The following is a 143,395-nucleotide window of genomic DNA, read 5'->3' as shown; positions in this document are numbered from 1 at the left end:
ATTTTTACGAGTAGAAAGTTTTCTTCATTTCGAGTTTTCCACAGTTTGAAATGTATATATTTCTTCTTTTTTATCGCTTTTATTCTCCACCAGATTAATGAGAACCTTGTTGCATTCGCTGTTAACTTAAAAGTATATCAAATTCCAACGAATTGATACCAACAAATTTATTCAAATTTTTTTGCATCAATTTGATCCACTTCAGTAAAAATTCGATACTTTCAAGAAAATTATGTTCGAAAATATTGCTCTATACTCAGTTGAGAAATGATTTTTCTATTGATTAGGATCTTATTTATTGAGCAGCACATTTTTTTGCACATTGAACTCTTTTCTTTTAACTTCTTTGTAAAATTGTTTCTAACAAATTTTGTTGATTGGAAATTTTTATAACTGCAGAGAAATTTCTGTTTACTATAACTTTCTGTTTTATAATAATAATAATAATAATAATAATAATATTATAATAATATTATTATTAATAATAATAATAATAATAATAATAATAATAATAATTATTATTATTATTATTATTATTATTATTATTATTATTATTATTATTATTATTATTATTATTATTATATAATAATCGAGATATTTTGTCCTCTCGTAAAGTTAGTGTATTATCACTAACTCATCAAAATTCAATTATTTAAATAGAAAAATAAATAATTCATAAAATAATTACTGTCTTTTTGAAATTTGAGTTAAATTTTCTTACTTCACTTATTTTGTTATAATTACAAATTAACTGCCAAACTTTTGACATAACAATATTTGAACTATAATTAAATAAGTGAAGTTTGAAAAACTAACTCAAATTTCAAAAAGACAGTAATTATTTTATGAATTATTTATTTTTCTGTTTAAATAATTAAATTCTAATAAGAATTGGTTTAAAAAAAAATTTCAGTTAAAATTTTAGAAAATAATTGCATATTTGAAGCGTTATAACGCAGGAATTTCAGGAAATAATTAAATTTTAAAAGACTTTTAAATTGAATTCTTTGAAAATTTTGAATCGACGTAAAAGTGTAAAAATGTTTAAATGTTTATTTTAGTAAATTATAAATGGATATTATTTTCTTTTAAAAATTATTAAAGTTTTGAATAATTTTATTCGAAAAATTCTAAAATTTAATTTAAATAACTGACTTTTGGAAAAATTTCAGTTGTAATTTTTAAAAATAATTAAATTCCAAAAGGTTTTACATTAAAATTATTTGAAATTTTAATTAAAATAAATACATAACAAGTTTTTAAATATTTTTTTATCAAAAATTGTTAAAGCTTTTAAAAATCTAATTTAGAAATTGCGAAAAAATTTAATGGAACTTTTTTGAAGATAATTGAATATTAATCATTGAAATTAATTATATATATTTAAAAAAAATTTTCTTTTCTTTTACTTTTGAAAATTGTTTTTAAGTATAATCGTATTTTTGGAGAATTGTAATTGAAAATTTGGAAAATAAGTGAATTTTAAAAAAATTTGTTATTAATGTAATTCTAATTTAATGCTATAAGATTAAACGGAAGAAAAGTTTAATTAAACAATTTTTTTATTTTATGAAAATAATTTAATTGTTCCGAAGAATTCTATTCAAAAATTCTTAAATTCATAGAAAAAATTTTGATATTTATACAAAAATAATTGAAATCCTGCTAAGAATTTTATTATTTATGAAAATAATTGAATTCCTGCAAAGAATTTTTCAATTTATGAAAATAATTTTATTCTTGCAAAGAACTTTTTTATTAAGAACCTTATAAAATAATTTTTTTCAAGTGTTTTAATTGAAATTAGATTAAAAATAATTGAATTACTGTTAAGTATTTTGTTATTCAAAAAAATTAATTGAATTCCAACAAATTATTTTTAAAAAATTCCTTAAAAAAATTAATTGTTTTTAAGGATTTTATTACAATTTTCGAAATTAAATTCATTAGAAGAATTTTATTAAAATTGTTAAATTATAATTGAATTATTTTGCGAGATTGCACTAAAATTCTTTTTAATAAATTTTTGTCATGATTTAAGTTGAAATTAAATTAAAAATAATTGAATTACTGCGTGAAGAATAATTTTATTAATTAAAAAAAGAATTGAAATTTTTTCGAAGAATTTTTTTAAATTCTTGGAAAAATTTAATTGTTTTGAAGGATTTTATTACAATTTTGAAGATTAAATTTATTCGAAGAATTTTATTATTTATGAAAATAATTGAATTATTTCGGTAAATTTATTTCCAGATTTTATTAACATTTTCCGAAAAAAAAATTCTTATAAAGAATTTTATCAAAATTTTGAAGTATAGGTAATTGAATTGTTTCAAACAAATTTGATTAAAATTAAAAAAAAAAATTTTTTTAGAAATTGAATGAAAATTGTATTGAAAATAATTGACTACCTTTAAAAAAATTTTATTAAAAGTAATTGAATTCTTGCACAGAATTTTACTAAAAAATTTTTAAATAATGGAATTGCTTCGACAAATTTTTGCAAAATTCTTATTAATTATAAGATATATATATATATATATATATATATATATATATATATATATATATATATATATATATATATTATATATTAATAATATATATATTAATATTATATATTATAATTCTTAATTATATTTTTTTGGAGTAATTTAGTTAAAATTGAATTAAAAAAGAATTTAAAAATGTTTTAAATTTTTATTTTAATCGATATCGATGAATTATATTAAAATGTTTAAAACCGATGAAGTAATTCATTAATTATTAATAAGTGGATTTCAAAAAATTTTTAATCTAAAATGATAAATTTTATACTAAACATTTTTCACTGTAACTATAGATTAAGAATTAAAACTATTTATTTTTATTAAATAACATTTTTTGTGGTTGAAAACTGAAAAAAAAAACAATTTGCAATATTTTTTTTTGACGAATAGCAATTCGTCAAAATTAATTGACAATTCAGAAAAAAGGAATCAAAAATTTGTTAATGAATAAGAATTTTGTTGAGACAAATTAAAAAAATTTCTTATTTTACAGGAATAAATTCGAAAATTATCAAGAGTCTTGATTACAAAAAATTCTAAAATTATTACAATAAAAAAAATTAGTAATAAAAAACAAAAAATTTTATGTATGACACAGAGTGCAATAAGAGAAAAAGAATATTTCTTCTCAGTGTTGCTATTCACGTGAATTTTTTTTCTCGTTCTTTCCTACCAATTAGAGTCATTTAGCGACATTCATTTAACGAGTCAGAAGACATTTCCGTTTTAGAATAAGCGTAACTTCTTTTTTTTTTTAAAAAAAAAAAGAGAAAAAAATATCAACTTTTGACACACGAAGGTCAAAAAAAGTTGAGAGGGAAAAGCATTAAAAATAAAAATTGTGAAACGTAAATAAATTTATTTGTCTAGAGTAAATTTTTCCTTTTTAGAGAAAGAAAAAATTTTTATTTCAAAAATATAATAATATTGACTTAAAGTAAGGAGTAGAAAATCCGTATAAATAATATTTCATTTTCTTTGATTCGTGATGTTGGAAATATTTTTTTTTTTTTTTTGAAAAAGTATATTTTTTAAGCTACAATATAATTGTTTACCTTAAAATAAGAGTGAACGTAAAAAAGGGTAAATATACGTGGATATATATTTATAGAGATGAAAAATATTGTGGGAGGAAGCAACAGTGTTTGGTACAAAATAATAATGGAAGATGGCGAAACTATCGAAGGAGTAGGTTATACCTCTACCCTCGTGTATTGATCTACCTTCTCACACGCTCTCGCACACCTGAAAAAAAATATCTCAGGATCATAACACTTGACCTTTTCTTTAGTTACTTCGTGTTTTTAGGCCATTTTTTCTAATATTTATAAAGTATAGATTCTTTTTCATATAAATTATGTTTGGGGGGGAAAAAAGAGAAATAAAACTTCGGTTTTCTTCTTTATTTTTTTTACAAACAAAAAACTTTTAGGAGTCGATGGTCGAAAAATTCTCGCAGGAAATTGGAAGAGGAGGAAACATATTTTTTTTTGAAAAATGAAAAAAATTTAGGAGTTTTTACTTCTTTTTTTCAATTTATTATCAAAGTCCTCTTGAATCTCGAGTTATGAAAAATTATATAGTTTACCGATTTATTACACTTTAAAGAGCATTAGAGTGTTTTTGTAATGTTTATGAACGAGTTATTTTAATGATCATAAAATTTATTCTTAATTGGATTTTTTTAATAATTTCTTTCAATAATCGATAATTTTCTTTAATGTACCGTTTTTTTTTCATTATCGAGAAGAAGATAATCTTTTTCTCATTAAGGCGATCTCTAATGATCCTTGCAAGTTTCGAATGTTGAAATGAACGAAATATTTTTTATTAAAATTATTTTCATGAATTGCAAATTGTTACAGAAATTTAGAACATAAATGTTACATTTAGAAATTTTATGATTAATTTTTTGACACAATTTGTTATTTTCAAAAATATGAATTTTTGAATAATTTCAGATTGAAATAAAAAATTATTTAAAAAAATTTTAATAAAGTTATTGGAAAAAATTCAAAAAATTTTAATAAAATTCTTTAGAACGATTCAATTATTTTCACAAATTTTACTAATTCAATGATTTTTAATATCTACTGTTTTAATAAAAAATTTCCCGAAAGAATTGAATAATTTAAAAAAAATGTTTATAAAATTCTTCGCAAACATTCAATTATTTTCATAAATAAAAAAATTTTCACAGGAATTCAATTATTTAAAACAGAATTTTCCTAATATTTTTCGAAAAAAATCAATTATGTAAATAGATTTTTATAAAATTCTTCGCAAGAATTCAATTATTTTTATAAATAATAAAATTCTTCTCCGGAATTCAATTTTTTTTTAATTTTAATAATAATCGTTGCAAGAATTTAATTATTTTCATAAATATTAAAACTCATCGCAGGATTTCAATTATTTTTAATACAATTTTGAATGAATTCCGCGAAAAATGCAAAGACTGTTCTTAAAAATTTGAATAAAATTCTTCGAAAAAATTAAATTATTTAAAATAATTTTATATAATTTTTTTAGAGTGTAATAATTATTTTCAATAAATTCATTTTTAATTACATTTCTTGAATGAATTTAATTATTATTAAAAATTTTAATGCATAATTCTTTGTAAAAATTGAATTATTTTAAAAAATGTTGATAAGGTTCTTATTATAAGAATTCAATTTTAAGAAATATTCAATTAATCAATAAATTATTTATTTTTGTATTTAAATAATTAAATTCTCGTGAACTTTCTAATAAGAATTGATTAAGAATTGAATAAAATAAAATGATTAAAGTTTTGAATAATTTTATTCATAAATTTCAACAAAAAAATGTTTGAATTTTGAAATAATTACTTTTGTAATTTTTAGAAATAAATATAAATTTCAAAAATGGGTTACATTGAAATCATTTGAAATATTTTAATTTATTCCTGTAGAGAATTGAGTCGTCAAGTTTAATTTTTCAATAGTTATAAAATTTTTCAAAAGAATTCAATTATTTTCTAAAATTTTAATGAAATCCAATAATTAAATGTTCAATTTCAATTATTAACAAGTTCATAAAATTCAATTATTTTCAAAATTTTTAACTTTAAAGAAACTCCATTATTTTAAAAAGAAATTCAAAGAAATCCTTCATAAACAATTACATTAGAATTTTCAAAAATTTTAACAAAATTCGCGAGAATTTAATTATTTTCCTTAAATTATTTTCCCAAAGTTTCGAAAGTTCAAATGAATCAAATATTTTTAATAATTATTTGGCTGAACTGAAAAATATTGTAATTTAACATTTAGAAAAATTAATTTTTTAATTATAAGAAACAGTAGTTTTCAGTAGATTTAAAATTGAAAGAAGTGATAAAAATATCGTCGTTCACATGAACAAAGTTCGAAACTTTATAGGGACTTTTTTATTTTTCGAAATTAATTTGACTTCTTTTTTTTTTGTTTCAGAGAATTCACCGAAGAAAAAAAATTCGTTTTTCCTGTGGATGAATTGAAAATTAAGTATTCATTAGTCAATTTCAATTTTATAGTTAATAAAACTTGTGCTGACCAATATTGAGCACTTGAAAGTTTTATATAAACTGTGCAGGTAAAATCTTTCAACTTCCATTTATGAATATAGATTAAAATTTTAAGTAAAACGTTTATAAAACGTGGTTGATAATAATTTTCTGAATATTAATTACAAAAGTTTCGACTGCATATTTATTGAAATTTCTTATATTTAAATTTTAAAAATTTATTGTTGTTTTACTGAAAACGTATTTTTTCTGAATAAGAAAAAAGTAAATATTTATTTAGAACTTTTATAGGGAATATTAAATTTCAATTCAATTTGAGAAAAAAAATCCTTTAAATATTCAAGAAGGTCATTCTCGGATTATTTTGAAATCCAAAAGGAGAAAATGAAAAAAGCGAATATATGGAAATGAAATAAATAGCATACTTTATGTGAAAGAAAATATTTTTGATAAATAAGAAAAATTAAATTTTTTACTATTTTATGAATAATAACAATATTCAGGCCTTGGATATTACGACATTTCGACTTTCTTTGATTATTTTTAAAAAATGCGATTTTTTTTACTTAATTTCAACAATTACGACTTTTTCGACTTTTCTTCCAAATATTACAACAAAATAACACATTTTTAGTATAACATGCAACTTATTTCAATTTTTGTAATGTGAAAAAAAACTACAGACAAATCTTTCAAAAGTTATTTTAAAATAATTTTTAATTAAATTTTCGAAATATACAGTTAAAAGATTTTAAATAATTGAAATTTTGTAAAATTTAATTGAAAATAATTGATTTTTTTTGTAGTATTTTATTACAATTTTTAAAAAACAACTTTTGAAGAAATTTAATTGTAAATTTTGAAAATAATTGAATTTTCAAAAATTTTAGTGAAAAATCTTCAGAAGTGTAAATTTAAAAATGAAAACGAATGAAAATTTGCTTCTAAAAATTATATTAAAATATTTTTGAAAAAAGTAATTCCTAAAATTTTTTAATTAAAATTTTTGAGAATTTAATTATTTCCAATAATACTTTCAATTTCAATTTTAAATTTTAAATTCAACTTTTAAGTCATTTCAAATTCAAAATTTAGAAAAATTCAATTAATTAATTATTATTATTATTTTCAAAAATTGGGATAAAATTATTTGTATAAATTCCATTTTATTTTTAATACAATTTTAATTAAATTACTCTGGAAAAAATTTAATTATTTTCACAAACTTTAAGAAAATTTTTTGCTGGAATTCAATTATTTTCAATACAATTGTAAATAAATTTCTAGAGAGAATTTTATTATTTTCAAAAATTTTAATAAAATATTATTCAGGGAGAAAAAATCGAATATTAATTAAATTGAATTCATTTATTGAAATACAAAAACAATTTTAATCATACAAATTTTTTCTCCGCTGAAATAAAGAAATTTTTTCACAAATATTTTCAAATATTGATTTAATTATTTAATTAAGAGATGTATTTTGTTGTTTTATTAATTTAATTAAATTTATTGAAAGAGAAAAATATTTTTAAATTATAAAATTCGTCCAAATTGAATTATTAGTAATAATTATTATCGTTAAATATTTAAAGTACCTACGTATTCAAATCTACATTATGATTAATATAATAAAATATTTAGATGAAAAAAATTCTTGTAAAAAGCAAGAAGAAAATTTTTCAAAAATACAAATTTTGAAATTTGAATTTATATGGATAAAAAAGAGTTTGTTTTCTGAAATTCAATTCATCAAATACGAGAAGAAAAAAAGCATATTTTTATAGATTCGCATATTATAAATCCTTGCGAGTCATTAACTTCCTTTAATAATGAAAAAAAAATTTAATTTTACTTCTTTATCTATATATAATGCTTTCTTATGGTCTACGTACTGTTGCATAGAAATATTATTGCATCATTATATTAGACACACTGATGTAATACGCATGCAATCAAATACCTGACGCTTTCATTTCAAGAAAATACATTTGAAAATCAATTGCTTTTTATTCTCTCTTAATTAACTTCTGACATGTAAAATACATTTTATAAAGAATTCGCTCTTCCTTTATGGATATAAAAACATTGATTATAGATATATTTTTTTTCTTTTCTTTCCAAATTCGCATTACGTACCCAGAAAAAAATTATAATCATCAAGATTATTAACTTTAATAAATAATAAATTATTAAGTTTATTCATTTTAAATTTTTAATAATTTTCATGTTTGTTAATTTTAATAATTATCAAGTTCATTAATTGTAATAATTATCAAGTTTATTTATTTAAATAATATTATTCATTTGAATAAACTTGATATTTATTAATTATAATACTTATTAAGTTTATTTACTTCAATAACTATTATGTTTATTTATTTTTATAAATTAATAATTAGTATTATAATTGCAATTTTTAAATATATATGTATTTTCAGGGTTGTCACAAGTCAGAAAAAGCAGGGAATTCAAGGAATTTTATCAAAAGTACTGGAAAAATATGAATTTTCTAAAATGTTTTCAAAACTTCTGGTTTTTGGTGTCTATAAACATTTTTTAAATATTTAAAAACCTTGTGAAACATTTAATGAAGACATTACTAATAATTAAAATATGTTTGTTAAAAAAATTATTGAAGTTTTAAAAAATTTTATACAAAATATAAATAATAAAATAAATAAATACCTAAATAAAATTCTGAAAAAAGGAGATTATGAAGAAATTCAACTCTTTAAAGATACTTAAATTTTTAAAAAATGATATTAAAAACTAAACGTGTATATATTTTATTATTGTTATACAGAAAACAGAATTTATTACTTTCAAATATAAACTTCAATTTTTTTTTAAATTTCAGAGTCAAAATTTAAAAAAGTTCAGTTATTAACTAATTTATTATTATTTTATTTAGAATAGAATTTATTTCTTGATGCTACAAATTTTGTTTTATACCTCTTGCAGCCTTATTATTATTTTGTTTATTATTTTGAAAAATATCATTAAAACTCTTCTAAACAATTCAATTAATTTCAATGCAATTTTTAAATGAATTCCTATAAATAATTTCATTAAAAATTAAAATTAAAATTTTTGTTTTCAAAAATTTTCATTAAAATACCTATTCTTCAAAACAATTCAATTATTATTAATGCATTTTAAAATAAATTTCTTGAAAGAATTTTATTATTTTCAACAATTTTCATTAAATTACTCTTCAAAACAATTCAGTTATTTTCAAAAAATTTAATATCAATTAATATCGTATGAGTTTAATTATTTTCCAAAATTTCAATCAAATTCTTCATAAAAATTTAACTATATACTTTCAATAAAATTCTAATAAAATTTCTCGAAAGAATTAAATTAATTTTTGTAATTCAATTTTAATTGAATTCCCCGAAATTATTTAATATTATTACAATTCAATTATTTTTTTTTATTTTTGATAAAAATTTTACGAAGTTAATTATTTTTGAACAAAATTTTGTTTAAAAATTGAAATTTTGTAAAATTGAATTGTAAGTAATTATATTTATTATAAAGAATTTCACTAGATTTAAAAAAAATTGAATTTTCCAAGAATTTAATTTAATAATTGCGGTAAATAATTTAATTTTATAATAAAGAGTCCCAATTGGATCTAAAATATAGTAACTTAATTATAAAAGATAATTATAAAATTATACACTACCGTCCATAATTGAGTGGACACCCCTTTTTTCATTATTGTGTAAAAAGCGTTAAGCGTAAGAAAGAAAAAGAATAAAAATTTTCTCAATTTTTTTTCTAAAAGCTAATATAATTATGAAAAAAGTTACTCTTAATAGAAGAGATTACTTTCAGTTTTCTGTTAGATATTTATAAAAAAATATTGATTTTGCATGCTTTTCTTAATTTTTCATTTTCTCCGAAGCTAATTAACTTTTTTTAATCCCTATTTTTCAAAAATAAACCTTATTTTTCAAAAATATACCTTATTTTTCAATTTTTACAAAAACTACATCTTTTGTTAATTTTTTAAATCATTTTTATCGGAAAGCTGAGATTTTTTCCAGTAAACAATGGATTTTAAATAAAATAAATAAAAAGTGATTAAAAAGTTGTTTTGTTTTATTTTCTTGAAAACCCATTGTTGTCTCTTTTTTAAAATTTACATTAATTATTCGAAAAAACTTTAGCTTTCTAATGAAAATTATTAAAAATTAATGAAAATGGTAATTTTTGCGAAAATTGAAAAATAATGTTTATTTTTGAAAAAATAATTTTTTTTAGAAAAAGAGTTTTTGAATTGAAAATTAAACAAAAAATAATAAATAATATTAATAATTATATTTTAGGCATATGTTTAAATTTAAAACTGAAAAAATTGAAATTTCGAAAGGTTTTATTTTAAATTCTGAAAAATTTGGTCTTTAAAATATTTTTGTTCTATTTTTTAAAATGCTTAAATTTTTTTCGAATAATTGCAATTTTCTAAAATTCTACACAAAAAAATGAATTTTTCTGAAGTTTTTGACATGAAAATTCGCTACAGTAAATAATTTAATTTTTAAAATATGTTGATAGACACCCTTAAAGTTTTAAATCATAAATGTTTTTGCCTCGATCTTTTTATTACTAATCGAACTCGTATTGAATTTTTTTTTTTAAATACTGATAAGGGAAAAAGTTATAATTTTCTTTCTGGAATTGAAAGAAAATCAAATTCTTCTGGCAACCCTGTATAATATATGAAATATTTAATTAAACTTCCAATTAAATATCTATATAAAATATAAAAATAATTCTTTCACAACTAAATTTCTTCTAATCTATGAAGTATTTTTTTCTGAGTGAAATGCAAATACTCCTAAAAATACAAACACCTAAGTGTATGTTTAATATAAAGTGTAAAAAAAAGATTAAAGCTGTTATAGGCCATCTATTTTTAGGAGTATCTGCCATGAATTTATTTTAACGATAATCAATAAAAACGTAGGCTAATATATTTAATTACTATTTCATAACACTACTTATTAATTGTTTGCTTATATATTAGAATAATTCCCACACTTAACAATAATTCGAAACCATTGAAAAAAAGTATATATTGTCATATGATAATTGCTATCTAATTAATCGAATAGAAATACAATTTTCCTTTCGTACAATTTTTAGAATTTACAATTTATATTAATAATTTTAAAATAATTTAGAAAAATTATTTCAATTTTTGGAAAATTTTAGAAAACTTGTTGAAAATTCTTATTGAAAAAAAATTTCCTTATGGATGAAATTTAGTCACCAAATGTCCAATAACTGGGATGAATTTCATTTTTTCCGTGAGAAAATCCAAAGTAATTCGCACTATGTCAAAATATTTGTACATGTAGTAAAGAATTCCAAAATAGAACGAGTAGACGGCAATTAAATGGATTACGTAAAGCCTGAAAAATTTAAATTATTTACATTATTATTCAAATACTTTATTGCATTCAATGATGATTAATAAATATTTTACTCAAAAAATTGTAACTAACAATAAATTTTTCGAAACCTATTTTTCGAACTATTTATTTTTCATACAAATTGGAGTTTTTTTTTAAATATATTTTTCCAACTATTTTTTTTTCTTACAAGTTAAATTATTTTTTTCGAATAAACTATTTGAAAAATTTAATTATATTATTTGGAAAGTATTCTTTTCGAAAAAAATATTTTTTGAGAAATATATTATTTGGAAATTATATTTTTCGAAGATTATATTATTCGAAAAATATTTGTTTTTAGAATTCTTTTTGAAAAATATATTCTTCGATACAAATATTTTTCGAGAAATATATTATTCGGAAAGTATATTTTTCTAAAAATATATTATTCAAAAAATATTGGTTTCGAAAAATGAACATTTTTCCAAAAATATTTCTTTTCGAGAAATATATTATTCAGAAAGTATTCTTTTCGAAAAATATATTCTTGGTGAAAAATATTTTCGAGAAATATATCATTCGAAAAATATTTATTTTTCTGGTTTATTTAGATTTTATTTCTCTTCATTTTTATTTTATTTCTGTTTTGATTGAGGGAAGATTCTTTTCTTTATCCTTTATTATATTGTAAATGATGGCTTACATTTTTTGATGCAGTCGAGCTCTCGGCAATGATGACAAATTTTCCTTCATGCAATATTGTCTTGCCCCAAGGACAACGTGTTTTATATATTCCATTTCGTCTATTGTCAGAAAATCTATCGGAAATAGCACCTTGTCCTTTGGACTCATATCGCCCCACAGTATGAGAAGATTTGTATTGTGAAAAACCCATTCTCTAGTAGTAAAGTATTGTAATACTTCAAGTCCATCCGAAATTCGCTTTTGTATTCTCACCATGCTACGAAATCCTTTATATTATTATACATATCATTTATGGAGAAATAGATAAAAATATAATATACTTATGTATCTAGATATATTATATTTTTATTAAAATATAATAAAATAAATAAGAGGGAAATAAATAAAAATATTATATTTTTACTATTTATTGATACAATAAACCGACAATTTTTAATAATATTACTTTAATTTTTTCCAGGCCTCGAATAGTGTGGCTTTTGGAGTTTTCTTCGACTATTTTCAAAAAAGGCGCGACTTTTATCGACTCATCTTCAAAAAATTGGATTTTTTCGACTTTTCTTCAAAATATTACAAAAAAATACCACTTTTTTTGGTATAAAATGCAACTTAATTTTGAATTCTTTCTATTCATATTACTAACAATAATTGAATTTTATAGATTTGGGAGCGTTCACAAATGATGTCACGCAATTTTTGAAGATTTTCACCCCCCCCCCCCCCCTCTGCTGTCACGCAATTTTTGCAATTTCATATGAGAAAAATACATTGTGTCACGTTTAGTAAGACCCTACCCCCAAAAGCGTGACATCATTTGTGAACGCTCCCTTTAAAATTAATCAAAATTAAAAACAATTCAAATATTTGAAAAAAATTTCATAAAATTCTTCGCACGAGATTCAATTGTTTTCATAAATGATAGAATTCTCTTAAGGGGATTTGAACCTTGATGACGTCACAGTTTGTGCAAAGCATTAGTTTTAAATCTGTGACGTCATCATGGTTCAAATGCCCTTAAGAAATTGAATTATTTCTTAAAATTTTAATTAAATTCTTTACAAAAATTTAATTATTTTCACAGATAATAAAATTCTTTGTAAAAATTCAATTATTTTCATAAAAAAAAATTATTTTTCCCAAAAAAATTAAATTAAATTCATAAATACTAAAATTTGTCGAAAAAATTCAATTATTTGCACAAGAAATTTCGCAGGATTTTTGAATTCCAATTTAAATTCGGTGTAATTCAATAATTTTCAGTACTTTTAATAAAATTATTTTCAAAAATTCAATTATTTTCATAGATAATAAAATCCTTTGCAGAAATTCAATTATTTCGATAACTAATATAAATCTTCGGAGATATTCAATAATTTTTAATACTTTTAGTGCAATTCTTCACAAGAATTCAATTATTTTCATAGATAAAAAAATTGTTTGCAGAAATTCAATTATTTTTATAAATAATAGAAATCTTCGGAAAAATTCAATAATTTTTAATACTTTTAGTGAAATTCTTTACAAGAATTAAATTATTTTCATAGATAATAAAATTCTTTGTGGGAATTCAATCATTTTATTAAAAAAAATTTTTCGATAAACAATTCAAATAAATTCATAAATACTAAAATTTTTTCTTAAAAATTCCATTATTTGCACAATAATTTCGCAGGAATTTTAAATTCAGAAAAATTCAATTATTTTCAAATCTTTGAATGAAATTCTTTACAAAAATTCACTTATATTCATAAAGAATAGAATTCTCAGCAGAATTTCAATAATTTTTGAAAAATTAAAACAGCATTTTCTTTTTTAAAATATTCTATTTTAAAGGATTTGAAGTTTGAAATTTTTTCAAAATCTAAATTCCTAGGGAAAAATAATAATAATGTTTAAATATTTATTGAAAAAATAAAACTGTTGATGTTTCAAATAATTTTACAATTAAAGATATACTTAAAAACAAATGTATTTCAAGCATTTTTTTATATCTAATTATTTTTAGAATGAATTAAAATATTTTTTGTCTCTGAATTTTATCAAAAGTAGATACTGGGAAAATGTTAAATTTACAGAATTTATAAAAAATTTGAGATATTTGAAACAATTCAATTCTTGAAGAACAAGACATAAAATTATTATTTAAAAACAATTCCCCAAAATGTTTTAAAATGAAATTTTTGAATATTTAAATTATCTCTAGTTTTAATTAAAAATTCTATTTCAAATTCTCTGGAAATTAGTTGAAGTTTTGAATATTTTTCTTTACGTAATTGAATATTCTCAAAGAACTTTCTCAAAAATTATTGAAAATAATTGATTTAGAGAAGAATTTTAATTCAAAATGCGAAGAAATAATTAAATTGATATCTTGAAAATAATTTTAAACAAATCACAGTAACTTATAAAAAAAATTTATTAAAACAAATTTAAAAAATTCAGTTTTTAAATATTTTTCATAATTTATTTTTGAGTTAGACTTCTTTTTCCTTTTTTTTATGAATTTTTCCAATAATAGAGTCGCAATAATTCAGAAAAATCCGGGAAGTTGAAGAGTTTTATCCAAAGTAGTAGAAAGATATTAAATTTCTAGAAAATGCTACAAAAATTCAGATTTTTCGAGTCCTTTGAAAATAATCGAAAAAACTTTAATTGTCCTTGAATTTTCATCTTGAAAAACTTTTTTAAAAAAGCACGACGAATTACAATTTGTTATTTTGTATTCAAATAATTAAATTCTCAAATTAATTTCTGAAAATTATTTCAAAACAATTAATTTCGAGAAAAATTTTAATTAAAAATTGTAGAAAATAATTAAATTTTGGAGCAAATTTTTGGAAATAATTAAAATTCAAAGGATTTCAAATTAAAAATTCCATTGAAATTTCAATTGACAATATTTAATAATATATAAACGTACTTATTTTTAAAAAAAACCGTTAAACTTTAAATAAATTTAGTTGAAAATTTTAGAAAATACTTGAATTTTAGAAGAATTGCAGATGTAATTTTTAGAAATAGGTAATAAAACTTTTATTATGGAAATAAATTTTATGATTTATAAAATTTTATTACAATTTTTAAAAGTAATCGAGTTTTTTGAAGAGAAATGTTAAATTTTTAAAAAAATTTATTTGAAAGTAATTGAGTTTTAGAAAAACAAAAACTTAAAATTAAAGTTATTTTTGGGACAAGGAAAAAAATGAAAAATTTTCAAGAAAATGAGTGGAAAACTCAGGGAAGTGGAAAATCAAATTTTTTTCATGACTCTGAATAGAATAAACGACTTTTTCGATTTTATTTTTTGTACTTTAAAATTTAAATTGACTAAAACGAGTTTTTTTTTACTCTTGAAGTCGATCCGAGACCTTTTTTTGTAATATTTTTTGGAATAATATATTCGTTTTTTAAAAAAGGAGACGGTTTGATATAAAAGCAAATAGACCATTTTTTGGAAATTATTTGAAGACTAAATTTAAAGAAAAATACATTTTTGTATATGAATTTGAATTTTACTTACAATCTTTTTTGTCTAAACAGAAACATGAGGAAATCGATGAAATACGCTGGAATAAGATGAAAGAAGAATATGAAAAGATTATGGACAAATTTACTGCCACGAATGTCACCATCTGGATACCAAATTGCACCCTCGAAGGGATATTCATGGACGACTTTTTTGCCCTTCTGCAAAATTTCACCCCAGGTAATTGGCAAAACTCCACTTTGTGTTATATTATAAACAGGTATGTTTTTTGCTCTGTAAAATAGAAATTAATCGTAAATACTATTAATCATATTGTCAACACCCTTTTTTCTTCTATTTAACGTTGATATAAGAATTTATTATGCTCACGTTCGCTTTTTGTATGTGCGTGACATAATTTTATTTCATACTTTCTCGACTCTCTTTTCTTTTTCTTTTTTTAATTTTTTCTTACGAAAAACTTACTTTTCCACGGTGACTGCTGTCTTGAAAGAAATTCCAATTAAGGCGTTAATAGCTAAGTCGACGGGAATTACTTCCGCATGATAATTGGCATTACAGTGCATTGATCGAATAACTCCTTTCCCGCCACCGACGAGTAATCCAACAGGTCCATTTAAATTGTCAACCCATCCTGGCATAGGTTCTGACCAAGCCGGTGTCACTGAACAATTTTTTTTCTTTTATCAAACTTTACTTGCAAGACGATTTTTATTTTATTTTTTATTTTTTTTATCAATCCATTAAAATTAACCAAATGTCGTTGACGGACTGCTATTAGAATAATTTTTTAAATAATATAGAAATAATTTTCAATATCCACACAATAATATTTTTATACTCAATATTCATTTTTGAAAATTATTTACAAAAATTTCTTGAAATTAATTTAGAATTTTAATTTTTTGATCAAGTTATTTACAATACAATTTCAATTTACTAAACTCCTCGAAAAAATTTAATTATTTTCCAAAAATTTTATTTATTTATTTATTTATTTAAGTAATAAACGGGCTTACAAAAAATAAATGCCCTTTCGTACAGATGTACTAGTAATTATTGAAATATAAGAACAACAATAGTGCTAGGCTGCAGCATCATAATCATATGTGAGAATAAATTTACGTAACGATGCCTTAAATATTAATATTAAGTTATTAAAAATATCTAATTCATCACTACATTCGTTAGCCTCCTTACATATTCTGGTAAAAATAGAATTATCTCCGTAGTCAGTCCTATGGTAATGGAGTTTAAATAAATTTTGCCTACGTGGTGATTTAATAGGAATTGCAAAATTAATTTTTTCTAAGATAGTGGGGCAATCAACAATTCCATGAACAATTTTATACAGAAACAGTAAATCTGAATATAAAAATCTTGATGTCACAGTTGGTATCTGGAACCGATGTCTCAAATCATTATAATCATGCGAATAAAAATCATAACGTATATTAAGCTGTCGTGCAATAAATCGCAGATATCTGTTCAATACACGTTCAAATCGTAAAATCTGATACTCCCGATAAGGTGACCAAATTTCCGATAGGAAATGCATAATTGGCATTATTAAAGAAGAATACAGGACCTTAAGTGTATTCAAGTTTCTAAAATTTGAAGAATTTCTAGTTATGAAACCAAGAGTTCGAACCGCATTACTAATTGCTTCATCAAAATGATAATTAAAATTAAGTTGACAATCTAGGATCAATCCCAAGTCACGAACCCTGTCCACTCTCACAAGCATTGAATCACCAAACTTATACTGATGATTAATTACTGTTTGACGTCTTGAAAATGATATTACACTACACTTTTTAAGATTTAGAAATAATTGATTTTCAATTGACCACTGAAGTAGACTGTTAAGATCAGCCTGAATATTTTCAAAGTCATCTAAACTATTTATTTTACTATTTTAATAAAATTTTTCGAAAAAATTCAATTGTATTCATATAAATATAAATAATAAAAATTTTTCGAAATTAATCAATTGTTTTCATATAAAGTATAAAAAATAAAATTCTTCGCAGGAATTCGATTAAATTCAAAAATACTAAAATTTTTCGTAAAACTTCAATTATTGCCATATAAATAACAGAATACTTTGAAGAAATTCAAAAATTTTAACGAACTTTACAAGAATTAAATTATTTTTATACCTAGATAATAAAGTTTTTGGCTGGAATTCAATTATTTTGATAAATAATAAAATTCTTTGAAGAAATTCAATTATTTATAAAAATTTTAATGAAATTCTTCACAATAATTCAATTATTTTCGAACATAATACAATTTTTGGCAGGAATTCAATTATTTTCATAAATAGTAAAATTTTTTGTAAAAATTCGATTAAATTCAAAAATTCTAAATTTTTTCGTAAAAATTATATTATTTGTACAATAAATTTGCACGAAATTTTAATTCAAATTTAAATTTTGAGGAATTTAATAGTTTTAATGAAATTTTAATGAAATTCTTCAGAAGAATTGAATTATTTTCTTAAATAATAAAATTCTTTGCAAGAATTCGATTAAATTCATAAATACTAAAATTTTTCTTAAAAATGCAATAATTTTTAAAACTTTAAAATAAAATTCTTTACAAATAATTCAATTATTTTCATAGATAATAAAATTTTTAGTAGGAATTCAATTATTTTCGTAAATAATAGAATTCTTTGAAGAAATTCAATTATTTATAAAAATTTTAATGAAATTCTTCACAATAATTCAATTATTTTCAAAGATAATAAAATTCTTGTCACGAATTAAATTATTTTCGTAAATAATAACATTTTTCGTAAAAATTCGATTAAATTCATAAATACTAAATTTTTTCGCAAAAATTATATTATTTGCACAACAAATTCGCACGAAATTTTAATTCAATTTTGAATTTTGAGGAATTCAATAGTTTTCAATACTTTTAATGAAATTCTTTACAAAAATTCAATTATTTTCATAGATAATAAAATCCTTTGCAGAAATTCAATTAGTTTGATAAATAATAAAATTCTTCAGAGAAATTCAATTATTTATAAAAATGTTAATAAAATTCTTCAAAAGAATTAAATTATTTTCAAAGGTAATAAAATTCTTCGCTGGAATTCAATTATTTTCATAAATAATAAAATTTTTCGCAAGAATTCGATTAAGTTCATAAATATACTAAAAATTTTGTTAAAAATTCAATTATAGACATAATAAATTCGCAGGAAAGATTTAATTAAAACTTAAATTCTTAGAAATTCAATTGTTTTCAATAATTTTAATGAAATTCTTCAAAAGAATTCATTTACTTTCATAAATAATAGAATTCTTCACAGAAATTCAATAATTTTAAAATCTTTTAATGAATTTCTTCACAAGAATTTCAATTAGGTATTTTAAAAATAAAAAAATTTTTTCCAGAAATTCGGTTATTTTTAAAAATTGTATTGAAATTCTTGACAAGAATGCAATTATTTTCATAAATAATGAAATTCTTCTCAAAAATTCAATTATTTCCATAAATAATAAAATTCTTCGCAAGAATTTAATTATTTTTATAAATTACTACATCTTTCATAAAAATTCAATTATGCCCAATATATTTGCTAGAAATTTTAATTTAAGTTTAAATTCGGAGGAATTCAATAATCTTTAAAACTTTTTAATGAAATTTCTGCTCAAGAATCCAATTATTTTTATAGATAATAAAATTTTTAGCAGTAATGCATTTAAATTTATAAATAATAAATTTTTCTTATGAAATTCATAAATATTGTCTTATAAATTTCAAATTACTTTGCAAGACTTGAATTATTTGCTCAATTATTGTTTCTCAGAGAATTTGAAATTCAATTTTTAATTTGCAGTAATTCAAAAAATTGTTAATAATTAAAAATTTTAATGGAATTCTTTTCAAGAATTCAATTATTTTTGCAAATAATAAAACTTTTAACAGGAATTGAATTACTTATAGATAATAAATATTAAAATGCTTCGCAGAATTTCAATTATTTTCATAATTATCAGAATTATCAATTTAAAAAATTTATATAAATTTATAAATATTATTTCTGTACAATTTTATTAAATTTTTATAGCTGTCAAAATATAACCTCTTTTCAGTGCAACTCAAAAATTCAAATTTCAAGTTAAATAGTTAAAAATAGTTGTTGAAAATAATCGTCAAAAGTGAGTTGTACAAATATTGAGAACAGTATACTGATTGAAAATCATTTTTACAATTTATAATTGATTTTTCTAAAAGGTGTCCGTAACGACTTTGGGTTAAATATAATGGATTAAACTTTTGTTTTGTTTTTTTTTAAATTTAAGGACATTTAAAAATAAATTACGAAAGAAAAAGTAAATATTTCCTTTAGAATATTTTATATATTTAAATTTTACTTTTTCATATATTGATAAACAGAATTTTTTAAAAAACAAAAAATTGTTTCTATTAAAAAGTAAAACGATATTTGTTAATGGACACGAGTGTCCATTATAAAAATACAAATACTGAATAAATGATTGAATAAATTCAAAAGGTAAATAAAAGTTAAAAAATTTTTCAGAGAAATAAAAAGTAGTATGTAAATTAAGAGAGAAAAAAAATTTCATTTTCATTACTAGAGAGGAGAAAAAAGTTAATTACCAATTGATGGTCTGGCAATTGCGATCGGCAAATTTGGATGTTCGTCGGCAACAAGTTTTTCTGCTAAACGCTTCGAATACGTGTATGTATTCGGATGAGGTTCCAGCAACCTTGAAATTAATTGAAATTAACTTGTAATTTTGAAAGATCTGAAAATTAGCAACATTTTTTTCTAATTCTAAGTGGAGAATTTTTTTTTAAACTCTAGAAACTTTGTATTGCAATACATTTATAGTTACAGTGTCATGTCAGTTTGAAACTAAGTAGGAAAAGCGTGTCATAGCAAGACAGCAGTGAAAAATACGTTCCACTTTAAGACACGTTAGGTTACCAAACGATTTTTTTTCGCTCTTTTTTTCCTTTGATAAATTATGTAACTTTTTGTGAGAAAAATTAATTTTCGGGTCTCTTGACTTTTCAGTTCTAATTTCTTTGAGTGGAATGTTTGGATACATTTTCAACTACATTAAAATCTAAAATCTTCGACAAAGTTGCCAAAATTATTTTGGATAATTCTTTTTTAAAGAATTTAAAATTAATTTTCTTTAAAAAAAAATGTAAAATTTCTCGAAAATTCCCACTGAGTGGAGAATCACCCATATAATATTTTGAAATAATTGCAAAATTTGGCATTCACTGCTTTTGAGTAATTCAATTATTTTCGAAAAAAACTTAAACTATTATTTGAATAACGGAAAAAAGTCCTGTTTCTAATTTTAGGCGCTCAAACACTTCCCATAGTGAAATGAGATATTAAATATTTATAGAATCACACAAGGCCTTTAACATAAAATAAACCTCAAGAATGTATGGAGTCAAAGATTTCGCATATCTTTATTTGACAACGAACATAAAATGACAATTTATTTGCATTCTATATTTATTGACAACTAAAGGTACGAAACTATGTTAGATTTCTTTTTACAATTTTTGATCTCTTGAAATTTATCTTTCTCAACATGCGATCGTATTGCAAGAATTTAACGATTTTTTTCCTTTTGTTGCTTTCAAAATTATTCTGATATATAATAAAGTATTATATTCTGAATAAATTGCATTATCTGAAATTAATTAATTATTTTTAGTTACCTAGATCTACTATTATTAATTAATTGATAATAATAATAGTAATTGTTTCGTGAAAAATTCTGGGAAAATTCAAATAATAATAGTAATAATATTATTATTCAATTTAAGTATAATATTAATTAATACGGTTTTATTAATTAATATTTTAATTTACTTAAATTAATACTAAAATCTACTAAAACCTACTATTTACTACTTTTTTTTACTATTTATTACTATTTCGATTCATTTTTTTGATTTGTGACACTTTTTTCTTTTTATTCAGAATTTTCACAACTTTAAATCCGCTAAAAGTTGAAATAAAATAGTTAATCTCAAAAATTTTAATAAAATTCTTCTTTAAAAAAAGTGAAAAATTTTGTTGAAATTTGTTTATAAGAATTAAATTACATTTTCATTAAAATGATTAAAAACTAGAAAAACTACAAGCGCGCGTAAAATTTTCTTTGCCATTGTTACTTTAAAAGATTTGCTTTTTGAAATTCAATGAAAATTCTTCATTTTCTAGAAAACATAATTTTTCTAACAGTTTTTCTTTAAATTTAATTATTTGAACAACTCGTATACAAAATCGGCAAGATTTTTCTAACAGCAACTTGAGTGTAAGATATTTTTAATTAAATAATTGATCTTTCGATTACCACTAGAAAACTCCTAGTAATAAGTTTATTATAAATTTTTTTTAAATTCAATTATTTTCCAAATTTGGCAATTAGAATTCTTCAAAAATACGATTATACTTGAAAATAATTTTTTAAAGTAAATAAATAAAATTTATTAAAATATTAAATTTATTTCAATGAAATTTGATAAAATTTGCAATTGTTTCAATTTTTTTTAAATTATTTTTGGAAATACAAATATTTTTAAAAAATTTTAATTACACTTTTTTCAAGAAACAATTTTTCGGAATATCTGAATTAAATTATTAAAAACTTCAATACTTTTTGTTAAACAAAAAATTAAAAACTTATTTTTATTTAATTTTCGACAAGAATTAAAATTTCATCCTAATTTCAATGAAAAACCTCATGAAATTTAATTATTTCTAAAAATTGTAACTTTAATTCTTCCAACATTCAATTATTTTTTTTAGAATTTTTGAATTAAATTATTCAAAACTTAAAGAATTTTAAAAAAAATAATGTAATTAATAATTTTTTAAAATAAAAATTTAAATATTTTTATACTTTTGCTTCCCTTAAATTTTCAAAGAAATTAATTTAAAAACCTTTAAAAATATAATTAATTCCTAAAATTTATGCTAGAACGCTTTAAATATTCAATTATTTTCTGAAATTTTAATTGAAATTTATTTTAAATAATTTATTTTAAATAAATAATTTTATTTTAAATAAATTCCTATCAGAATTTTTCAAAAACCTAATTTTTTCAGAATTTACAAATTAAATCTTTCAAATTTCAATCATTTTTGAGAAATAAATATTTAAATAGGTACTTATTGCTTTTTAATTGCTTAAAATTTCGAAATACTTTCAATGTAAAACCATTGGAAAAATTTTTTATGAAAATTTAAACTGCAAGTCAAGAAAACACTAACTTTACGTGAGGATAAATTATGTCCATTATTATAATATACCTAATATAATTTTAATTCTTGTTGAAAAATAAATAAGGATAAGTAGGTTAAATATTTATTTAACAAAAATTATTCAATTATGAATAATGTAATTTAGAAATTCTACAAAAATTAGTCTTTTGAAAAATTGTAATTAAAATTTTTTAAATATAGTTAAATTCTCGTCAAAATATTTAATTGAAATAAATTTTATATTTTAAGAATTTTATTTTTTCCCTTTTGAAAATTGTTTTGAAAAATAATTCTATTTTTGAAGAACTCTAACTAAAAATAATTGAATTTCATAAAAAATTTAGAATTAAAGTTATTACCAGTATATGAAATAAAAAGTGAATAAATTATTTTTGGAACTTAGGAAAAATACAAAATCCAATTTTTGTGAATTTTGTAAATCGATTAAAAGGATTTTTTTAGTCGCCAAATTTAATTTTTCGATTGCTACTTTTTTTAATACTTTTTTCATTCTTAAAGCTCCTTTTTGTTACTTTTTGAAAATTATTTATTGAGTGCGAAGCCTGATAATATTAATAAATATGGATTTATTAATTACTGATAATCAATTAATTATTATTAACGGTTTATTTTTAAATAATTAATTAATTATTATTAATTGTTTATTTTTATTAATTAATTAATACTATTAACTAATTATTATTTATAATCTAATTTTATAATTAATTACTAATACTAATCCTAATTATTATTTAATATTAATTAATTTTAGTAACTATTTAATTATTTAAAATGAAAATGAATTAATTGATTTCAGATAATCGATTTAAAAAAAGTAAAGCGAGGGAGATATTTGAATATTGTGGGATAATATAATGGGTTATGTACTTGGGTGTGATGAGATCAATAGCACTTTCATCCAGCCATTGAATGAGGCGCATCACGTCCTGTGGATCATCCGGTGAATCGTAGACTCGTTCTCCAAGCTCATCCTGATCCACGTGACAAAATGCCGTGCTCAAATGAACAAAAGCCACGAGATTCCTGATCCCTTTGCTCAACTCGAGAATCCTTTTGGTTCCTACCTTGAAAACGAAACGGAATCTCCTTCAGATTTCTATATTAGAGAATCAAATTATATCTGAATTCGATTTTCAATTACTCTAATTTTTTTTCATTTCATTTTTTTTATTTTTTATTTCTCTTATTAGTTTTGTTTGTTTTGTTTTTTATTTCTGGTAATTATTACTTTTTTTTGTTATTTCTGTTCATTAGTTGTTTTAATTTTATTTCTGCATTAATTACTGGTTATTTTGTTTTTTATTTCTGTTTATTATTAGTTTTGTGTGTTTTGTTTTTTATTTTTGTTTATTATTAGTTTTGTGTGTTTTGTTGTTAATTCTGGTTATTATTAGTTTTGCGTGTTTAGTTTTTTATTTCTGTTTATTATTAGTTTTGTGTGTTTTGTTTTTACTACTGTTTATTATTAGTTTTGTTATTTATCTTTCATTATTTTTGTTTCTATTTATCTAATTTTTTACAATTTTTGTTTTATTCTTTCTTTTTATTTTAATTTTTTAATTTTTATTGTTTTGTGTTTTTTCTTTTTGTTTTGTTTTCGCTTTTCGTTTTTTTGTCTTTTCGTTTTGTATTTTTCCTCTTCGTCATGTTTTCTTTCTTTTCTTGTCTTTTTTTCTTTTTGTTTTGTTTTTTTTTCGTTTCTGTCTGTTTCGTTTTTTTTCTTTTTGTCTGTTTGGTTTTTCTTCTTCTGTCAAGCGGTAAATTTAGTTTTCCATTTACTGAGACAAGAAAAAAAATAGTTCACCGTATTCATTTCGATGGCGTCCTTCAATTTTGCCTCCAATCTGAGTGTAGCCGCAAAATGAAATATAATTTGAACTTCTTCTCGAACAGTTTCAATTTGCTCGTCATTTAAACCAAAATTTTCCTGCATCACATCGCCTTGTAGTGGTATTACTTTCTTGATGACATTTGGTTTTTGCTTTCGAATTCTATTAAACATCTGACGAAAGAAAGAATATATTCTTTTGATGAATTTGTAATTTTAAAAAAAGTTTTCTTATTTCTTCAATATCTAACTTACAGGTAATTTGAACATTTCATTTATTCGCAATTCAGCACTTCTGCCTCTCTTTGGTCTCAATAATAAATAAATTTTATTAAGATCACTACAACTATAAAGTAACTTTTCAACCAGTACTTTTCCCATGAGCCCCGTACCACCGGTAATGAAAATTGTTTTTCCCTTATAAAAGTTTTGTATATCACTCAGTTCGTCCATTTTATCTGCAACATAAATATATTATAATATAATTTTATTGTGGGATTCAAGAAATGCGAAAAAAAATTAACTTTTTCTTTCTTTTTTGCAGGCAAATTATTTCAAATGATTGCTAAATGGTTGTTACGAAAGAAAGGAAGATTTTTATGCTGAACGGATGATCACTTTTTAATTAGCAGACCTCGGATTGACCTTAAGCAGCAAAAAAAGTTGCTTTTGACGATTAAAGACATAAAAAATCAAAAAAGTCGTTTATTTCAATCAGTGTTGTCACAAAAATTTCATTTTTTATTTCTCAAACTTCATTTTATTTCTCACTGATTTCTAAATTTAGTTATTCAATTATAACTTCAGTAATTTTGTTAAATGAATATTTAAATAGGGGAATGTAGTCAAGGTTGGTCTACTGTCTAGGTAGGCCATCGCGATTTTTTGGACAAGTTCACTAGCGCCACCTACGCGCATGCTTGTCGAAGCTTGTCTTAGTGTAACCTAACTTTTTGTTCAATTACATTTTCGGAGAATCGAAAATTGTTTTTTCTGTGACGTTGGTACAAAAAAAGCTCAAAAAAAGTTTTGTGCATAATGTGAAAAACCATTAATAAAAGATAAAAAACAAATTGAATCGTCAAGGCAAGTATGCAGAAAATTTGTGGGACTCATGGTTGAAAGAAAAACAAAGTGAAAAATCGAATCCCGAAACGTATTTCTTTATGGTTACAACAATTCGGTAATGTTACTTACTGTCAAGGTCGGCCACTATGTGTTTAAAATGCGCAAAGATGAGGATGAGCTACTTCATTTGCAGAAACTGCAATTCTGTATAACTCATAATATAATTGATCATCTTATTAATATTTTTATTTAATTTTATTAATGTTTCAGTGAAAAATTTTTTTTTATTTATATTTATTTTTTTATATTGTTTATTGTTATTATTTTGTTATTTCATTAAGTTACAAACTGTAAACAATAAAGAATCAATTTTCCGTAACTTCAAACATGTTATTTTATTTTTTAACGATTAATGCCCTTTGAATTTTAAACATGGCCGACCTTGACTGTAATGGCCAACCTAGACTACAAATTTTTTTTTTTTTTAAATCTTTATAACTTTTTCATTTTAAAACCAATCAATTTACTTTGTACAGAAAAGATGTTCCTATTAAACAGGACTTTCCAACCATATACTTCAATTGTCCAAATTCATTTTTAAAAAAAAGTTATAAACAAAAGTCAAAAAGGTGGCCGACCTAGACTATGTTCCCCTACTTATTTACTTTTTCACTGGAATTACGAATTTTTAAATTTCAATTTTAAACCTTCGTAAATTTAATTATTTTCAAAATTCAATTATTTTTTCGAATTTTTAACTAAACTTCTTCTCTAAATCAATTAGTCCTATAAATAAATTTAAAAACAAGTCAATAATTTTGACAATGTTTTTTCAAGAGTTTAAGTAATTAAATGAAAAGATTTACTTAAAATTCGTCTAAAATTAAATTGTTTTCAACTTAATATTACAAAATTTTTAATTTTCGAAAGTTTTTTAAATTAAATAATATTTATTCAAAAATGTAACTAATTAAGAAAAATTGAATTGAATTCTTCAAAACACTAAATTCTGTACAATTTCTAATTAAAACTAAAAAAAAAACAAATTTGCAAAAGTTTCAATTTTCGAAACATTTTGAAATTGAATTATTTGTAATAATTTTTACTGTGTTTATATTTCAATTATTTTTGAGAATTTTTAACTAAAATTCTTCTCTAAATCAATTATTTATTTTTAATAATTTCATAAATAATAATATTCTTAGCAGGAATTCAATTATTTTCTTAAATAATAAAATTATTTGCAGAGGTATAATTATTTTTTAAGTATTTTAATAAAATTTATGAAAGGAATTCAAGTATTTTAATACAAAAATTCAATTTTTTATTAATTGAAATTAAGTATTTTTAAAAAAAAATTATAATTACAAAAATTCCAGAAATTAGTTTTTTTTTAAATTTTTTGAAAGTAATTAAATTTTTTAAGAGAATTTTAGAACAATTTAAAAAACTAATCAATTTTTTGAAGACTTTTAAAAATATTAAAAGCATTGAAAATATTTTTGAAATATTGAAATTATTATTTAACTGAACTGGAACTTATTTAGAGAATAATTGTTTCTTAATAATTGAAAAAAAAATAAAATTTTAACGTTGGTGAAATTTATAATGTTTATAATCAACCATTTAGACAGGAATTCAATTATTTTGATAAATAATAGAATTCTTCGGAGAAATTCAATTATTTTGATAAATAATAGAATTCTTCGGAGAAATTCAATAATTTTCAATACTTTTAATAAAATTCTTCACACGGATTCAATTACATTAATAAAAAATAAAATTCTTCGCAGAAATTCAATTATTTTCGAAAAATTGAAATAGCAATTCTTATAAAATATTTCATTTCAAAAGATTTAAAATTTGAAATTTTTTTCAAAATCTATAATTTCCTATTGAGAATATAATCAATCATTTAGAAGAAAATTTTTTTCTATTTACATTTTTAATATTTTTATAAATTTTTCCTTAAAAAATGTTATTCATACTTTATTGATTAATTATTTCAATGAAACATATTTGTTAACAATTTTTTTTTCAATTGTTGATGGCATAAATGTTGTGAAATTTACTGAAATAAATTTTGAAAGAGTTACTTTTGCAATGTTTATAAATATTATAGATAGTTGAATTTCAGGTTTTAAAATTAGATATTTTTAAAAATTTTCATTTCTGTGGAAAAATAGTAAATTAATAATGAATTAATGATTAATTATTTATTTAAAAAAAATAAATTATATTAATGTTTCGAATAATTTTACTAATTGTGAGGATATTCAGAAATAAATGTATTAGAAACATTTTTTAGTGTATCTATAATCATTTTTAGAGTCATTTCCAAATTAAATTGTAAGTTTTGTTTCCAAACATAAATTATTTTTTTATATTATTTATTTTGTTTAGGTATATAAAATTAAATTACAATTATTTTATTACAGTATTTGAAAGAAAAGTGGGAATGGTCGCATTTTTTAAAAATAAATCCGCATTTTTTTAAAAAATAATAGAGTCGAAAAATTTCGCCGTCGTTGGGAAATAATTCGAATAAATTCGCCTTTCTTCAAAAATAATCGGAAAAAGTCGAAAAAAAGTCGCATACGATTCGTCGCCTAAATATTAGTGAAGCAAAATTGAAGTTTCGATCGTTTCTCTTAACTATATAGACGTATATATTTTAAAATTGTGTAAATTTTCCATCGAAGAACGAGTTTATTTCGAAGTGACCGCTTCTGATGTGCAGAGGTAGTGCAGTTATTTACTATATGTGTATTTCTCCTGGGACAAGGTGTTGTATAAGAATGGTCAAACTATATATATAACTTCATTCCATCCAGTGTAGAAATCGGTGAAAGGCTGATTACAGTAAATGGAAGTTTGCACTTGTTGCACTATTTTTCATTACTACAAAAGGGACGCTTTAATTTCTATAATTCGATAACAATAATTAGTATATATTTTATCTCGCCATCTAAATGAAGTAATTCGTCTGTAATTTTTTTTCTCCCTCATATACTATATAATTTACACAATTACTCAATTCTGTCAGTTGAGTTCTGAATTCATAATTTATTGCCAAAAGAAAAACGATTTATTTATTTCTTTATTTTTTTATTTTTTTATTTTTGGAAAAAGAAAATATTTTTTTTGTTCAAACTGTTTTTGTTCTCAATTTTTTCCTTTCGTAGAGAACTCGACGAAAAAACAATTTATTTATTTATTTTCTTTTATGTTATTAATTTTTTACTTTAGAGAAAAAATATTTTTTTGCTCAAACTGTTTTTTTTTCTTTTGAAATTTTTTCCTTCATAGAGAACAATTGGAAATTTTTTTTCTATTCTCCTTTTCAATTACTAAAGTATAATAATTATAGTAATAAGAAATTACTGTCTGGAAATTTATATCTCAAAACTCAATGATTTCTATTGTCTGGATAAATTTTTCTATTGTGCTATTAATAGAAAATTAATAATTTAAGTATAAGTGATGGAAAAAAAGTGGACAGTAGTAATAGTAATAAAGACTTTAATATTCTCTACTTTCATTCAGAGCTATAATCTGTGAGTAACATGCATTTGAATATTGTGTGTGAGACATTTATCGCATCTGTGTGAAAGTTGAGAACGGTCATGGTCAAACGACTTTATTTTTATGCAAACTATATAGTAGAACAATCAAGATTTTAAGAAATTGTCCGTTTTTCATAATTTCTAAAAAGAAGAAGAAAAAAATTGACAATTAGAGTAAATCTTTTTTTGTTTGTTTTACAAATCTATATTAATAATCGAGTTGTATTTACGTAATCTGTTCGCAGTTTGAAGTTAGTTGTTTGCTTTTTTCTTTCCAAACTTTTTAAATAATTTTCCTTTTTAAATTTAAAAAATTTTTAAATTACCTACTGTACTGAAAATTATTGAATTCTTGCAAAATATTTATCAAAAAATTTGAAAATAATTGAATTAATTTCAACAATTTTATCAACAATTTTTTCAATAATTGAATTCTTTCGAGAAAATATAATTAAAATTGTATTGAAAATAATTTCATTCATGGCAAGATTTTTATTAAAATTCTTTAAAATAATTGAATTGTTTTGAAGAGTTTATTTCAATTTTCTTGAAAGCAATGGAACTCCATATTTTTTAAAATAATTTTTACTGAAAATTTTGAAAGTAATTGAGTTTTATTAAGATTTTCTTTTAAGTTTTTAAAATAATAATAATTATTATAAATAATAATTTATTATTAATTGAAACTAATAATTTTCCTATTAAATTATAACAAAATTATTCATAGAAAATTAAATTCTTATATACAATTTTATTAGAGTTTTTGTAAATAATTACATTTTTTTTTAAGAATTTCATTAAATTTCGTAAAAATAATGTAATTTTTTAAAATAATTTTAATTGTAAATTTTGAAAATAATTGAAATTTACAAAGAATTTTATTAAAGACTTTTGAGAACAATTGAATTGTTTACAAAAATTTTATTACAATTCTTAAAAATAATTGAACCTGTTAGAGAAATTTTATTAAAATTATCTTGAAAATAATTGAATTTTTTCCTAGTTATTAAAATTGTATTGAAAATAATTGTATTTTTCAGAAGAATTTTATTATTTACAAAAATAATTGAATTCTTGCAGAGGATTTTACAATTTATAAAAATAATTGAATTGTTTTGAAGAATCTTATAAGAATTGATGAAAATAATTGAATTTTTATTAAAACTTTTTAAAATAATTGAATTTAAATTTATATTTTTAAAAATAATTGTATTCTTTCGAGAAATTTTATTAAAATTGTATTGAAAGTAATTGAATTCTTCCGAAACATTTTATTATTTATGAAAATAATTGAATTCCTTTAAAGAATTTTATTATTTATGAAAATATTTTAATCTTGAGAAGAATTTTATTATTTATGAAAATTTTGGAATTCTTGCTGAGTATTTTACAATTTATAAAAATAATTGAATTGTTTCGAAGAATTTTATCTGCATTTTTGAAAATAATTGAATTTTTTGAAGAAATTTGATTAAAAGTTTTGAAAATAATGATTTTTTTAAAAGAATTTCATCAAAATTGTCGAAAATAATTGAATTTATATTAAAATAAATAAATTATATTTATTATGAGAGTAATGAAATTCTTGAAAAAAATGTTATTAAAATTTTTGAATAATAATAAACAAAAATATTGAATTTGGGTTCCAGGTATAAAGAAAAAGTACGGATAATCGAGGTGCAAAATTTTTTCAATTTTTTAATATTTTTCACAAATTCTTTTGAAACAAATTCAATTGCAATTTTTAGAAATAATCAATTACTTATTTTCGTATATATTATATGTAAATAATTCAATTCTCATACAAATTTTTGATAAGAATTGATTTGAAAAAGAATTTCAGTTTTAATTTTAGAAAATATTTCAAGAATTGCAATTCTAATTTTACTTAAATTTTAAAAGCAAGTTTTACATTGAAAGTATTTTGAAATTATAATTCCTTGGTGACAATTGAACAACAATAAGTATTTAAATATTTATTAAACAAAAATTAGTCAAATTTGACAAATTTTATTAGGAAATTCTGAAAAAATAGTTTTTAAAAAATCGTAATTAAAATTTTTGAAAAATATTTGAATTTTCGAAAATAATTTTTAAAAATTGAAAAAACAAGAAATTTTCTTAAATTTTATTGAAATAAATTTTATATTTCAAACAATTATATTTTCTCGATTTAAAAAATTATTTTTTACGTATTTTTGTATTTTTTGAAAAATTGTAACTAAAAATTTGGAAAATAATTAAAATTTTACAAAAGTTTTTGTATTTAAATACCTAATAAGTTTTTAAATATTTGTTAAACAAAAATTATGGAATTTTTAAATGATTTAATGTAGATATTTAAAAGAATTATGTTTTTGAAAAATTGTAATTAAAATTTTTTTTTGATGATAATTGAAGTCCGTAAAATAATTTTCAAAAATTGAAATAATTGGAAATTTTATTAAATTCAATTGGCATGAACTTCATTTTTTTACTTTTAAAACTTATTTTCAAAAATCGTATTTTTGACGAATTGTAATTGAAAATTTGGAAAATAATTGAATTTAACAAGAATTTAGAATTGAACTTATTACCAGGATGAGGAAAGAAGTTAATATTCTCTTTGGAAATCAGGGAAATACACAATTAAATTTTTTTTCAGTCAGTTACTTTTTGCTTCTTATTTTTTTATTAATTAACGAATTTTTGAACTTTTTTGAAGAACGGTAGTAAAAATCCTAAAGTATTACTGAGTGAAATGTTCTTTTTTCGACAAAAAAATAGTAAAAATACATAAATATTTCGGAGTAAAATATTCTTTTTTCGAAAAAATAGTAATAATTCAAAAATATTACTAAGTTAAATTTTCTTTTTCCTTTTTTTGAAAAACAATATCAAAAAGACTAAAATATGACTAGTGAAATTTTCTTTTCCTTTTTTTTTATTTAATATTATGGAAGTACGGAAGTGTTTTTTTTTTTCTTAAAAGAAATTGAACGTAATTAACTTGATACGATTTAATTTCATAAGGCAGATTTATGTTAATAAGAAACTCTCTTGTAATATTATCGAGAATGTGAAATGACAAGTCTAACTCGTAAAACTAAACGTATTAGATGTGCGAAAAGGATTTGATATAGGTTCAACGCGAGTAAATCAAACTTACACAACATAGTGACTAGTAAAAAAAAAAAAAGAAAATGAAAAAGAAAAAGACGAAAAACAGTAGTTCCTTTACGGACTTTCAATCAATTACCGCACTTTGTAAACTTTTTTCTTCTAAAACATTAACTTCAACATATTTCTCTTATAGAAAATCGCGCACTCAGGTCATTAAATTTTTGTTGCCTCACACATGTTATTTATATGTTTTTTCTGATGATATAAAACTATATATCTGTGTATATATTTAATATACAATGAAACTTTTATTTATTATTAATAATTCACTGATTCAGTAATTAGCTAATTAATTATTATTATTTATTATTTTCAACAGTAATTTTGAATATAAATAAAAGAATTTAAAAAAGAATTTTTTCTATAATAAAATTATTCAAAATAATAAATTTAATTATGTTAAAGAATTTTAATATAATTCTACTGAGAAATTCAATCATTTATTTTATTTTTAATACAATTTCAATTAAAATTTCTAAAAAAAATTGTTACAAAATTAAATAAAATTTTTCGCAAGACATCAATAATTTTCATAAATAATAAAATTTTCAGAGGAAATTCAATTACTTTTGTAAATAATAACATTTTTAGTGAGAATTCAATTATTTTTTATTTATTAATACAATTTTAATAACATTTCTTGAAAAAATTCAATTATTTCTAAAAAAAAAAAATAAATAAAAACCTTCTTTTCGTAAGAATTCGATTATTTTCAAAAATTGTAATAAAAATTTGTAGCTAAAGTTCAGTTATTTTTAATAAAATTTTTCACAGGAATTCAATTATTTTCAATACGATTAAATTATTTTTGAAAATTTGATAAAATTCTTTGCAAGAATTTAACTATTTTTATAAATAATAAAATCTTCAACAAGATTTCAATTAATTTTATAAAATTTTTAGGAAGAGTTCAATTATTTTTATAAATAATAAAATCTTCAACTGGATTTTAATTATTTTAATTATACAATTTTTATAAAATTTCAGGAATTAATTACATTTTAAAACATTCTGTTACAATTCAATTCTTTATAAGAATTGACTTATTTTTAAACCAATCTTAATAAAATTCCTTTGAGAGAATTAAATTATTTAAAAATTTTTTAAACAATTCTAAGTAAAAATTCAATTACTTAAAAAAAATGTTTTAAAAAGTATTCGCAAGAATTCAATTATTTTCATAAATAATAAAATACTTTACAGTAAATCAATTATTTTTAATATGATTCAATTATTTTCGAAAATTCAATAAAATTCTTTGAATAGATTTTTTGCCTTTTAATCAATAAATTTCACTAATTACTAATAGTTAATTTAACTAATAAATTACTATTTATTAGTATCATTTATTTGTTCAATAGCAAAAAGTCAGTCACTAATTCAAATTTAGTAAACATTTTTATATTAGAGAAAATGAATTACTATTATTTATTATTTTGAAAAATTTAAATAAAATACTTCTGGATAATTTAATTATTTCCAAAAAATTTAGTTAAAATTCTTTTAAAATTTTCCATTAACTTAGAAGATATAGATATTTATTTTGATATTCTTTTGCAATGTTTTGTTTATGTTTGTAATTTTTTTTCTTTTGATGTCCACTGTTTTGATTTCCTGTTTTTGGGATGTAATGTGAATGACAATAGAGCGTGAAACTATAAGGATAAAAATTACATGCCTGTCATTTCCGAAGACACGGTTAAATTAATATCCTTGCGTTTCTTAATGACCGTCCAAGTCAAGGATCCAAGTTTTAGAAAACGGTTATGCACACTCACTGAACTGTGAGCACTAACTTACTGAGCTCTAAAAGTAGTCCGTGCGGAGTTAGTAAAACACGAGTACAGTAGTACCTCCCCCCTTTTACTTTCAATCTTGTTTTTTAATTCTTTATTTTGATTTTGATTTCACCTTCTCTTTTCATAACATGAATGATCGACTCTCAATCAATTTAATCAACTTTAAATAGTCTATATATAAATAAACAAAATTTTCCATCACAAAGTATCATTATTTATATACTCGTTTCGTTTAAATGAGAAAAAAATTTGCATATTCTTCTCAAATACGGTTTATTCTTCACTTTTTTGTATACTAGACATTTCATGACTTGCGTAATCCAATTATAATAAAAAAAAGATTTAATGAATCTTTATTACATTCATTGAACAGTTTGTTAAATTTAAGAAGAATGCTTGACTTGAAAAAAAACATTAATTAAAGAACCTGATTTACAAGATGATTTTCAAGAATTTTTTTCTAATTTATTAATTACTAACGTCAACAGGGACTATTTTGTGCACAAAAAGCTATTTTTGACTCAACGATTTACTACAACTAGCAACAATTCGCGCAATTTTTTACTATCTTTCTTAAAAAAAATTAGCAATTTTAAAAATAATAGAATATAAAAATTTTCTAATCTAAATTTTGGTTGAAAAAACTAAAAAAAAATTCAATTTTGGAGAAATTACAAATAATTGCAGAAATTCAATTATTTTCAAACAAAAATTAAAATTCTTCTTAAAAATTTCAACTTTTTTTCAATTTTTCTGGTAAAAATCCCAATTATTTTTATAAATAACAAAATTCTTCTCCAAAGTTCAATTATTTCCATAAATGCTCAAAAAAATTCTTGTCCTAATTTCAATTACCTATTATCAAAATTTTTTTTCAAATTTCTACTATTTTAATAAAATTTCCCAAAAAGAATTCAATTATTTAAAAAAATTTTTTAATAAAATTGTATGCAAAGATTTAATTATTTTCATAAATAATAAAAATTTCACAAAAATTCAATTATTTTCATAAATAATAAAAATTTCTTAAGGAATTCAATATTATTTTCATAAAAAATAATTTGAAATTCTAGAAAATGATAATTGAATTAAAATGATGAAAATAAGATTAAAAATAGAAATTGTGCAAATATTTTTCTTCTTTTTCTAAAACAAAATAATAATTTTGTTAAAAAAATTGTGATTCATTAACAAAAATAATGCAAAATAAATAAATTTTCTACTTCTTAATCATAATTGTTTAACAATTTTCTAATTTTGTTTAGAAGTAAAGAACAAAAATCTGCATAATTTCAATTTGACAAAACATAAAATTTCACAAAATTTTAGTATTTTAATGAAAAGAAGTGCAAAAAATTCTGATAATTTCTATTTGTCATTACAATTCTTAATTAATTAATGTTATAATTTTTCTTTTCAAATATTTTCAATTTTAAAATTAATGTATTGAAAATCATCAAATTGTTGTAAAGAATTTTATCAAAAAATCTGATAATAATAGAATTCCTTCAAAGAATTTTATTATTTAGGAAAATAACTGAATTCTCGCAAAGAATTTTATTAATTTTTAAAAATCCTAATTAAATTCTATTGCAGAATTTCTTTGAATTTTTTTTTTAACTATTGGAGTTTCTTTAATAATTTTAATTGACAATTTTGAAAGCATTTGAATTTTATGAAGAAAAATTTTATTAAAAGTGAATTGAAAATAATTCAATTCTTGCGAAGAATTTGACTATTTATAAAAATAGTTGAATTTATTGTTTCGAAGAATTTATTAAAATTTTAGGACATAATTGAAATTCGTGGAAATATTCAAAAATATTTGAATTCATCCGAGGAATTCAATTAAAATTGTTTTGAAAATAATTGAATTTTTGCAAAGGATTTTACTATTTATATATAAAAATTTTATATAAAAATATTTAATATTAATATTTTTTAATATAAATATTAATAATTAATTAATAATTAATTAATATTTTTATATAAAATTTTATTATTTAGAAAAAAATTTAATTTTTTCGAAATGTATAACATTTTTTTTAAAAATTAAATTCTCCCGACGTATTCAATTAAAATTGTTTTGAAAATCATTGAATTTTCGTAAAAGATTTTAATATAATTAAAAAAATAATTGAATTGTTTAAAAGGATTTATTAAAATTTTAGAAAATAATTGAATTTTTTCGTAAAATTTTATTAAAATTTTTGAAAATATGAACAGTAATCATTAATTTTGTACTTAATAAGTGAATTTTTTAAATTTTGATTGTGAAATTAATTAAAAAATTTATATTTGAAAATAAAAAATTTTCTAATTTGCATAACAATAATTAAAAAATAATTTTTAGAAAATTCGCATCACTTTTGTTCTAATTAGTTCAAATTTTTACTAATTCCAATTTGTTTTGTAATAATATTATTGCAAAAAAATTCATAAATTGATTTATTTTTCACTATTTTATAGGATGTGAAATTTTTTTTTTTTCAAATTTTTTCGACGAATTTAATCAAAATGTTATTTTGTTCAATTGTTGTTATAGAAAGAATTTAAAATTAAATTTAATATTTTCTTTTTTCTTAAGTCTGTTAAGTTGGACATCAAAATTCATAATTATCTTATAAATTCTAGAAATTGAATATTCTTCAGGTACTTTTGATAAAATTCCCTGACAAAATAAAACTATTTTATAAAAGATCGTTCAATCTTTTTTAATGAAATATAATTAATAAGTCTTAAAATAAATATTTCTATTTTTTCTTACAAAATAATTAGTGTTTTTAACAAAAAATTTCAAAACTTCCGGTCATGATAAAAATTTACTGTCATTCCCCGGTTTTTCCCGGTCCAAATAAATTCCCTGTAATTTCCCGGTTTTCCCAGTGAAGCGGCCACTTTGTATTTGTTTCATTAATTTTTCCGGCTTTAATCAATTTTTTTCATTAATAAAAAATATTTAAAATAATTAAACTCTTTCCAAGAATTTTAATAATATTTTTAAGAATTATTGCATTTATCAAGCAATTCATTTAAAATTATATTAAAAATATTTAAAATTCTATGAAGATTTCTATTAATTAGGAAAAATAATTGAATTCTTGCAACGTATTTCATTAAACTTTTAAAAAATAACTCAATTCCTCAGAAGAATTTTATTATTTATAAAAATAAATGAATTCTTGTGAAGGACTTTATTAAATTTTTTTAAATAATTGAATTCTTGTGAAGAATTTTACAAACAAATTTTTTTTTATTTAAAATTTAAAAAATTTTAAATAATTTATTTTTTTTGAAAAATGTTATCTAAATTGTGTTTTAAATAATTGTATTCCTATGAAAATTTTATTATTTATGAAAACAATTGAATGTTTGCAAAGAATTTTATACATTTTTTTTGGAATAATTCGATTTTTTTGGGAAATTTTGTATTATGATTTACAAAAATTTTTCTATTTAAATAATTCAATTCTCGTTGTTGAATTCTGATAGAAGTTGATTTTGTTTTTCAAACGAAATTTCAGTTAAAATTGTAGAAAATAATTGAATATTTAAAGCGTTATAACAAGCATTTTAGGAATTAATTAAATTTCATGAGATTTTTCATTGAAATTATTAAAAATTTTAATTTCTGTGGAAAAATAAACAAGAATAAGTTTTTAAATAAATAATTTTATATTTTAATAAATTTTGTTAGTTTACTTTTAAAAATTATTTTGAAACATTAATCGTATTTTTGAAGAATTCTAATTGAAAATTTGAAAAATAATTGAATTTAGAAAAAGTTTAGAATAAACTTTTTACCAGGATAGTTCCAGTGGTACTCGAGTACCACTGGAAAGTTGAATTATTTAATCAAAAATATTCCAGTTCCTGTTAGAAATATCTTGGCGATTTCTATACGAGTTGTTTAAATAATAATTAAATTTAAAGAAAAACTTTTAGAAAAATTGTGTTTTAAAAAATGAAGAATTTTTATTAAATTTGAAAAAGTAAATTGTTTAAAGTAATAATGGCAATGAAAATTTCACGCGCGCTTGAGCGCGTGTATGTTTTGCTAGTTAGGAAAAGAAATAAATTTTCGCGTCGAACATAAAAATAAAACAAAAGCCTACACAATATACGACTAACTTTAGATAGACATAGAGATTTGGATATCTAGAAACACCACGATCATTATATTTAATAATAAAATAATAAAATATGATATAAAATTATAAATTAAAATCATTCGATCATTGCTGACATGAAGTTTTTAGTTTCTAACTAATTATTAGATATGTGCAATTCTTACAACAATAAACGAAAGTTAATTAAATACGTTTGTAAATAAATTTCTTTTTGTTACTAAATCGTTTTCTAGTGGAGAAAAACGGAGTTGCAGAACAGAAATAATTTAACGGTCGATCAAAAGAATATGTTAACAAGTATAGGGAAATAATTTAAATCTCAGACAGAAATATTGTTATTTTTGCTATTACATTTTTCAAAACTTGGTGAAAGAATGATTTCTAAGGATAAAAGAAATTTATTTTACATTTTTTAATAAAACATTTTTTTGTACAATAGATATCAGTTCAAGTGACAAAAAAATTTTTTTTTTTACAAAATTTTCTATGATTTTTAATTTAATTAATTTAATGTAATTTTTCTAAATTGCAGGCCTCGGATAAAGTGACTTTTTCTGACTGTTTGCAAGAAAGACGACTTTTCTCTCGAGTTATTTTTGAAAAATTGGACTTTTTTTGGACTTCTCTTCCAAATATGGCAACAAAATTCAACTTTTTTTGGTATGAAAAAAATTTATTTTTATACTGTGAAAAATAAGTGTAGTCAAATCTTTCAAAATTTGAAAAAATTTTGAATTTTTCGGGAAAATTTTTATTAAAATTGAATTGAAAATAATTTAAATCTTTCGAAATATTTAATTTTAATTTTTGAAAATTATCGAGAAATTTAATTCAAATTTTATAAAAAAAAAATTGGATTCTTATAAATAATTTCTTCAAACTTTATGAAAACAATTAAATTTTTTCGAAATATTTTACTACATATTTACGAAAAAAATTGATTTATTTACAAGAATTTTATTATTATTCATCAGAGTAATTGAATTCTTGTGAAGGATTTTATTAAAATACTTGAAAATAATTGAATTCTTGTAAAGAATGTAATTAACATATTTGAAAATAATTGAATTGTTATGAAATATTTTATTAAAATTTTTAAAAATAATTGAGGAATTTAATTCGAACTTTATCGAAAATAATTGAATTCTTATAAATAATTTCTTCAAACTTTTTGAAAAACAATTAAATTCTTTTGAAATATTTTACTATTTACGAAAATACCTAATTGATTTGTTTACAAGAAGAAGAATTTAATTAACATATTTGAAAATAATTAAATTGTTATATAAAGAAATTTAATCAAATATTCGAAAGTAATTGAATATTTATACAGAAATTTATTAAATTTTTGAAAAGTAATTGAATTGTTGTAAAGAATTTTATTAAAATTTTTGAAAATAATTGGATTTTTTTTCGAGAAATGTTATTAAAATTAAATTGAAAATAATTGGAAGTTAAAAAATTTTTTTTTAATAATCGCCGAATTTAATTATAACATTTTATTAAAAAGAATCAAATTCTCAGAGTTTTATCAAAATTTTGAAAACAATTACATTCTTTCAGAAAATCTTATTATTTATTAAAATAATTATATTTTGTCGAAGAATCTTATTATATTGATAAAAATAATTGAACTGTTTCGAAGAATTTTATTATTGATAAAAATGATTTATTTGTTTTGAATAATTTTCATTAAAATTCATCGGTTATAATTGAATTCTTATAAAGAATTTTATTGAAATATTTGGAAATAATTGAATTTGTTATAAAGAAATTACAAAAAATTTTTGAAAATATGTAATTGAATTCATTCGAGAAATTTTATTAAAATTACATTGAAAATAAATTGAATTGTTTCGAAGAATGTTATTAAAATTTTTTTGAATTATTTTACAAATTTCAATTATTTGAAATTTATTAATTACATATAAATAATATTGAAAAATTTATTTTCTTTCAAAAATTATTTTTAATAATTGAATCACTATAAAGTTAATTATTAAATTTTTGAATGGTAATTGAATCGTTATAAAGAATCTTATTAAAATTTTTGAAAATAATTGAATTTTTTCGGGAAATGTTATTGAAGTTAAATTGAAAATGCTTGAAATCTTTCGAAATATTTTATTAAAATTTTTGAAAATAATTATGGAATTCAATTTAAATTTTATCGAAAATAAATGACTTCTCATAAATAATTTTTACAAACTTTTTGAAGAACAATTAAATTCTTTCGAAATACTTTACTGTTTATGAAAATAATTGATTTTATTATTCATAAGAATAATTGAATTCTTGTGTAGGATTTTATTAAAATATTCAAAATAATTGAATTCTTATATGAATGATTTTATTAAACTAATTTATTAAATTCTTGTGAAGGATTTTATTAAAATATTCAAAATAATTGAATTCTTATAAATGATTTTATTAAGCTATTTGAAAATAATTGAATTGTTATAAAGAAATTTAAAAAGAATTTGAAAATATTCAATAAATATTTAAAATAATCGAATAAATAATAGATAATTTGAAAATAATTGAATTTTTTATAAAGAAGTTTATTAAAAATTTTGAAAATATTCAATAAATATTCAAAATAATTGAATTCTTATGAATGATTTTATTAAAATATTTGAAAATAATTGAATTGTTATAAAGAATTTTATTGAAATATTTGAAAATAATTGAATTTGTTATAAAGAAATTTATTAAAATTTTTGAAAATATGTAATTGAATTTATTCGAGAAATTTGATTAAAATTTTTTGAACATTATATATTGAAAATAAATTGAATTGTTTCGAAGAATTTGATTAAAATTTCCTTTGCAAAATATAATTGAATTCTCATATAAAGAATTTTATTAAATTTTTTGGAGAACATTTGAATACAAAATGAATTTTTTCTGACAACATTGAGTAATACTTTATAATTTTATAATAATAATAATGTTTAATTGAAAGAATATTTAATTCTTTTAACATTTTTACAATAATAATAATTTTAAGCCAATTTTTTTAAAATACTTTTGTATTTTAAAACGACTAAAGTGACTTTTTTGGCTTCTTTATATCCGTGGCCTATATACAGTTTATCTAAGCTTTCATTTACTAAAAATGAAATGATTATTCTATTTGCCATTTATTTAATGTTCAAGTTAAGTAAACATTACTAAATCACTGTGCAATATAAAATCCCACAAAAAATGTATACAACATATATATATATACATATCCACTTCACCTAATAGGCTTTCATTGTATGCCAACATTGTAAAAAAAATTTCCTGACTCGCAGTTTCGATCGTGTTGTGTGTGACTGTTGAGTGCAAACATTTTGTTTTCACGAGGAAAAATAGAAAATGTCAACGACAATGACTGTCAAGGAGATTGCAAAAGATTATGCTCCTTATTTGAAAATGGATTTATCAAAACAGGTATGTGTGACAATGTTTGTTATAAAGTATTATTAATAAATACTTTTTACTCTGAAATATTATCATCTGTGATTTTCACTCATACACCGACAGTGTCTAGAAAAATTTACATACCAACTTGGCGCAACTAAAGTTACAAGCTCCTGGTTATAAAAAGTAATACGTATCGTGTAATCCTTTTCACTTTTATTGACCAATAAAATCTTAATTATGTTGTATTTTATCATGCATTGAGGAGAAAAAAAATTATTACTCGTATTTTATCTTTACGAATACATTCTTTTTCTCTTCAATGAAAATTTTTTTAACTTTGCTTTTTATCTTCAATTTTGCCGCCTTATTTCAAATTTTACTTCTATCAGAAATTTTTTTTCCTATTTTTTGAATTCAATTTTATCATTTTACTTGTATTTTAATGATTTTAACAATAAAGGGAAATTTTTTAGAAAAGAATTTTTTTTTACTCATAAACTAACGCAAGATATAAATCAATCTTTTTTTTCAAGTAAAAAATGATTAAAAAATTTCTACAATAATTTACATATTGTAAATGATTTATTGTGATGCTCAAGTATTCATAAAGTGGTCATTAGATGATTTTTTTAATTTAAAGAAATTTTAATTACTGATTTTTACGTTTATGAAATTCATTAAATGGAGAGAATTTTTTTTCCCCGATCATAGGTATTAATAATTTTGTAAAAATAATGTTTTGTTTTTTTTTTGCAGACAAGAAGTATTCATGACGCAGTAGAGGATATGCAGATGCGCTTGGAAGAATTTGAATCTATTATTAGAATGGTTAGATTCTATTAAATTATGAAATAAAAGAAAAAAAAATTAAATGAGAAAAGAAAAATTAGGATTTGATTTAATGTCAGGTTTCAGGACTGATTTTAAATTGTAATAATTAGCCCTGTAAACAGGCTTCGCACTTATCTATTACAATCTACTATTTCCTACTTTTTTTACGATTTGCTGCTATTTGGTAATTTTTTTTATATTTGTGACACTAAAAAATAAATTTAATTTAGACAACCGAGTGATAAATTTATTCAAATATTTAAAAATAATAATAAATGAATTATTTATAATTATTTTCAAAAATTTTAAGAAATTTTTTCGCAAGAATTCAATTGTTCTTACAAATAACAATAACAAAATCTACAATTTAAATAAAATTTCACAAAAGAATTAAATTATTTTAAACGAAAATTGAATAAAATTCTTTGCAAAAATTCAATTATATAAAATATTTTAATAAAATTCTTTGAAATACATTATTTTCAAAAATTTTGATAAAATTTGTTTATAAGAATTAAATTATTTTTATAAATAATAAATTAATTAATAATAATAAATCAGGAAAAAGTCAGGGATTTTTATTAAAAGTACTGAAAAATATAAAATGTTTAGAATTTATAAAAAAATTCGGAATTTTTGTGTCTTTTTGTTTGCTTCATAAACTATGAACTTACTACAAATTCTAAAAAAAACCTTTAATTTTTTCCATTTCTGACAATAATTAAAAAAAAATTCTTGTCAATATTTAAATTATCTTTATAAATAGCAAAATTCTTCGCCGAAATTCAATTATATTCAGGAATTAAATAAAATTTATTGCAGAATTCAATTATTTTCATTAATAACAATATTTATCACAAGAATTCAATTGAATTCAATTTTTCAAAATTAATCAAATTGTTTGACAAAATTCAATAATTTTCAGGAATTTTAATAAAATTCAATTATTTTCAAAAGTAATAAAAATAACAATATTCATCACAAGAATTCAATTATTTTCAAAAGTAATAAAATTTATTTATTTTCAAAAATTTTAAGAAAATTCATTGCAAAATTTCAATTCTTTTTCAAAAATTTTTCTTAATTCAATAATTTATAAATGTATTATTTTAATAAAATTTCCCAAAAGAATTCAATTATTTAAAAACAATTATATCAAAATTCTACATGAATATTCAATTATTTTCTAAAGTAATGACTCTCTGGTAATGGAAATTTCACAGGAATTTAATTATTAAAAATAGAATTTACATAAATTTGTTCGTAAAAAGTCAATTGTTTGAAACTTTTTTATAAAATTCTTTGCAATAATTAAATTATTTTCATAAGTAATTAAACTTATTGCTGAATTTCAATTATTTTTAATATATTTTTAATCAAAGTCCTCGAAAAATGTAATTAATCTTAGAAATTTTAATAAAATTCGTCGAAAGAATTCAATTATTTAAGTTGATAAAATTATGTATAAGAATTAAAACATTTAATTATTCAATAAATAACACAGGTTTACAAATTAAAAACTTTTTTTTGCCAATCGAACAAAACAATTTTTTTTCGAAAAGTAGGTGTTTTTTGAGTAAGAAAATCATAGTTTTAATTTTTTTCCCTCGTGCAGTTTTTCTGTAGCTTTAAATTTTCCATTTTCGAGGTGCGAAGCCACTTAAACTTACCTGTAGGAAAATTAGCTTGTCAAAATATAATAAATGAGGTATCATTGGAAAGGTTATTAAATTACCTTTCGATCCATAGGTCACAGAATAAAATTCAACAAAAATTGAGAGAGTTACAGTCGATTAAAGATGAAATTTCATGACAATTTTGATGATTTTTAGACATTTGAGTAACTTCTACTATTTTTTTCTACATCAAACAGGAAAGAATGTTTAGGTTTTAATTTTTTTATTGATAGACTATATCATTACACAAATTTTGAGCCCTTGTGGACCCCGATTGGATTAAAAATGACAATTCTACACTAAATGTAGTGAACGAAACTACATTCTTCATTTTTAGTATCCCTTAAACATTTGCAGCAAAAATTGAAGTAATAAAATTTAGTTAAGCTCTAAAGTTACTAAAATCACTAATAAAGGATTTCTGAAATCGTAGATTTCGAATCCAATGTTAGTTTTCTAAATTTCAAAATGGCGGATCTAATATGGCGGACAAGTTTTTAAAAATCGATTACATTCGTCTTAAATTCGTTACTCGGGGGTTTTCGGGGTCGCTGATTACGAATCTGATGTCACATTTCAAAAATTGAAAAGGATGGATTCATAATGGTAAACGAGTTTTTTAAAATCCATCAAATTCGCACCTATTGGATCCGCCATTTTTAATTTTCGAAATCTGACATCAGATTCGTAATCAGCGACCCCGAAAACCCCCGAGTAACGAATTTAAGACGAATGTAATCGATTTTTAAAAACTTGTCCGCCATATTGGATCCGCCATTTTGAAATTTAGAAAACTAACATTGGATTCGAAATCTACGATTTCAGAAATCCTTTATTAGTGATTTTAGTAACTTTAGAGCTTAACTAAATTTTATTACTTCAATTTTTGCTGCAAATGTTTAAGGGATACTAAAAATGAAGAATGTAGTTTTGTTCACTAAATTTAGTGTAGAATTGTCATTTTTAATCCAATCGAGGTCCACAAGGGCTCAAAATTTGTGTAATGATATAGTCTATCAATAAAAAAATTAAAACCTAAACATTCTTTCCTGTTTGATGTAGAAAAAAATAGTAGAAGGTACTCAAATGTCTAAAAATCATCAAAATTGTCATGAAATTTCATCTTTAATCGACTGTAACTCTTTCAATTTTTGTTGAATTTCATTTTGTGACCTATGGATCGAAAGGTAATTTAATAACCTTTCCAATGATACCTCATTTATTATGTTTTGACAAGCTAATTTTCCTACAGGTAAGTTTAAGTGGCGTCGCACCTCGAAAATGCAAAATTTGAAGCTACAGAAAAACTGCACGAGGGAAAAAAATTAAAACTATGATTTTCTCACTCAAAAAATACTTACTATTCGAAAAAAAATTGTTTTGTTCGATTGACAATTTCACTGTAAACCAGTGTAATCTATGTTTGTATTTAAATAATTGAATTGTCGTTGAATTTTCTAATAAAAATTGATTTAAATATTAGTTTTAGTTAAAGTTGTAGATAAAAATTGAATGTTGAAAAAGTTACTAATTAATTGCAATTTTTAAAAATAATTGAATTTTGTAAACAAATTTCTTTAACGGGATTTCAATTATTTTTTATACAATTTTAAAAGAATTTCTCGAAAAATGTAATTATTTTTAAAAATTCTCTTAAAATTCTTCGAAAAAAATAAGCGGTTTTCAAAAATTTTGATAAGATTCTTCTCGAGAATTCAATTATTTTTACAAATAATACAACTTTTCACAGAAATTAAATTATTTAAAACAATTTAATAAAATTCATTAAAAGAATTTAATTATTTTCATAAAAATAGTACAATTCTTTACAAATATTTTATTAAGATTTTTTTGCATTCTCGTAGAACTTTTTAATAAGAATTAATTTAAAAATGAATTTCATTTAAAATTGTAGGATGATAATCGTATTTTTGAAGAATTCTCACTAACAATTTGAAATATAATTGAATTTCAGAAAAATTTATTATTAAAGTTATTACCAAAAAAGATAATATTATAAATAAAAAAGAATTGAATATTTTTTATGGAAATCAGGAAAATGTCAGGGAAATACGGAATCAAATTTTTCTAAATTTTTGTGAATGGATTAAAACAAGTTTTTTAGTCGTCAAATTTAATTTCTCGGTAGCTACTTTTTTTACTACTTTTTTCACTCTAAAAGCTACTTAAAGTTACTTTTTAAAAATTAATTATTAAGTGTAAAGCCTGTCTAAGATTTAACTCTTTCTTTAATATTTTGTGCTTTACATCATTAATTTTCTTTTACGTTGTCGCAGATTCAGTCGGAAAATGAAAAATGCATTAATCAATATATTCCCACTTTTCGGATGATGTGTCCAAAAATAATGGAACTCTGCAAGAAAGTCGATCTTCTTGAACGTATTGTTCTTCGAATAAATTACGATTTAACGGATTTGGAAAAGGATTTTGAAAATGCCGAAGCTGACCTTGGATCTGCCGAAAAGAGATTTACGATTTTAAATCCGCTGACATTTTTCGTAAGTCGCTAATTTCGTTCAATATCAGTTTTTAGTTTCTTATATTTCTTAATTTGATGGTAATGTTGATATTTATTTTATAGGAAAAACTGGAATTTATTTATTTTAATGAGTCATTCAATTTATACAAATAATTGAATTCTTGCGAAGAAATTTTATTAAAATTTTTGAAAATAAGTAAATTTATTAAAGAATTAAAAAAATGTTATAATTTTCGTAACTTTTATATTTTTGAATTCGAAAAATTAATTTCTGGCTTAGAATTCGATTACAACAGTGATAAATAATAGTAACAAATTACTTAATTAATTAATAAATGATTTTTTTAAATTTTCGAATCTGAAATTATTCAAAAATTGAACTTGATATTTGAAAAAAAAAATTTCGTAATTTGCATAATTACAATAAATTTAAAAGCGCGTTTCGCGCGCGTAACATTTACCAGTTTACATGCAATTTTCAATGAAAAAAATTAATTACAATAATTATTCTCCTCTTAATAAACAAATATTGACATTACTTTTTTATTTGCAGAAAAAATCTGGAGAACCGGTGGCGCCTCAACGAATTCCAACTGAATTCCATCCTCCGAGAATTTTCCAAACAGACGAATATTTTGAAAGTCAATGACGATAAAAGGAGGTTTGGGTTTCTTTTTTTTTTATTACAAAAATGTTTAGTTTAATTTCTAAATTTTACATATAAATTATAGATAGTTAAAAATCTATTTTCGTAAAGAAAAAAAAGTATTGTTAGAATATATTTACTCAATTTTTCTATTATTATTTTTTTTTCGATAATAATATAATTGAGAGTATAGAAAAATTGAGAAACAAAATTTTAAGATACCATTTTATAATGCAGTGAGATTAATTACATACATGTGTCAGTTGCGAAAAACCGGTTTTTAAGGAAATGTGTATATGTGTATAAAAAAAACATTCCATTGCTACATATGCCGAAATCATGGCAAACTAACGATGAAAGGCAATAAATAAGGAAACGGAAAATTCCTGTCCTTCATTTCGTGTCCAAAAATGTAAATTTCTTAGTAAAGTCTTGCACAATTTTTTAATCTTGACTGTCACTCAGAAACAAATGATCCTTAATTATTATTTTCGTTCTCGGAGACAACTTATTACGAAAAACGATAAAAATTAGCGAAATTGCATTAATCTAAAGACGGTGATAAAAATAGTAAAAAAGGAATATTAATTATTATCCAGAAAAAATGTTCAAAATAAACTTTTCTAACAAACAAAAAGATTTTTTGATTCAAAGAAAATTTTTAATTTCAACAAATTTTCTTTGAACCAAAAAAATTTGTTCTTTAAATTAAAGAAATTGAATTTTTACAAAGAATTTTAATAAATTATTACGCGGTATTCCATTTATTATTATTTTGTAAATTAAAAAATGTTATATTTTCAAGAATAAACATCAATTTTCGAATAATTACAGATTCAAAATTTGAAGAATTCACTTCTTAAGTAGATACATACAATATCAAATATTCTTGTTTATTATTAGTATTCAAAAATTTTAATAAAATTTTTCGCAAGAATTTCATTATTCTCATAAATAATATTTTTTAGAGCAATTCAATTTTTTTCAATACAATTTTAATAAAATTTCTCGAAAAAATACAATTATTTAAAAAAATTTAATTAAATTCGATTATTTTCAAAAATTTTATTATAAATTCAATTATTTTCGACAATTTTGATAAAATTCTTTTAAAAAAATCATTATTTTCAAAATTTTTAATAAAATTCCTTCAAAAAATTCAATTATTTTCAAAAATTCAGATAACATTCTTCGAAACAATTCAATTATTTTTATGAATTGTAAAAGCCTCCGCAAAAATTCAATTATTTTCTTAAATAAGAAAATTCTTCAATTATATTCATAAATAATAAAATGTTACGGAGAAATTCAATTATTTTTAAAAACATTATTTCAATCCAATTATTTTCAAGAGTTTTAATATAAATTCAATTATTTTTAACTATTCTGACAAAATTCTTCTAATTCATTTTCTTTGGAATTCAATTAAAATTATATTTAAAATAATTGAATTCTTGAATTGAATTTTATTAAAAGTGTTTTAAATAATTGAACTCCTGTGAAAAATTTAATTATTTTTTAAAATAATTGATTTTTTTTGAGAACTTTTACAAGATTTTTAAATAATTGATATTTTTGAAGAAATCAATTAAAATTGTATTGAAAGTAAGTCAAATCCTAGTAAGAATTTTATTGTTTATATGAAAGTAATTAAATTTTTTTACGAAGATTTTTCTTATTTATGAATTGACTTTTTGCAAAGAATTTTAATACAATTATTGAAATTAATTGAATTCTTCATAAAATTCAATTACAGTACGGTCGCGCTAATCCGACAACGATCAAGATGACTGTTTTCCCCCACCTAAGATAAGTGGGGGGCGCGACGGAAAACCTCAATATCTTCTTCTTCTTCTTCTTCTTCTTCTTCTTCTTCTTCTTCTTCTTCTTTGATGTCTTCTTTGATGTCTTCTGGCTTAGCCGACTGACAGAACTATAAATTGATAAAGAAGTAGAGTGTAACTATTATTTCTATGGTGTATCTATATATAGAGTTTTGATGTTGATCTTGAGCATAGACAGTGAGAGTACTGAGTTGATCTTTTCCCTCCAAATTCTCCGTGATTTACAGTCAGTTCCAATTGTGAAGTTATAGTCTAAAGGTAGGAATGTTCGTGGACAAGCATATAGGTAGGGATGTCATGTGCAGGACTGCACAGCAAATGCAAATCAGTTTTTTATGAATTTTACGTTTACATGTGCCCCAAATCTGCTTAAATCCGCTTAGTCCACTCACACTCATACCAACATTTCCAATTGCTACCAGAAACCAAATTAGATCAAAAAGAGGTGTAAAAGTACATAGTCAAGGTATTCAAGTTAAATCGATAAATACAGTAATAGGTTCTCAAATCAGTCGCTCAGAATGAGCGAAAAAACCACCCAACTCTCTCACAGTTTCACTATCTGGTGGAAAGATCAAATCATCGATCGAGACAGACGCAGGATCCACACCCGGATATCTTTTATTCAAGAAATTATATAAACCAACTCTAGCCAATGCCAGGTTGGGACATACGTTCAACACGTGTTGTAGAGTTCTCCGCTCCTCACCGCAGCCACATCTCACCGCCACATTCCAATTTATTCTTTGGAATAGTTCATGGGTAAAGGCGTGACCTGTTCTGAGTCTAGTAATGGTAATGATTTCGATCCGAAAATGGCCACAGGTGTACCCAGTTTGCAGATCTATCCGGAAGTAGGACATCCCGCATGATGTCACTCAAAGGTGGTCCAAAATATATTCTCTTATTCTGTTTATTAACTTCTTTACATATGAAGTCAACGTGTTCGTTGCCTCTTATTCCCGAGTGTGCCGGCACCCATAAGAATCCAACCACAGTTTTAGGAATTAAAGGAAGCTGAGGGAAAAGAAGGTCCAAAATGTCATGTATCAGGTAGCAGTTGTTTAGACGATATACAGAAGAGAGTGAGTCTGTGACTATGGTTGGTTACAGAATGAGCCAAAACGCAACGAAGACGCAACGCGTCCCAATGCTAATCAAATGGGGACGCGTCGCGTCTTCGTTGCGCTTTGGCTCATTCTGGAACCAACCTATAAGAATTTTGGAAAATCTATTATTGTGTGCGTAAAGAATTTCCCTATGTATGGCAAGTAATTCTGCCGTTAGTATGGAAGTAAAAGGTTGCAGTGGAACACCTCCCGAGTATGAGCTTGTCTCATCGTAGAATGCAGAGGAAGCCATTCCATTGATGGGGTTTAAGGAGCCGTCAGTGTAGATTATTCTAAATCCTTGATATTAGTCTGACAGAATTTCGCGGAAGTCACGCTCCGGACTCTCACTGGACTTCAAAGCCTGTCCTGAGTTAACATTGCAATTGGGAGAAAAAATCATTGACTGCCACCTCCAGTCAAAATATGCCGGTTTTAGTGTCTTTTTACCGATTGTAATTAAAGGATACATTCTTTCAAGCGAATCTAAGAGAGGGATCTTGTCCGACCTGATCTTATACGAGGGAAAAGTTTGGAAGTGTCATTAAGAGTCTGTAATAATAATATAAGAGGGTTCTCGGACCATTGAGAGTTGCGCAAAATAAAAAGATTCGAAAGATAGGTTCTTCTAAAGCCTAGGGTTGGTCCATTCGCCTCCGCGAGCAAAACCGAAATTGGGGTTGACCTTAAACATCCCAAAGCTGCTCTCAATGCTGCCGACTGGACTCTATCCAGACTTTTCAGGGTTGTAGGGGCGGAATTTGTATACAAGGACGAACCCCAATCAAGAATAGCGCGAATCAAATTTCGGTACACCATAAGAGCCAGTGCGGGGGAAGTACCCCAAGAAGCCCTAGATACTATCCTCAATATTCCCAGTGCCCTAATAGCTTTGTCCGATATATATTTGATGTGTAGGGACCAGGAGAGTTTTTTATCAAGAATTATACCCAGATGTTTCATTTTATCCTCGCAACGAACTTGGGAGTCTCCTATATATATTCCTATGTGATCAAAATTCCTCCTTGATTTAGTAAAAATACAGCAAGTTGTTTTATGCGGAGCTACATCCATGCCCATTTTCTTAAGCCATTTCACGAGTCTTCTGATCGAACAATTGAATATGTTTGTTTGTATTGAATATGTTTGTGAATTCCATGGCCCCTTTCTCCATTTTACCTCTGAAATCACCCCACCTGATTGTTTTTGGACAAAAGTTATTTTCAGAGGGAGCTGTCAGTCCCGGAGCAACATCTACCTTAAGGAGCACCGGATAGTGATCCGACGCAAAGGAATCCTCCATAACATTTATTGAAGACGCCTGAAGTATAGGTGGGGAAACGAAGATTAAGTCCAGATTACTTCCTGGAACATTCGCATCCTTGAACGTAGTCGGCTGGGTAGAGTTGGTTATGTATATGTCTTTTTCTAAACTAAATGGCACGAGGGAGGAACCCCTTAAGTCTGTATCGTTTTCTCCCCAACATGTATGGTGGGCATTGAAGTCTCCACAAAAAATATGATTATTATGTACCGGTAAGGTGTCAAAAATGTCTGTCCAAGTCTGAGGGGAAATGTCTCTACCTAGTGGTGCGTAAATACATGTAATTTGTGTGTGTCCAAATAAAGTGTTTATTGTTATAGACGCTATGTCTATTGTTATATTATCTAAACTGTAAGTAAAGAGATTTGTAATTTGAAAGGAGATTTCCTTTCGTATTAACCCTACTAAAAATAAAATCAGGAATGGTCAGACAAATGGTCAGGCCGCCTGACCACTTTAATCCAGTTTTCTTACGATTCTGGATGGATCTCGTCAGAAATCTATCACAACTGATCAGGAGGAAGTTTAAAGTGGTCACAAGTTTGCTACTATCCCCTCCTCTTTGTTGACCCCGCCCATAATTGGTGACTATTTGAGACCATTTGTATCTCATTTTTGACCATATTTTTAAGCCACTTCTGTTTTATTTATTTAAATAATATGCAAAAAGTTGCAACAAATTAATTTTAAAAAATATATTTTATTAATTAATATCAGTTTGTTTACATACGGAACAACTTGAAACTAATTCCCGGAATTAAATTAAAATTTGGACCCTACGGGGATCGAACCCCGACGCACGACCTAACCTAGTGCCTAAACTAACTGCCCTAACGACCGCGACTACCGAACCGACTTACATATTTCTGGATTCAACTGTCTATATAAAGAGCAACTGTAAAATAGTAAACTTCAATTACCAATATTATCAATAAATCAGAATAAACTGTTAAATAATTTTTATTAATTAATTATATTTCAATTTAGTCATAATAGGTTATGTGAATTAATAAAAATTAACATTATTAATTGAATGAATAATAAATTAAGTCTTAACTTTACAATTTGGAATGTTTCATAAACTATACTACGAATACAGATTAATAATAATTATTATTATATCTGTATTTAAAATGAATTTAGTATTTAATATTAATTTAATTTAACATTATAATTTATAATAATAATGAATTATTAATGCAATATTGAAATTTTTATAAATTTTAAATTTAAATTATTAATAATCATTATAGTAATAAATTGTTCTATTAATGAATTATAATAATTTAAATTTAACTGTATTTCAATTATAATGCAAATACTTCTTATAATAAGTACTGGTATAGTAAATTTCTAATATTATGAAACAAAATTTATTATTAATTAACTATATTAAATAATTACAAGTAAATATACATATCTATCCCTATTAATATAAAATCATATCGCCGCCGCCGCTGTTTCAAAAAGTTTTAAGGGGCCCTTATAGTAGGGGGAACATAGTCAAGGTTGGCCCACTGTCAAGGTAGGTCCATCGTCAGAAACAAGTTACATTTGACCTAAATTCAGGTCAGTTTTAAGGGCAGTTTTAACCTACAAGTCAAAATTTAGGTCAATTTTAAGGGCAGATTCACTACAGGTAAAAAATTGACAAATTAACCCCTTTGCCCTCAAAATTTAAGTAAATTTTAAGAGTAGTTATGACTTAAAGTTAAAAATTGACAAACTTATCGCTCTACCTTCAAAATTTAGTTCAATTTCAGGTCAGTTTTAACCTAAGCGTTAAAAATTGACAAACAATTCCCTCTGCCCGTAAAATTTATGTGAATTTTAAGGGAAGTTTTAATCTACAGGTCAAAAATTGACAAACAATTTCCTCTGCCCTCAAAATTTAGGTCAATTTTAAGGGCAGTTTTCATCTACATCGCAAAAATTGTAGAAAAAACTTCCTCTGACCTGAACTTTCCTGAAAATTCAGGTCAAATTTTACATATTTTTTAACCTACACATGAAAAAAGAAAATTAATTAGGATTCTTTAAGGGGAGGGTATAGTTAATTCTGTGAAAAAATAGCATGTTTTCGTGATTTTTTTTGGCGCTTTGGTTAGAGCCAGTGTATTGGACAAATTTTACATTTATAGTACATAATTTAAAGATAATTTAGTCAAAATTTGAAAGCTATTTGGCACGCGATTTCCGAAGACGCCTTGAAAAAACATTTTGCGGTGTTTACTGTAAGTCGAAGCTGGATCATCCGTCAGTTTTGCTCGGATTTGCTTCAAATTTTCACACAATACTCTTGAAATATAGTAGATTAAAATAAAAAAATAAAAAAAGCTAAAATATTATACCCTCCCTTTAAGAGGTCGTTCCCTTATATTAAAATTTGACGGAATTTTCGACCTATTGGTTAAAAGAAGTTTGACCTAAATTTCAATATTAAGTTTCAATCAATAAAAGATGTTATAAATTGACATCTATTTTTAAAAATTCTATTAAAATTAATTTTCTGTCCTCAAAATGTACTTTAATTTTAATGGCAGTTTTTTCCTACAAGTTAAAATTTGATCAGAAATCTCCCTCTAATCTGATATTCTCTCCTGATATTGACCTACAGGTCAATTTTAAGGGCAGTTTTGACCTACACGTCAAAAATTGACAAGAAAATTTCCTCTGACCTACTGTTTCCTCAAAATTTAGGTCAATTGTAAGGTCAGTTTTGACTTACGGGTAAAAATGAGGCCCACAAACGTCTATTATTTTACGTCGAAATCTTTAGGTAATTTGGCATTTTCTTTTGCTTACAGGTTAGAAACGGCCAAATAGTGGCCCTTACATTACGTCAACATTTATGTCAACTGCAGATAAAAAGGGGCCCAATAATACTTTTGACACTTTCAAAAAAGATTGATCAAATTTACTATGAGGAGTGTCAAACTTGAAAAAGTTGACACTATAATCATGTCCGTAAAGCAGAATACTCTATTAGTTCTCTTTTTTAATATCTCCTGTTATAATTTACTCTAACTCATTACTATGCCATCATATTAAAAGAACATGATTTTAAAAATTAAAATAAATATTAAAAATAGTTAGGGGGTTGGCGCGCGAAGCGCGCAGGGGGGCGAAGCCCCCCTAGTATTAAATAAATATATTATAAATATACATTAAATAAATATATTAAATAATGTTAAAAGAATGGTCCGAAGGTTTTGATTTATTTACCTACTTTTGCTGTATAATTAATTCAATAATTATACCAATTTGAAAAATGAGAACTTTTTTGTCAAGTTAAAAGAACAATTTTTTTAATAGAATAATAAATATTAAGTATTCTGAAATATATATATATATATATATATATATATATATTTAGTATTCTGAAATGTAAAAAATAAATTTGAAAGATTTTATTTGTATATATAAATTTTCATGAGACTTCACCAAAATTAGAAAGATGTACCAAAATTTTTATAGGTTATGTGTTCACACATTTCAGAAATGGTAAGGAATTTCAGAAATGGTCACAGCTTCGAAAATGGTGGGAGTAAAGTGGGAGGAGCTTGGAAAGTATTTGGTTAGGAATGGTGAGAAACGTTCAAAAACGCCAGAAGTGGTGAGACTGTTCAGGAATGCTCAGAAATTCTGACCATTCATGACGATTCCTGATTTTATTTTTAGTAGGGAATAGCAGTACCCCCCCCCCCCCTCCTCTACCATTGGGCCGGTCTTGTCTGACAGATATATAATTGTAAACTTCAAATGTAGTTCTTGAGGTTGAGTCCACAATAGACAGCGTTAAGGAGATTGAGCTACTTAACACCATTGATATCAATGGTCTTAAGTAGATTATCGATGGTCTTAAGTAGCTCAATCTCCTTAACGCTGTCTATTGTGGACTCAACCTGACGTTAGCCAGGACTCAGTCACGCAGACCGCGTCCGGATTGTATTTCCATAGCAAAATCTCTAACTCTGGCTTTTTTGGTATAATGCTTCTTGCATTCCAGAGCACCAGAGTGAGAGACTTATGTATGGGTCTAGTCTCGTTTGTCATGGTTCAGTATTTATATATTTCGACTTAACTTCCTGTTATATATGACGTATATCTATAGGCATATATCCGAATATGTGTTGTATTAGATTAGTTTAGTTTTATATATAAGTTGGAAGAGTCGAGATAAAATGTGTAAATGAACAAGTCAATTTTAGTCAGTATTTAGTAACTAAATATTCAAATCCGAGCAGAGTTAAAAAGTCGATATAGTAAAATATAAAGTAAACAGATTAAAATAAATGTTATACAGCAAAATAATAATTTAAATCAAGTAAACAAAACAAATCAAATTAAGTAAAGAAATTATAAACAAGTAAGTCAGTCAAAAAAATTAAAACTTTAGAATAAATAAATATGTCCAACAAACTGTTGGATAAATAAGTTAAATTATGTAACGAAGCATTTCGTTACATAAATCTTGTGTGGTTCCTATCATTGGGAATATCTAAATTTCATTTGGCCAAGGGATATATTCTCTGTGGAAATCTCTGTGAAAATGAATTGCGCATGCGAGGTTGCGAAAAGTCCCGAATCTCTGCGGTCCCTCCCGAGTTTTCTTTACAGGTTGTCGCTGTCCATTCGAGTGAGTGAGAGGGTCATTTGTGGGCCCTTATCAAAATTAGAAAAGGACGGAAAAGAAGGAAGAAGCCGGTCAACGTGAAATTCATTCTTTAGTAGCTCGTGGGCAATTTAATTATTAGGTTGAGTTTTACTCGGGGTTTCCACTTATGGGAACCTCAGGGTTTTTAGAGTCGTTTTGTATTCAAGTTTTGGGTTTCAATAAATTGTCAATTGTTTAAGTGAATCTTTTGTGTTTTATGAGTTTATTTATTTATTGTTTGTGTCGTCGGATTTGTGTTTGTAAGAGTCGCCGTTGGTAAATCGTTGTGTCCAAGTTTCATCGTGTCTCGTTTCGCCGTCGTTTGTATCCGTCGGTTTATGAGTCCGAAGCGGAATCTCCTCTCAGATAATTTAAGGTTTTTGTGTATCATTAAACGGTCGATACAAGTTAGTTGTTACTAATAAAAGATCTGTTATAATTAGTTTCAGTAAGTCAAAGGTTTTCTGAATCGGCATCTTCGACAGACATTTCCTTATCGTAGGATGAGGAATGAGATTCATGTTGATTTGGTATGTTGTCGGATTCCAGTTGTTTTTGTGTATGTTCTTCACGGGGTGGGATCTCGGCTACACCTGTTGTTGTAGGTGAATTAATTCCGATCTCGCTTTCTCCTTCCTCAGAGCCCTCCCATACCACCTCAAATTCAGGTCTAGCTATACCTTGGTTAATTAGTATAGTTTCTGCTTCCTCGTAACTTACATTTTCTTCCAATCTGCATCTCATGATTTCAAACTCATACAGGTAATAAGGGCAAGTTCGTGATGATGCCGCATGTTTACCTGCACAATTAGAACATTGTGCAGATCGGTTGTGATGAGGACATTTTTTCTCGACATGTGGGCCGGCGCAGTACTCACATGTAAAGTGGGTGGATTTACATTGGTCCGACAAATGCCTAAAACGTTGACATTTGAAGCACCTTTTTGGGGGAGTAACTATGAGGGAAAGTTTAAATAAAACACCTGAAATATAGATAGAAGGAGGAAATGTAACGCCTGAGAACACAAATTCCATCAAGTTGGAAACTTCGCTTTTGTCAAATTGTTCTCCTGCGGATTGAAATAATTGAGTCCCTGATATCTGTCTCGAGTCTATTGCTAATTGTAAGTGGGGATAGATTTGTGTCCACATCATATGCATTAAGGCTTTTCTACTGACCAATGAAGTGGGAATGAATGCACGGTAGCCTTTCTCTACAATTGTACCGGAATTCAATAGATCATTGGCCAGTGACCATGTTGAGGATGTTATTCTGAGCTGGTTCCAGCCGTTGAAAATAATTTTCCTTTGATTGTGGGTCGCTTACAATTGTTTCTAAAAAGTCTGCAAACGCGATTCTATTGTACTTCCCAATTTTTTTATTGGGCATTGTCGAATCAATCATAATAGTGTAGGGCAATGGTGAAGTTGATAAAAATCTTGCATCATTCTTATAATTACTGTTATACCAAATGAGCTGATAAGAGGTGGAATCCTCGTTAGGCAAAATAGGAGGACTATTGTGATTAGATTCCACGACTAAGGCTATTGAATTATTCCCTACAGATCCTTGGGGATGGTTATTTGTCGCTACCAATGAATCAGATTCCGATGGAGAGTCTGTCTGACCAAAATCAGAGCAGGAAGGCGGGGAGTTCCCTGTCATGACGTCAGTCGAGTTAGTAGCTGGGTTCACAAGGGTATGTAACGTGTTGCTCTCTGGGTATTTATTACTGTCAGTTGAAGGAAAGGTGTTTGTGTTTTGTATTGTCTGTAAGTTGGAATCTATGGGTGAATTCTCTACCTTTATATTTAGAAGGTTACCGTTTATTGTAGTAGCAAACCCTGGTTTGTGATTAAGCCGATTAGCAATATTTCTGGAGATGCTTATATATCCTCTACCACGTGATGTATTAGTTTTGAATGCAGCTGTGGTCCTTGGCCCCGGCTGGAGCGGAGCGTTGGAGTTTTTCGAATTACGCGGTGGAGTTGGAGCCATTTTAATCTAAAAAAGAATTCTAGCAAGTAATGGAGCACTCACAGCTCTGCCTGCCTGTGCAGGCAGTAATTGGAGTAAGAGAGAAAGTCAATTAGAGTGAAAGAGACAGTAAATTCAAATTTGTATTGCTGCCTTCTAGCTGTGAGTGCGCCTTAAATGGATCTCGCGACTGTCTCGGATGCCAAATGATTCTGAAATGAGTTACTTTAGTTTAGATTGTTATGTAGTCTATTGAAAGCTATATTATTTCGCTTTATAGTAATATTATATATTAATATTATTTATTTATATTTCAGTCTTATTAGTGTATTACTTCAATTTATTATTTATGCAAAATTTGTATTTATGTGACTTATTTCAATTTCTAATTATTATTAGTCAAACGGAAATCAGATTAGTATAGCGTTCAAAGACTATGTTGAATTTTCGTAAATAATTTGTATAAGTGTGGTGGTAAAACAAAAATTAAATTAAATAGCTTCCTCTTAGGTATATTTAAGTTTGTTGTTGTTAAAGGAACTAGTAAAAAATACAATATAATTATCTAAGTGAATGTGAGAAATGTCAGGTATATAATATGTAATGTAATATTTGAAATTTCTTATTCTATTATTGTTTCAATTCAACTTGATTCAGTTTAACCTCTATGCATTCATAAATACGATTTTAATTTGAGTGTAAGTAACCTAAAGCAAGCAAATATTGAGTAAAGATTTAAGTATATAATATAATCCGAATTAGAAGTTTAATTATTATTGAGAAGTTTCAAATATTATTAAATTTGCATTTACTTAAATTGACAGACCAAGAGGAAGTGAATAGGAATTGTATTAGGTATAGTGTGTTGATATATCCCTGGTTAAAAAACCGGACAGATTTCGGACTAATCCGAAATTTGTCCGAAACAATGCGGTTTATGGTCAGGTTTTTGTCACCCGCAATTAATCCGGTAAAATCCGAATTCTATACGGTTTGTGAACAACTAGTGAAACCGGAGTTGGTCCGATGAAGTCCGAAATTAATCAGTTAATTTTAACTAGTGAATCCGGAATTAGTCCGAAACAGTCAAAAGTTAGTCCGGACAATTTAGTAACCACTATACCACGCTCGCATGGAAGTTCAAATTCATAATAGAATTTATGAAGTGCCACGAAAAGAAATGACAAGAAACTAACACATCAGTGTTAATTTTAATATTGAAACAAGATAACTAATAATACCAGTAAATTTGTAAAAACAAATTGACTACAGAATTAAATATTTTATTTACCATAAGTAAGTACCCTGAATAAAAAGTGGAAACGATTTCGGACTAATCCGGAATTTGTTCGCAACAATGCGGTTTATTGTGGAGTTTTTCACCCTGAATTCATTTTAAAATCAATACCGTTTTTTATAACTATATTAAATCCGTAATTAGTCCGGTTTAGTCTGCAGTTAGTCAGATCATATGCAAAGGAGGTTAAAGTTTTGAACGTTCAAATGAACGAAATTTATTTATTTCTTCTTCAAATTAAATTTTTATTACTATAATTTTGCGTCACTATTAAGCAAATTAATTATAATGTTTCTAAATGTAAAATTTGAGTTTTTAATTTGAATTGTAATCAATAATCTATGAAAATATTTTTAACAAAAAATATTTCGTTCATTTGAACGTTCAAAACTTTTTGTTCATATATGCAACTAGTAGACGCAGAATAATCCGGTTGGTTTAACCAGTGAATCCGCAGCTAATCCGAAACAGTCTGCTTATGGACAGGTTTTTGTCGCTCGGAATTTGTCCGGATAAATTCAAACTCAATGCGGTTTGTGTATAACCAGTGAATCCGGAATTAGTCCGATCTAGTCCGAAGTTTGTCTGATAATACGCAACTTGCAAATGTGAAATTATTAAATCCGGAATTAATCTGGTTTTGGTCAGGTTTTTGTAATACGAAATTATAATTATAGTGTGAATTTATCTGCATTTAATACAAATTGTTTTTAATATACCAATTCAATATTTATAACAAAATCATTCCGGATTAAGTCTTTGAATTGGATTGAATATGGATTGTTTTGAACTGTCTATGGATTGTACATATTTACAAATTCTTATAATAATAAGATTTATTTTCGGACTGGGGTCTTTTGATCGGATATTATTCGGATTGACGCTGACTATTACCGAATTCTTTGCATACAGATTTCGGATTGTTCCATACTTGTTTCGGATTAAATCTTCTAACTGGATTAAATTTGGATTATTGCGGACTGATTTCGTATTCTTTACATATTGATTTCGGATTATTTCGTATTTGTTTCGGATTATACCTTTTAGTTGGATTAAATCTGGATTGTTGCAGACAATTTTCGGATTCTTAGCATACAGATTTCGGATTGTTTCGTACTTCTTTCGGAATAGGATTTTGCCACACTTAGTTTCAAATTGTTGCGGACTAATACCGGATTTCTTACTTACAGAGTTCGAATTGCTCCGGACATTTTACTGATTAAGTTTTTTTAACTATATTAAACTCGGATTGTTGCGGACTGATTCCGTATTCTTTACATATTAATTTCGGATGATTCCCTACTTATTTTAGAAGAATTCTTCACCGGTCATAAATTTGGATTGTTGCGGACTGAATTCGTAGACATTCAGGATTACTCCGGAGTGTTTTCGGATTCAGGTTTTCGTTCGGATTGATATCAGACTATCGCGGATCATTTTCGGATCTTTTTCGTACAATTTTCGGACTAATCCGTACTAATCTGTCCGTATTTAATCCGGAATTAGTCCGAAATTTTTACCAGGGATATATATAGGAATGACTATACCTTCTTGTTTATTTGTTTGTCTGACCTTATAGGTTATTGTTAATATCCGTTTGCTTGAATTGTTGTTAGCTGAACTCAGTTAGATTGTATTAAAATTCAGTAATTACTGGTTAAAATGGTGTACACTCTAACACACTAAATTTCTCTGCTATTACGCGTATTATCTAGTATTATAGGGTATTACAGAACTATTACAAATAACTTCAAACTGCGAACAGATTACCGGAATACAACGATTATTAATATAAATTATTTATTAAATATTTGAATTCATGTGAAAAATTGTATTGTTCGTAAAAATAATACAATTTTTTTTTAATTTAAAGGAATCATTAAAATGTTTCAAATAATTTAATTAAAATTGTTAAAAATGATTTAATAGGAAAAATTTTATTTAAATTTTTGGAAATAATTGAATTTTTTGAATCAGTTTATTAAAATTTAAGAGAATAACTCCATTATTGCGAATAATTTAATTAACATTGTGTTAATAATAATTAAAGTCTGTGTGAAAAAATTTCATATAATTTTGGAAATTAAGTTAATTGTTTTAAAAGATGTTATTACATTTTTAAGAATTCTTTCTAAGAAGAATGTTATTAAAATGTTTGAGAATAATTTTTTTATTTCAACTATTAGCATATTCAAATTAGTCTATATTCTCAATAAAAAGAAAAAAGTCGCTTTTAGTGTCAGAAATAAAAAAAAACTATCCAAATGCCGAAAAGAATGGAAAAAATGTTAATAATTCAATAAATTGAAAGATATTTAATTTTTATTATCGTAATAATTTTTTTTAAAAACTCTATTTACATTTCCCGTACAAAACTAAATTGCTGGTGATGATAATAATAATACCGTGAAATAAAGATGAAAGGTTAGTGTTTTAATAAAATGTTATAATCTAAAGAAAGCTTTGTGAGCTCTTCCATTTGGTATTTGACCTTGAAGTCTTAGTCTTCGCACAGCTTCTCTCAAGTGTTTTGGTTGCACTGGTCCCGATTCGTCATGTGCCTCCATCACATCTAAAGCTTTTCATTGCAAAAATTACAAAACGTTAGTTTTTTTTTAATTTTTGTAAATTCTAGATTTCTTTCAAAGTTGAAGAAATAATTTCAAACAAAATTCTGATCGTAGAAAGAAATTTATTTATTTCTTCTTGAAATTCAAATTTCATTGCCATAACAGGGTGTCTACTATTTTTGTTCAATAAAATTCCCGGTTATTTCCCGGCTTTGTCCTAATTTTTCCCAATTTTTTTTCTCATCAAGTTTAAATTTATTTGACTTCGAACATAAATAAATCTACAAATGGCTTCACAAATTTTTATTAGAGTTTTTATAATTAATTAAATTCTTTTGACGAGTTTCTTTAATTTAAAAAATAATTGAATTAAGCAAAGAATTTTTTCAATTTTTTAAAATAATCTTGTCTGCTCATAATTATAATTGAAAATTGGATTATGTAATTCAATTTTATTAAAATGTACTGATACTAATTGTATTTCTGCAAAAAGAATTTTACTACTTATAAAAGTAATTGAATCCTTCCAAAGAATGTTATTATTTATGAAAAATTAAAATAATAAAACTGTTTTTAATTTGGTGAAAAAATTCCCGATTTGGCATAAAATTCCTGGCTTATTCCCTGTTTTCCCGGTCAAATTAAATTCACGCATATTTCCCGTTTTTCCCGGTTAGTAGACACTCTGAATAATTATTGCGTCAAATATTAGGAACAATAAATTATAAAAATTCTCGAATTTTAATTTTCTTTTTTGCTTTTTATAGTTCAGTAATTTTTGAAAATAATTACATTGCGGCAAAAAATTTAATTTATTTAAACGTTCATCACTTGTGACATATAAATATATTCTTGAATCTACATTAATAATTTTAAATATTCTTCAATTCGAAATATTCTCTTCGAAATATAAAATAGTTTTGTAATTCTAAATATCTTTTTGAAACTATTTCGAAACTAATGAATTTTTCAAATTGTTTTTGAGAATAATTTTTAAATAGTTAAAATTATTTATTTTGGAAATATTTTGGAAAATTTATTTGAATTTACTGACCTTCTTCAACTATTTCCCCAACGAAGACTTTTGCAATGCCCGACATTGCAATTACCACGTTCTGAGATACGGAACATCCTGTGATAGTTTGCATAATCTGTAGAGAAAATAATTTTTTTTTATTCATTAGGAATTCGGAAATTTCTGCGGAATCAGAGTTTATATACAATTAAAATACGCCCTAAAATACTAGTAAGTTCTGAAGGTTTAGATCTAAAGATTCTATTTCTTTATGCAAATTTAACGTAAATACAACTTGTTAACTTGATAATGTAGATAGTAAGTAAAATCGCATTAAAAATTTGAATAAAAATAATTCAAATCCATAAATATGTAAACTCTCGTTCCGGACATAATTACAGTAAATTTTACAACGTCTACAATCAACAATTCGGAGAAGAAATTCCTTTTTTTCTAGCCATTTTCAATTAGAAAAGGACCCCACAGGAAATACATTAGTTTTGGGTCCCAGTCGATTTTATTATAAATTTTGAATTTTAAGTTTGTACCTATTCAGTCTGAAGAAAAATATTAAATTCAAAAACTTATATAAAAAAATCGATAAAAGAAATTCGTTAGGAGAAAAATTTTAATACTTTTTGTTGAAAACATTTGTTTTTCTACTTAAGTGTTGATTTTATAAATGTTGTGAAATTCACTGAGATGTCAAGTTTTGACATAATAAACATACCCGTTTAATGGCTGATTTAGGGAATGCTGCACGTCGATACATTTCATATCTGTCTAATTGATCTTCCGTGAAATTTGACACTAAAACTCTAAAAAAAATTTATTACTTAATTAAAAGTATTTACCTAGAAAAAAAACTTAATAATTTTCTTTTATTAAAATTTTTAATTATTATTATTATTGTTAATTTAACTAAAGTTAATTTAATCCATTGTATATCACCCAAAATCGTTGCGGCCTATTTTTAGAAAAATCTAATCTTTTAAAGTAACAAGGACAAAAAAAAATTCACGCGCGTGTAGTTTTGCCAGTTTTTTAATGTAATTGAATAGTTTTGATAAATTTAATTAAAATTGTGGTATAAAAATAAATTGAATTCCAGCAAAAAAATTAGGTTTATTATAAAAATAATTCAATTCCTGCCAAGAAATTTATTACCTATTCATTAAAATAATTAAGAAAATTTATTTATTTTCGTAAATAATAAAATTCTCTCCTGGAATTCAATTATTTTGAGATTTTTATTGAAAATAGATTGACAATAATTTAATTCTTTGTAAAGAATTGAATTTTAATAAAAATTTAGACAAATGAATTCCTTCTAGAAATTTTAATTAAATTTTTGTTAAAGATTTTATTATTTTTTCTGTTTTAGAAATAATTGGATTCTTTCGGAAATTTTAATGCATTTTATTGAATTTTATTAAAAAAATTTGTAAATAATTAAATTTTTGTTAATCATTATATTTGAAATTTAAAAGAATAAAACTGTATTTTAAAAAATTAAGTTCTTTCAAAGAATTTTATCAAAATTTTTGAGACTAATTGAATATTTTGGAAAAATTAATTTTACTTAATTTGTTCATTTTAAAATTAAGTTTTAATAGGTATAGTTAATAATTTTAATAATAATAATTGTCAATAAGTTTTTTAATTGAATATTTTTTAATTTAATTTAAAAAATGTTTTAATTTTAGAATATTTTCTAAAAAACTTACTGCATTTTTTCCCTCTCCTCTTCCTCCAATTCTCTTTTACTTTTTTCCTTACTTTCTCTTCGTTCTTTGACATTACTTGGAGTTACATTGGATGTTAGAATATTGTTACCAAATAAATCTTCAGTAATTGCCTCATTATTTTGTTCCGGAGGAACTTCAATCTCGTGTTTTACAATGTCAATTCGATCTTCTAATACTTCGGATTTAAAAGACGCGGATATTTCTTCGTTATCAGACTGTGATTGCGAACTGGTTGTGTATTCAATTTCCATCTGTTACAAAAAAAAGTCAATAATTTATTTAATACTGGCAAATGTTACTCAATTATTTTGAATACTTGAATTGAATTCTTTAAATAAATTCAATTATTTTCGAAACAACTTTAATTGAATTTCTCAAAAAAATTTCATTATTTTCAAATATTTCTTTAAAATTCTTCATAACAATTAATTATTTCTTAAAATTTTCATGAATTCTTCGGAACAATTCAGTTGTTTTTATAAATATAGTAAAATTCTTGTCAAGAATTCAATATTATATTTATAAATAGTAAAATCCTTTGCAAAAATTCAATTCTTTTCCAAACAATTTTAATAGAATTCCTCGAAAGAATTTAAATTTCCAAATATTAACATAAAATTCTTTTTTCCCCTGAAATTTTAATAAATTCTGCGAAACAATTCAATTATTTTTATAAATAGTAAAATTCTTCGCAAGAATTCAATTATTTTCAATACAATTTTAATAAAATTCTTCTTCATAAAATTCAATTGCTTTCAAAATTTTCAATTGAAATTATTAAAGAAACTCCATTAGTTTTAAAAAAATTCAAAGAAATTCTTCAAAAGAATTTAATTAGGATTTTTAAGAATTTTAATAAAATTCTTCGCGAGAATTCAGTTATTATCCTAAATAATATTGAACGTTGAAAATATTAGTAAAAGTTCATATTACATTAATTAATAATTTGGTAATATTAATTTAATATTAATTATATAATAAATAGAAATAATTCAGAAAAAAGAACTTTTGATTAAAAATTGAATAGAAAGGCGTTTCTTGTTTCTTTACCACGTCATTCTCCTTTGTTTTTGGAGCAATCTCTTTATCCGTGCTACTTTCGTCTAGAATATTATTCTCTCCCGAAATTTCCATTGATGAATTTTTATCCTCTTCCTTTGGGCAAACATCAGTAAAATCATTTTCGTTTCCTGAGTCATCATCTTTTCCGAATATGTTATCCATCTATTAATATTATTATATTATTCAATTGAAATTTATTTATATTCAATATTATTTTATAATACAAAAACGAATCGTTTTTTTGTACTATTAACTCTTTCTTTTTCAACTAATTACTATTTACAAATTTTAACCATCGTAATTGTTATATTTATTTCTTTCGCATTTTAAATAAACATAACCTACAATTTTTCTATAAACAAACAAAATTTGTAAATTTTATGTCCTTCTTCAAATTTCAAAAGATTTATACTGGCAATAAAATTTTAGATTTTACATTCTCATTTCAATAGAAAATTTGTTTATTATAGAATATTTTAAAAATAGTAACAGAAGTACTCATAAATAATTAGTACGGATAGTAACGAAATAATAAGTAAAAATAACAATTTCAATAAATGGAAAATAAATTTATATTTTATATCTATCTGTAAATAAAACGTTAATTGCTGGTCATTACAGTTCTTGGGATTAATTAACATTTATTGTAAACAAATTAGTAAACAATCAACACTTTTTTTTGTATAAAAACTGTCAAAATTTATGGTCAATGAATATAGAGTGAACATAGAAAGGTAGAGTTACTTTATAAGTTTATTCTCAGGGGATGGTTACTTATGGTACGGTCACAGCTCGGCTGCCTGCCTGCCTGCCTGCAGGTCGTCATGGCAATACATAAGAGTAAGAGAGTCAGACAATTTAAATTATTCGTCTCCTCTCTCTTACTCTCGTGGCGGCTGCCTGCGCAGGCAGGCAGGCAGCCGAGGTGTGACCGTGCCATTATTGAGGCAAAAACTGTTTTTGAATATAGCCGCTAGTGTCGCTGGTTAATCAAAAATGTGACGAGCGACTGCCATCTCGCTCGTTAACTTTTCGATATATCGATTAACGAGTTATCGAAGCGCGAAACAATAAAATTTCGTTAATAATCTAATTATTTTAGGATTTTCTTACGACTTTTGACAAATATTGACGAGACTAAACAAGAAAGTTTGACTATTGTAAAATATAATACTTTACGGTTTAATAGTTTCCAAATTCCAAAAATGTATTTGAAAATCAACATTTCTTAGAATTGTCATAAATCAAGTGGAATAGCGAAAGAAAATGTAATCTCTAGTTTCTTTAGAGTCATAAAACCGAGAAATTCTTGAAAGAATATAAAAAATATCTCAAGTGTCCTTTTCCATAGGACAATGCAACATGTGTTTACCATACTTGTGACCACAGAAATGACTTCGAAAAGTCACGTACACATAGACTTTCATTATGCGACGAAACTTAATTATCAATTGTATAATATGAACGTTATGAACAATTAACAACAATATTATATTGTTGCTAATAGTGCAGCATGAATGTATTATTTGAAAATGATATTATTAGTAAACTTTATCTGATTGATTGTTGTAATATTATGGTATAGGATATATACAAATATATATATATATATATATATATATATTTATGTATATATTTGTAACGTATTAATATAATAATAATATTATATTATGATACATTATCAAATTGGTTATCGTTATAATTGTTGTTTATATCTAAATATGATGAGTGCAGTATAAGAGATTTATTGTTACTAGATATGATGTAAATAATTAATAATTGTGTAATTAGTGTGAATGCAAAAGGGTTATGTTCACTTGTTGTGATACATGTTTTCAATACATAGAGTATGTTTTTAAGTGTATTAGTGCAATACAGTGTTAGTGTTGTGATTCTGAACACTCCATAGACTTTACAAACTCTATAACAGGGCATGCGCAAAGATTCTGCCATGGACCAAGGGCTAAATGCTCCCTCACGAATTCAGTTCTACTTTGGAGTTCTTTCGTAACGTACTTCAGAGTAGTCCCAAAAATAGTTATAAGAATAACTTCGACTTGTGTAATGTTTTTGACTTTAATAAATGTATTGGGTTTACTCGCGAATTTAGTTGGATTAATGATTAATTAATATTATTAATTATTAATTGATCCTTCTTATTTTCGAGGTTTTTCCCTCCGTTTTAACGGAAATTAACTTGTTTTATTTAAATATTTCCGCCTTCCTTTTCAAAGGATTAAACCAAGATTGAACATCAAATCAAATCGCGGATCTTACGCCTGCGCGTAAATAACGTAAATCCGCACGTAACAAATTGGGGGCTCAACCGGGATCTTGGTGCGGAAAAATTTAAATTTTTGCAAATTTTGTGACTTTTATTTGAACTTTTCGTGAATTTGAACTTTTAAACAATAATGGTGAAAATAATTAATTTACGGATTGTAAAATTAACAGTTTGAAAATTAAAATAATTTTATAAAATAAATTATTAAACAAATAAATAAACTATAACTGTGGAAATCGGATAAAAGTGTGTATACAATGGAAAATATAAAAGAAAAGTTTGGACATGATAGAATTGAACTGGAGAACTAAAACTACATATTTCAAATTTTTATCCTGGACTGAATATTGTTGCTGCATATGGACGTGGATTGAGTGTCAACTTGAATAATAAAAACAAATTTTGAGAATTTTATTCAATATTTAACTGGGAGTATCCTGCTTTCCTGAGTTCTGTACTTCGAAGAGATGCTGATACCTGATTTTTCCTGAACCAATGAATTGGATTTTCAATATTTTTTTTTGAGCGGACTTCTGCAAGGTCAACCAACTACAAGAAGAATTGTTTCCAAAAGTAAGAAGAATATAGTGGAAAAGTGTGTGCGCGAAAGAATTTCAAATTTTGAAATTATGGTCATTTCGTTGTGAAGTGCGTGAAACGTAGTGTTTTGGAATAATAAAATAAAGGTATGGTTAGCGTATGATTATGAAATTATAGATTATAATTTGTCTCTTCTGAGGTTATGATTTTTACACTATTTAAAGGTATAATTAAGAAATTTTTAGAAAGTTTTAAAATTTCCGTGTGAAATAATTAGTTTTCTTATTTTTGCTATTTAATAAATTATTTAGATGCATTTTTATTTCTGTGATAATTGAGTATTTTATAATTGACATATGTATTTTATAATAATTAATATATTATTGTTTTGTTGAGTCTAAATTATTTATGTGTTGTGTTAGTTAAAAATTTAATATAGTTAGTATGTAGTCAAACTAATTAGGCAATAATTATTGTTTTTATTAAATATTTAATTGTCGAATTATTTAAGATGTAGAAAATTTAATATTGATATTTTTAAAGTTATAAAATGGTTTATTTTCAATTTTGAATAATTAGAATACTTATAAATTAAGAAATATTTTATATATTTTTATTTAGTCAATTGTTGTATAACACAAAGTACTTTAAAATATTTTAATAATATAAAATGACATTAATTCTCAATTTTTGTAACTACAATATTTTCGAATTAGTTTTTCTAAATATTTTTAATTCTGAATTAACATCTTTCTTATTATTTTAAATAATAGATTATTGTTGTATTTAAAATGTTGAATTAATTAGAATTTTTAATATTTTTCTTAAGTTGTCAGAATTAATTGTTTTTACGATTGTATATAATTAATTTAAGGTAAAGCCTAGAAGGGACAAATGGTGTAAATTAATTTTATAAAATGTAAAGGCGAATGAGTATGGTTGTGAATTTTCTACAAATTCTAATGAGATAATTCAAAGAATGGAAATTATAACAATGTAAAAATGACATGACAAAGACAGACATATTTTCGAACTGTTTTACAATATTTTAGGTCAGACAATTTTAAAGGCAATGATGCTATTCCTTTTAATTTTACAGTTGTTTTCCCTATTTTGACAGGCGATAATTTTATTTCTCAAACCTTTGTCCGAAATATTCAGCCCTTAATGTCACGGGAATACGTGATAAAACTGACAAAATTGGTTAGTAATTGCAAATTTTCTTCTTATAAAAAGATAAGCACGAAAATAAATTTTAATAATTGCCTGTTATTTGTGATTATTGCACAAAGGGCATCTCTCTTTCTATTGTTTTAAAAGCGCTTCAAAGATATTATTTTCTATTTCACGGGTGTTGGACAGGGTGCTTTTGATAAAATTGAGTGTCTGTTATATTACATGTATATGGCAGAACGGCAATTTTTCATATACTTGAAAGTCTTGGTATTTCTGCATTTGAAATTTTGGGAATGGAATTTTTGCACGAGAATTCTGCCTCCTTAGGGTTTCAGAATGGGGAAATTATCCTCGATTTTCCACCTTTAAAACACACGAACGAAGGAAAATATTCCTTATCCGCGAGACTTAGAAGGAAAATTTAATCTTTCCGTACAAGAAGTTTAAAAATTTTTAGAACGTATTGAAATCAGTAAAATTGAAATTTCGTAGTTTAGAGAGAAGAGTTATCGATAATTTTAGTATATTTTGAAAGATTTAAATCTTGATAATTTCCGCGAGACCCTTGCGAATTGTGTGTTCTATCTGGCATGGTATACCAATCGACAACAAACGACTTGACAATGAAACAAACCAATTTGTTTGCATTTCTTTTACACAAGGTGACACGTTCTATGAACAAAAACACCTGTGTTCTTTTTTTTAAATAATCTGTACAAAACTTGACGAAGTACGAAAAGCCGGGATAGAATCACGCAATTGCTTGGAGTCAATTAGTATTATTGAATGAAATTCTGATGAAATGAACGAATTATCCGATTTCAGGGAAAGAGAAAATGACTGAGGACAGTAAGGATGAAGGGTGTAGTCTTGGAGTCACTTTGCGGGAATCCCGTAATTAACTCTGACAAAGTAAGTCTACGGACAGAACGTCAAGTTATGGATTGAATATTGAGTAATGATGGCCATAGAGACTACAACAAAAATAAAATCAAGTCCCGTAACAGTCGAGAGAATCCCTGGATATGTGGAATCGTTGCATTAATAAAATTTATAATAAGAAACTGGATTTTCTATAGCTCTCTCTCTCTCTCTCTTCAACTTTTTGCTTTTCATGAAAAAAAAGTAAAGAAAACAATTCAAAAAGTCGAACTATTATCTGATTTCTCGGAAAGTGATTTGAAAATATTGTTAAATATTGTAGTACGGACAGTGTCGGTCTACCAATCAAGGACAGAGATAGTACTGATGAGGAAGGGACCAGCCTGAAATCATACTATAATGTCAGAGACCCGGAAGACACTGGTTCCGTTGACATTTGCAATGTTAAGATAATGTTGAGAATTTTCTTGAGCATAGTGATTTCCATATAAAAACTGAATTCTATAAAGGTAATTTATAGTAGAAATTTTAAGGACAAAATCTTGTGTATATAAAAGAAAATTAGAAAAGAGAATATAAATACTAGAGCATTAGCGAAAACGAAAACATTTTTCTAGGTCAATGACACTTTTAAAAACCGATTCACAGTGTCAGCAGGCCAACTACCTGCAATGCAAGACCTTTTTTTTCACCATCCTCTTTAAGGGGGAAGGGGGTGTCGAGCAACTGGGACTTGCTCGTACCATGCCATTTCAATTCTCATCTTTTTCCTTCTTTCTTACCCCCTCAAAAATTTTCACTGTGAAAAAGTAAAAAAGAAAATTATTTCTTTTTGATGTCTTGTATAAAATTATTTTGAATATTCTGGAATATTTACAGTAAAATAAAAAGAAAAATTTTTCCTTCATTTGTAGATCTTTTCTCCTATTCTTGAACTTAAAAGACAAGTTTTAGAGTCAATTTGATAATTGTATCTCAATTTTGTTATTATGATTGTTTCATAAAACAGATTTCAGGTTATTATAGACAAATTAAAAATACCCAAGTGAAATTTCTTTTATAATTTTCTTGCGAAAATTCTCTTTAAGGGGGAAGGTGTGACGAGCGACTGCCATCTCGCTCGTTAACTTTTCGATATATCGATTAACGAGTTATCGAAGCGCGAAACAATAAAATTTCGTTAATAATCTAATTATTTTAGGATTTTCTTACGACTTTTGACAAATATTGACGAGACTAAACAAGAAAGTTTGACTATTGTAAAATATAATACTTTACGGTTTAATAGTTTCCAAATTCCAAAAATGTATTTGAAAATCAACATTTCTTAGAATTGTCATAAATCAAGTGGAATAGCGAAAGAAAATGTAATCTCTAGTTTCTTTAGAGTCATAAAACCGAGAAATTCTTGAAAGAATATAAAAAATATCTCAAGTGTCCTTTTCCATAGGACAATGCAACATGTGTTTACCATACTTGTGACCACAGAAATGACTTCGAAAAGTCACGTACACATAGACTTTCATTATGCGACGAAACTTAATTATCAATTGTATAATATGAACGTTATGAACAATTAACAACAATATTATATTGTTGCTAATAGTGCAGCATGAATGTATTATTTGAAAATGATATTATTAGTAAACTTTATCTGATTGATTGTTGTAATATTATGGTATAGGATATATACAAATATATATATATATATATATATATATATTTATGTATATATTTGTAACGTATTAATATAATAATAATATTATATTATGATACATTATCAAATTGGTTATCGTTATAATTGTTGTTTATATCTAAATATGATGAGTGCAGTATAAGAGATTTATTGTTACTAGATATGATGTAAATAATTAATAATTGTGTAATTAGTGTGAATGCAAAAGGGTTATGTTCACTTGTTGTGATACATGTTTTCAATACATAGAGTATGTTTTTAAGTGTATTAGTGCAATACAGTGTTAGTGTTGTGATTCTGAACACTCCATAGACTTTACAAACTCTATAACAGGGCATGCGCAAAGATTCTGCCATGGACCAAGGGCTAAATGCTCCCTCACGAATTCAGTTCTACTTTGGAGTTCTTTCGTAACGTACTTCAGAGTAGTCCCAAAAATAGTTATAAGAATAACTTCGACTTGTGTAATGTTTTTGACTTTAATAAATGTATTGGGTTTACTCGCGAATTTAGTTGGATTAATGATTAATTAATATTATTAATTATTAATTGATCCTTCTTATTTTCGAGGTTTTTCCCTCCGTTTTAACGGAAATTAACTTGTTTTATTTAAATATTTCCGCCTTCCTTTTCAAAGGATTAAACCAAGATTGAACATCAAATCAAATCGCGGATCTTACGCCTGCGCGTAAATAACGTAAATCCGCACGTAACAAAAAGGTCATTAAGGGTGCGATCCCATATGAATCCCGGCTCCTCAATTTTGTCCTTCCCTAGAGAAAGACGAACGATATTTCTATCCTTTTCTTTCTCATATATAAGAAATCTTTTTTGTCCTTTTCTCTCTTATGAAGAGACAATTGAGAAATGAAAAGGAAAAAAAAGAAATATAAAAATTGTCAGAAAAATAAATTTTTATTATAATAAAATTAATAAAGTAGAGAAAGAAAGATAATTAAAGATTTTCTCTATGCAATAGAATGACGTGTGATTGAAGCATAAAAACCCAGGCGTAACGCACCTTCCCAACCCTGACTTAAATATGGATTTTCTCACTGCGATTTAAACTAACCTTAAGCATAAAATTTCTTGTTGCAGTCTTGTCAGAATCTCATTAAACTGGATGTTGTACTATTTACATCCTTAACCAGGCACAAATATTGGTTGATAACGGTATCACGACGAGGACGCTGAAATAATTGTCAATATTCTTTTGTTTCGCTGATTTATTGTGGGTGCAATTTTAACATTTTTATCTCGTTGCTCGTGTTGGGGGAATGGTTTTGCGACTAGGACTTTCAGTTTTAGCATAATAATAACAAACAAATTTAAACAGTGAGGAAAATTTTACATATACATATATATATATATATATATATATTTATTCTGTGATCATATTTTTTTTGTTTTTGAAAGTATATATTTTACTAATTAGGGGATATTTTTGATTCGCGAGTGAGTTAAAAGTGTTTGTGACTTTTTTTTTCTCAATAATAGGGGTGTTAGCCACTTTAATTGTCTTCGATGTTCCGATTCTATAGCGTCTTCTTGGCCAATTTGTAAAATAACATGTGAGTAGTTTTCTTTTTTACACTTTTCTTTCTAAACGATTTATTATACGTTTTTTTTGCCTGCAATTTCAACAATAGAAAACAAAAGATTAAAATCCCACGGAAAAAATAGAAAACAGGAAGTTTTCTAATCCGTTGAATATGAAATTTCTGTTTGTAAATGATTCTGTCAAAATTGATTTAAAATTGACAAATAAACAAACGATTTAGCAATGTTTGGTGATATTATTTTTGAAGAAATGACATGAAATAATAAAAAAATAACTAATTATTGTAAAGAATGAAGAAATGTCATGTCTTCAGATTTCTGATTTTATTTGAATAATTGCAGGTGCGAGGAAGTAACAGAAGTTGAAACACATCATCAACAAGCTGTAAGTTCCACAATGGGCGTCGCTGAAGATGAAACACCATCGTCAATGATTCCTCATCCAAATCTAACAACAAATCAGAATCATCCAAATCAAGAAGGTAATTTTAATCGCACAATTAATAGATTAAACAATTAAGACGTCAAGTCAAATTAAACTTAAATTAAAGTCTTAATATTTCTAATTTTGTGAACATTTTTTCTTACTATTTTATTTTGTTTATTTTTGTTTAATTTTTATTTTATTTTCAACAATTATTTCTTTTTATAGAATTGAGAAATAGATAACAAAAAAAAATCACTTTCGCTGGTTTATGTTTCTTCTAGAGGCAATTTTCTAAGCTGATGTTATTTTTAACGATGATGAGAGAAATATTTTGTTGACTATTTTATAATGCAAGCAAAAGAGAAGAGTTTTGTCTGGAATTTTATATCATTGGTTAGAAAGTTTCATTATATTGGCAAGAACTCCTTTTACTTTGTTTAAATATTTAAAAAAATAACAAAAGTATTTCAACTTTAAAATATTTCTTCGCTTTGGAGATACTGAAGATGTGAGAATTAATTATAATATTGAAATGTGAGTATTTTTTCCAAATTTTGTTTGAAATTTAATTTAATTTCAAATTGAAGATTTGAATTTTTAATAACACGCAGAAAAATTAATTTTCATCGCAGGTTTTATTCAAAATTGCGAAAACGAAAGTTTCTCAGGGTTGCCTCAGGTCAGGGAATTCAGGGCAAAGTCAGGGAATTTTGGTGACTTTTTTGTTTGCCTTATAAACTATGAAATTACCACGAATTCTAATACAAAAACCTTCAATTTTTTCTACTTCTGAAAATAATTTCTTTTTAAATAACTTAATTTTTCAAAAAGTATCATAAAATTATGACTTATAAATTATTTAATGAATAATTCTAAAATTATTTAAATTTTAAATATATATTTAATTAATAATTATTGAAAATAATAGATTTATAAAAGAAATTTAGTTAAGAACACTAAAAAAATTGAATTTTGAAAATTTTACAAAATAATTGCAAAAATTCAATTATTTTTAAATGCAATAAAATTCTTCGCAGAAATTCAATTATGATCAATATTTTTTTTAAATATTGATCAAACATTCAATTATTTTTATAAATAATAAAATTCTCCGAAATTTAATTATTTTCAAAAATTTTAATAAAGTTCATTACAAAATTTCAATTATTTAAAAAAAAATTTTAACAGAATTCTACGTAAGCAAAAATTTAATTATTTTCAAAAGCAATAAAATTCTTCGCAGAAATTCAATTATTTTAAAAAATTTTAATAAAGTTCTAGTCAAAATTTCAATTATTAAAAAAAAATTTAACAAAATTCTACGCAAGCAAAATTCAATTATTTTTATAAATAATAAAAATTTCACAGGAATTCAATTATTTACAAATTTTTTATGAATTTCTTGGCAATAATTCAATTATTTTCATAAATAATAAATTGTCTAACAGACATTCAATTATTTTCATAAATAATAACATTTTTTGCAGTGATTCAATTATTTTTAAAAGCAATGAAATTCTTCGCAAAAATTCAATTTTTTTTTAAATTCTCGCCAAAATTTCAATTATCTTTATCAATAATAATATTTTTCACCGAAATTCAATTATTTAAAAAAATTTTAGAAAAATTCTTGGCAAAATTTCAATTATTTAAAAAAAATTTTAATAAAATTCTACTCAAACATTCAATTATCATATATAATAAAAATTTCCCAGGAATTCAATTATTTACAAATTTTGTTATAAATTTCGTCCCAATCATTCAATTATTTTCATAAATAATAAAATTTTTGACAGAGATTCAATTATTTTCTTAAATAATAAAAAAAAAACTCTTCGCAGAATTTTAATTATTTTTAATACAGTTTTCGTGAAATTCCTCGAAAAATGTAATGATTCCTAAAATTTTTATTAAAATTCGTCAAAACAATTCAGTTATTTTAAAAAAATTTGTCGAAATCCAATTATTTTAATAATAATTTTTAAAAGAATTAAATTATCAAAAAAAATTTGTATAAAATTCTTCGCAGGAATTCAATTATTTTCAAAGATTATAAAAAATTTTACGGGAATTCAATTATTTTAAAAAAATTTAATAAATTTCTTCTCAAGAATTCAATTATTTTTATAAATAATGAAACTCATAATAGAATTTCAATTATTTCTAATACGATTTTAAATAAATTTTACAAAAAATGCAATTATTCTCAAAAATTTTATTTAAATTCAATTATTTTTATAAACAATAAAAATTTTCTCTAGAATTTAATTATTTAAAAATTTGGAATAAAATTCTTTATAAGAATTAAATTATTTTCTTAAATATTAAAATTCTTCTTACAAATTCAATTATTTTCATAAATAATAAAACGCATTGCTAAATTTCAATTATTAATAATTTTATTTAATACAATTTGTGAAATAAATACCTGGAAAAATGCAATTATTCTTAACAGTTTTATTAAAATTCGTCGAGAAAATTCCATTGTTTTTCAAAAATTTTGACAATTCTTTTTAGGAATTCGATTTTAAGAAACCTTCAATAAATTAAATAAAAATTAATTGAAAATTGAATTTCAGTTAAAGTTGTAGATAAGAAATGAATATTAAAAGCATTATAGCGTGAATTTTTAGAAATAATTGATTTTTAAAAAGGTTTCAAATTAAAATCTTTGAAAATTTGAATCTTTTAACTTTTTTGCTAACAATTCTGTAGAGTTAATTTTATTCAAAAAGTTTAATTAAATTTTTCTGAAATTATTAGAAGTTTTTATTTTCTACTATAAATTTAATAGAAGAATTTTCGAATAATAGAAATTTCGTAAAATTTAATTGTAAAAAAATCGATTTGAAAACTATCACAGAACTTTTTTTTAAAAATTTATTAAAAATAGTTGATTTAGAGAAGACTTATTTTAGTTGATAATTCTAGAAAATAATAATTGAATTGAAACAATATTCTTATATAATAAAAAATAATGATTTTATCACTCGGTCATTTTTAATTATAAGTTATCTAATAATTTTTAGAGTGAATCAGAATATTCTTTAGGGTCAGGGAAAAAGTCAAAATTTCGACTGGAAGTCAGGGAAAGGTCAGAAAAAAAACAAAATTACAGTTTTTTGGCAACTCTGTTTTTGAAGGAAATGAAGGTTTTTTCTTTTGAATTCTAATCTTCTTTTGACACTTATTATTATACAATTATCATTCATAGTTACTCGATAGCCCTCTTTTGATTAAATTGCAGATAAATTGTATATCTCACATAAAATTCTATACGTATCGTACAGATAAATTATATCAACATGGGAATCAATATCAGATTCCGTATTTTTTTTCTTTTCTTTTTTTTTGTTAAATTCGAATAGAAATAATATTGAGGACATCGATTATTGGCTCTCTATTTACAAGTTTTCCATTTAATTGAAAACTTAATTACTTATTAATTCGTGATTTTAATTAACTTCACCTATTTCCTTTAATTTTTTAAATAACTTTATTATTTTATTTAACTGTTTTACAATAAACAGGACATAGACTTATTTTTTTTATTGTTTTTAGAAAAATAAAGACGAACATTAACAAAAAAATGAGATATTAATTTTGAAAAAAAATAATATTTATAACTTGTGTACTAATTTCTCATTTTGAAAATTATTTTTATCATAAACTGATCATCTTTAAATTGTTCTTGTAATTGATTGCTTCACAAATTTTCAAGAAATAATTCAAAGTACAAAAAAAATTAAAAAGAACAAAAAACATTTATCGTGAATTTCAAATTTCTTTGAAAAAATTTTGTTTTCATTGTTATCTCCGTTAATCTTTTAATCAAAACGATACAATTAAGACAAAATTATTTTTGACAAAGGGAATAAAAAAATTATACGCATATTTTTAAATTATTCAATTTAATGTATTTTAAGTATCTAATAATATTTTTTTACATTAAAAAGTATTTTAAATTATACTTTTTTTTTAATATCAGAATAACAAAAAAAAGCGGGAATGAAGTTCGAGATTTAATTTACATATATAAATATCAAAACACGTGCATATAGAAAAAGTAAACAATTTGAATGAGGAAAAAATGATTACGATATCGATGATACACGTGTTTTTATATAAACTTTGTCTTTGAAATGCAAGTAAAGATTGCAGCATGAATATATAAAGAAAGGTTGAAATTTATCATATCAGTCAAGTGTACATTCACAAACACTAATAAAATGTGAAATGTGGGTTTTTAATGTTGTAATTCTTAAAATAAATTTTTTTTTACATTACATAGGCCTTATAAGCTTAATCTAGATCATAAATTATAAACCGAATTGTTTCGTACAGTTAATAATCATTAATTAAGTAGAAGTGCTCTAAATTAAACTTCAATATTTTCTCAACAAATATAACATAATATGATGCAATAAAAAAAATTCATTCTCCTTACGCTCTTCAATTAGAATTAAAAATTTTTTAATTATCTGAATTTATCTCTAACTTTCTTTTGTACTTTTTTTCAAAAATTATTTTTCCATACAGTTTTTTTATTTTATTTTTTTTAATTTTAATTTTTTTTTAAATTGCAGGTCTCGGATATTATGACTTTTTTTTTACTTTTTTCCACTATTTTAAAAAAATGCGCCTTTTTTCGATTTATTTTCTCAAATAGCGACTTTTTCAAATTTTCTTCCAAATATTGCAACAAAAAATCATATTTTTAGTATAAAATGCAACTTTTTTCAATTTTTAGGTAATTTGAAAAATAACCATTGACAAATCTTTCAAAAATTATTTTTCAGCGATTTTTCTAATTAAATTAAATTAAATACAATGAAAAAGGTTTTAATTAACTAAAATTTTGTAAAATTTAATTGAAAATAATTGATTTTTTTAGTATTTTATTACAATTTTTTTTAAATCAATATTTTAAAATATTGAAGAAATTTAGTTGCAAATTTTGAAAATATAATTGAATTCTCAAAAATTTTATTCAAAAATCTAGAACAGTAAATTTAAAAATGAAAATTATATTAAAATATTTTTGAAAAAAGTAATTCTTAAAATTTTTTTAACTCTAATCTTTTAAAATTTAATTATTTTCAATTACATATTTCCGAAAAATTCAAATGCATACAAAAAATAATATTTTAGAATTATTTTTAACATTTTGGAGAAAACAATCATGATCAAAATTTTTAATTAAGATTCTTTAAAAAATTAATTAGTCCTTTTTTAAATTACACAACAATTCTTTTAAGAAATTCAATTATTTTCGAAAAATTGCATTATAAAATTTTTAAAAAACCAATACTTAGAATTGTTTAATCATAATTTTTTAAAATTCAATTACCTTCGAACAAAGTAAATTTTAATTTAATTTATTTTAATTGAAATTATTTATTAATTGCGACTTTTTCGGCTTTTCTTCCAAATGTTGCAACAAAATACCATATTTTTAGTATAAAGTGCAACTTATTTTGATTTTTATAGTGTGAAATAAAAACTGTAGACAAATCTTTCAAAAATTATTTTTTAATTATTTTTCTAATTAAATTTTCGAAAGATACCTACAAATAAAAAACTTTGAATAATTGAAATTTTGTAAAATTGATATGAAAATAATTGATTTTATTCAAGTATTTTATTTTTTGAAAATCAACTTTTGAATAATTTTAATTGCAAATTTTGAAAATAATTGAATTCTCAAAAAATTTACTGAAAAATCTTCAAGTTTAAATTTAAAACTGAAAATGAATTGAAAATAGTTGATTTTTTTCAAGTATTTTATTATTTTTAAAAATCAACTATTAAAGAATTTTAAATGGAAATTTTGAAAATAATTGACATCTTAAAAGTTTTAATGAAAAATATTCAAGTGTAAATTTAAAAATGAAAATTAGCTTAAAAAAATTATATAAAAATATTTTTAAAAAAAGCAATTTTTAGAATTTTTTTATTCAAATTTTTTAAAATTCAAATTATTTTCAAATACATATTTCCGAAAATTCAAATACATACAACAAATGTGGACGTCCGCATGAAAAGGGACCACTTTGTCGGTTCTAGATTCCGAGATATTCGCAATTTACTAATTTTGAAGAAAAATATCGAAATTTTTTTTATCTTTTTTTCTTAATCTACAGGGTCTACCACGTCGATTCATGCAGTTTTTATTAATTTATTGACACTCTAAGTATTTTATTTCGTTGTTAGAAAAAAAAATGAAAAGGGACCACTTTGTCGGAAATCTGTTATTTTTTCATTGTTTCAAAACGAAGGGAGGGAAAAATTCGAAACCTATTGATTTTCAATCTTAAGGGTGTACTAGACTTAAAACAACTCTTATCTGAATAACTTCCCAGAAGAGCCGGAGAAATTCGCGTTACAATTTTTAATTTCGTGTTTTTGGAAAAGGAATTTTTAATTTTTTCTAAGATTTTTTATAATAAAGTCGCTTAACAAATTTTTTTAGGCTACTTTTCTTTTCTTTTCTTGAAATAACTTTAAAAGATAACACCGAACCTTTAAATTCGTTAAATATTCCACTTTATTAATTAATAACCGTATTTTTAGAAAAGGGACCACTTTGTCGGAGATCCACTATTTTGTCATTGTTAAAAAATGAGGGGGGGGGGGGGAATTCGAAACCTATTGATTTTCAATCTTAAGGGTGTACTAGACTTAAAACAACTCTTATCTGAATAACTTCCCAGAAGAGCCGGAGAAATTCGCGTTACAATTTTTAATTTCGTGTTTTTGGAAAAGGAATTTTTAATTTTTTCTAAGATTTTTTATAATAAAGTCGCTTAACAAATTTTTTTAGGCTACTTTTCTTTTCTTTTCTTGAAATAACTTTAAAAGATAACACCGAACCTTTAAATTCGTTAAATATTCCACTTTATTAATTAATAACCGTATTTTTAGAAAAGGGACCACTTTGTCGGAGATCCACTATTTTGTCATTGTTAAAAAATGAGGGGGGGGGGGGGGAATTCGAAACCTATTGATTTTCAATCTTAAGGGTGTACTAGACTTAAAACAACTATTATCTGAATAACTTCCCAGAAGAACCACAGATATTCATATTACAATCTTTGATTTCGTTTTTCTCGAAATGACGTATTTGATACTCCAAACTTTAAAATTCTGTAACTCATCGAATTTTTCACCAAAAAGGTTGTAAGACCACTCAAAATTTTCCAAATTTTGTCAGGAATTCGCCCATATAGATAAGTCCAATAGTGCCAAAGTGGTCCCTTTTCATGCGGACGTCCACAAATAATAACATTAAAATTTTTTAGAATCATTTTTAACAGTTTGTAGAAAACAATCAAGTTTAAAATTTTTAATCAAAACTCTTCAAAAAATTAATTAGTTTTTTTTAAATTATATACAAAAATTCTTCAATTATTTTCGAAAAATTACATTACAATATTTTTAAAACACTAATTCTTAGAATTGATTTATCATAATTTTTTAAGATTCTATTATCTTCGAACAATCTAAATTAAAATTTTTAAGAATTTACTTCTTTTGATTTATTAAAATTTCGGAGAAATAATGTTCATATTTATAATTAAAATTCTTCAAAAATTTGATTATTTTTTTTATTTCTTCAAAAATTAAATTAATTTTTCAAACTTTTACTAAAATTTAATTATTTTTAAAAGATTTTATCAAATTTCCATAATATTTGGAAATTTTTCAATAATTGTATATGAAATTTTTTGAAAAAAAAACTTTTTGAAGTTTTAAATAATTGAATTTGGAAATCAGTGAAAGGGGAAAATCAGGGAAATAAAAATAAAAATAATTTAAATAAATAAATTAATTAAATACAATTTTTGTGACAACGCTGAATTAAATAAACGATTTTGTTTCCATTTTTAATCGACTAAAGCGACTTTTTTGCCGAGGTCTGAAATTAAATAAAAATTCACAATGTTTATGATCCAATGATTGGAAGAGGAAAATATTTCTTACGCAGAAAACAATATTTTTTGTAACACACATTTTTATTTTTTGAATTGTCGATGAAAAAAATATTGTTACAAAAAATTACTCCTCAAAAACTTGAATAGAATAATATTTTTCCCATTACGTCGTTGGATTATAAACGTTATGAACTTCATCAAAGTTATAGAATTTTTCTTTTTTCGATTTAAAAATATTGAGGATAAAATTTTCGACGACGATTAATAATAATTATGAAATGAAGAAAATAAATTAAAAATTAAATTCATTAGAATACACTTTTATTGAATAGAAGATTAAAAAAATTTTGTAATAAATTTTGAATATGAACGAAAAATGTAGGTCATCGTCTATAAAACAGAAACACTTGTTCGAGTGAATTTTAATTTAGCTGTCGAGCAAGATTTATTAAGATTTATTAAAATAAAAATATCATCAACGTATTATCCAGATGTTATTATTTATAGATGTTACGTCGGACAATTTTTCTGACTTCACGGTTAATAATTGCAAAATGTGCGTGATTTAATTATTTACATTTTTTCTGATTTACAACCATGTCATATTAGATACATAAAAGTTTAATATGACGTTGGTTTTATGAAAGAAAGGAACAAAAAAAAAAAAAAAAAAAAAAAAGTGACGCGAATTAAATTTGACATTTTCAAATAGTGTTTAACATTTTTCTAATAATAACAACAATAGAAAAATAATTAATGATAATATAAATTATAATGATAGTAATAATTATTATTATTTATTTATTTAACTTTCGACGCGGACAAAAAATGTTCTTAGCAGAAAAAACATTATAAACTAAAGAAAGTGGTAAAATAAATTTCTTATTTTTATTATCATAAAATTGGGTTTTCTAAAAGGATTTTCAATAGTTTAATATTTTTAATTTTTTATTACTATTATTTAGTATTAATTGATTATTTCAGGAATATTAGCTTTTTCTTGAATGAAAAATTTGAAAATAAGGTATATTTTATCAAGTGCAGAATTTATTTATGATTATAAAAAAAAACTTAATAATAAAGGAAACAGGTTAACAAAACATTGATAAAACAAGAATTGTTCATGTTGATAAAAAGTTTATCGTTGTCATCATTAAAATTTACAAGTTACTCACGTATTGACGGGAGATTAAGTATTGTTATTATAAAAATAAAATACCAATAGACGTTCCTCGGTTGCTATTCTTGAAAAGAAATTTCAATTTTCGCGCATTTTCTCTCTTTATTTCTATCATAAATAAATTTATAATTTATTAATTATCAAGTGAATTTCTAATTTATTAATTCTTAATTAATTAAATTTACAATTGATTTTTACTTATTAATTAAAATTCGTAATTTATTAATTCTTAACTCAATCTGTAATTAATTAAATTTATAATGTATCTTTTTTTATAATTTCTTAATTTAATAAATTAACAAACTTATACATTTAACAAATTTATAATTTTTTATTTTTAGAATTTTTCGATTTTCTTAATTCCCTCAGAATTTTTACATTAACAGGATTTTCTCAGAACAGGGGAATAAGTAAAGTATGAAAACTTTGTCCAAAAAAATATCAAATTATTCAAAATCTTAAATAGTCTATGAATTTTCTTCCTTAAATTAAAAAAAAATCATGAGTAGTTGCAGTTTTTCGAAATAATCAATTATTTATTTTTCTATTTGAGTAATTCAATTCTCATACAACTTTTTGATAAAAGAGAATTGATTTGAAAAAGAATTTCAGTTCAAATTTTAGAAAACATTTCAAGAATTGCAGTTCTAATTTTAAATAAATTTCAAAAGGTTGCAAGTATTTTAGAATTTTAATTCCGGCTGGACAAATAAATAACAATATGTATTCAAATATTTAATAAACAAAAATTAATTAAATTTCACAAATTTTATTTAGAAATTCGGAAAAAATTAGGTTTTTGAAAAATCGTAATTAAAATTTTTAGAAAATAGTTAAATTCCTAAAAATATAATGTTAAAAATTTGAAAAAATAGATAATTTTCTCAAAGTTTATTTAAAAAAATGTTGTATTTCAAAGAATTTTATTTTTTCACTAAAATAAATTATTTTAAAATTATATTATAATATTTTTTGAAGAATAAATTGTAAATAGAAATTTAAAAATAATTAAATTTTTAAACAATTTTTTTATTTAAATAATTCAATTATTGTTGAATTTTAATGAAAATTGACTTAAAAATGAATTTCAGTTAAAATTTTTTGAAAAATAATTGAATATTAGAAGGATTATAACAGGAATTTTAAGAAATAATTTAATTTTAAAAGGTTTTTTAATTCTAACAAGGAATTGACTTTTGGAAAAATTGGAATTGTAAGTTTTTTAAAAATTGTAATTAACATTTTTTTTAAGATAATTGAATTGAAAATAATTTAATTCTTGGCAAGCTTTTTATTAAAATTCTTTAAAATAATTGAATTGTTTTAAAGAATTTATTTCAATTTTCTTGAAAATAATGAAGTTTTTTTAATAATTTTAATTGAAAATTTTGAAAATAATTAAAATTCACAAAGAATTGTATTAAAAACCTTTTTAGGACAATTGAAATATTTAGAAAAATTTTATTACAATTTTTAAAAATAATTGAACCTTTTAGAGAAATTTTATTATAAAATTATCTTGAATAGAATTTGAATTGAATTTTTATCTAGAAATTTTATTAAAATTGTATTGAAATTAATTTAATTTCTCAGAAGAATTTTATTATTTACAAAAATAATTGAATTGTTGACAAGAATTTTACAATTTTTAAAGTAATTGAATTGTTTCGAAGAATTTTAGCAGAATTGTTGAAAATAATTGAATTTTTATTAAAACTCTTAAAAATAATTGAATATAAATAATATTTTTAAAAATAATTGTATATTGAAAATAATTGAATTCCTCAGAAACATTTTATTATATATATGAAAATAATTGAATTCCTTTGAAGAATTTTCTTATTTATGAAAATAATTGAATTTTTGTTGAGAATTTTACAATTCATAAAAATAATTGAATTGTTTCGAAGAATTTTATCAGAATTGTTCAAAATAATTGAATTTTTCCGAAGAATTTTATTATTTATAAAGATAATTGAATTCTGGAGAATTTCAAGAAAATTAAAAAAATTTATTGAATTCTTTTGAGAAATATTTTTAAAATTATATTGAAAATAATTGAATTTCTGCGAAGAATTTTATATTCATAAAAATAATTGAATTCTGGAGAATTTCAGTGAAATTTTTAAAATTTATTAAATTCTTTTGAGAAATATTTTTAATATTGAATTGAAAATAATTGAATTTCTCAGGAAAATTTTATTATTTATAAAAATAATTGGATTCCTATTTGTAAGAATTTTATTATTTATGAAAATAATTGAATTCCTTTGAAGAATTTTATTATTTATGAAAATATTTTAATCTTGCGAAGAATTCTCTTATTTATGAAAAAATAATTGAATTCTTGCGGACGATTTTACAATTCACAAAAATAATTGAATATTATTTCGAAGAATTTTATATGAATTCTTGAAATTGTATAAAATTTTTTCATTTACAAAATAATAATAAATGGAATACCGCTATTTTGTAAATTAATATTTTTTTAATTTAATAAATTAATGTTTTTTAAATTTAATATATTACTCGTTTATTAATTTAATGAATTTCTAATTTGTTTATCATTAAAATTTTTCGATTTTTCTTCAAATTGTTCCTTTTTGTAATGGAATGGGAATTTTAGAAAATTTATTATTATTATTATTGTTATTAATTGTGAAAAATTAATTTTCCTCCAGAATACGAGCTGTGGAGAAAGAGTAGTCGTTTCGTATAGAAAAATTGCGAAAAAAAAGAATGTTTTGAAAAAAAGGAAGTGAATTGTAATGACGAAAAAAGAAGAAAATGACGACAGTAGACAACGAAAGTGACGAATACAATATTCGAACCTTGAGTACAATAACAAATGCAATAATCCAAAGAATCTTGATATGATGACCATGACAAATAAGCATATATACCTCAACATCACATAATTATTGTGCAAGTAACACAATTTTTTTTTCTACATATATACAAGAAAAACTTGAGCAATTTTTTACCTTCTTTCAATGTTTTTTTTTTCCAGTATTTCGGGTGAAAGGAAATTTTAGACAACCGGTTTCTATATACGTTTTAAAGGGAATATATAAGCGCAGTAGTGGGAAGCTATTGTGGAAGAAAAGCAAACATATACAGGTGTTTATTAGTGTTAGAAGAGGAGTTAGCCGAGTATTTGTGCAATAGAGGGGAGAAGAGAGAGGGGACTTTCCATGTCTGTGTCCCTGATATGGCCTGGCATCGTGCTTGTGTAAGAGATTTCGAGAGAGAAAGAGAGTGGGGGGAGAGCGAGCAGATAGCGCGAGAGAGAATCAAGAGAGAGAGGGAGAGCGCGAGTTTACAAGGAGAGGAGAGGAGAGGCGCTGGATAAGAAAAAGACAAACAGAATCATGCCATTCGCGCGGCGTGTTCGTTTTCGCTGTTGTGTGTGCACTCCGGAGAGAGAACAGAAAATAGAGAAGTGAACAAACGTTAGTCAATCCTACCAATAAGTGGCATCAACAGTAATTTTTTACATTTCTTGTGTAACGTCAGAGGAAGAAAAAGAAGAAGAAGAAAAAAAGGAAAAGAGGAGAATATTTTCTTCAGAGTGTGGAAGACACATTTTTTCCCCTGTAAATAAAAGAAGACTTTTTACTCCAAAAAAAAGAGGAATATTCCTCTGATTTTGTGAATTTTCTTCTTCTGCACAATTTCGAGTTATTGACGTTGAGTTTAGTACAGTTAATCAAGGCTAACTGTCGTCATACATGAAAGCATGATAAGAAATTGAGTTCAAGAAATATCAATCGGATTTTATTTCTGGTTTCTTTTCTCGGAAGGACAATTTGACAATTTGGAAAATTTTAAAGAACTTTGTAAACTGAGAAACAAGTTAAAAAGTGAGAAAATTACAAAAAAAAATTAAAAACCATAATTTAAAGAATCTTTGTGGGGGAAAAGCATTGTCTCAAGGGACTTTTGTTTTCGTCGAAAAAAAAAGTGTTACCTTTATGAACTGAATTTGTTATCAAGTGTGGTGGCAAAAGGGAGACTTGACAATAACAAAAAAAGAAGAAAAAAAACAATATTCAAGTTGCGCATGTTCAACGAAGAAATAGGCTGCACGGTCATGCTCTTTAAAGGCAATTTTAACTGTACTTTTGTGCCGAGCGAAAAAAAAGTCTAATTGTACCTCAAGTTTTCACGGAACTTGTCCTTCAGCCTTCTCTCTCTCTCTCTTTTCCTAAGTTCCTTGATATGTCAGACAAAAGGTGTTAAAGCGCAACTATTTTTTCCCCCTGAAAAAATTGTTTGTTTAGAAAAATTTGTTTTGTATACAAAAAAAGACCAAAAATTCTCGAAAACCGGAAAAATTGAAATCGAATCGAAAAGTTGTTTTGGAGAAATTGGAAATTATTTCTGCTGCATTTTATTTTATCCAGTGGAACGAGGAAGTTCCGAATAAAGGAGAAAAGACAGGTTTTTGTTTTTTAAAATTAGAAATTTCTTCCTTTGGATCTGAAGGGCAAATGGAAGGAGGAAGAAAATAGAGAAAATTCAGGAAATATTGGAAAAAAAGAAGAGGAAATTCAGATTTTAATCCAAGGATTAGTATTTTAATCGAAGACAAAAAGAAAATTTGTTTTTAGAAAAGAAAATTGTTTTTTGAAAATAATACAGTCGGAGCTTTAAAAGCAGAAAAAAGTATAAAGTGTGAAAAGGAAAAAAATAAGTGGCACAAAAGTGTAAAATATTAAAAGCAAAAAGTATAAAGAGTAAAAAGTACGAAAAAGCAAAAAGTATAAGGAGCGAAAAGTATAAAAAGCAAATAATACAAAGAAGCAAAAAATATAAGGAGTAAAAAGCAAGAAGTAAAACAGTAAAAACTATAAAAAAGTATAAAGTATAAAAAGCAAATGATACAAAAAGTAAAATGCAAAGAGTGTAAAAAGTATAAAGTGTAAAATATAAAAAGAGTTTAAAGGATAAGCAAAAAGTATAGAGTGTAAAATCTAAAGTGTTAAAAGCAAAAAGTATAAAGAGTAAAAAGTAAAAAGTGTAAAATATAAAGTATGAAATGTAAAGTGTAAAATATAGAAAGTACAAAATAGAAAAAGTGTAAAGAAAAAAGTGTTTAACGCCAAAAAGTGCAACTGCATTTGACTGCATGGATTTAAGGAGTAGAATATTTTCCACGGAATCAAAAAAGAGAAACACAATTGCATGAACAATAATGAATCTTCTTCATTTGGCGAATCCATCAAAATTTTCATACTGGCGACTGAAAATCAACTTTGGCTGTAACGGTACCTGACACACAAGGAAGTTACTCTTATTTTAACTTGTTGCTACCGCCTGCCTTCCTTCCTTCTGTTGTTACTCAATGACTAAATATGAAAGTGTACGCGTAATTATTTCAACAACAATAAAAAAAAATAACTCCTCGGAATAGAATCCAACCAAAAATTTGACAATTCAAACAATAAAAATTATTGTTTTTTTGAAAGGAAAAATTGACAGTAATTTTAAAACTGTGATTTCGATTGTGATTTTAATTGTGATTTTTAGTTTGTGCTTGTTCGCTTTCAATTGGAATGATTTTCATATTTTGTGGACTGTCGTCTGCCCATGACGACAGGGTACTGACACCAATTGTCGCTAAGGAGAGGGTGGTGCAATCGGGACATTTAGCAAATTCTCTAAATACGATACAAAATTCATCGTCCGATTGTTGGCAATCGCCGTATACGACATTTCCACCGTTTTTTAGAAATAATAACAATAATAATAATAATAATAATAGTAACACTGTCCTACAATTGGAAGGATGTAAAGCACAATCTAGTGAAACAACGACCAAAAAATTTCTCAAATGGTTCAGCAGTAATAAATTGAATCAGTCATCGATCATTGAAAAATCAGGTATGACGTTTTTTTTTTTAACATTCTCATCCACATGAGAAAGTTGTATTTTTTTGATCGATATATATAGAAAACTTGTGATCTTTGTGATTGATGAGAGTTTTTTTTTTTTGAAAAGTATTCTACGTTTTATTTCGGTATTTTTACGTTTTTAACGAATTTATTTTGAAAAAATTTAATTTAGTTGAAAATTGAATCAATTAATTTGAAAGAAAATTAATTTAATTGAAAAATAAATCAATTTATTTGAAACAAAAGGAATTTAACTAAAAAATAAATCCATTTAATATTATTTGGAAAATAAAGCAATTTATTTGTAAATAAATGTATTTATTTTGGAAAATAAATCAATTTATTTGGAACAAAATTTATTTATTTACAAAATAAATCGGTTTATTTTAAAATTTTTTATTTATTTGAAAAATAAATTAATTTATTTGAAAATTGAGTAAATCAATTTTTAAGTAAAAAATTAATTTAAGGGCATTTGAACCTTGATGACGTCACACATGCTTTGCACAAAGTGTAACGTCATCAAGGTTCAAATGCCCTTAATTGAAAAATAAATCTACTTATTTGGATAAAGATTAATTTACTTGAAAAATAAATCAATTTATTTTGAAAAATATGTATTTTTTTGGAAAAAATTAATTTTATCGAAATTAGTTTATTTGAAAAAATTATTTTACTTGACAAATAAATAAATTTATTTGAAAAAAATTAATTTACTTGAAAAATAAATCAATTTATTTGAAAAAAATTAATTTACTTGAAAAACAAATCAATTTATTTGCAAAATAGATCTGTTTATTTGCAAAAAATTAAATTATGTGAAAAAAAAATTAATTTATTAATTAAAAAATAAATCAATTTATTGGGCAAAAATTTATTTATTTGAAAATTGAATAAATCAATTTGTAAGGAAAAAATTAATTTAATTGAAAAATAAATTTACTTATTATGGTAAACATTAATTTAATTGAAAAATAAATCAATTTATTTTTAAAAATATGTACTGTTTTGGAAAAAATTAATTTCTTTAGAACAAAAATTAATTATTTACATAATAAATCAATTTATTTATAAGAAAATTGATTTATTTAGAGAATAAAGCAATTTATTTGGAAAAAAATTAATTTATTTTGATCGAAATTATTTTATTTGGAAAAAATTAATTTATTAGTATTTTTTGTTTTTTCTTTTTGTTTAAATTTATTTTTACAATTTTTCTAGAAAAATTTTCGAATGAAAAAAAATTCCTCGATAATAAAAAAATTTTATTGGTCAGATTGAACATTAAATATATGAGACATGAGGAATTATTGCTGATGGACTTCAATCGATTGCAATTGAAAATAGTTTGATTAATTATTAATATTAGTAAATGATGAAAAAAATTTTATAACAAAATAATCTCTTTGTTATTAATTATTATTGATTTTTTAAATATTTACTCAGGATATAAAAATATTCTTTTGAGGCTATACAAAATTTTCATTTATTTATATTTTTAGACAAATATTAGACTTCAAAATAAGAAAAGATTTGTACCGTCAATAAATAAATAAATAAATAAAAAAATTTCAAAAATATTTTTTCTTCAAGAATTTTATACTTTTTGTATAACTTTTGTAATTTTAAACCTAAAATAATTTAACTTTTCCATAGAATTTTATTAAAATTTTTGAAAATAATTGAATTGTTATAAAGAATATTATTTTAATTTCTGAAAATATTTAAATTCTTTACAGGAATTTAATTACAATTTTAGTGAAAATAATTGAATTTTTCGAAAGAATTTTATTAAAATTTTCGAAAATAATTGGAATTTATTATTTATTTATAAAAATAATAGAATACCTTCAAAATGTTACATTGTTTAAGAAATTAATTTAATGTATGGAAAGAAATTTTTTTAAATTCCTGAAAATAATTGAATTGTTTAGAGAAATTTCATTATAAAATTATATTCAAAATAATTGAATTTTTGCGAAAAATTTTATTTTATACGAAAATAATTTAATTTTTTATTTATAAAAATAATTGAATTTCTCCGAAGAATTTTATTATTTATAAAGATAATTGAATTTCAATGAAAAATTTTATTATTTATAAAAATAATTGAATTCTGGGGAATTTCTTTAAAATTAATTGAATTATTTTGAGAAATATTATTAAAATTTTATTGAAAATAATTGACTTTCTGCGAAGAATTTTATATTTATAAAAATAATTGATTTTCTGCAAAGAATTTTATTATTTCTAAAAATAATTGAATTCTGGAGAATTTTAGTGAAATTTTTTAAAATTTATTAAATTATTTTGAGAAATATTATTATTGTATTGAAAATAATTGAATTTTGGAGAATTTCATTTAAATTTTTGAAAATAATTGAATTTTTTCAAGAAATTCTATAATTTTATTATTATTGATGATTATTATTCTATAATAATATTAATACTAAAAAAAATTACTGACAATGCATTTAGAAAAAACCTTTTTATATAAAAAATATAATATAAGTGAATTTATTTATACTCTTTTTAAGTATTTTCGATTTAAGTTTTCGATTAAGTCAAAGTTTTCTTCGACTTTTCAAACACTTTTTTTTTTTCATTGATGATAAAATCGTAATTTTTCCTTTTTTTTTAATTAACATATAGCAAGTTCTGCATTGCAGATACGTTGCGTGATACTTTAACGATCTTATATACTTTAATACAAATCACATGCTAAATATGCATGTAAACAAATTTAACTAAAAAAAGAAGATATCAAAATTCAACTTAAAGACGAACAATGCAAAAGTTGCACCGTAAAAACTGCATTTATAACGAAATAATAATATTTAATATTTTTTTTAATTTTGTACTGTTCTTATCATTAATAATTAATGAATAAATAAATATTAAAAATAAATAGAGTATTAAACTTGTTTTTTGAAACCGTATAATTAAAAATAGTTCTTCAATTATTAAATATCAGGCAAAAATTGATTTTCTATGTTAAAAAAAAGGGGGAAAATAAATTATGCATGAGATTTGTATGACCTTCTTATTTTTGGAGGGTAAAATTTTTCTCTTTATATTTACTTTTATTTTCCAACGAATACTAAATCGGATCAAATAATAAATAATTGATAATAATTTTATTTTAAATATAATATTTTTATTTATTTGAATAAAAATGTTTTTTTATTATTCAGGGTTGCTACGCAAACTAGAAACCTGAAAAACCTGGAAAAATCAGGGAATTTTGATCGAAATCCTGGAAAATTGTTGTTTTCTAAAGTTATTGTGTTTATTCTTGAAATCTAATTTCAAAATTCAATTTTAAAAGAATTGCGTTTACAATTTTCATAAGTAGATGAACTTCAAAAGATTTGGATTTAAAATTTTGTAAAATTTCAATTTTTAATGAATTTAATTAGAAATATAAAAAAAAACTTAGATTTAAAAAAAATTTTAGAAACTAAAATTCTTCTGAAATTAGTTAAATTTTTTAATATATATTTAATTGATTATTAAAAATAATGGATTTGTAAAAGAATTTTAGTTAAAAACACTAAAACAAATTGAATTTTGAAGCAGTTATACAAAAATAATTTCACATAATATTTTCAAGCAAAAAAAAATTTCACACGAATTCAATTATTTTTATAAATAACAACATTTTTACAGGTATTCAATTATTTTCATAAATAATAAAACTTAATGCTGAATTTCAATTATTTTTAATACAATTTTAATGGAATTCTCGAAAAAAATTATTATTCTTAAAAATTTTATTAAATTTTAATAAAATTCCTTGCGTAACAATTCAATTTTTTTCAAAATAATTTCATAAAAATAATTATTTCGAAGAATTTTATCTGAATTTTTGAAGAAATTTTATTAAAAATTTTAAAAATAATGATTTTTTTAAAAGAGTTTCATCAAAATTGTCGAAATAATTGAAATTTACAAAGAACTTTATTAAAAACTTTTAAGAACAATAATTTAATTGTTTAGAAAAATTTTATTACAGTTTTTAAAAATAATTGAACCTGTTAGAGAAATTTTATTAAAATTATCTTCAATATAATTGAATTTTTACCTAAAAATTTTATTAATATTGTATTGAAAGTAATTGAATTTCTCAAAAGAATTTTATTATTTACAAAAATAATTGAATTCTTGACAAGAATTTTACAATTTATAAATATAATTATTGAATTGTTTCGAAGAATTTCATCAGAATTGTTGAAAATAATTGAATTTTTATTAAAACTCATGAAAATACTTGAATTTAAATAATATTTTTAAAAATAATTGTATTCTTTCGAGAAATTTTATTAAAATTGTATTGAAAATAATTGAATTCCTTTGTAGAATATTATTATTTATGAAAATATTTTAATCTTGAGAGGAATTTTTTTATTTTGAAAATAATTAAGTCCCTGAAGTTGCAATCGATGCTCAGCATCGAAAAATATTTTTTGTACGAAACGGAAGAAAATGACCTTTGCTACAATTTATTTATTAGAATTTACATAAGTATTATTTTCAATATATTTTTAATTAAATTTCTTTAAAAAATAAAATTATTTTCAATAATTTTAATGAAATTCCTTGCGTAACGATTTAATTTTTTTCAAAATAATTTTAATAAAATTCTTCGCAGAAATCCAATTATGTTTAAAATTTTACAAAAATTATGTAGTTTTTAATTTCTAATACATTTAATATTTTAATTGAAGAATGTCAGAATAATCGAAATTTTGTAAAATTAAATCGTAAACAAAAGAATTTGAAAATTTACAAAGAACTTTTTCGAAAATTATTTTTAAAAAAATAATATTTAAATATTTGTTTAAAAATGAAGTATTACAACACTCGAGTGTAATGTTGATTAAATTATTTTCAAAAGTCACAATGTTGATAATTCAAAGTAAAAAGAAGTTCTAAACAAAGAAAGCGGAAGAATTCTTTAAAAAAAAAAAAATATGTTTTATTAAACAAATATTTACATACTTTTACGATTTTTTAAATATAATATATAACTTCCAAGTAATTTGAAAACTTTTATATATTTTTAAAATATTTTTTATTTCAAAAGTATTTTTTATATTTCTTTAAATTGCAAAGAATATTTTTAATATATTTTTTAATTAAAAAAACCTACTATTAATTTTCTTTTGAATAAAAAAGAATATTTTTAATATATTTTTCAATTCGAGGAGTACGTTGCCACCTATATTGAAAGAATTTTTTTTTCCTTCTTTTTTTTGACGAGTATGACTCACTTTGTGAACTAAACGGGTGAAGAATTTTAAGTCCGCATTTTTTTGCAATTGATTGAAGACCATATTGGAAAAAAGAGAAACAATTATATTGTTGAATATATGCAGTATTTTATTTTTTATTTATTATTATTAACAGGATGTATGTCGTTAGAAAACGAAAATTTTTTTAATCAATGAAATAAATTTTCAATATTTACTTTACTCTCTATCCTGTTATTTGCAGTATTGATTCAAATAGACATATTTTTTTTAGTTTTGTAAAGAGGTTTCTTTTTTTATTATTTTTATTATTTTATTTTTATACTATTTTTACTATTATTATATTATGACTTTTTTCGACTTTTCTCTTGACTTAATTTAAAAAAATGCGTCTTTTTCGACTTTTCTTCCAAATATTGCAACAAAATACATGTGAATTTTAAGAATTTCTTTATTATCTTTTGAATTTTTCCAAAATTTTTAACGAAACAATTGTCCCCCATTTTTTCCTAGTTTTAATTTATTTTCAATTCTTTATTATAATTTTTTGAAAATATTATACTTCAGTAACTTTTATAGTTACAGTTACAATTATAATTTAAAAAAATTGAATTTTTTTATTTAAATAATTGAATTCTCGAAGAAATTTTCGGAAAATTATTAAAAATAATTTAGAAATATTTTTAAAAATTTTATTTCCCGCGGAAAAAGAAATAACAAGTCTTTAAATATTTATTTAACAAAATTATTAAAGTTTTGAATAATTGATTTTAGAAATCAGTGAAAGGTCAGGAAAATACGAAAAAAAAATGTTTTGTGACAACACTGAATTAATTGTGGTTAATATTTTATTTAAACTTTTTATTGCATTTAATTTTCTATGACTTTTATTTTATTTTCTTTATATTCTTTGTTTGTTTTTATTCAGTTGCTTGTGTTTTTGTTTACATTATTTTATCAATGAGTATAATGAGCATCTTCACACATGCTAATAATCCGTTAATCACCCGCGTCAATATTGTTAATCACCAGGTGTTTATTAATAGATTCGATTTTTATTCGTTTCACTTAAATAATTAAAACTATAAATATCTTGAAGATCTTTATCTCAAACTATATAATGCAAATTGTTTTTATATTAAGTTTTTTTTCTTATTTAGAAAACGTTTCTCAACGTTAATTTTTGAAAAACAATATAATATTCAGATATTTTATTTTATAAATTTCAATTTCAAACCTTTTGGAATTTAATTATTGCCGAAAATTTTTAACTAAACTTCTTAAATTATTTTTTGTTAATTTTCTGAAAGAATTTTCAATTCTTTGCGAGAATTCAATTATTTAAATGCGAAAAATCTATTTTTTATAATAATCTATATTAATAATCGTTGTATTCCGGTAATCTGTTCGCAGTTTGAAGTTATTTGCTAATTTTTACTGAAAGTTTTGAAAGTAATCGAATTTTATGAAGAATTCAATTATTTTCAATAATTGTAATAAACTTCTTTGCAAAAAGTCAATTTATAAATAATAAAAATCTTCGTAAAAAAATTCAATTATTTTTATATAAATAATAAAATTCTTATCAGAATTATTTCACTTATTTTCAATAAAATTTTAATTGATTTTTTCGAAAATTTCAATTATTTTTAAAAATCTTGTAAAAATTCAATTATTTCAATTATTTAAAAAACTTTTAATTAAATTCAATTCAAGAATTCAATTATTTTGAATGTAAATGTAATTAAAATTGTATTGAAAAAAATTTAATTCTTGGCAAGATTTTTATTAAAATTCTTTAAAATAAAAAAATTGTTTTGAAGAATTTATTTCAATATTCTTGAAAATAATGGAGTTTTTTTAAATAATTTTTACTGAAAATTTTGAAAGTGAATGAATTTTGTGAAGATTTTCTTTTAAGTTTTACATTTTTTAAAGAATTTCATTAGATTTCGTAAAAATAATGTAATTTTTTAAAATAATTTTAATTGAAAATTCTGAAAATAATTGAAATTTGAAAAGAATTTTATTAAAAACTTTTGAGAACAATAATTGAATTGTTTAGAAAAATTTTATTAAAATTATTTTGAATATGATTGAATTTTTTTCTAGAAATTTTATTTAAATTGTAGGTATTGAAAATAATTGATTTTTTCAGAAGAATTTTATTATTTACAAAAATAATTGAATTTTAGCCAAGAATTTTACAATTTAAAAAATAATTTAATTCCTACGAAACATTGTATTATTTATGAAAACAATTGATTTCCTTTGAAGAATTTTCTTATTTATGAAAATATTTTAATCTTGCGAAGAATTTTCTTCCTTATGAAAATAATTGAATTCTTGCAGAGATTTTACAATTCATAAAAATAATTGAATTGTTTCGAAGAATTTTCTCTTAATTGTTGAAAATAATTGAATTTTTTAAAGAATTTCTACAAATTTCGTAAAAATAATGTAATTTTTGAAAATAATTTTAATTGAAAATTTTGAAAATAATTGAAATTTACAAAGAATTTTATTAAAAACTTTTGAGAACAATTGAATTGTTTAGAAAAATTTTATTACAATAATTCTTAAAAGTAATTGAACCTGTTAGAGAAATTTTATTAAAATTGTCTTGAATATAATTGAATTTTTACCTAAAAATTTTATTAAAATTGTATTAAAAATAATTGAATTTCTCAGAAGAATTTTATTATTTACAAAAATAATTGAATTTCTCAGAAGAATTTTATTATTTACAAAAATAATTGAATTCTTGCCAAGAATTTTACAATTTATTAATATAGTTCAAGTGTTTCGAAGAATTTTATCAGAATTGTTAGAAATAATTGAATTTTTATTCAAACTCTTGAAAATAATTGAATTTAAATAATATTTTAAAAAATAATTGTATTGTATTATGAAAATATTTTAATCCTGAGAAGAATTTTTTTATTTATGAAAATAATTAAATTCTTTCGGAGGATTTTACAATTCATAAAAATAATTGAATAATTGAATTGAATAATTTAATACCACCGAGTGATAAATTCTTTTTATTATAATAATAATAAAATCATAATAATAATAATAATAATAATATTAATTTTAATAATTATAGTAATTACAAGCCATAATATTGAAATTTACATTGAAAAATTGAGCCTCAATGCTAAAAATAGTTTATAGCTGCGTATGTGTATATCACGTAATTAAGGACATGCGCGACAGGATAACACGATCAATTGTCTTACGTAAGCCTATTTTTTCCTAAATTAAAAATAAGCGATCGTAAAAAATAACTTAAAAATAATGTTAATAATGATAATAATAATAATAATGAATATTCTTTAAATTTACTGATTATTTTTTACAATGACATTTAAAAATAATTTTTCTTTCCACAGGGATTGGGAAAAATTAAAAATGAAAAAAAAAATATTTGACTATTTTTATGAATAGAGAATATTCTATAGTGGAAATAATTGGTCACTTGGTCACCGCACACAAACACACTCACACGCACACAAATTGGATAGGAGAAAAAGAATATACATGTACAATAGTGTGTAAAATTATTATTACAATATTATAAAGGAAATGCCACATTTTGAAAAGCAATTCAACTTCTCTATTGTTCTGAATCGGATTCGCTCGATTATATTTCCAGTAAGGAAACTGATATTTTGCAATTCACTCAAAACGGATTCAATGTACTGTTATGCGCGTCGAGAGGATCGAATATGAACCGTTCAATGGATAGAATACAATAAAAAAGAGGAAAAAGAAGAAAAAATAGAAAGAATGTTTGAAAACTGAAAACGAAGATTTTTTACAACTGTTGTTCTTCCTGCGGAAGAATTTTTTCAATTTTCGGTGCGTCATTTTGGGATTATTGACGTGGAATTGGTTTTGCACGCTGTATATTTATTCAATTCACAAGGTGGAAATTTTGAAAATGTGAAAAAGTATTCAAAATATTTGAAAATTTTGAAATTATTTTAGAAAAACTCTAAATATTTCTAATTATTTCAAAATTATGTTTATTATTTAATCAAAAAGCTTTTGAATAATCAAAATTTCGTAATGTTTTAATTAAATTATTCAAAAGTTGAATAATTTGAATAATATATTTATTTATAAATATATTATTATTATTATATTATTATTATTATTATTATTATTATTTATTTTTTTATATTTATTTATTTATATTTATTTTTTTTTATAATTTTTGAATAATTTTGTTTAAATAAATATTTAAATAAATATTTTTATATTATTATTTTTTATAGCAATTAAAATTTTGGAAAATTTCAGTTTGTTAAAATCTTTTAAAATTTGGTTATTTCTAAAAAATTTTATTGTAAACTCTCACAATATTGAATTAGTTTTGACAATTTTCAACTAAATTTCTTTTCTAAATCAATTATTTTTCATCATTTTTTAAAAGTTTTTTGAGAATTCAATAATTTAAATACAAAAATTCAGTTTTTTAATACCTAGTAATTTTAACTGCAACTCTTTATTTAAAAAAAAAAAATGATTAAATTTTAATTCCTGTGAAATAGTAAATAATAATAAATATTTTTTAAACAACATTGATGAAGTTTTGAATAATTTCATTTAAAAATACTGATACATAAGTATTTGAATAAATTTTCGATTAAAATTTTTTTTGAGACAATTAAATTGCGAAAATAATTGAAAATTTTCTAAATAACACGAAATTTTAAAACTACAGTGAAGAATTAGATTTGCAATTTTTTAGAAATAATTGAATTTTTGTACTCAAATAATTTTATTCTTGAAAAACTTGCCCTAAAATTGGGAAAAATAATTAATTTAGAGAAGAATTTTAGTAAATTTTTATTATTTTACTGAATGAAACAAAATTAAATTGCAAGAAAATAATTGAATTTTGAAAGAGTAATAGTTAAAATTTCCGCATAGATTTTAAATTACAATTTTTGAAGATTTGAATTTTCAGTGGATTTAATTGAAAATTCTGAAGAATTTAGTTAATTGAAAAAAAAATTATAAAAATAATATAAATATTGAAAATTAAAAATTTTGAAAAATTTTAATTAAAAATTTTAAAAATAATTCAAAAGTCGAGATAAGCATTATTGTCATTTTTTTGTTCGTATTGTAGGTTTAATATTTCTATTGAAAAGCACACATTTGAATTCATATTCTTGTCGCGAAGTGAACATTGTTTAAACTTTTATTCCGTTATATATGAGAAGAAATCGAAACCAATTTAAACCGGTTTATAGTTCTATACAAAAAGGAAATCATTTATTTCTTCCCTCTAAATTCATACATATTGTATTCAAGTATTGTCAAATTAAAAAAAAAAATTTTTCAATGAGTCTATGTCAGCTGAATTTTAATAATTGTTTTCAAAATTAAAAAAAAATTTAATTCGAAAGTTTCTGAGTTAAAATTAGTTTAAAATTCAATTGTTTTCAATTCATTATTACGAAATCTTGATTATTCAAAAGTGTTTTGATTAAATAATATATTTAGAAAAATTCAACTAATTTCAAAAAAATGTAAACAGAGATTTTTTTAAAAACTAAGTTCCTTTAGAATTTTTAATTAAATTTACTAAAAATTCAAATCCGCAAAAAAATTAATATAAAACCTTTTGAAATTTAATATTTTTTAAAATATTTTTACAATTACTTTTTGAGAATTCAATTATTTTCAATTCAATTTTACAAAATTTCAATTATTTTCAATTCAATTTTATAAAATTTAAATTATTCAAAGTTGAAATTTAATAGTTTCTAAAAATTACAACTAGGTATAACCGTTTAAAAGTCATTGTTATATAATTTTAAAAAAACGAATTAAATTTTTGAAGAATTTTGATTAAAAATTTTCAATTTGATTGTTTTCTCCAGACTGTTAAAAATGATTCTAGAAAATTTTAATATTATTTGTTGTTCGTATTTGAATTTTCGGAAATATGTAATTGAAAATATTGAAAATAATTGAATTTTAAAAAAATTCGAATGAAAAAATTCGAAAAATTGCTTTCTTCAAAAATATTTTTATATAATTTTTTGAAGCTAATTTTCATGAAGATTTTTCATTAAAACTTTTGAGATGTCAATTATTTTCAAAATTTCGATTTAAAATTCTTCAATAGTTGATTTTCAAAAATAATAATAAAATACTTGAAAAAAATCAACTATTTTCAATTAATTTTTAGTTTTAAATTTAAACTTAAAGATTTTTCAGTAAACTTTTTGAGAATTCAATAATTTTGAAAATTTGCAATTAAAATTCTTCAAAAGATGATTTTCAAAAATTATGATAAAATACTTGAAAAAAGTCACTTATTTTCATTGAAATTTTACAAAATTTCAATTATTCAAAATCTTTTTAATTCTATATTTAGAAAAATTATTCGAAAATAATTTTTGAAAGATTTGTCTATATAGTTATAAAATTTGAATTTTGAATTATTCAAAATTTTTTTAATTGTATATTTCGAAAATTTATTTAGAAAAATTATTCGAAAATAATTTTTGAAAGATTTGCCTATAGTTAAACTATAAAAATAGAAATAAGTTGCATTTTATACTAAAAATGTGGTATTTTGTTGCAATATTTGAAAGAAAAGTTTAAAAAAAGTCGCAATATTTGGAAGAAACATCGAAAAAGTCGCATTTTTTGAAAATAGTGGAAAAAAGTCGTGAAATCTGAGACTTGTGTTTTGAAAAGAAATTTGTAAACAAAATATTTAATTATTTTCGTCAAGAAAAATATTGTTATTGTTCTTTCAATCGTTGATTATAAACGAAGTATAATTTCAAATAATTGATTAAAAATTTGCTCCAATTAAAAGAAAAAATAAATTCAACGTCTGAAATAAATTGTAGAATTTTCTTTTTTTTGTGCTATAAGTCAGAGCCATGCTATAGTTATAACAAAAGGTATATAGAAGCTAGAAACAAGCCGAGTGATCACGATCAGGTGACATCAGTGTTTCATCCGTTCTCTTTCTTATCGACGGAAGAAGTAGAACGGTAGTCGTTGCCAGCAGGCTTAGCACACAGTGTTTTTCTTCATGGTCGACGAATTTGTGTGTGGCAATAAGAATATTATAAAACACGACAAAAAAAAGAAAAGAAACAAAAATTACTTTTCTCTCATAATATTATAACAAAATGTAAGTTCTTTTTTAAATTTTTCAAAAAATTTGTCAATTCCTTTATAATTTAACAATAATATTCGATTCAATAATAATTTGTGTGTGTGTGTGTGTTTTGTTTTTGTAAAACTATTATTATTTTTCTTTTAAAAGAAAAATAAAAGGGTTTTTCGAGAAGGGGGAAAAAAATTTTGAAAAACAAAAGGAAAATAAATTTCCTCGCACACTATATACTTAGTCGTACAAGACTGCACGCGGGTAATGCCTTCGGCTAAAATTGGACACCTACCTCTACTGCAGTGACACTTGCACCTATAAGCTCTCCACGAGTGCAGAAATAGTGTGAAATGAACTTATCAATCGCCTAATAAAGCTAACATTCAATAGAAACGAGGTGGAAGGTAATATTTGCGATTAGATCATATTCAAAATTAGTCAAAATTCATCGTCATCGTTCATTTCGAGTGTTTTTTTTTTTGTTTTTTTTTACTTTAATACGTAATTTCGTGAAGGGGGATTTTTTTTATTTTGTCCTCGTGGACTTTTAATAATTCAATTGTAATGAATTATTTTTTATATTTTATTTTAAAATTATTCACTAAGTTTTACGAAATTGTTCCCAATATTCTCCACGCAATTCTATTTACAATTTAATTCATTTTTATTTTATTAGTTTCTTTTTCGTTTTTTTTATTTTAGTTAATTGTTTTAAATTATTTTTTTTCATTTTATTAGTTTCTCTTGTCACGTTACCGTAACTAACAATAATAATGGTAACAATAATATTAAAATTAATAATAACGAATAATAATTATTATTTACATATTGTTGATTCTAATTGTTTAAACTAATAGTTTAGTTGTATAATAACAAATTGTAACTTATTATAATCAATTAAACTGTAATAACAAACAATAATTAACAAATAATTACAAATTGTAATAACAAAAAATAATTATTATTTACATATTGTTGAGAAATAATAACAAACAATATTTGAAAAATAATAACAAACAATAATTTAGAAATAATAACAAATTGTAATAACAAATAATAATAAACAATAATTAACAAATAACAAGATTATAATAATAAATAGTAATAAATTATAATTAACAAATGACAGAATTGTAATAATAATAGTAACAAGTTGTAACTAATAAATAACAGAATTGTAATAAATAATAACAAATTATAATTAACAAATAACAACAAGAATTGTAACACTCTTTAGTTTTTTGTTTGTTTTAATGAATTGTTTTATATTATTTTTTTCTCATTTTATTAGTTTTTTTTTATTTTAGCTAGTAAACTATTTTATTTTTATTACCTATTTATTTTATTTATTACACTGAAAAAAATATTTATTTCATTTAACTAACCGATTACTTGACTATTATCAATTAAATATTTACTTGAATCAAATAATTTTTATTTAAGTCAATGTGTTTGAACCAATAATTTCAGTATTTGAAGCAAATACTGAAATAATGAAAATTGATAATAATTGAAAATGAAATTGACAATTAAATTTATTTTTAAATCTTTTTAGCATTTTGGAAATTAAAAAAAATATATTTTTGGCTAATTAGATATATTTTTTACATTGCTGGATATTTTGTTTATTATTCTTTAAATTTTTAAAAATAATTAAAATCTTTCCGGAAATGTTATTAAAATTAAATTGAAAATAATGAAATTCCAAAATAATAAAATTCCAGAATTTTATTTTTTTTTTTTATTAATAAAAATAATTGAATTTTTGAAAACAATTTCAACATTTTTGAAAATAATTGAATCACGTAAAGAATTTGATTTAGAAAATGAATTGAATTCTTTCGAAATTGTTTACAATAATTGAATTAAATTGAAAATATTTAATAAATTATTTCAATTCTTCAGAGAAATTTTATTAAAATTTTTGAAAATAATAGAATTCCTGACAAGAATTTTCTAAAAATATACAAAAATAATTAAATTCTTTCTAAAAATTTTAGTTAAATTAAAAATAATCAATTTTTTGGAAAAAACTTTCATTATTAATAAAAATAATTAAATTTTTGATAATAATTTAATTCGTTAAGAAACGATTTATTTGATTCAAATAACCGATTGCTTGACTATTATCAATTAAATATTTACTTGAATTAAATAATTTTTATATTGAAATCAAGGTGTTTGAACCAATAATTTCAGTATTTGAAGCAAATATAAATTGAACCATTTAATGGACTCAAATAAAAATTATTTGATTCAAGTAAATATTTAATTGATAATAGTCAAGTATTCAGTTACTTGATTCAAATAAATTTGTTTCAGTGTAATATTTTTACTTTTATGCAAATAAATTTACGTTTTTTTTTTAATTATTTATTTATTTTATTTATTAATATTATTAATATGCTTTATAATTTATGAATAAACGCAAATAAATTTACACTTTGCAAATAAGAAAAAAAAATTATAAATAATAACGATGTTTAATAAAATACTATAATTAATAACAGAAGAATTTAAATTTATTTATTTACACATAAATATTAATAAATAAAATAAATAGGTAATAGAAATAAAACAATGAGCTAATAACTATTTAACTAATGAAAAAAACTAAAACAGAAACTCAATAAAAATATAAAAATTAAAAAAATAAATCTAAAAATTAAATTAAATTCTAAATTCAATTCCATGGGAAATATTTAGGAAAATTTAGGAAACTAAAAAAGAAAATTTAAAGAAAAATACAAATTTTGCTGCATGTGAAAATATTTAATACAAAAATATTCGCTTTGTGAATTTTGCTCTTTCTTCTCTTGGATTGCAAAAGAAAAGAAAACATTTTACAAACCTGTTTATAAAAGTTAAATAAACTCGATATTTATAGAGCGAAACTTTTGTATATTTTATTAACAAAAAATGAAAAAAAAGATTAATGATGACAATTTATTCAACAATATACACAAATTGTTCAAAATGTTCGAAAAAAATAACAAATAAAATAAATTATTTCTTTCAATTGAAAGTGAATTATTACGAATCTAATGAAACTTGAAATTAAAACAAATTTGAAAAAGATAATTTTTATATTTACTATAAGAAAATAATTTTTTACTAGAAAAATCGATAAAAAGGTGTAAAAAATTTTTTTTTTTTAATTTTTTGTCTGAACAGTAATTAATAGTTAACAGTAGGGGAATGTAGTCAAGGTTGGCCTACTGTCTAGGTAGGCCACTCGCGTTTTTTTGTCAAGTTCACTAGCGCCACCTACGCGCATTTTTGTCGAAGCTTGTCTTAGTGAAACCTAACTTTTTGTTCAATTACATTTTCGGAAAATCGAAAATTGTGTTTTCTGTGACGTCGGTACAAAAAAAGCTCAAAAAAAGTTTTGTGCATAATGTGAAAAACCATTAATAAACGATAAAAAACAAATTGAATCGTCAAGGCAAGTATGCAGAAAATTTGTGGGACTCATGGTTGAAAGAAAAACAAAGTAAAAAATCGAATCCCGAAACGTATTTCTTTATGGTTACAACAATTCGGTAATGTTACTTACTGTCAAGGTCGGCCACTATGTGTTTAAAATGCGCAAAGTTGAGGACGAGCTACTTCATTTGAAAAAACTGCAATTCTGTATAACTCATAATATAATTGATCATCTTATTAATATTTTTATTTAATTTTATTAATATTTTAGTGCAAAACTTTTTTTTATTTATATTTATTTTTTTATATTGTTTATTGTTATTATTTTGTTATTTCATTAAGTTACAAACTGTAAACAATAAAGAATCAATTTTCCGTAACTCCAAACATGTTATTTTATTTTTTAACGATTAATGCCCTTTGAATTTTAAACATGGCCGACCTTGACTGTAATGGCCAACCTGGACTACAAATTTTTTTTTTTTTAAATCTTTATAACTTTTTCATTTTTAAACCTGTCAATTTACTTTGTACAGAAAAAATGTTCCTATTAAACAGGACTTTCCAACCATATACTTCAATTGTCCAAATTCATTTTTAAAAAAAAGTTATAAACAAAAGTCAAAAAGGTGGCCGACCTAGACTATGTTCCCCTAATTATTAGATTTTAATGAAATTGAATTTAAAAATTAAATTAAAAAAACATTATTTTAATTTTAATATATTATTTTAATTAAGGAAATATGTTTTACAAGGAAAATTTGTTTTAAAAAAAATATGTTTTACAAGGAAAATTGATAAAATAATAGAAAAATGGCAAAAAAAATGTGAAATTTTTGACTAAACTTGTTAGCAGTAATTATTAAATTTTAATTAATTGTTTTAATTTTAGTTAATTGTTAACAGTAATTATTAGATTTTAATGAAATTGAATTTAAAAATTAAATTAAAAAAACATTATTTTAATTTTAATATATTATTTTAATTAAGGAAATATGTTTTACAAGGAAAATTTGTTTTAAAAAAAATATGTTTTACAAGGAAAATTGATAAAATAATAGAAAAATGGCAAAAAAAATGTGAAATTTTTGACTAAACTTGTTAGCAGTAATTATTAAATTTTAATTCCTTGAACATTTGCAAAAGATTCTTACGCCACATGTCTAATAAAAGGTTTCCTTTAGTTTTCTGCTTATTTTGCAATTTTCTCTTGGACAAATATCGATTCTTTTTTTTTTTACATATATCTAGATGTAAAGAATCTCTCGCGAAATAGCATTTTCATATAAATGACAATGTCAACTTTAAAGTTCATTTAGTCTTTATAACGTGTAGATCTATATGATAAATTTGCAGTTTATTTTACAATATTATATCAATAATACAGGCATTTTATTTTCTAGAACAAGTATTTTAAAAATATTTTTCAAGAAAATTGAAAATGAAATTGCCACTTGAATTTATTTTTAAATCTTGGTAGCAATTTTTAAATTAAAAAAATATATTTTTGGCTAATTAGATATATTTTTACATTGCTGGATATTTTGTTTATTTTTCTTTAAATTTTTTAAAATAATTAAAATCTTTCCGGAAATGTTATTAAAATTAAATATTGAAAATAGGTAATGGAATTCTAAAATAATAAATTTCCAGAATTTTATTTTTCATATAAAAATAATTTAAATCTTTAATAAAATAATTAAATTCTTTAGAGAAATTTTATTAAAATTGTATTCAAAACAAAATAATTTAATTCTTTGGAATAATTTTGTTAAATATTTTTTTGATTAAATTTTTAAATTAAATTTTTTCAAGATATTTCATTACAATTGTATTGAAAATATATTGAATTATGTGAATAATTTTACTTAGGAAATAAATTGAATTATTTCGGAAATTTTTATAAAAATTGATTTGAATTAAAAATAGTTTTTAAGTTATTTGACTTCATTGGAGAAATTTTATTGAAATTTTTTAAAAGAATAGAATTCCTGCGAAGAATTTTCTTACGTATGAAAATAATTATAATAATTATTAATATAACTATTTTTAAAAATAATTAAATTCCTGGAAAGAATTTTTTAAAATATATAAAAACAATTGAATTCATTCCAAAAATGAAAAATTCACTTGAAAATAATTTTGATTTTTGAGATGAATTGTACTATTAATAAAAATAATTGAATCACGTGAAGAATTTTATTTAGGAAATTAATTGAATTCTTTCGGAATTTTTTTATAAATTAAATTGAATTAAATTGAAAATATTTAATAAATTATTTGGATTCTTCAGAGAAATTTTATTTAAATTTTTGAAAAGAATATTGAATTCCTGCCAAGAATTTTCTTATTTGTGAAAATAATTGATTTCTTTCCAGAAATTTTATTACTATTTTCGATAATAATTGTATTCCTGGGGAAGATTTTTTTAAAATACATAAAAACAATGTAAACTTTATTAAAATTGATTTTTTGGGAAGAATTTTGTTAACATTTTTTTTTCATAATTAAATTTGTGCAAGAAATTTTATTAAAATAGTATTGAAAATAATTGAATCGTGTGAAGAATTTTCTTTTGGAAAATAATTGAATTCTTTCGGGAATTTTTATAAAAATTGAATTGAATTAAAAATAGCTAATAAATTATTTGACTTCTTTCAAGAAGTCGAGAAGAAAAAATAATTGAATTTTTGAAAATAATTTCATAAAAATTTCTGAAAATAATTAAATTCGTTGAAAAATAATTTAAAAATTGAGTTTTTTGGACAAATTTTGTTAAAAATTTTTCAAGAAATTGCATTCAAATTGTATTTAAAATAATTTAATCCTGTGAAAAATGCTTTTTTGAATAATTGAATTCCTGGGAAGAAATTTCTTTAAATTTATGAATATTATACAATACTTTCCAAAAATTGTGAAGTGAAAATAATAATTGAATTTTTGTAAAAGAGTTTTATAAAAAATTTTATTACTTTTTTAAAAAGTAACTAAATTCTTTCGAGTAATTTGACTAAAAAGGTATAAAAAATAATTGAATTTTTGTGAAGAATTTTATAAAAATTTTCGAAAATTAAAAAAAAATTTTAAAAAAGACAAAAAATTTAATTTAAAAAATTAAAAATTAAAAAATATTTAAGTAAATAAAAATAAAAATTTCTATACTATATATGTAAATTGTTCAAAGATAATTTTTTTTGAACCATTTTCAATAGATATATATTTGTAAACTTTTTGCATTTTAATTATCTACTTATCATACGTGTAGAATTAATTCACTTATAAGATAATGATAAGTAGCTAAAAATATCCTCATTTAAAATAATTAAAATTCAAAATTTCTAATTACTTGTCAGTCTCTGTGCTTCTTTTTACCCACGCTTGGAAATTATTTTGAAAACAGGTTAATTTAATAAACGGGAAAGGAATTTAATTATTCATTGTGGTTTAGAAAGAAAAAAAGAAAAAAAAGAGAGGAAAAATGCTGCAGGAATAATTTGACCTACGAATAAGGCACAAGTTATTCTTAAATACGTCCCAAGGATATGGGCATATCCCCAATACACTATGCATTTCGTAATTTCACTCTACGCAACTTTTCATAAAATATTCTTTGATATACTTTTCAAATTTTTTATAGTTTTCATTATTCATTATTTACCATTATTTATTCATTAGGACGATGAAACATTTTATTACTTTAATTTAATTAACTAATTTTTATTTATTTCTTATTATTATTTTTTGTTTTGTTTATTTTTTTCATTATTTTTTTATTTTGTTAGTATTTCATTATTATTTTATTTATTCTACATTTTTTATTATTATTTTCTATTTCATTTATTTATTCGCTATTTTTATGAAAAATGTAATTTCTTCACTTGATAAAAGAAAAAAGTAGAAAATCAAAATATTCCGATTTAAAAAACTAGAGCATTTTTGTATAATAAAAAATTTAAAATATTAAGTATTTTCTTTTTTTTTTCTTTAATCAACTAGAATTTTAAAATACTTTTGAGATTCATACCTTAAAATACATAGAGAAGATTTTTGTTTTTGGAGTTCTAGACTTAATAGAGACTTTCATTTTATCTTTAGTGACAAAAATAAAATAACCGCGAAGACTTTCAATTCGTCTCAGTAACAAAAACTAAGCAAGGGGAGATTTTAATTTTGTCTCTTAACGAAAAAATAAAAAATACATAAGTGTACAATATAAATACCTACTCCTTTCATTTTATTTCGAAATCAAATTTATTTACTTCATTTTTTTAAAAATATTTAATTAATGATTATTGTTAATAATACGAACGTAAATTAAATAAATACGAAATTTCTACTTGTATGATTAATAATTAATAATATTAATTGATTAATAATAAACAGTGAAATAATATTTTTAATTAATAAATAATAAATTAATTTTAAATCAATTTTTGTTGATAAATACGAAATTTCCTTTTGTATAAATAATAATTATTAATATTAATTATTAATCATACAAATATAAATAAAGGAAAATTTTAGAAAAAATATAGTGTAATAATTTAATTGACGAAAAAAAAAAGATTTATTTAAGTGATTTTATAATTCTTGAAAATATTATACAATCCTTTTAGAGAATTATATTCACGAGAATTACATAAAATGATTTTATAATTCCTCTTGGGAATCATGAAAGCTGTTTTAAATCATTTTATTATTCGTGAGAATTTTTTTTTGTTTATGAAAATTTTTTTACTATTATAATGGTTTTTTTTATTCTCCAATTATCGTGAATTGTAAATCAATTTTTATCGAAAATTAAAATTATTTTATAACGTTTTGAAATTGAAATATCCACACTTTTATGGCATTTAAAAATTTATATTCTCTAAATTTTGCGATAAACTGCGCCTTTAGGGACCAATAAAAGAAAATTATAATTATAAATATATGTATAATTAAAAAAATTATAAAAAAATATTTATAATTAAAAAATGATAAGTATTTATCGAAAAATTTGAAATTAATTGAATTCATTTCAAGAATTTTATCAACATTTTTTTCAATAATTGAATTCTTTCGAGAAAATGTAATTAAAATTGTATTGAAAATAATTTAATTCTTGGCAAGATTGTTATTTAAAATTCCTTAGAATAATTGAATTGTTTTGAAGAATTTATTTCAATTTTCTTGAAAATAATGAAGTTTTTTTAAATAATTTTAACTGAAAATTTTGATAGTAATTGAATTTTGTGAAGATTTTCTTCTAAGTTTTTAAAATAATCGCGTATACTATTAATTGTAATTAATAATTGTCCTATTAAATTATATTAAAATTATTCATAGAAAATTAAATTCTTTAAAACAATTTTATTACAGTTTTTGAAAATAATTACATTTTTTAAAGAATTTCATTAAATTTCGTAAAAATAATGTAATTTTTTAAAATAATTTTAATTGAAATTTCAAAAGAATTTTTTTTAAATTATTTTGAATATGATTGAGTTTTATTTAAATTGTATTGAAAATAATTAAATTTCACAGAAGAATTTTATTATTTACAAAAATAATTGAATTCATGACAAGAATTTTTTATCAGAATTATTAAAAATAATTGAATTTTTATTAAATCTCTTGAAAATAATTGAATTTCTTTGAAGAATTTTATTATTTATGGAAATATTTTAATTCTTGCAAACAATTTTTCTTATTTAAAAGAATAATTGAATTCTTGCCGAGGATTTAACAATTCATAAAAATAATTGAATTATTTCGAAGAATTTTATCTAAATTTTTGAAAAGAATAAAATTTTTCCTAGAAATTTTATTGAAAATTTTGAAATTAATGATTTTTTTAAAAGGATTTCATCGAAATTGTCTAAAATATTTGAATTTATATTAAAACTCTTGAAAATAATCGAATTCAATTAATATTTTTAAAAATAATTGTATTATTTGGAGAAATTTTATTAAAATTGTATAAAAAATAATTGAATCGCTCTAAAAAATATTATTATTTTTGAGAAAAATTTTATTAAAATTTTTGAATTATGATAAACAAGAATAGTTAATTATTTAGTTAATAGGTGAATTTTTTAAATTTTGAATCAGTAATCATTCAAAAATTGATGTTTATTCTTGAAAATATAAAATTTCTAATGAAAAAATAATTTTTTTGTTTCAGGAGTACTGGATATGGCTGCTACAGAAAGTACAATCAGATTTAGCGGTCATACATTGGATAAGGCGACGAAAGCAAAAGTAAGTCTTTTACTTTTTTAAATAAAAATAGTAGATAATTATTATTTAACTCAATTTTTAATTATTATTTAATAGTTATTAATAAATAAAAAAAAATATTTTGTATAAAATATTTTCAAACTAATTGTGATATTGAAATGTAAATAATAATTATAAAAATTTTGAAAATTATTTCAGGTAACTTTGGAAAATTATTATAGCAATTTAATAGCTCAACATATTGAACGAAAGCAGAGACTCGCAAAATTAGAAGAGTCATTAAAAGATGAAGGACTTTCCGAGCAGCAGAAACAGGAGAAGAGGTTACAGCATGCTCAAAAGGAAACAGAATTTCTTCGCCTCAAGCGATCTAGACTTGGAGTCGAAGATTTTGAACCACTCAAAGTTATTGGCAGAGGTGCTTTTGGCGAGGTGAATGTTTTTATTGTTTATTTTACTTTTTTTTAGTTCTTTTTAACTGTTTTTCCTTATTAAACGGTAAAATTCTCTTTAGAGGGTTATCGCAGGTCAGGGAAAAGGAGAATTTTTATTTTATCTCTTTCATTTATTTATTCGAATCAAACTAATTTTTTGTTATTGTTGCCTATTTATTTTTCATTATTATTTTTTATTCTCTTAAATCTAATTTTACTCGTCTTGAAATTTATTTTTATTTATTATTTGTTTAAAACTAATTTTATTCGTCTTAAAATTTATTTTTATTTATTATTTATTATTCGCTTAAAACTTATTTTTTTATTTGTCTTCATAAATTTATTATTTTCTTTATTTATAAAATAAGAAGTTTATGAAATTTAAATTGAAAATCATGAAAATAATTGAATTTTGCAAAGTAAGATAAATTTTGTACAATAATTCTTATTTTTGCTTTATTTTTATTTTGAAAATAGGTGAGATTGGTTCAGAAAAAGGACACTGGACATGTATATGCAATGAAAATCTTGAGGAAAGCGGACATGCTCGAAAAGGAGCAAGTCGCCCATGTCAGAGCTGAAAGAGACGTCCTTGTCGAAGCGGATCATCAATGGGTTGTTAAAATGTACTATAGTTTCCAAGATCCAATTAATCTCTATCTTATTATGGAGTTTTTACCCGGAGGTGAGAAAATCAAAATTTCTTTCTATCAGCAATTCATTCGAGCATTGAAACTCATTAAATTTTAGAAAGTTATTTTCATCCCAGTCTATTTTGCTCCTCGAACCGTTTTCATTGAATTTTCATTAAATAAAAGAAAAATAATTAGAAAATACTTTTAAAAAATTCATTAAATAAAAAAATATTCAGAAGATAACTAAAACTTTGTCAAATAAAAAAATTAGCATTAAAGAAAGAAAATAATAAATGAAAATTCGTCAAATAATAAAAACAGAAAATAATTAAAATTTGTTAATTAAAAAAACATAAAATAATTAAATTTCATTAAATAAAAAATAAGCAGATAATAATAAAAATTCACGAAATTAAAAAATAAGCATTAAAAAAAGAAATAAATAGAAAATAATAAAAATCCGTTAGATAAAAAAAACAGAAAATAATTAAAATTCGTTAATTAAAAAACTGAAAATAACTAAAATTCGTTAAATAAAAAATAGGCTGAAAATAATTAAAATTCGTTAAATAAAAAAATACGCAGAAAGTAATTAAAATTCATTATATAAAAAAAGGAAATTAAATTTGAATTAGAAAAAAAAACTTTTCTTTTTTCAAATATTAATAAATTGAAAATAGCGAAAATTCCATAATGGTGAAACAAAAGAAATATTTTAAAAAAAGAAATGAATCTAGATAATGATCTTACGGATTTCGAAAAATTTGTAACTATTTTTAATACGCATGTAAAAATGTGCGTCACGTTTCAGAAAGTCGACCTCACTGCTCTTTCTTCCTGAAAGAAAAAAAAGCCGTGAACACCTTTTAGAAGCAGAAAAAGAAAATATTACGCAAAATACTCAAACAATTTGATGTGTATTTTTTTTATTTTATTTTACAGGTGATATGATGACGCTTCTCATGAAAAAAGACACGCTTTCTGAGGAATGCACACAATTTTATATAGCAGAAACGGCACTAGCAATCGACTCCATTCACAAATTAGGTTTTATTCATAGGTAATTATATATGTTCGTCAATATTGGTAATTATTTTTTCATCAATATAAATTAATATCGAGAAAGAAATATTTTTTATATATAAAAAAGAAATTTTGTCTTTTTGAAATTAATTTGAATTTTGAAATTGACTCGCAAAAAGTTTAATAAAAATAATTCGAGGGATTAAAAGAAATTGCAATATTTCAGGGATATCAAGCCAGATAATCTTCTGTTGGATGCACGAGGTCATATAAAATTGTCCGACTTTGGGCTCTGCACGGGTTTAAAAAAATCTCACAGAACTGATTTCTATCGGGATCTAAGTCAGGCAAAACCGTCCGATTTCAGTAAGTTTCTCTTATAGAGCATTATAATTATGATCCACAAGTTTTTAACGTTCAAATGAAGAAATTGATTTGCCACTGGAAATATTTATAGAAATTATTAAATTGTAAAAAGCAAAAACAAAATTAAATATTTAGAATATTTATAATTTTTTTCTTTTCAAATTTTTATTATTATACTTTTTATTTTGTTTTGTTACTTATTTATGGTCCTTCTTGCACTGCGGGAATGCATCTCAATAAATAAATAAGAAACGCAATATTGCTTTTACAATTTTAATTTGAAGCAGAAATAAATATATTTCCTTCAATTGAACTTTCAGAACTTTAGTTATATTTAGATATATTGATTTTAATTCCCAAGGATTGTTTTCGAAGAATTTTCAAATACATTACGTTACAATTAAATTAATTACATTAATAATTAATTATTATTAAATTATTATTATTATTAAAAATATAATAATCAGATAATTTTGTCTTTCTGCCATTCATTCTGTCCGCAGTTTAATAGTCTTTGAGTATGCTCTTGTTTTTTTTTCTAAAACACTTTGCTTGAAAGATCGAAATTTTCAGACCGAAACAGTTTTCCGATTTGTCAATCACAATTTTTAATTGAAAATAAAATTGAAAATAAAATTGAGAATTTGAAAAGATTTTTATGAAATAAAGGTAATAAACTTCCATAATATTATTTATAACTCATATTTTGTTTACAAAATTTTTAGTTCCTTTTGGAAAAAAAGATTTGTGTAATTTTTGTTTTTCAATCACAATTTTTAACGAAATTATAAGTTTTTTTTAGAAATTAGTTGAAAAATAAATTTGCAGAATTTTTCTTTCAGAAATACAAATTTTTATACAAAATTCTGTTTTTCTTTTTTCTTTTTGGAAGAGAAGAAAAAAGAAATAAATTTGGACCATTTATATTTCTCAATCACAATGTTTTAACAAATTTTCCTGTTATTTTTAATAATAAATATAAAAAAAATTCGATTACAATTTTTAATTAAAAATAAAACTAAGAAATTTAAAAGATTTTTATAAAATGAAGGAAAAATATTTTCATAATTTTGATTTGTCAATCATATTGACAACCAAATTTTTAATTATATAGAAAAATTTGTGCATTTTTTAACAAAATTTTATTAAAATTGAATTAAAAATAATTGAATTCCTCTGAAAAATTGTATTATTTATGAAAATAATTGAATTTAATTTTAATTATTAAAGTTTAAAATCTTAATTTAATTTTTTTGAGAAGTTTTATTGAATTTGTTTTTTGAAAATAATTGAATTTTTGCTAAGGATTTTATTATTTATGATAAAATAGTTGATTTTCTGCGGTGAATTTTATTAAAACTTCTAAAAATAATTGAATTCTTTCGAAAAATCGTATATTAAAAATAATTCAATTCCTGCGAAGAATTTTATTATTTATAAAAATAATTTTATTTCAGTGAAGAATTTCTTTTATTAAGAAAATAATTGAATTTTTGTAAATTTTGTAGCCAATTTTAATTAATATCTATTGTATTGAAAATAATTAATTTTTATATATAGAATTCCATTAAAGTTCTTTTTTGAATCACAATTTTTAACGAAATTATAATTTTTGTTTTTTTTTATAAATTAATGAAAAAATTTGCATAATTTTTCTTTTATATTTTATTTATATCTTTTTTTGAAAAAGAAGGAAAAGTACATAAATTTGGACCATTTCTATTTTTCTATCGCAATTTTTTAACAAAATTTCCATTTTTTTAAGTAAATTTCTATTTTTTTATCACATTTTTGATTTAAATTATTTAAAACTTGAAGAATTTTGAAAGAAATATAATGAAATTAATAATTTTTTAAAATAAAAACTTAAGTATTTTTATACTTTTGCTTCTCTTAAATTTTCATGGAATTTAATTTAAAAACCTTTTAAAATTTAACTAATTTCTAAAATTCCTGTTATAACGCTTTAAATATTCAATTATTTTCTAAAATTTTAACTGAAATTTTTTTTAAATCAATTCCTATCAGAATTAAAGAGAAGTAATGTTTTTTCAAAAATACAATTATATTTTTAGATAATTTTTAAAGACGAAAAAATAAAATTCTTCGAAATATAAAATTTTACAAAATTTACAATTGTTTCAATTTTTTAAAATTATTTTCGGAAATTCAAGTAAATCTTCAAAAAAATTTAATTTCTATTTTTCAAAAATCAAATTTTTTCAGAATTTCCAAATTAAATCTTTCAAATTTCAATCATTTTTGGAAAATAAATATTTAAATACTTATTGTTGTTTATTTTTATTAAAATTTCGAAATACTTTGAATATAAAACCATTGGAGAAATTTTATTTATGAAAATTTGATCTGCAAGTCTTCCAAAACTCAATTATGTTTTTAGAATTTTGGAATAATATTATTCAATAACTTTTATTTTTTAAGGATGCAAACAAATTAATAATTTTTATTTAAATATTATTATTTGACTTTTACAACAATTAGAATTTCAAAAATTGAAATTTAAAAACTTTTTGGAATTTAATTATTTCTTCTTTAACGCTTGTAATTATTTTCTAAAGTTTTAACTAAAATTGTTTTTTAAATCAATTCTTATTAGAATTCAATTATTAAAATAGAAGAATAAATAATTCATAGAATAATTAATTATTTTAAAAAATTGCAGCTGTACCTTTTTATTGAGTTTTTGAAATTGGCGTTAAATTTTCTTACTCCACTTATTTTATTATTTACAAATTAACTGTCAATCTTTTGATATAACAATTCGAACTGTAAAACAAAAAATTGCGATAAAACAACACTAACTTCACGTGATGAGAGATTATGTTGATTATTATAATTAATTAATAATTAATAATAAATAAATAAATAAATAAATAAATAAATAACTAAATATAAAACTAAATGAATAAAAAATTTAACTTTAAATGTTAGTAATAAAGCTTTACCATATTATTAAGAAGTCGGATGTAAAATTTTCCAAATGTAAATAATTCTCCGTTAAAAAAATGTTTGGCGGGAAAATTTTGTTTGGGATAAAAAATGTTATTGTATGAAAATTTTTGTTGAATTTGAAATAGTGACTTCATGCGGAAGTGGCAGCGGTGGAGCTATGGATAGTAAAAGAAGAGCAGAAAGTTGGAAACGAAATAGAAGAGCATTAGCATACAGTACAGTAGGAACGCCCGATTATATAGCACCAGAAGTCTTCATGCAAACCGGATATGGAACAGCGTGTGATTGCTGGTCTTTAGGAGTAATAATGTATGAAATGCTTATAGGTGAGTGCTTTGTAATTTTGAATAATTAATTTTGTTTTCCTCTTTTTTTTTAATCACTGCTCTTCTTTTGAAAGGCACTGTGGAAAAGTACCAAGAGTTTTTCAAAACTTTTTGTCAATTTCTATTTTAGTTTATCGAAATATCAAGTTTTTCTATGTGTGAAAAAAGAAAATTATTTCACTTTCAGGTTACCCTCCATTTTGCACTGAGAATCCTCAAGAAACGTATAGAAAAGTTATGAATTGGAGAGAAACATTAGTGTTTCCTCCGGAAGTACCAATTAGCGAAGAAGCTAAAGATACTATCACGAGATTTTGCTGTGAGGCTGACAGGAGGTTAGGTAAGTAGATTGTCAATTAATAAACTTTCACTTCTTTCTCAGGTCGTGGATAGTGTGAATTTTTCGACTTTTTCTCCGACTATTTTTAAAAAATGGCGAAAATTTTTACTTATTTTGGGAAAAATCGACTTCTTCGACTTATTATAAAAGAATGGGATTGTCTTCCACTTATTTTCCATTCTATTCCACTTATTTTATAAAATATTGAAAATAGGTCAAAAAAATTTCAAATTTTTTCGCCTTGTTTTCAAAAAAAAGCGACTTTTTCGAAAGTAAAATAGGAAAAATAAATAAGTATTTAATTGCTCATTTAACGCAATTTTTCCAGTTTTGTATAATTGAATTTAGAAATCACAGGCCTCGGATCGACTTTAAAGCGCAAAAAAGTCGCTTCGGTAGATTAAAAACACAGAAAAATCGTTTATTTAATTCAGCGTTGTCACAAACATCTCATTTTGTATTTCCCTGATTTTCCCCTTTCACTGATTTCTGAATTTAATTATTCAAAACTTGAATAATTTTCTTAAATATTGAAATACCTACTTCTATTTATTTTTCCACGGGAAATAAAATTTTTAAAAAATTTGAATTTAAAACCTTCTGTTTAATAATTTCTAAAAATTACAAATATAACCCGTTCAAAATTCAATATTATTTTCTACAATTTGCAACTAAACTTCATCTCTAAATTAATTATTTTTAATAACTTTCAGAAAGTTCTTCGAGAATTCAATTATTTAAAAACAAAAATTCAATTTTTGATAATAATAATTGTGATTGGAACTGTAAAAGTTAGTAGGGTATAATATTTTCAAAAACTTATAATAGAGAAATTCTTAAAATTTAGTTTCTTTAAATGTTTTTACATAATTTTTGAAAAATATAAAAAAAAATAATTAAATTTTTAAAGAATTTTAAATATAAATATGAACATAATTTCCTCAAAATTTTAAAAAGCCTAAAAAGTAAATTTTAAAAAATTTTAATTTACTTTGTTCGAAGATAATTGAATCGTATAAAACTTTAATTTGCAATTAAAATTCTACAAAAGTTGATTTTCAAAAAATTGTAATAAAATATACATGAAAAAAGTTCATTATTTTTAATGAAATTTTACAAAATTTCAATTATTCAAAGTGTTTTTAATTGTATATTTCAAAAATTTAATTAGAAAAGTTATTAAAAAGTAATTTTTGAAAGATTTGTCTATACTGACCTAAAACGTACTATTTTCTACTTTTTTATGATTTGCTATTATTTGGATACCTACATTTTTTTAGATTTGTGACACAAAAACCTACTTTTTTCTTTTCTTTTTTTTTAAATTTTCACTACTTTAAATTCACTAATAGTTGGAATAAAAAAAATATTCTAAACATTTTTAATAAAATTCTTAGAAACAATTCAACAAATTTTAATAAAATTCTTTAAAACGATTCAATTATTTTCAAAAATTTTTCGAAATTCAATTATTTTCAATATCTACTTCTATAGAAGTAGATCCTTTAGATCCTTTAGAAAAAAAGACATGAGTGAGAAATCTCGAATTTAAATCGAAAATAATCGAATGTACTCTCGCAGTTATAGCAATGAAAATGAAACATAGAAGGGCACACTCACATTTCCAAATCTAAAGAAATATAGTACCTTAAAAACTCATACATAGTTAGAAGATGGAGCTAGAGTCGCTCTTTTCAATATCATTATGAAGTGGCAATTTTTATTTTATTAACTTAACTTTAGAGAAACTAAATAAAAATCTAGGTAATTTTAAATAAGTCACAATAAACAATTTAATATTAAATAAAAGGAACAATTTAAATAGAAAAAGAGAAGAAAGTAAAAAAGTCGACCGCGAAGCGGTCGACGAAGCGCTAGTATTTATTATAAAAAAGTTAATATAAAGATTTTTATAAAATTCTTCACAAGAATTCAATTATTTAAAAAAAAAATTTGATAAAGTTCTTCTCAAGAATTCAATTATTTTTATAAATGATAAAATTCTTTTCAACAATTCAATTATTTAAAAAAATTTTAATAAAATTCGTTGCAAGAATTCAATTATTTTGACTAATAATAAAATATTTACAGGAATTCATTTACTTAAAACATAATTAACATAAAATTTTTCGAAAATATCAATTATTTAAAAAGATTTTTGGAAAATTCTTCACAAGAATTAAAATATTTTTATAAATAATAAAATTTATCTCAGGCATTCAATTATTTTTAAAAATTTTAGTAAATCTCGATGCAAAAATTCAATTATTTTGATTGATAAGAAAATTTTCATAGAAATTCAATTATTTAAAATATAATTTACATAAAATTTTGCAAAAAAATCAATTGAATTATAATATTCTTCACAAGAATTCAATTATTTAGAAAAAAATTTAATAAAGTTCTTCTTAAGAATTCAATTATTTTTATAAATAATAAAATTCTTCTCAGCAAGTCAATTATTTAAAAAAATTTTAATAAAATTCATTGCAAGAATTAAATTATTTTGATTCGTAATAAAACTCGTCGCAGGATTTCAATTAATTTTAATACAATTTTCAATTAATTCCTCGAAAAATGCAAATATTCTTAAAAATGTTATTAAATACTTTTCGAAAGAAATCACTTATTTTAAAAAATTTTGACTAGTTTATTAGAATTTGAGAATTATTTTTAATACATTTTTAATTAAACTCCTTGAAAGAATTTGTTTCTAAAAGTTTTAATGAAATTCTTCATAACAATTCAATTGTTTTAAAAAATTTTGATAATGTTCTTTATAAGAATTCAATATTAAGAAATATTCAATTATTCAATAAATTATTTATTTTTATATTTAAATAATTGAATTCTCGTACAATTTTCTAATATAAATTGATTTAAAATTGAATTTCAGTTGAAATTTAAGATAATAATTGAATTTTAGAAGGTTTATAGCGTAATATTTTTTTAGAAATAATTGAATTTCAAAAGATTTTTTAATTGAAATGTTTGTAAATTCTAATTATTGTATAAATATTGCAAAATAAACTATAGGTTATTTTTGGATTATAGTCAATTTACCTAATAATAACAAAATTTTTATTTTGAAATAAAATTATTAAAGTTTTGGATAATTTTATTTAAAAATTTCAACAAAAAAAATTGAATATTGAAAGAATCACAGTTGTAATTTTTAAGAATAGTTAAATTTCAAAAAGGCTTTACGCTGAAATCACTTAAAACATTTGAATTCCTCTGGAAAAATAAATAGGTATTTGAATATTTATTTAAAAAAAATTATTCTACATTATTAAATGTAATTTTTATTTAGAAATTATGAAAAAATTGAATCGTCAAATTTAATTTTTCGATAGCTACTTTTTTTAATCTTAAAGCTACTTTTTTAAATTTTAAAATGGAGTACGAAATCTGGAAAAGTCGAAAAAGTTATAATATCCGAGGCTTGTGTTCATTTAGGGAAATTATTGAAGTTTTGTATAATTAAAATTAGAAATCAGTGAGAGGTCAGGGAAATAAAAAATAATAAATTCCTTCTTTCTTTTTTAAATACAAAAGAAAAATAATGAAGTTCTAATCTATATTTATTTTTAAAGGGGCCCAAAGAGGTGTTGAAGAATTAAAATTAGCGCCCTTTTTTCGTGGTGTTGATTGGGAACATATCCGAGAGAGACCAGCGGCTATTCCAGTGGAAGTACGTTCTATAGATGACACATCAAACTTTGACGACTTCCCCGATGTTAAATTAGAAATACGTGAGTGTAAATATTATTTTCTTCTTTTAATTTTCCCAATTATTATTATTATCATCTTTCCTCTAATTTTATCCTATTTTTATTGCAGCATCAGCGCCAATGCCACAGGATGGTGAAACGATCTACAAGGACTGGGTATTTATTAACTACACATTCAAACGTTTTGAAGGCTTAACACAACGAGGAACACCAACCAAAAAATAGCAACCTTTAATAAAGCAATACAATTGCAATCAATTGAATTATCGAAAGAATGACTTAGGTGCACAATTCATATTGTCCATTTCATAAGCTCTACTATTATTAACTATTAAGCAGAGTCGATTTAGTTTGTGTACTCCGAAAGTAATTCACTCGTTCCTCTATCATGAAAAACAAAAGTGATAGACACCATTAAATAAGTATTATGTTTGAGATGACAAAAAAAAACTATATATGTATAGTATAAAAAGACTTGGATGAAAAAAACAGATGGTCTAACTCCAAGTGACCAGATTGTGTATGCGATTAAAAAAAGCAGTGATAAAAGAAAAGGGAAATTAAATGTAAAATGCATTGACATAATTGGAAAAGTGCATTAAAAAAGAAAGAAAGAAAGAAAAAAAAATTGCGTGCCGAATTTTTTCGTAAGTGCTGAACGCATCCAGACAAGAAACAGAATAAAAAAAATATATATATATTTGGATATGTTTCAGTGGGACTGTAGTAGTGTATATGTTGGTTTATGATTCTTGCAGTTTCAGTTCCGAGTATATTATTTTTAATCCGCGGCAAAGAGATTTATTGTTCAATTCGACATATTTAGCATAATAAGCTCTCTGTGGTAAGGTGTTTTAAATGACGAGCGCCATGAATTATTGGAGCTTTGTCCACGAGCACTGAATCGTTCTGAATTAACATTGTCGTGCGAAAAACTGAATAAAGAAAAAAAACAATGAATACTTTATTGAGCAATTTTTTTTCCTACCCATTAGAATTTTATTTTTTATTTAAAAATGTGCTTTTAAATTAAATTTTTTATGAAAGTTTAAAAATTTTTAAACTTTACTCTTAATTTAAAGAATCAATTTAAATTAAATTTTTTATAATTAAGTTAATATATTATTTACTTTTATATTTAATTTAATATTTACTTGTTCGAATTTTTATATTTAATTTATGTACTTTTACTTTTTTACTTATTGAATTTCTTTATTTTCTTCCTTTTCCACCTTAAAAACTTAAAAAAAAGAAACATGAAGAGAATTAGAGTCTGCAATTTTTATTTTTTAAAAATTCAATTTCTGTATTTAAAATAATTGAATTTTCGAAAATATTTCTAAAAATTATTCAAAAATAATTGACTTAGAGAAAACTTTTAATGAAAAATTGTAGAAAATATTTGAATTCTGAGAGAGTTATAACTGAAACTTTTAGAATTATATTATAAAGGTTTCAAACTACTTATAATTTATGAAACTTTAAATTTTGATTAATTTTTTTTTTGAAATTAATTATTTTAGGTAATGTTTTGGAATTTTTGAATATTTATTTAACTAGCAAAATATATTATCCACAAAACACAGTAGTGAATTTTTGTTATTATTATTCAAATTACAAAATTTTTTATTTTAAAATAACGACTTCAATATTTTAATAATTTCAGAATCAAAATTCAAAAAATTCACTTATTTAAATTCTAATTTACTATTTTTAAAAAATTTAATGAAATTTAAATAATCTGAAAAATTGTAATAAAATTTATAGTAAAAGAATTCAATTATTTTCATGAATAAGAAAATTTTCTTCATAAAAAAGAAATTCTGTTCGTTTTAAGACTTAACAAAATTTCTCAAAAGAATTGAAATGATTTATTAACTATTTTCAATTAAATTCAATTTTTATAAAAGTTCCCGAAAGAATTCAATTAATTTCCTAAATAAAATTCTTCACATATTCAATTCATTTGAATACAATTTTAATGAAATTTCTTTTAAAAAATGTAATTATTTAAAAAAAATTTAATAAAATTCTTCCAAAAAATTCAATTTTAATAAACTTTCTTGACGAATTCAATTATTTTCAAAAAGTCAATTATTTTTATTAATGATAACGTTCTGCTGAATTCAATTATTTTCAATTTAACTTTAACATTGTTAGAAAGAATTCAATTATTTTTTTATACATTTTAAGAAAATTCTTTCCTAGAATTCAATTATTTTCAAAAATAGTAATAAAATTTCTTGCAAAAGTAATAATTAATAATAATTTATTAATTGTATTCAAATCAATTCAATTTTTATAAAAGTTCCCCAAAGAATTCAATTAATTTGCTAAATAAGATTCTTCTCAGAAATTAAACTATTATCAAAAATTTTAGTTAAAATCTTCGAAGCAATACAATTATTATCATAATAATAATAAAATTTTGACTATAGGAATACCTACAATTATTTTTTTTTAAATTTCAATAAAATCTTTTCGAAAGAATTCAATTTTTAAAAGTTTTTATAATATTCCTTATTAAGAATTTAATTACATATCTTCAATGCAATAATTTTAATTAAATTCCTCGAATTAACAATTGAATTATTTTTTGAAAAATATTAATAAAACTCTTCCGAATAATTCAATTTAATTTCAAAAATTTTAATAAAATTATTTTAGATTTAAAAATTATAAAAGTGAAACAAAAATTGTAACATTTTTTTCAACAAGAATTTAATTTCTTTAAATTAAAAAAAAATTCCTTTTTTAATAAATAGAAAATGCAAATTTTAAGAAATTGTAGAGAATTTTATTTTTAAAAATTTTTCAACATTAATTATTAATAATAGGTAATTATTAAACATTAATTATTAATCATTTTAGTGGTATTTTAAATTAAATTTACATTCTTTAAATTCTGAAAAAAAAATTTTCAAACTGACAAAATATAATTGATTTATTTAAAAATTCTAGAAAATAATTGAATTTTGTAAGAATTACAGATGTAATTTTTAGAAACAATTAAATTTCAAAAGATTTGAAATTGTAATTTTCGAAAATTTTAATTATTGTTGAAAAATTAATTTTTAATTAAATTTTTATTACTTTTATTATTATTATTCATTAATAATTATTTTACTAATTAATTTCATTCAATAAGAATTTTAAAAAAAGCCTAAAACTGATTTTCGGCGCATGCGCGCTGGAGCATTGAGAGTGGGGGGAACTTTGTAATTTGGAGTTGTCGTTGATTTTGAGTAAACAACGATACAGACAAAATCGTGTTTATCTGTTCATTAGTCAGTCACGAACTGAAAAGTGGTACGTGTCTCACGCGTTTACTCCAAATCAGATTGCAACAAAAAAAAAAATTGTGTATTGTGTTTTTGTTACAAAAAACGAAATGTCATTTTTGTTAATATTATTTTAAAATTTTTATTTATTAAAACATTTTTTTGTTTTTCATGCTTTTTTTTGCTTTAATGAAAACTTTGCGTGTGGTTAGAAAAAGAAAAACTCTAAAAGTGAATTTAAAAATTTCCCTTCTATTTACGGAGCATAGGAATTTTCGATAAATTTGGAAATTATTTCGAATACATTCAGAGTGAGTTTTTATTTAATTCTTTGCTTTCTGTCTTTTTAAAATTATTAATTAAATATATTTTTTAAATTATTTATTAATATTTGCAATTTAATTAATTTAATATATTATTTTATTCAGTATTTAAATAGTTAAATGTATTATTTATTAAAATTCAGAATTTAATTAATTAAGTATATTATTTATTAACATTTAGAATTTAAATAGTTAAATTTTATATTATTTACTAGTAAATGTGAAACGGATCGTGATATTTAATTTATTATTATTATGAAATTTAAAAAACTTTTTATTTTCAAATATGAATATTTGAATAATTTCAGGTTCACTTTAAAAAAATTCAATTATTAACTAATTTACTAATTAATTATTCTTGTTTATTAATTTCAAATTTTTTTTAAAAATTATTTGCAAGAATTCAATTATTTTCAGAAATAAATAATAATAATAAAATTTCACGAACGAATACAATTATTTTTTCTAAAATTTTAATAAATTTTTCGAAACAATTCAATTATTTTTTTTATTTATTAATAGTGAAATTCTTTGCAAAAATTCAATAATATTCAAAGCAATTTCACGAAAGTATTCAATTTTTTTCTTAATTCGTTATAAAAAACTACAATAGAATTCAATTATTTGCTAAAATTTTAATAAATTCTTCAAAAAAATTCAATTATATTTATAAATAGGTAGTAAAATTCTTTCCAAAAATTCAATTATTTTTAATACAATTTTAATAAAATTTCGTGAAAGAATTCAATTTCTTTATAAAAATATTTAATAATATTTTTCGAAAAAACTCAATTATTTTCTAAAATTTTAGTAAATCCTTCGAAAAAATTCAATTATATTTATAAATAGTGAAATTCATTTCAAAAATTCAATTATTTTCATAAATAATAAAATGTTTCGGAGGAATTCAATTATTTTCAATACAATTTTAATAAAATTTCTACAATTATTTTTAAAAATATTATTTAAATTCAATTACTTTCAAGAGTTTTAATAAAAAAAATTCAAAGAAATCCTTCAAACAGAATTAAATTAGAATTTTTTAAAATTTTAGCAAAATTCTTGGAGCAAATTCAATTATTTGCCTAACAATAAAATTCTTCGTGAGAATTCAATTATTTTCCTAAATAATAAAATAAATTCTTCAAAGAAATTCTATTATTTTCAAATTTTTTCATTAAATTCTTTGCAACTATTCGAAGATTTTCAATACATTAATAAATATTTAAAAAGAAAAATTTAATTAATTAAATTTATATTATTTACTAACGTTTATTTTATTTAATTAACTAAATACATTATTAATTGACATTTGCAATTTAATTAATCAGTAAAAAAAAATTGTCATTTAAATAACTTTTAAATACGCAAATTAATTATTTAGTTAATAAAGAAAAAAAATTTGTTATTTAAATATCGCAGTATTTGTAAATAATAATATATTTTAATTATGAAATGTCACTTTATTGTAATTTTCTGATTAATCAATAAATTCTTAACTTTTTTTCTTTGTTCTCTCTTTTTTTTGAAAAACTTTTTCTAAACTTTTTTTATTTATTTGAAAAATGCATTGGATTTTTTTTTGTAATTTTTAAAATTAAATTAATAATTTCGTATGGCCTATTTTTAATTCGTAAAAAATAAAGTTGACAAATTTGTTTCTAAATGATAGTCATTAGTGTTTAATGTATTTATAATATTTATTCCTTTAAAATTGACATTTTATGTAACTTTTGTTTCATTGTATTTACCAAAAAGGTAAACATGAATTTTTAAATCTATTTTTAAAATATTTTAAAATTTATTTTCATATATTTTCCTTTAATTTCATAATAATAAAAATCGTATTAAAATGTCATTGAAAATTTTTACGAATTGCAAAATCCCAAAGGAAATTAATAAATATTAAGGAGAAAAAAGTTGAGAAATTTGAATTCTTTTGTAATTTTTTTCAATTATTCAGAAAATCTGTAAATATTTACTTTTTTATTATTATTTTTATTTAATTATTTAATAATATTTATAATAATAATATATTTTAATACTTTTTATATTTTTAATAAAATAATAAAAATATTAGATTAACAGAAGAGTTTTCACAATACTTTTTTTGGGTTTTTATTTTATGTTCAACTGTGATTTTCATTTTTATTGAATTCTGATTTTTGTGGTTCTGTCTAGACAATAAACAATGCAATTTGGAAATTTTCGATAGACAAAATGCCGATTGGGATCAGTTAAATTTTTATTGCACCTGTCTTGTTTTTAGACACAAAATAACAATTTTTGACAAGCGCCTTTGTTAGAAAACCTTATGACAGTCATTTCTTTTACTCTTCGCTAATTGCTTTAATTCTGAAACTTGTCAGCTTTTCAACTTATTGAAAGAAAATTTAATTTCTTACCTGAAGATGGGAACATAATTATTCTTCTTTTTATTCCTTTTCTCTTATAGTTGTACAATGTATTCGGAAAAAATAAGAGGTTAGTCTCAATTCATATCATTTTAACTTCTATTTTTATAAAATCTTATTTTCACTAAAATTTCTTTTTCGCAAAAAAAAATATTCTTTACTTTTTGTTTGGTCTTAAATAAAACAAAAACCAAACAAAAATTCGATAATATTTTACAACTGTCAGTCTATAATTTTCAATTCAAAGAAGAAAATTTACTTGATTTCAATATTAAAAGATTAATGAAAACTTTTAGATACATTTATTCCATGTACTTTTCGGTATATTTAACTTTGCCGGCTCTTTAAATGATTCAACACACACTTTTGACAGATTCCGTTAACGACGCCATTTTGAAAAAAAGACACAAGTGCGCATGTGTGTACTCGTGTACTCGTGCCTCTGATGATAGTAGCATATACTTATGTATATTAAATTTCTATTATATTAAAATTACTAGTTGACAAATGAAAATAATTTACTTAATAATTAACAAAAAATATGTATTAAAATGTGCAAACAAGGAAATTGTTATACTGTGAATAAAAAGTGTAGAAAATCGATATTTCCTACAATCAATGAATTGTGTTTATTAGGGTAAATTTCTTACGATTTTAAGGTCATTGGAACCATAACCTTAAAAAGTTAAAATAATTTTTTTTTTGTTTCTTAATTATGTAAAACTAGAAAATTTTAATTTATAACAAAAATTTTTTTTTCATTGGTAGTAAGTGTTTTATTTATCCAATCGTACGATTATCGTTGAAATTGAAAATGTTAATTGTGAATAAGTGACTTATTGAAAAAAGAAAAAAATGTGTCATTTGTTTAAAACGGAATAAAATTAAATAATGAAAATTAGTTCGAGTAGAGTAAGTAATTGCAAAAAAAAATTTCAATATTGAAAATTCGAATTATTTTTAAGATTCTGGTTTCAATGAACGAATTTGAATCCATTTTGGAGCAGAGAAATTGTAAAAATTTATTTATTGCTAATTATTCGCTACTTTTTGTTTAATTTTGGGCTTAAATAATTTTGTTGGTTTCTAATTTTTCATATTTCTAAAGAATTTGTTATTTTTTGATAAAAATATTTGTTTCTGTTTGTGCTAATATAGTCAGTCCTTTTTAGGTATTACGTAAAGATGTTTGTGTATTTCGAGAAAGAGGAACTTGTTAATACGCCGTCATTTAGAGATGGAATTAATGGTGAGACCGAGACGCAATACAGAAAAGAGGGAATCAATTTTATTCGAAATATGGGCGAAAAATTGAGTCTTGGATATAATACAATTGCAACAGCTGTCGTTTATTTTCAACGATTTTACATGGCCCATTCTTTTTCCGAGTTTCCTTTATATGTGAGTATTTTTTTCTTTCTCTTAAAATTCTACTGTCATTGAGAAATTTTAATCACTTATTTATTTTTATTTTTATTCATTTATTTATTTTTACTTTCATTCATTTCTGTATTATTATTTTTGCAAATTTTTCAAGTTTGCCTTTTTTCTTAATTATTTTATTTTATTTTGCTTACTGTAAATCACTATTATTTTAATAAAAATTTTCCCAAAAGAATTCAATTATTTAAAAAAAAATTCTTTTATAATATTCTTTGCAAACATTCAATTATTTACAAAAAATTTAATAAAGTTCTTCGCAAGCATTAAATTATATTTATAAATAATAAAATTCATTGCGAAAATTCAATTATTTTTAAAAATTATACTAAAATTTTGGTCAAAATTCAATTATTTAATTACGATTCAATTATTTCCAAAATTTAATAATAATAATCTTGGGAAGAATTCAATTATTTTTTAAAAATTTTACTAAAATCCTTTGCAAGAATTTAATTATTTGTATAAATAACAAGATTCTTCGCAAAGATTCAATTACTTTCAAAAATTTTAGTAAAATCTTTAACAATTATTCGATTATCTTTATAAATAATAAAATTCTTCGAAATTTACTTATTTTCAGAAATTTTACTAAAATTTTAGTCAGAATTAAATTATTCTGATTATGTTTCAATTATTTTTTAAATCCTTATGAAATTCGCAAGAATTCAATTTATTTCAAAAACTTTTTTTAATAAAATTCTTCACAAAAATGAAAATAATTTTTTAAATAATAAAATTCTTCTCAGGAATTCAATTGTTTTTATAAAGAATAAAATTTTTCTTAGATAATGAAACTGGCAACTAGTTAAAAATTTCAGTAAAATTCGATGCAAAAATTCAATTAGTTTTCTTGATAATAAAATTTTCACAAGAATACAATTATTTAAAACACAATAAAACAAAAAATTTTTCGAAATAAATCAATTGTTTAAAAAGATTTTTAAAAAGTTCTTCACAAGAATTCAATAATTTTAAAAAATATTTATTAAAGTTCTTCGTAAGAATTCATTTATTTTTATAATAAAATTCTTCTGAGGAATTCAATTATTTATAACAAATATTTATAAAATTCTTTATGAACATTAAATGATTTTCATAAATAATAAAATTTTCAAAGGAATTCAATTATTTAAAACACAACATAAAATTTTTGAAAAAATTAATTATTTAAAAAGAATTTTCTTAAATTTTTTAGAAGAATTCTTGTCAGAATTCAATTATTTAATTACGATTCAATTATTTCCAAAATTTTAATAAAATTCGCAAGAATTCAATTTATTATTGAATTCATTTTAAAAATGTTAATAAAATGCATTGCAGAAAATCGATTATTTTTTATTAATGATAAAACTTAACGCCGCAGGATTTGAATTACTTTTAATACAATTGTAAATTTTTAGAAATAATTAAATTTCAAAAATAGAAATTTTAATCTTTGAAATTTTCAATTAGGTATTATAAAGCTGTAGCTAATAATACTAAAAGTTTCAACAACAAAAAATTGAATTTTGTAAGAATTCAAGTTAGTTGTAATTTTTAAAAATAGTTAAATTCCAAAAAAGCTTTACATTGAAATCATTTCAACTATTTTATCTCCTGTGGGAAAATAAATAGGTATTTAAATGTTTATTTTAAAAAAATTATTCTATTATTGAATGTAATTCAATTTAGAAATTATGGAAAAATTGAGTCGTCAAATTTAATTTTTCGGTAGCTACTTTTTCCTATTTTTTAAACTAATTATCGAGTACGAAGCCGGAAAATAATTTTTCAAAGAAAATTGGAAAAGAACACAAAAAAGTTTAGTTTTGAAGACGAACTTTCGAATCGGAAAAAGTGCACTTTTGAGCCTTCTCTAATTAAATCATAACTTTTGTTAAAAAAAAGAAATTTTTTCGATCATGAAATTACTAAAAAAAAAACATAGTGATGATTAATTGTACAAAAGTTTGAAGCAGAATTGAAAATAATTTTTAAAGTCACCACTGAGTGAAGAATCGCCCATTTATATAGGAAAATTGAGAGAAATATTTGTGAATTTACAGATTACCGCATGCAGTTCGTTGTTTCTTGCTGGAAAAGCGGAGGAAACGCCAAAACGAAGTAAAGATCTTTTGAAAGCTGCTTGGGATATATTCGCCAATGATGCGGCTGAAATTATCGAGAAATTCGGCGAAACTCCAAGGGAAAGTGTCATGAAATGCGAGAGTGTTTTACTCCAAACGGTTAATTTTGAATTCGACATTGAACACCCCTACAAATATCTTGTAAAATATGCCAAATATTTGAAAGGAGAGAAAACGAAAATTCAAACTATTGTTCAAATGGCATGGAATTTCGTCAATGACAGGTATTAATTGGAATCAAAAATTAATTCTATTCAAATTATTATTATAATAATTATAACTAAATAATGCTATAGTAACTGGAAAATGAAAAATACTTTTTTTCTTCAGTTTAAGTACAACATTGTGCCTTGAATGGGAGCCGGAGGTGATAGCCATAGGTTTAATTAACGTGTCAGCGAAATTTAATAAATTCAAAATCGACGATTGGAAGGGACGAAAGCCAAGTCACACAAAATGGTGTGATTTATTCATTCTCAATTTAGAAAATTCCGTATTGGAGGATATTGGCAATCAAATTCTGGATTTGTATACACCAAAAAATAAAGAGATGCGTGAATCTGGAAATGCACCCTTGTCGCTTGCATCGTCAGGAACGCCAAGTTCTTCAACCTCATCTCCCAATGAATCTCTCTCCATGTCCATAGAAGGTAATTTCGACTCAAAACAAATAACAGGGTTACCACAGGTCAGGGAATTCAGGGAAAAGTCAGAGATTTTTATTAAAGTACTGGAAAAAATTAAATTTGCACGATTCATAATTGGTTTTATTTAATTTTTTAATATTTATATTCAATTAATTATTGAAAATCATCGAGTTTTAAAAGAATTTTAGTTAAAAACACTTAAAAAGAATTGAATTTTAGAGAAATTACAAATGTTTGCAGAAATTCAATTATCTTCAAAAATTCTTAAAATTTGCGTCAAAATAATAAAAATAATAAAACTTTTCTCCAAAATACAATTATTTTCATAAATAACAAAAATTTCACAGGAATTCAACTATTTACAATTTTTTTTATAAATTTCTTTGCAATAATTCAATTATTTTCATAAACAATAAAATTTTTTGCAGAGACTTAATTATTTTCATGAATAATAAAACTCATAATAGAATTTCAATTATTTTTAATACAATTTTCACCTAATTCCTCGAAAAATGTAATTATTTTTGAAATTTTTATTCAAATTCGTCGAAAAAATTCGATTATTTAAAAAATTTTAGATAACATTCTTTATGAGAATTGAATTTTGAAGAATCAAAATTTCTTAAAATTGAATTGTAAACAAATGGATCTTCAAATGGATTTGAAAATTCTCTAGAAACTTTTGCAAAAATTATTAAAAATAATTGATAATCCTTCATTTATTTATTTCAAAGAATTTTAATAAAATTTGTGAAGTTTTTTCGTACATTTTTCGAAGAATTTATTTAAAATTGTATTAAAGATAACTGAAATTCTGTGAGGAATCTTATTATTTAGGAAAATAATTAAAGTCTTGCAACGAATATTTTTTACATTTTTTTTAAATAATTGAAATCCTGTAAAGAATATTTTTAGTTATGCAAATAATTGAATTCTTGCAATGAATTTTATTAAAGTTTTTTTTAATAATTGAAATCCTGTGAAAAATTTTATTATCAATCAAAATAATTGAATTTTTGCATCAAATTTCACAAAAAATTTTTTCAATAATTCAATTCCTGATAAGAATTTTATTATTTTTAGCAATTAGAAAATATTTAAAAAAGTATTAAAAAATTCTTAAAAGTGCAAAAAGATTTATTGATTCATGTTTAAAATTAGTTGATTAATTATTCTTTAATAAAAAAACTAGTAAAAATATAAAAATAATAGATAAAATATATTTTTAAAGTCGATCCGCCAAATAACCCAATTTTAACGTTTTTATCAATTAATTACGAGAAGGTGGAACTATTGAATTAAATAAAAACTCACCGAATATAGAGTATTTTTGATGAACTTTCAGGATTTCTTATCACTTTTTTAATTTTTCCTTTAAATATACAAGAAATATTGAGTTGAAAGTACGCGATTTCTGAAATGTTGCGTACTTTACAACTTAATAACTCCGTTCAAGAAAAATAAAAAAATTTGTCACTTTCACAACTTCTAAATCACAAAGAAATCTATACACTCAAAAATTTTCTTTTTGGTCCCGGGTATAATTCACAAAATATAAAGGTTTAAAAATTGCACACTTTTTCAGGTTAAAACTATTTATTTTCTTAAAATTGAAGTTGGTTTTTTAATGTTAATCACGTTCCGATCATAGTGTTTAAATTAAAAGCCAACTTCAATTTTAAGAAAATAAATAGTTTTAACCTGAAAAAGTGTGCAATTTTTAAACCTTTATATTTTGTAAATTATACCCTGGACCAAAAAGAAAATTTTTGAGTGTATAGATTTCTTTGTGATTTAGAAGTTGTGAAAGTGACAAATTTTTTTATTTTTCTTGAACGGAGTTATTAAGTTGTAAAGTACGCAACATTTCAGAAATCGCGTACTTTCAACTCAATATTTCTTGTATATTTAAAGGAAAAATTAAAAAAGTGATAATTTAAATCCTAGGAAAAGTTTTATTATTTATGATAATAATAATTGAATTCTTGCAACGAATTTTCTTACATTTTTTTAAATAATTGAATTGATGTGAAAAATTGTATTTCTTATAAGAATAATTGAATTCCTGCGAATTTTCTTAAAAGTTATTGATTTTCGAAAGGTTTAAATTTGAATTTTTTGGAAATCTTAATTCCTATAGAATACTAATGACGATTAAATATTTATTTATGTTTTCGAATAATTTTACAATTAGTCAAGTTCGTAAATAAATGTATTAGAGAACTTTATCTAATATTTTTTAGAGTGAATCAGAATATTTTTGAGGGTCAGGGTTAAAGTTAAAATTTTGTCTGGAAATCAGGGAAAAGTTAGGGAAAAACAAAATTAATTTTTTGTGGCAACCCTGAATAAATAAACAAACAGATACTAAAAGCACAAGAAAGTAAATGATAATTAAAAAAAATAGATACAAATAATAGATATTAATAAAAATAACAAAAAATAGTAATAAAAAATCGATAAAATTAATGATAAAATAGTAATAAAAGTAATAATAAATAAATAACTATATTTACTCTATTGAGAGTAAAAAAATGAAATAAAAAAGTAATAAAAAAAAGAAATTGAAAAAAAAGTTTAGTGTTTTTAGAGTAAAAAAAATAATACTATTTACCTTACTTTACTACTAAAACTAAAATACAATTTTCTTACAGATTCAAATCAAATGGTAATTGGAGCAAATTCAAATAATGTTGTCCACATTCCGGGACTGCCACCAGTGGATTTTTCAGTACCGCCACCAGTAATATTTTCAACGCCACCACCGCAAATTAATGTCTTTGTACCGCCACCAGTCGTACATTTACCACTACCATCGCCAATTAATTCAATGTTACCGCCAGTGCCTGCAAATTTATCTGTACCGCCACCAAATTTTTTCCCCAATCAGTGCAATTTTAATGTTTCATCGTCCCCATCGCCAGTCACGCCCGTTCAAGCGTTTAAGCAAAAAATAAATTATTCCTGTTTTTCAACACCAGACTCACCATTTAATAATCAATTAAATTATTCAACAAAAACGTGATTTCTATCTAAATTAGAATGTATCTTTTTTTACATTTTTTTTTCGTTATTTATTTTTAGTGTAAATAAAATTGTACATAATTTGTTTTACAAATTTTTAAATGTCTTTATTTACTCGATTTCATTTCATTTTTAGTTCCATAAGATTTTTAATATTAATTACATTTTATTATAGGTAATATATCATTATTAAGTCTAATTCATTAATTTTACCAAAAAAGAATTTTTAATTATTTTTCAAATACAAAATAATTATTTACAAATAAATATTATTATTTACAACTTAATTAATAATTTATTATTTATCAATTATTACTTTTTATGGTGAAATTTTCATTTTTTTTATTACTATCATTTTTTAAATAATTTCAGATTCAAAGTTTAAAAAAATTAAATTATTAACTTTTTTACTAATTAATTATTCTTGTTCACTTAATTTAACAAATTTTAATAAAATTCTTCGTAAGAATTCAATTATTTTTATAAATAGTAAATTTTTTGCAAAAATTCAATTATTTTTAAAGAAAATTTTAATAAAATATCACGAACGATTAAAATTATTATTTTCTAAAATTTTAATAAATCCTTCGAGACAATTCAATATTATTTTTTTAAATAGTAAATTCTTTGCAAAAATTTAATTATTTTCAAGAAAATATCACAAAAGAATTCAATTTTTTTTAATTCGTTATAAAATCTTTGGAAAAATTCAATTTTTTCTTAATTCGTTTTAAAATATTTCGAAAAAATTCAATTATTTTTTGAAATTTTAATAAATTCTTCAAAAAAATTCAATTATATTTATAAATATAACATTTAATATTTTTTAAAAAATTCAATTATTTTCTAAAATTTTAATAAAATTCAATAATCAAATGTTGAATTTCAATTAATTAATTTTACTAAAAAACTTTTTTTACATACAAAATAATTTTTTAGAATTAAATTTTTTTTATTATTTATAGATTATTTTTTAGAGTAAAATTGGTTTTTGTTTAAATCATTATTATTACTATTATTAGATTAATATAGTAGTAAAAAAAATGAAAAGAAGAGAAAAGAAAAAATTTTTTAAATAAATAAAAAGAAATTAAAGTACAAAATAATAATTTACGCAATAAACCTTTTTTTTTACAATTTAATTAAATTAAATTCATAAAAAACAATCTTAATTATTTCAATTTTACTTAAGTATTTCCTTTACTATTTTAAATTAAATTATTATTATTATTATTATTATTATTATTATTATTATTATTATTATTATTATTATTATTATTATAGTCTCAGTTCAGTGTAAAAATTGTAAACAATGAAAAAATTAAAAAAAATACTAATAAATTTCAAAAAGCCCGCCAACATTTTTTTAAGTATAGCGAGTTTCTACGTTAGCAAAATTTAGAGGGAAAATTAGCAAATTTTTCTTTTCAAACCTACAAAAGTGTATAATAATAAATGAAAACTATTCATTTTCCAACAAAAAAGAAAGAAGGTGGAAAAATTGAGGAAAAACCCTTCTCATTCTTGTTTGCCAAAGGGAATTTTTCAAGTTGGCAACACTGTTGAAAAAAACCGAATACAGCGCCACGGAAGCATCGAAAAATCAACATCCGGCGAAGCAGGGATGCGCATGTCCCGGTGTTTCTCTTAAAAGAATTAGAATGAAAAAGGACGACGCGATCGTGATTTCATTGTAAAAAACTGAGATGAGTGGTAATTTGACAATTGGAAAATTTTGAGAAACTCTGGACGGGCGCCGGACTTCCGGGTTCCCCTAGGCGAGGGTAAATTCAAAATTCTCAATTTTCTCCTGCGCTTGTGTATTGTTTTCCTACGGTCGTCGTCGGCTAGCTCTCCTGTTTCCCCCCCGAGTCAAAATCCACAAGCCGAACGCGCACAGCAAAATTTATCATTTCTTTTTTTTTCAAAATAATAACAAAAAAAAATAATAATATAAACGATACAAGGAATAATTCACAATATCGACGTGTGTTAAACTATATAGGAGTGCGTGATATAAATTGAAAAAAAACACCGGACCAATAACAAGTTGGGGGGGGTCTCTTGATGTTTCATTGAGCGCTCCTCCATTACCAAAGCTTGTCCGGCACTCGTGTTTCTCGACCGGCCTTCTTAACAACCAAATACCCATCGAGAATCGAGGAATTCGTGAATTTGCTTTTGCAAAAACGGCGTGCACTTACGAAGGCACCAGGTAAATTTCGTCCAGCATTTATCTCTTTTTTTCCATTTTCCTCTCTCTTTCTCTCTGTCTCTCTGTCTATCGCTGCTGCCATCCCCGAATTCAGTTCAGAGCGTTGCGCTCTTATTACCCTTATTCTCGATGATGGGAGTCGACGAAAGGTTAATTCGACGAATCATTATTCACTGAATTCAAGGTGATGGTTGATTTTGAGACAAATTGAGAATATTTTCATTTAACCCGGTGACTCCTCGTGTGCCTTTTACGTTCGCCCTAATTTGTTTGATTTTTTTGTCCCATCTAAAAGTTGTTATTGTGAAAGTTCTCATTTTTCTTATTATCAGCGTGTTCTTTATCTTTGTTTGCTATATATATTAATTTTTTAAGTGCAGTGTTAGTGACTTTTCCCTTTAGAATGAAAAAAACATCTGTTTTTCTCAGTGTTTACGATTTTTTCTCTGTTGTATAAAAAAATAGAATTAACCAGAGTGATCCAAATTGGTATAGGTAGTATTTGGCGGAGGGGAAAATGTATCGAAAAATTTTAATACATGAAAGAAATTTAAGAATTAATTTACTATTACTATTAGTAAATAATTTCAATTAATTTACTGTTACTATTAGTAAATAATTTAAATTAATTTATTATTTACTTTGAATAAAATAAAAATACGAATAAAAATAAATAAAATAAGAACTTACGATTTAAATAAAACGAAAGTTTTATTTAATTTCACATATAATTCTTGTGATTTTTATTATTTTCGTATTCACTATCATTTATCTCGATTATTACTAGCATCGTAACTATCGTTAATTTTTTTTTAAGTTTTTTGACGTTTTACAGGAATTTTTTCCCTTTTTAAGAATAATTTTCAAAATTATTAACATCGAAACTTTTATTTTTAATTTAAAAATGTCAGTGGGAAAATTTTTCTACTTTCGGCGAATATTTACTTACAGATTTGTTTTTTATTCTAAAGGCGAATTTCCCATGAAAATTAATATTTTATTTATTTATTTTCTAGTGAAAATGTGTTTTAATTTATTTTTTACATAAGTACGAATTTGACAAAAAGAAGTTATTGCAAATTCTTTTTCACTGAGTTTGAAATTTTTCAAATTAAAGAATGTACACAGAATAAAAGCACATGATTTTAATTTGATTGGATAGGTTAAATTTATTTGAATTTATAATTATATTAAATAAACAAAGAATATTTATTTATTTATAACTAAATAAATAATATTTATTTATAACTAAATAAATAATATTTATTTATAACTAAATTAATAAAAATAAATATATTAAAGCATTAAAACATAAATTAAAATCATAAAAATGATAAAAAATCATTGAATTTTCTATATTTTCCCCTAATTTTGTCTCTCAATTTTTTAATCTAAATATCGAAATAAATAGAAGTTTTTCTTGAATTTTTGAAAGAAATAAATGAATGAGAAATAGAATTTTTTCTTGAGTTTTTAAAAAAAGGAAATTAATAAGAAGTAGAATTTTTTCTTGAATTTTTGAAAGAAAGAAATGAATGAGAAATAGAATTTTTTCTTGAGTTTTTAAAAGAAGGAAATTAATAAGAAATAGAATTTTTTTCTTGAGTTTTTAAAAGAAAGAAATGAATAAAAAATAGAATTTTTCTTGAATTTTTAAAAGAAGGAAATTAATGAGAAACAGAATTTTTCTTGAGTTTTTGAAAGAAAAAAATTAGTGAGAAATAGAATTTATTGTTTATCGTTAGTTATTATATTGAATATTGATTGAAAATTAATTGAAAAATTTGTATTTAATTTGCATTATCTTATCGTAGAGTTATGGCATCTGGGGCAGGATCCAGTGGCACTGGAAGAGGACGCGGTTCATCTTTGGCAGATAACAAGCCTGAAAACAAAGAGGCTAAGCCAAATCCAAAGATGTCAAAAGCTTTAGGAACGTCAGCTAAAAGGTATTCTATTTTCCTTTTAGTAATAAATATACAAATAATAAAAAATTAATTAAAAGTACAATCGATCAATTATTTACTGCAAACTATTGTTCACTACAATTTATCACCAAATAATTCTAAATTAAATTGTTTCCTTTTTCAGGATACAGAAGGAATTGGCAGAAATTACATTAGATCCACCTCCAAACTGCAGGTCTGATTTTTATCTCTAAAATTAAATTTATATTTAGCATTTCAAATTGTTGCATTTTTGCATTTTTTTTTTTATTTTTTGTCTTTTTTCCTCTATTGAAGTTTAGATAGTTTATGAATTTATTAATGAAAATTTAATTTTATTAATAATTTTACTAATTTCTTTGAAAAAAATTCGATTTTCAGTGCGGGACCTAAAGGAGATAATTTGTACGAATGGGTTTCGACGATTTTAGGCCCACCTGGATCAGTATACGAAGGCGGTGTCTTCTTTTTAGATATTCATTTTTCACCTGAATATCCCTTCAAACCCCCTAAGGTTCGTGAAAGGAATAAATTCTTAACGATACGCTGAATTTTAATTCATATTCATTTTGGTGTAATTATTAGTCAATGATACTCTAATTTCAACGCAACATATTCAGTCGATTTTATGGCGTGAAAAATGGCAAATTTTTACCCTGACCTCTCTCTGATTTTTAAATTCAATTATACAAGACTTCAATAATTTTGTTAAATAAATCATGGTTGACACAGGTCAGGAAATTCAGGGAAAAGTCAGGGATTTTTATTAAAAGTACTGAAAAAAAGTAGATTTTTAGAATTCATAAGAAAATTCTGAATTTTGGTGTTTTGTTTGTCTTAAATTATGAAATTACCATGAATTCTAATGCATAACTTTCAATTTTTTTCTATTTATGACAATATCTTTTTAAATAACTTTAATTCTTGAAGAACTATCACAAAATTATTACTTAGAAATTATTTAATAAATAATTTTACTTAAATATTTCAAAATTAATTGAATTTTGGAAGAGTTGCGATTACAATTTTCATAAATAGATCAACTTCAAAAGGTTTCAATTTAAACTTTTATAAAATTTCAATTTTGAATGAATTTCATTAGAAAGAACATACATTTTTGAAAAATTTTAATAATTCAAATTCTTATTATTTTCAAAAGTTTTAATAAAAAAAATAAAAAAAATAAAATAAAATTTCAACTATTTAAAAAAATAAAATTTCAACTGTTTTAAAAAATTTTCCTCAATTCAATAATTTTCATGATTTTTGTATATATATTTTTTTGGCGTATGTTTCCGATAGAGGAATTTTCGCTTTACTTGAAAAAGAAAAATCGAGATTGATTATTATAATCGAATATTATTTTACAGGTCACATTTCGAACACGTATTTATCACTGCAATATAAATAGCCAAGGAGTGATATGTTTAGACATCTTGAAAGACAATTGGTCTCCTGCTCTAACTATTTCAAAGGTGCTGCTTTCAATTTGCTCACTTCTCACGGATTGTAATCCAGGTAAATCAATTTAACATGTTTTTCAAACATTCTCAGCATTTTTTTTTTTTTTTTTTTTTTTTTTTTTTTTTGACATAAAATTTTCATTTCTAATATTTATTTACACAGAATTTAATAATTGTAGAAATATCATACAATTATTATTATATTTATTGTTACTATAATATAATGATTGAAGACCTCCACGGAATAACGATATATGGCACATTTTAACATAAATGCAATTGCAATGAAAATATGTGCATTATTAAAAAATATGCCTAAACTAATGTAATAGTAAAATTGAAAAAATTGCTATTTTTTACGCAAAATTAACAAAAATACAACTTGTTAACTTGATAATATAAATAGTAAGTAAAAACGCCGTAAAAATTTGAATAAAAATTATGATAATCCATGAACATGCAGACTCCGGTTCCAAATAACAAAATAGTGGGGAATACAAAAATGTTTTTACACAAAGTTCAGACTTCATCTGCTAAAACCTATTTTTTCTACTCTCCTTTCTTTACGATTTGCTTCTAAACAATTTTAATAAAATTCTTTCAAACGATTCAATTATTTTCAAAAATTTTTCAAAATTGAATAATTTTGAATAAATTTAGTATTTTATTACAATAAATTGCCCAAAAGAATTCAATTATTTAAAACTAATTTTTATAAAATTCTTTGCAAACATTACATTATTTTCATAAATAATAAAATTTTCAAGTAAATTCAATTATTTGAAACACAATTTATATCACATTTTTTGAAAAAAAAATCGATTATTTAAAAAGATTTTTATATAATTCTTCAGAAGAATTCAATTATTTAGAAAAAAATTAATGAAGTACTTCGCAAGAATTCAATTATTTTTATAAATAATAAAGTTCTTCTCAATAAGTCAATTATTTTTAAAAATTTTAATAGAATTCGTTGCAAGAATTCAATTATTTTGATTGATAATAAAATTTTAACACAATCAAGATAAAATTTTTTAAAAATATCAATTATTTAGAATAAATTTAATAAAGTTTTTCACAAGAATTCAATTATTTTTGAAAAATTTTAATAAAATTCGTTGCAAGAATTCAATTATTTTTATTGATAATAAAGCTTATCGCAGGATTTCAATTTTTTTAATACAATTTTAAATGAATTGTTCGAAAAATGAAATTTTTCTTAAAAATTCCATTAAAACTTTTCGGAAGAATTCAGTTATTTCCAAAAAAAAATTTGATTTGTTTATTATAATTTAATAATTATTTTCAATACTTTTTTAATTAAATTTCTTTGGAATAATTTAATTATTTTTTAAAAGTTCAAATGGATTTTTTTTGTAACAATTCAATTATTTAAAAAATTTTGATAAAGTTCTTTATAAGAATTCAATTATAATATTCAATTATTCAATAAATTATTTATTTTTGTATTTGAATAATTGAATTCTCATAGAATTTGTTCTAATAAGAATTGATTTAAAAATGAATTTCAGTTAAAATTTTTAATAATGATTGATTATGATAAGGTTTATAGTGTAATTTTTTAGAAATACAAATTCAATTTCAAAAAATATTTGAATTGAAATCTTTAATAATTTTAATTATTGTAATACTGCGCCAAATAATATTTAAATTTTTATTTTTAAATAAAATTATCAAAGTTTTTTGAATAATTTTATTTTAAAATTTGAACAACAAAAAATTGAATTTTGGAAGAATTCAAGTTGTAATTTTTAAAAGGCTTCACATTGAAATCAGTTAAAATATTTTTATTCCTGTAGAAAAATAAATGGGTATTTTAATATTTATTTAAAAAAATTATTTTATACTTTGCTAATCTATGGCTAATCAAAGTTGAAAATTTTAAGCATTTTTAATTGCGCCGTAAATCTTTATTCCATGGAGGTCTTCAATCATTATTATTATAATTATTATAAGCTAATTTAAATATAATAATAGTAATTTTTAATTTATTAACTTTATCTTTAGTATGAATATTCAGGGTTGCCACAAGTCAGGTAATTTAGAGAAAATTAAATTATTCAGGAAAATCGGAAGAATGTCAGAGAATTTTATCAAAAGTACTGGAAAAATATCAAATTTCTAAAATTATTACAAAAAATTCCCGTTTTTGGTGTTTTTTTTTCCTAGTGATCCACAAAAAAAAAGTCAAAATAATGCCTAGAATTTAGAGAAAAGGAAAATTAACTGTTTTTGCGGCAACCCTGAATATTAACAATTTAATTAAAATAAAAAATAAATAACTAGTTAATAATTAAAAACAAAAATCTAAATCAAATTTCCAGCTGATCCTCTTGTGGGTAGTATAGCAACGCAATATCTTCAAAATAGAGAAGAACACGATCGCATAGCTCGTCTTTGGACTAAACGTTACGCGACATGAGCGAGCAGACAAGTTCCTCTTAATTCCCGTCAGACTCGTGCAAATTTTTTATCCGATAATTTCCTCCATCAAAATGAAGCAAAAACAAAAAAAAAGAACAAAACAAAACAAGGCTCAGACTTATTTTGAATTTTTATGTTTGAGCATAATTATAAATTAACACTAATTTTGGAACTTTGGGAATAACAAAATAATTTGAAAAAAATATATATATTTTTGTTGTTGTTGCATATGTGCCTAAATGACAGACAAATGCGCAACGAAATTGACAAAGACGAGTCAGAAAGGACAACCCCCTTCTTATACAATCCCCTCTTTCAATAAAACAAAAAATACCTGCGGAGACTTAGAATTTAACTGGATTTTTTTTATTTTATTTTTTATTTTATTTTAGTTAT

General features: G+C 22.5%; 6 protein-coding genes and 1 long non-coding RNA gene across 18 annotated transcripts; 5 read left to right on the top strand and 2 right to left on the bottom strand.

The window, feature by feature from the left end:
- Positions 1 to 10,540: 10,540 nt before the first annotated feature.
- On the bottom strand, positions 10,541 to 34,431 carry LOC122511633 (putative fatty acyl-CoA reductase CG5065). Its single transcript, XM_043627010.1, has 9 exons — positions 34,293 to 34,431; positions 25,074 to 25,276; positions 24,795 to 24,992; positions 23,858 to 24,054; positions 20,329 to 20,438; positions 16,150 to 16,348; positions 15,718 to 15,957; positions 12,196 to 12,453; positions 10,541 to 11,510 (listed from the first exon to the last, which is right to left on the bottom strand). Exons 1-9 carry the CDS (start codon positions 34,297 to 34,299, stop codon positions 11,348 to 11,350), a joined length of 1,575 nt encoding a protein of 524 aa, XP_043482945.1. The 5' UTR covers positions 34,300 to 34,431; the 3' UTR covers positions 10,541 to 11,347.
- On the top strand, positions 15,771 to 54,967 carry LOC122511657. 3 transcript variants are annotated; one of them, XM_043627065.1, is made up of 7 exons: positions 15,771 to 15,903; positions 39,076 to 39,203; positions 41,843 to 41,981; positions 42,711 to 42,782; positions 46,759 to 46,980; positions 47,515 to 47,622; positions 54,692 to 54,967. In XM_043627065.1, exons 3-6 carry the CDS (start codon positions 41,907 to 41,909, stop codon positions 47,608 to 47,610), a joined length of 465 nt encoding a protein of 154 aa, XP_043483000.1. In that variant the 5' UTR covers positions 15,771 to 15,903; positions 39,076 to 39,203; positions 41,843 to 41,906; the 3' UTR covers positions 47,611 to 47,622; positions 54,692 to 54,967. The 3 variants fall into 3 exon arrangements, with proteins under 3 accessions (XP_043483000.1, XP_043483007.1, XP_043482992.1); XM_043627072.1 differs by lacking the exon at positions 54,692 to 54,967 and adding an exon at positions 51,778 to 52,277; XM_043627057.1 differs by lacking the exon at positions 54,692 to 54,967 and having other exon boundaries at positions 47,515 to 48,055.
- A 7,153-nt stretch (positions 54,968 to 62,120) lies between these two features.
- Positions 62,121 to 66,967, bottom strand: LOC122511584 (transcription initiation factor TFIID subunit 11). The gene is made up of 6 exons (XM_043626940.1): positions 66,831 to 66,967; positions 66,200 to 66,373; positions 65,129 to 65,400; positions 64,132 to 64,219; positions 63,441 to 63,537; positions 62,121 to 62,394 (listed from the first exon to the last, which is right to left on the bottom strand). Exons 2-6 carry the CDS (start codon positions 66,371 to 66,373, stop codon positions 62,261 to 62,263), a joined length of 765 nt encoding a protein of 254 aa, XP_043482875.1. The 5' UTR covers positions 66,831 to 66,967; the 3' UTR covers positions 62,121 to 62,260.
- A 6,896-nt stretch (positions 66,968 to 73,863) lies between these two features.
- LOC122511540 (serine/threonine-protein kinase tricornered) lies at positions 73,864 to 122,634 on the top strand. Of its 5 annotated transcripts, XM_043626876.1 has the most exons (11): positions 73,864 to 74,360; positions 74,692 to 74,831; positions 111,786 to 111,862; positions 112,040 to 112,273; positions 112,753 to 112,960; positions 113,853 to 113,970; positions 114,160 to 114,299; positions 117,398 to 117,598; positions 117,786 to 117,938; positions 121,535 to 121,699; positions 121,782 to 122,634. In XM_043626876.1, coding segments are annotated over exons 1-11 (1,554 nt in total). In that variant the 5' UTR covers positions 73,864 to 74,358; the 3' UTR covers positions 121,898 to 122,634. The 5 variants fall into 5 exon arrangements, with proteins under 5 accessions (XP_043482811.1, XP_043482791.1, XP_043482801.1 ...); XM_043626856.1 differs by lacking the exons at positions 73,864 to 74,360; positions 74,692 to 74,831 and adding an exon at positions 88,885 to 89,776; XM_043626866.1 differs by lacking the exons at positions 73,864 to 74,360; positions 74,692 to 74,831 and adding an exon at positions 88,888 to 89,776 and having other exon boundaries at positions 121,535 to 121,693.
- Positions 75,011 to 88,604, top strand: LOC122511592. Its single transcript, XR_006302535.1, has 3 exons — positions 75,011 to 75,310; positions 86,572 to 86,819; positions 86,901 to 88,604. It is a non-coding gene; the product is annotated as an uncharacterized LOC122511592 (long non-coding RNA).
- A 2,319-nt stretch (positions 122,635 to 124,953) lies between the features above and the next one.
- Positions 124,954 to 135,024, top strand: LOC122511561 (cyclin-K-like). 4 transcript variants are annotated; one of them, XM_043626925.1, is made up of 6 exons: positions 124,954 to 125,264; positions 127,732 to 127,760; positions 128,863 to 129,091; positions 131,179 to 131,483; positions 131,590 to 131,909; positions 134,561 to 135,024. In XM_043626925.1, the coding sequence occupies exons 3-6, from the start codon at positions 128,876 to 128,878 to the stop codon at positions 134,929 to 134,931; spliced, it is 1,212 nt and encodes a 403-aa protein (XP_043482860.1). In that variant the 5' UTR covers positions 124,954 to 125,264; positions 127,732 to 127,760; positions 128,863 to 128,875; the 3' UTR covers positions 134,932 to 135,024. The 4 variants fall into 4 exon arrangements, with proteins under 4 accessions (XP_043482860.1, XP_043482851.1, XP_043482842.1 ...); XM_043626916.1 differs by lacking the exon at positions 127,732 to 127,760; XM_043626907.1 differs by lacking the exons at positions 124,954 to 125,264; positions 127,732 to 127,760 and adding an exon at positions 128,101 to 128,327.
- A 1,538-nt stretch (positions 135,025 to 136,562) lies between these two features.
- Positions 136,563 to 143,071, top strand: LOC122511475 (ubiquitin-conjugating enzyme E2-24 kDa). 3 transcript variants are annotated; one of them, XM_043626737.1, is made up of 6 exons: positions 136,563 to 136,714; positions 138,960 to 139,094; positions 139,237 to 139,287; positions 139,473 to 139,605; positions 140,462 to 140,609; positions 142,900 to 143,071. In XM_043626737.1, exons 2-6 carry the CDS (start codon positions 138,964 to 138,966, stop codon positions 142,995 to 142,997), a joined length of 561 nt encoding a protein of 186 aa, XP_043482672.1. In that variant the 5' UTR covers positions 136,563 to 136,714; positions 138,960 to 138,963; the 3' UTR covers positions 142,998 to 143,071. The 3 variants fall into 3 exon arrangements, with proteins under 3 accessions (XP_043482672.1, XP_043482663.1, XP_043482680.1); XM_043626728.1 differs by lacking the exon at positions 136,563 to 136,714 and adding an exon at positions 136,721 to 137,145; XM_043626745.1 differs by lacking the exon at positions 136,563 to 136,714 and adding an exon at positions 137,207 to 137,329.
- Positions 143,072 to 143,395: the final 324 nt, after the last annotated feature.

This window comes from Leptopilina heterotoma, unplaced genomic scaffold (assembly GCF_015476425.1).
Source record: "Leptopilina heterotoma isolate Lh14 unplaced genomic scaffold, ASM1547642v1 Lhet_121, whole genome shotgun sequence".
In the NCBI taxonomy this organism is placed as follows: Eukaryota; Metazoa; Arthropoda; class Insecta; order Hymenoptera; family Figitidae; genus Leptopilina; species Leptopilina heterotoma.
This window is presented reverse-complemented; position numbering and strand designations above follow the sequence as displayed.

Coding starts and splice junctions, on each gene's coding strand:
- LOC122511633 (XM_043627010.1), bottom strand. Junction 24,993..25,073: donor ATGAAATGTTCAAATTACCT/GTAAGTTAGATA, acceptor TTCTTTCGTCAG/ATGTTTAATAGAATTCGAAA. Junction 20,439..23,857: donor ATTGATCTCATCACACCCAA/GTACATAACCCA, acceptor ATTAATTTCAAG/GTTGCTGGAACCTCATCCGA.
- LOC122511657 (XM_043627065.1), top strand. CDS start 41,907: ATGTCAACGACAATGACTGTCAAGGAGATTGCAAAAGATTATGCTCCT. Junction 41,982..42,710: donor AAATGGATTTATCAAAACAG/GTATGTGTGACA, acceptor TTTTTTTTGCAG/ACAAGAAGTATTCATGACGC. Junction 46,981..47,514: donor TAAATCCGCTGACATTTTTC/GTAAGTCGCTAA, acceptor TTTTATTTGCAG/AAAAAATCTGGAGAACCGGT.
- LOC122511584 (XM_043626940.1), bottom strand. CDS start 66,373: ATGGATAACATATTCGGAAAAGATGATGACTCAGGAAACGAAAATGAT. Junction 64,220..65,128: donor GAGGAGAGGGAAAAAATGCA/GTAAGTTTTTTA, acceptor AATTTTTTTTAG/AGTTTTAGTGTCAAATTTCA. Junction 62,395..63,440: donor TGGGGAAATAGTTGAAGAAG/GTCAGTAAATTC, acceptor TGCAATGAAAAG/CTTTAGATGTGATGGAGGCA.
- LOC122511540 (XM_043626856.1), top strand. CDS start 89,449: ATGATTTTCATATTTTGTGGACTGTCGTCTGCCCATGACGACAGGGTA. Junction 112,274..112,752: donor GCAGAGGTGCTTTTGGCGAG/GTGAATGTTTTT, acceptor TTTTGAAAATAG/GTGAGATTGGTTCAGAAAAA. Junction 117,599..117,785: donor AATGTATGAAATGCTTATAG/GTGAGTGCTTTG, acceptor TTTCACTTTCAG/GTTACCCTCCATTTTGCACT.
- LOC122511561 (XM_043626907.1), top strand. CDS start 128,242: ATGTGCAAACAAGGAAATTGTTATACTGTGAATAAAAAGTGTAGAAAA. Junction 128,328..128,862: donor AATGAATTGTGTTTATTAGG/GTAAATTTCTTA, acceptor AGTCCTTTTTAG/GTATTACGTAAAGATGTTTG. Junction 131,910..134,560: donor TCTCTCCATGTCCATAGAAG/GTAATTTCGACT, acceptor ATTTTCTTACAG/ATTCAAATCAAATGGTAATT.
- LOC122511475 (XM_043626737.1), top strand. CDS start 138,964: ATGGCATCTGGGGCAGGATCCAGTGGCACTGGAAGAGGACGCGGTTCA. Junction 139,288..139,472: donor GATCCACCTCCAAACTGCAG/GTCTGATTTTTA, acceptor TTCGATTTTCAG/TGCGGGACCTAAAGGAGATA. Junction 140,610..142,899: donor TCTCACGGATTGTAATCCAG/GTAAATCAATTT, acceptor TCAAATTTCCAG/CTGATCCTCTTGTGGGTAGT.